This window comes from Danio rerio, chromosome 16, assembly GCF_052040795.2.
Source record: "Danio rerio strain M-AB ecotype USA chromosome 16, GRCz13ab, whole genome shotgun sequence".
Classification (NCBI taxonomy): Eukaryota; Metazoa; Chordata; class Actinopteri; order Cypriniformes; family Danionidae; genus Danio; species Danio rerio.
Window position 1 is genome coordinate 5,428,058 of NC_141036.1, and position 144,179 is coordinate 5,572,236.

At 37.2% G+C, this 144,179-nt stretch overlaps 4 protein-coding genes and 3 long non-coding RNA genes across 26 annotated transcripts in view; 6 read left to right on the forward strand and 1 right to left on the reverse strand.

Moving 5' to 3' along the window:
* Positions 1–3,221: 3,221 nt before the first annotated feature.
* LOC147840114 (uncharacterized) lies at positions 3,222–63,643 on the reverse strand. 3 transcript variants are annotated; one of them, XR_015510872.1, is made up of 6 exons: positions 63,550–63,643; positions 62,627–62,846; positions 24,535–24,627; positions 8,919–8,950; positions 5,146–5,417; positions 3,222–4,134 (listed from the first exon to the last, which is right to left on the reverse strand). It is a non-coding gene; the product is annotated as an uncharacterized LOC147840114 (long non-coding RNA). The 3 variants fall into 3 exon arrangements; XR_015510873.1 differs by lacking the exon at positions 24,535–24,627 and having other exon boundaries at positions 3,722–4,134; XR_015510874.1 differs by lacking the exons at positions 8,919–8,950; positions 24,535–24,627 and having other exon boundaries at positions 3,722–4,134.
* On the forward strand, positions 11,934–27,046 carry mtcl3 (MTCL family member 3). Of its 5 annotated transcripts, XM_087286517.1 has the most exons (9): positions 11,934–12,016; positions 13,147–13,263; positions 14,914–15,633; positions 17,655–17,879; positions 17,975–18,133; positions 20,658–20,726; positions 20,852–21,415; positions 23,733–24,356; positions 26,730–26,870. In XM_087286517.1, exons 3-9 carry the CDS (start codon positions 14,968–14,970, stop codon positions 26,838–26,840), a joined length of 2,418 nt encoding a protein of 805 aa, XP_087142643.1. In that variant the 5' UTR covers positions 11,934–12,016; positions 13,147–13,263; positions 14,914–14,967; the 3' UTR covers positions 26,841–26,870. The 5 variants fall into 5 exon arrangements, with proteins under 5 accessions (XP_087142643.1, XP_087142645.1, XP_087142642.1 ...); XM_087286519.1 differs by lacking the exons at positions 13,147–13,263; positions 26,730–26,870 and adding an exon at positions 26,945–27,046; XM_087286516.1 differs by lacking the exon at positions 13,147–13,263.
* mtcl3a (MTCL family member 3a) lies at positions 29,334–58,921 on the forward strand. 2 transcript variants are annotated; one of them, XM_087285949.1, is made up of 8 exons: positions 29,550–30,173; positions 32,543–32,710; positions 43,990–44,244; positions 49,012–49,464; positions 50,492–50,571; positions 50,662–51,949; positions 52,493–52,573; positions 57,903–58,904. In XM_087285949.1, exons 1-8 carry the CDS (start codon positions 29,862–29,864, stop codon positions 58,116–58,118), a joined length of 2,853 nt encoding a protein of 950 aa, XP_087142075.1. In that variant the 5' UTR covers positions 29,550–29,861; the 3' UTR covers positions 58,119–58,904. The 2 variants fall into 2 exon arrangements, with proteins under 2 accessions (NP_001352779.1, XP_087142075.1); NM_001365850.1 differs by lacking the exon at positions 52,493–52,573 and having other exon boundaries at positions 29,334–30,173; positions 57,903–58,921.
* Positions 63,644–66,520: 2,877 nt separating the features above from the next.
* On the forward strand, positions 66,521–78,002 carry echdc1 (enoyl CoA hydratase domain containing 1). 5 transcript variants are annotated; one of them, NM_001020563.3, is made up of 6 exons: positions 66,521–66,910; positions 68,736–68,760; positions 70,052–70,194; positions 72,185–72,237; positions 74,758–74,842; positions 77,393–78,002. In NM_001020563.3, exons 1-5 carry the CDS (start codon positions 66,713–66,715, stop codon positions 74,834–74,836), a joined length of 498 nt encoding a protein of 165 aa, NP_001018399.2. In that variant the 5' UTR covers positions 66,521–66,712; the 3' UTR covers positions 74,837–74,842; positions 77,393–78,002. The 5 variants fall into 5 exon arrangements, with proteins under 5 accessions (NP_001018399.2, NP_001315065.1, XP_087141879.1 ...); NM_001328136.1 differs by having other exon boundaries at positions 74,762–74,842; XM_087285754.1 differs by having other exon boundaries at positions 66,844–66,910; positions 68,736–68,788; positions 74,762–74,842; positions 77,393–77,861.
* A 2,257-nt stretch (positions 78,003–80,259) lies between these two features.
* plecb (plectin b) overlaps positions 80,260–144,179 on the forward strand; it is a 246,872-nt gene continuing 182,952 nt past the window's right edge. For 3 of the 8 annotated variants that reach the window (XM_087286468.1, XM_087286475.1, XM_087286476.1), the window contains exon 1: positions 104,130–104,317. In XM_087286468.1, the coding sequence (XP_087142594.1) occupies positions 104,227–104,317 (91 nt within the window). In that variant the 5' untranslated portion in view covers positions 104,130–104,226. Of the gene's footprint in view, positions 80,303–80,411; positions 80,587–87,454; positions 87,651–104,129; positions 104,318–138,949; positions 139,105–144,179 lie in introns of those variants that run through there. The other 5 variants (XM_087286464.1, XM_087286470.1, XM_087286465.1 and 2 more) reach the window with 3 other exon arrangements.
* Positions 97,748–101,679, forward strand: LOC141378151 (uncharacterized). Its single transcript, XR_015510882.1, has 4 exons — positions 97,748–99,244; positions 99,328–99,509; positions 99,762–99,960; positions 100,370–101,679. It is a non-coding gene; the product is annotated as an uncharacterized LOC141378151 (long non-coding RNA).
* On the forward strand, positions 109,551–112,686 carry LOC147833254 (uncharacterized). 2 transcript variants are annotated; one of them, XR_015945001.1, is made up of 3 exons: positions 109,551–110,072; positions 110,234–110,543; positions 110,821–112,100. It is a non-coding gene; the product is annotated as an uncharacterized LOC147833254 (long non-coding RNA). The 2 variants fall into 2 exon arrangements; XR_015510881.1 differs by having other exon boundaries at positions 109,711–110,072; positions 110,234–110,451; positions 110,637–112,686.

Consider the following 144,179-nt stretch of genomic DNA (forward strand, 5'->3'; position numbering starts at 1 on the left):
GTATAATGACAAACAACTCTGGCAAAAATTTGCATCAAACTTGTGAAATTTAGTTTAAACTAAAGATATGAGGATATGAATTCAATTGTAAATCAACAGAATCTGTAGATGACACATACATTTGCATTTACTATAGCAATAATCCTGGAGTCTTTCTTCAAGTGCCACTGGGCACCACAGAAGTCCACTATCTGGACAACAATTCTGCATGTTTTCCTCAAAACCTTCATTTATTTTCGACTGATTAAGAGACAGAAATTAACATCTTGGATGACAAGATGAGAGTAGATTATCAGGACACTTTTATTCTTTTATAGCGGAAGTAAATTAATCCTCAACTAAGCGTCATGAAAATGTTCTCTGAAAGTTTGAATTGTTCAGCTTTAAAAAAAAAATGTATTGGTTATATGCACATTAAGAGACATTTCTGTTAAACATTACGTTCTTAAATAAGTAATAACATTTTAAAAACGTTAAACAAACGTCCCAATAAAACATGTCATATTATATGGTCTTCATTGTTCATTATAGTCGAGTCTAAAAGTTCTTTATGTTTCACTCATTGTAAATACTTGCCTCAGTCTACATTTTTCTGAAACGTTAAATATGTTGCTACAGGTGTGTTTCGTTGCACGTTTCAGATTACAAATCCACTAGAGGGCGCTGTCTATATTTTTGCGAATTTGATATACGTTACTTAGGGTGTGTTTCGTTGCACGTTTCAGATGACAAATCCACTAGAGGGCGAATTTTACATTTGTGCAAAATTGAAATACATTACTTAGTGTTTATTTTGTTGCACGTTTCAGATGAATAATCCACTAGAGGGCGCAGTCTACATTTGTGCGATGTTAAATACGTTACTTAGGGTGTGTTATGTCGTACGGTTCAGATGACAAATCCACTAGAGGGCGCTGTCTACATTTGTACGAATCTGAAATGTTACTTAGGATGTGTTTCGCTGCACGTTTCAGATGACAAATCCACTAGAGGGCGCATTTTACATTTGTGCAAATCTGAAATACATTACCTAGTGTGTATTTTGTTGCACGTTTCAGATGACAAATCCACTAGTGGGCGCAGTCTACATTTGTGCGATGTTAAATACGTTACTTAGGGTGTGTTATGTCGTACGTTTCAGATGACAAAAATTCACTAGAGGGCGCTGTCTACATTTGTATGAATCTGAAATATGTTACTTATGGTGTGTTTCGCTGCACGTTTCAGATGACAAATCCAATAGAAGGTGCAGTCTACATTTGTTGAATCTGAAATACGTAACCTAGTGTGTATTTTGTTGTGCGTTTTAGATGACAAATCCACTAGAGGGCGCTGCCTACATTTGTGCAAATCTAAAACTTGTTACTTAGGGTACATTTTATTGTACGTTTCAGACAAACGTTCATCATGTACGCCTCCAGGAGAAGGCATAGCTTGTCAAATGGATCAGCTTGCGAATCATTGAGCTCAATTCTTCCCTAAACCCAACCAATAGTGTTTTCAGAAGCAGACGTAAGAGAAAAGAGCAGAGTTTTACCTTGATATTGCATTACTTTTATTTCTTTTTTGAAAGCGATCGCTCTGAAGCATAACAGCGTGCAAAGTAAGCTACGAGCAAACTGACCACGGCAGAAAAATGTCTATATAGAGATAGATAGATAGATAGATAGGTGACCCAAACGTATTTATTACAAATCATAGACGGCAATGAAATGTTTAATGTGTGGATTACAAAAAATAATCCTTTAATCATCAATAATGTCTCTGTAAATATCATTAGTGTGAAAATATACTAATGTTCTTGTCGTCATACTGCCCCCTAGTGTTCACTTTACCTAAAACTACAGTCAAACATTTGTTAAAGTACGTTTTTTGCAGTTTCACAAAAAAGTAGTCTGAGGCATGTATTGTCCATCGCACATTTTAGGTTGATTCATCACATTTTTTCTACAATACGTGAGTTATTTGATTCATATTTGTTTTATAAGATCAGTATATATGCTATATTTGTTGCATATATGACATATATGTTGTGCGTAAAATCCAAGTATGAACTTGTATGTCATATATGTCATTTGCATATATTTGCATGTATCTATGTGGGTACTTCACAAATAACATGAGGATTGGCTCAGAATTACAGATGCAGCTTCCAGAAACCGTCATACACAGTCATGTTGTTTCGTGTGTCGTCTTAAAAACAGTGTTTGCAGCCTGGTTTAGAAATAATCGACAGTGAATTATCAGCTGATATTAATAGCAGATTTTGACCGAGATCAATAAATCATGCATCCATATCCATATATTTTGATATCACATCATCACAGATGATAAGTCTGGTTGGGAAATTACAACATCACCTGAAAATAGCTTTTGGAAACATGCAAGAAGCTGCAATATTGCATCGTGCGTAAATAAAGTCCTAAGCTCCATATCATTGTTTTCCTTGTATTATTATTATCATCATCATTTTGAGTAGTTCCTAAAGTCCTGAACTATATCACGTGTTTTGTCTTGACTTTTTTATAATGTTGTATATTATGTGCAGTTTTGTACATCGTGCTTTTGAATACGCAGTTGTCATCAACGACCCATTTTCTTTTGTTTTCAAATGACAGATATGCATTGCTGTAATACAAAACAATAATAATAAAACAAAGTAAATGCCAATGAGTAGTCACTGTCATCTGACATTTCATTTCCCAGAAAGCCTCTGGCGCTTACACGTTCACTCACGAGGAGAACATGAGTTGTAAACACTGTTAAACAGTGAAGGAACGGCTAATGAGATTTGATAGCTTGATTCTATTCATTAAAACAGCTAATTATTTAAATAAGCTGACCTGTTTGCTAATTTATTCGCTGCTAATGTATACTATTTATTTTTTACCTTTTGTAATTAATAATAATAAAAAAATAATACTGACAATTTAACAGTTTTTTTTTTTTTTTTTACAATGAAACAGCTCCAAATGAGCATATTTAGTAATTTGGGGATTCTTTAAGGGGGGTCAGGACAATCCCTTATTATGGTCGGCATATCCCTTATTTTTACATCCCAATGTTAAAAGGTATGCACACTGTAAAAAAAAAAATCGCAAAAAAAGGTCAAATGACTGTCAGCTACGGCTGCCAAACAAAAACCATAAAATTACGGTAAAATTTCTTTGTTTAAATAAAGTGCAAAAAATAATAAATCTACAGATATTTTCATTAAAATATTTACAGAAAAACACAGTTATTTTACAGACTTTTCCTAGATTATTATGATCAAATCCATTTAATAAAGTAACACAATAAGAGTTTTACAGAGAAACACTGTTATTTTACAGACTTTTCCTAGATTATTACGATCAAATCCATTTAATAAAGTTACACAATAAGAGTTTTACAGAGAAACACTGTTATTTTACAGACTTTTCCTAGATTATTACGATCAAATCCATTTAATAAAGTTACACAATAAGAGTTTTACAGAGAAACACTGTTATTTTACAGACTTTTCCTAGATTATTATGATCAAATCCATTTAATAAAGTAACACAATAAGAGTTTTACAGAGAAACACTGTTATTTTACAGACTTTTCCTAGATTATTATGATCAAATCCATTTAATAAAGTAACACAATAAGAGTTTTACAGAGAAACACTGTTATTTTACAGACTTTTCCTAGGTTATTATGATCAAACACCATCAATAAAGTGACTGCACTAAAAGTTCAAGAGAAAACAATGTTATTTAATTTTTTTTTTACAATTAAACGCCTTTAATAAAATGCCAAGACATGCTCTTGGTTGTAGTTTAACAGTTGTATTTTGGATCAAAAAAGTTTGGAAAAAACATCAAACGAGATACAACTTATTAAAATTCTCACAACCATAACTTACATTTTATTGAATAGTATTACTTTAAAACATGTAGAGGTTTAAGTTGTATGAAATAATTCAGTCCCAAATCTTAAATTAAATGGAACTGTAACATGAAGGGGACCCTGACAAAGAAGTGCAGATTCAAATGCAGGTTTATTACACAGAGATGGTCAGGTAAGCAAAAGTCAACATAGGGGCGACCTGGAAACAGATGTATGCAGGGAATCCAGAGTCATGGTCAATTAACAAGCAAATGATCAGTCCTGGCAGCAAACAACGTAAACAATTAACAAACAAAGCAAGGCCAAAGAAGAGAAACACGTTATAATGTTCACAGTAGCAGTATAACAAGACTAAGCAATTGGTGCGTGCGTCTGTGCTGCTTTTAAAGTGCATGTAATCAGTTCATAACGATCCTCCGACTGTGTGTGTGCAATCAGCACAATCTGAAACAGGTGTATGTGAGCGCTCTTAGTGTGTTACTTTATTAAATGGATTTGATAGTAATAATCTAGGAAAAGTCTGTAAAATATGTGTTTTTCTGTAAATATTTTAATGAAAATATCTGTAGATTTATTATTTTTTGCACTTTATTTCAACAAAGAAATTTTACCGTAATTTTATGGTTTTTGTTTGGCAGCCGTAGCTGCCAGTCATTTGACCTTTTTTTACGATTTTTTTTTTTACAGAGCAAGTAATTATAATTTATTACTTTAATTTTACGTAATTTTAAATGTACTTAAAAAGAAAACAGGAAAAAACACTGTAAATAATACATTAATTTTATTGTATAAAACAGACAAATTGCTGTAATTTGTCATTAATTATATAGTACATAAAATAACAGTCAAGCTGTTAATTTACAGATAATGTTTGTAATTTTTACGAACTTTTGAATATAATTTAAAATAACAGAAAAAATACTGTATAAATAATATTGTAATTTCCCTGTATAAAAAACAAAATTGTCGGTAATTTGTCTTTAATAATAAAGTACCTAAAATGAAAGTCAAACGGTTAATTTAGAGAGATTGTTTGTCATTTTACTAAGTTTTGAATATAATGTGAAATGACAAAAAATTACTGTAAAAAATTTAGAGATTTTTTCTGTAAAATTAGGTTTTTTTTTACAGTGCATATTAGTAGTGATTAAAAAGTAATAATGATACATTAATAGAGTATATTTAACAATCAACATTTTAGGATTTATTTGTAACAATCTAGAAATCAGTGTGTGTGTGTGTGTGTGTGTGTGTCTTAATAATTTCTCTTACTTTCTGCTGTGTTTGTCGGTGGAGCCCTCCTGCGTTCAACAGCAGCAGTAACGGCGGCCTCTGCTTCCGCTGTGACCTCCATGCCCCGCCCCCTGTCAATCATAGAGTCTCAGAGGACCAATCAGAGGGCTGCTGCCCTCCTCCTCCTCAGCCAAGACAAAGGTTTCCACGGTTACGCTCAGCCGCACGTTTTAAATTCAGGACTGAAGTCTGACAGGATTCACCATCTGCTGCTCCTGATGAAGACGCTCCAACACACACAGGACTGCTGTCTGAAATATTAGTGCACTGATGAGACATTTTAGGAACGCTGCAGTATGATTTGAAAGAAGTATATATAATAATTATAATAATTTTAAAAAATATATATAGTAAATATTTATTAAATATAAAAATAATTGATGCAATATGACAAACCCATAAAAAACAACCCACATCAAATAAAAAAATCACTAAAAAGTAGGAAAAAATAACACAAGAAAACCGAGGATTTGGCAACCCTGATTCGGTTAATACAACTCTAGCATGGATGAGGCTAATATGTTTTGTTAGGATGTTATTACCTTATTTTTAGCATGGATTTGGCAACCCTGATTCGGTTAATACAACTCTAGCATGGATGAGGCTAATATGTTTTGTTAGGATGTTATTACCTTATTTTTAGCATGGATTTGGCAACCCTGATTCGGTTAATACAACTCTAGCATGGATGAGGCTAATATGATTTGTTAGCATGTTATTACCTTATTTTTTAGCATGGATTTGGCAACCCTGATTCGGTTAATACAACTCTAGCATGGATGAGGCTAATATGTTTTGTTAGCATGTTATTACCTTATTTTTAGCATGGATTTGGCAACCCTGATTCGGTTAATACAACTCTAGCATGGATGAGGCTAATATGTTTTGTTAGCATGTTATTACCTTATTTTTAGCACGGATTTGGCAACCCTGATTTGGTTAATACAACTCCAGCATGGATGAGGCTAATATGATTTGTTAGCATGTTATTACCTTATTTTTAGCACGGATTTGGCAACCCTGATTCGGTTAATACAACTCTAGCATGGATGAGGCTAATATGTTTTGTTAGCATGTTATTACCTTATTTTAGCATGGATTTGGCAACCCTGATTCGGTTAATACAACTCTAGCATGAATGAGGCTAATATGTTTTGTTAGCATGTTATTACCTTATTTTTTTAGCATGGATTTGGCAACCCTGATTCGGTTAATACAACTCTAGCATGGATGAGGCTAATATGTTTTGTTAGCATGTTATTACCTTATTTTTTTAGCATGGATTTGGCAACCCTGATTCGGTTAATACAACTCTAGCATGGATGAGGCTAATATGTTTTGTTAGCATGTTATTACCTTATTTTTTAGCATGGATTTGTCAACCCTAATTCGGTTAATACAACTCTAGCATGGATGAGGCTAATATGTTTTGTTAGCATGTTATTACCTTATTTTTTAGCATGGATTTGTCAACCCTAATTCGGTTAATACAACTCTAGCATAGATGAGGCTAATATGTTTTGTTAGCATGTTATTACCTTATTTTTAGCATGGATTTGGCAACCCGGATTCGGTTAACACAATTCTAGCATAAATGAGGCTAAGATATTTTGCTAGCACATTGCATATCTAATAAACATATCTAACATGTTTCTAGCATGTTTTACTTTGATAGCATGATGAATTAGCATGCTAGTAGCATTTTAATAATAGCAAACCTAAACAAAATTACTAACACATAGAAATACAGTTTGTACATCACTTTGTGAATAACACCTTTTTCATATGAGTGTAAATGTTATGCATTAAGTATCACAAAGCACATTGCTAGCAAGAATGAACATATCTGACATGTTTCTAGCATGCTTTAACTTGGCTAGTGGGATGAATTAGCATGCTGCTAGCATTTTAATAATACCAAACCTCAAAACATGTTGCCATTAATATGCAAAAATACAAATCCTTTGAATTTCTTATAAAGTGTCAATATTATAAAATATGTACTATATATGAAATATTAGGCACATTTTACTGCAAAAATATTAATTTAATTGATGCAATATGTCGTACACATAAAACAACAGCCCACATCATATGGTGAAAAAGCAGTCAAAATTACAGGGGAAAACAGAGGATTTGGCAACCCTGATTTGAGGAAACTTTCTTTATGGTTTTTAATGTTAAAGTGAACTAAATAAATGTGATATTCTGCCGTGTGTAGATCTTCTGAAGCCACTCAGTGAATTAACGACAATACATATTATATATTTTATATTATTACAGCATTATTTATAGCATTATTCAACAAATAGTGTAAACATGCAGGATTAATAAGAAGTTTATAAAATCTCTAGATTAGAGGTTTGTTTTAAGCTGCCGTTTTGTCGTATGGATACACATTTGACTATTATTCCTATAGCTGCTTGTCATTATTTCACTGAACAGGCTGATCTCTGCTGTTTTCTCCTAATGGCAGCAATTATAAACGTCCCTCACGTTCAGCAGCTGCTGCGCGGCCCGTCATTCAGACACCAGCTGGACAGAAGGAGAGACCGTCTGACCTTCCCCCAAAACCGCACACCCACAAACACACACACACTACTAAATACGTGCATGAGCCTAATGCTTTATACAAACATTAAATTAGCAAAAACAAAAACATCCATTTGTGAAAGACTTTTTGACTCCACTGTGTTCACATTCATTTTTACATTTACATTTAGTCATTTAGCAGACGCTTTTATCCAAAGCGACTTACAAATGAGGACAAGGAAGCAATTTACACAACTAAGAGCAACAATGAATAAGTGCTATAGGCAAGTTTCAGGTCTGTAAAGTCTAAGAAGGAAAGTATTAGTAGTATTAGTATTTTTATTTTTATTTTATTTTTTGTACTGTTAGTGTGATATTCAGAGGCAATTGCAGATTAGGAAGTGAAGTGGAGAGTAAATAGTTGAGTTTTTAGTCGTTTCTTGAAAATAGCGAGTGACTCTGCTGTTCTGATGCAGTTAAGGAGTTCATTCCACCAACTGGGCAGATTGAGAGTGATCGTTCGCTAAAGTGATTTCTTCCCTCTTTGGGATGGAACCACGAGGCGACGTTCATTCACAGAACGCAAGTTTCTGGAGGGCACATAGATCTGCAGAAGTGAGAGCAGATAAGAAGGAGCAAGGCCAGAAGTCACTTTGTAGGCAAACATCAGAGCTTTGAATTTGATGCGAGCAGCAACTGGCAGCCAGTGCAAACGGACTAGCAGCGGAGTGACATGTGCTCGTTTAGGTTCATTGAAGACCACTCGTGCTGCTGCATTCTGGAGCAGTTGAAGAGGCTTGATAGAGTTAGCTGGAAGCCCGGCTAGTAGAGAGTTACAGTAATCCAGTTTGGAGAGAACAAGAGCTTGAACAAGGAGTTGAGCTGCATGTTCAGATAAGAAGAGTCGGATCTTTCTGATGTTATAGAGTGCGAATCTATATAGTATAGTATCTATATAGTCAAGCTAGCGTGCTCACTATATAGTGGTTACCTGGCGTTTGGACACGCCTCCCGAGTCAAAACAAGGGCCGAAACTGCGGGCGGACGGCGCAAAACCGCCTACACAAGCTCTTATAGTAACCAAGGAAACAGTGGCTAAACACTTCTAGTATTATACACAACTGAAAGCAACTTTGAATGTCCTACAACTTCACACAAACAGCTGAAAACAAGTCCTCAAACCATACACAACAACTGAAACAAGTCTTAAATGTACTTACAGGCTGCTGGTCTCGATGGTAAAGTGCTTCTCCTGAGAAAACAGAGAAAACACTCCTAAAAATCAAGGCTCTGTCATATATGGTTCATGATTCGTGAAGAACATTTACTCACCCCTGTGGCACACTCCAAAAAAATAAACAATTTTGCAGCTTTTTCAAACTACTTATTTAAAATGAGCTGAAACGACAATTCATAAATTTGGGGGGGGGGCCTTAAATGTTTTCAGTTCATTCCACTTAAGTTTGTTAATTAATCTATTTGTTTTATTAGGAATGAATTGTGTGGAACCCTGCATTTTTTACAGTGCCCTTTAATGTCAACGTCACCATTTTCAACCCACAAAAAGTTATGTACATGTAACCCCGCCGGTCCTACACCACCCAACCTGGTCCGAGCTGGGATCAAACCGGTGACTCGTTGTATGGGAGTTGGTTGCTCTAACACAGTGGTTGACAACCTTTTTTTTGCCTTTATTATTTTTTTTATTATTATTTAAACATTACAGCATCCATACAACCATTCATTGTTTTTCCCCCTTTCAAAAAATATATGCATAAAACATTATAGATATACGTTGCACAATATAAATAAAACAGATTTTTAAACGAATCAAGTTTGCTGAAGAACGCATATTGAGAAACAACCAACACTAAAACGTTTTTAAAAATATGATACGACCCACCACAGAGCTCACTGAGGCCCACTTGTGGGCCAGGATGCCCTTGTTGGGAACCACTGCTCTAACAAGGAGGCTAATAAAGACCATGGCCTCTAGCGTCTGTCCATGGACCACCTTTTAGAGGTCAGAGGAGTAGGGATTACCTGCACAGCACTTCACTAGCTGGCCTCCATTACACTCACCCCCCTAAACCTCACTTCTATCCGAAACACGGCACCAATGTAACGGAGAGAAATTGCAGATCTCAAAAAGCATACACAGTGCCCTCTGGTGGATTTGTGAAAACAAAAACTGCAAAACAACATAGCTCCTGAGACATATTTGGCACTCTCCAGAAATGTATATAGCAGTATGTTTTCAGAATGAGACTGAGTTGGTTATAAATTTACAGTAAATGATATGATTTTTGAAGCCTATTTATATGGCATGACTGTTAAAAGCACCTTTTTGGTTCTTCCTGGTAACTTTATTATAAATCAAATATGTAATCAAATATGCAATTAAATAGTAAGAAGCCTTTGTATTGCAGTATGACTGGGCATAAAGGCAGACAGCAGACAGACGGCAGTGTGTGTGTGTGTGTGTGTGTGTGTGTGTGTGTGTGTGGAGACGCAATGGGTGGAGCCCAGCTCTATTGATCCTGTCAGTCTGACAGAGAGAGAAGCCCGCAATAATGACATTTCATTCAAACACTCAAAATGCTGACCTTACAAAAATCATTAATATTTATTAATTCTGAAAGGTTTTAAGGAAGTCACTGGATTTACAAATCAGGATTTATTCTGAGCTGAAATGTAATTATTTGCTTTATATTTTGCCATCATATTCGGTTTTTAAAAGTCAAAGATGACACGTCTGCTTTCAAGAAAATGACAAAAATGTGAATAATAACAAATTAATCCACGCAAAGTGGATTTAGTGACGATGTCTAATGTTTAAAATGTCAAAATATAGATAAAATACAACGTTACAACATCATTCAGCGAAACATAGATAGGCCTATTTATTCAATAATTTTCAACCTTTTTTCTAAGCTATATTAGTTAAACAAGAATATACTCACCGGCCACTTTATTAGGTACACCTTATTAAGTTGGACCCTCTTTTGTCTTCAGAGCTGTCTTAATCCTTCATGGCATAGATTCCACAAGGTACTGGAATTATTCCTCTGAGATTTTGCTCCATATTAACATGATAGCATCACGCAGTTGCTGCAGATTTGCCGGCTGCACATCCATGATGTGAATTTCCCGTTCCACCATATCCTAAAGGTGCTCTATTAGATTAAGCTCTGGTGAGTGTGGAGGCCATTTGAGTACAGTGAACTCATTGTCATGTTGAAGAAACCAGTCTGAGATGATTCACGCTTTATGACATGGAGCATTATCTTGCTGGAAGTAGCCATCAGAAGATGGGTACACTGTGGTCATAAAGGGATGGACATGGTCAGCAACAATACTCAGGTAGGCTGTGGCGTTGACACGATGCTTAACTGGTACTAATGAGCCCAAAGTGTGCCAAGAAAATATCCCCCACACCATTACACCACCACCACCAGCATGAACCGCTAATACAAGGCAGGATGGATCCATGCTTTCATGTTGTTGACGTCAAATTCTGACCCGACCATCTGAATTTCGCAGCAGAAATTGAGACTCATCAGACCAGGCAACGTTTTCTAATCTTCTATTGTCTAATTTTGATAAGCCTGTGCCAATTGTTGCTTCAGTTTCCTGTTTTTAGCTGACAGGAGTGGCACCTGGTGTGGTCTGCTGCTGCTGTAGCCCATCCGCCTCAAGGTTGGATGTGTTGTGCGTTTAGAGATGCTGTTCTGCATACTTTGATTGGTTACTGTTGCCTTTCAATTAGCTGAAACCCTGGTTATTCTCCTCTGACCTCTTTCTTCAAGGCATTCTGATGAGTTGCTGCCATGTGATTGGCTGAGTTGTACCTAATAAAGTGGCCGATGAGTGTAAGTGACCATATTAAATTTTATTATGCATTAAATTTATCACAACCTTTTGCTAAGGAATTAAAACAACAATTACTTTGCGTTTTATAACTGCACAATGATCCTTTTTGTCTTTTAGTCATCAAATGATGTTTGTTTTTAATATTTGAGTGTTAATATTTTGTAAATTACGGTTATAATGTAGCTGTCCTAGCCTTTTTGTTTTGCTAACGAACAAATAAACAAACATACGGACATATTTTGTTCTGTACTGAAAAATGAATGCATAAAAATTATAATTAATATCAGATTTTAGACGATATTCCATGCAGCCGCCTGAGGAGTCTCCGCCCAGATAGTGACGTCACCTTATGAATATTGATCAGTCTAATGGTGGTTTTACGACGCTCTTCACTGCCGTCATTTTCTTCACGGAGCATGGAGATGGGAAGATGAGATGTTAAAAGGTAAGAATTGTGTTTATCTGTCATTAAGAGACATATATGTGCGTTGTTATTATGTGTGTTGTTCGTCTGGGCACAAAAAAAGCTTGAACGGTTCATTCACCTTGGAGAGGTTATGAGACAATACCTCACCTCGACATTATATTCAACAAAATATGAGTAAGAATGGCAGAAATAAAGTATTGTTCGACATGGATATAACCAAGTGGAAACTAAAATGATATTTATGCTAATAACCTTAATTATTATCCTACGTGAATAGCTCATGTACCAACAACAGGGTAATAAAACAAGCTGCGCTTTAGTAACGTCTCTGAATATTGTTTATAATAATTAATGACGTCTCATCTACATTTTAATCATATCCCGGCTGCTGGATCAGAAAACACTCGGTGTTTTTGTTATTTAATATTTCTTTATTCGTCCGAAAGTGATATGGCTATGGAATTTTTCGATGCAGAGAAAGATATCTTTGTTTTGTTTTATTATTTTATAAAAGACGTTAGACAGTAGTCTACTATTTTGGCTTGATATGATCAGATTTACTGTAAAGATGTTGGTGAAATGAACAGGCCTGTGCTGAGCCACACCATCACTGATGATGACAACATCTGCTCAGCCTTCAGAGCATCCTGTGACGTCATATGGATCAATCCCACCGATCAATTTCTCTATGTCAATGAAATCTGTCCTGCTCTAAGGAAAAATAAAAACTATTAAATAAGAGCTCTGTTGCTCGACAATGCTGTCTCTAATGTCAGATTTTTCGAATATCGTGCAGCCCTATTCTGTACTTTGTTCTTTACGCATAAATACATAAATAAAATTTCCCTTTCCCAATGGAAAGACTTCTTAAAGCCTTTTTGAACAAAATAAGACATTTCTTATGTGTTAACGTGTAAAATAATTGATTTTATTCATCATGTCTGTAAAAACAGATCTATACATCCATGGACAAAAAATTTTAGCATCTCTTGAGTCGACCTGAATACATCCTTTTTAAATGGGTTAAATCAGGTTTATAATTGGTCTTTAAAGGGACATGCAGTTCACCTAAAAATAATCCTGCCATCATTTTCTCATCCTCCACTTGTTTTAAAGCCATTTGAGTCTCTTTCTTCTGTTGAACACAGAGGAAGGTGTATTGAAGAATGCAGGACGCAGGGCCGGAGTGGGACTCTTTTTCAGCCCTGGAGTTTCAAGCCTTAGACCGGCCCACCTCAGTTCACCACTGACTATATTACAATAAGGTCATTTCCAATTCAGTTTCTAATTACACTATCACGTCTTTTTTTGAGAAAACAGCTGTTTTAGAACTTCAAATGTTCAACAACCCTTACAGTATTATATGTCTTAACAATAAAAATGAAAAAAAAAAAATGTTAGTTTCAGGACAAGGATTAGATCAGATTTAACAGGTAGGATAAAACATTTCCATGCACACAAACACACGCTCTTTGTCGGCAATGCTCGTGCGATCACTTATCCAGTGATGTAAAATTATAATTTTGTCAATATAGATATGTTTATACATCTCTGGCTCTGAATGGCAGTCCTTCACTGCACCTTTCCCCCACGTTTATTTCAATGGAGTGCTACCCTGTACCAAAATGGCGGCTCTATTGACGCATTCCTTCCAACAGAAAACAGTGTAGGCGACATCTAATGTGGCTATCTATGGGTTGTGCTGTGTTTAAAATCCATTCTTTAAAGAGACAGTCATCATCTAGGCTACACATTCTATACATTTGCTGTCACAAACCGGTTTGTGTTTCTTTCTGTTGAACACAAAAGCAAAAGAGATATAGCCTGAACACTGAAAAAAGTGCTGCATACAGAACTGTTGCAAACATTTTATTTGTGTTAAATTTAAACAAACAAGTTAAATAATAATGTTCAACTTAATTTGTTGGTTTAAATTCAGCCCAAATAAATAGTTTACAACCACTTGACGTAAAAAAATTTAGTAAATCCAAGGAATCAGAGGCGGACTGGCCATCTGGCAAGTCTGGCAAATGCCAGAAGGGCCGGACAAATTTTTAAATGTGGGCCGGTCAGTTTTTTTTTTTTTTTTTTAGTATGTATTGTTTTTAAGTGCAGACAGCTTTTATCTCTTGCTAGATGTGATATTATGATGATGATGATAATAAAAATAATAAGAAGAAATGTATATCATTTGGCCCAATCGGCAACTGCCACCTGGTTTCAAGATGGGCCGACCCAATCCAAGGTTACCCGGACATAATCAAAATCTGGCAAGAATGTCATATTATTTCACCATCTTTACACCAAAATAAATAGTGAATGTGCGTGTCCGTGGGTGGGGCTGTGTCGGTGTGGTAATGTGGGCTGGTGTGGCAACAGTGCCAGGGCTGAATTCTTGTCCCAGTCCGCCCCTGCAAGGAATCATCTTTAATTATTTTTTTTTTCAGTGAAGAAAGCTGAAACCTGCAATGACTTCCACAATTGTTTTAGCGAGACGTCAATGGTTATCCCTTTTCAGCGTTCTTCAAAATATCTTCTTTTGTATTCGAAAATAATAAAGGAGTGAGTGCACGGTGAGTTCACTGAAAAAAATTATTCAAAAATGATTCCTTGCATTTACTACATTTTTTTAATTTTAGTGATGGCAAACAATTTATTTGGGCTTAATTTAAACAAGCAATAAGTTGATGCTAATTTTAACTTGTTTAAATTCAACATGCAAATTCTTTGCAACATTTTTGCAGACATCATTGTTTTCAGTGTAGTAAATGTTCATTATTGGGTGAACTATCCCTTTAAATTTGTTCTACCTGATGCTCTTTGTTACTCAATAGACACGCTGGTTTTCAAGCTAATATCATGATGTAAAGGTTCCCTTTTGCTGTTTAAAACACAGAAATCGCTTCTCTTTTTAGCTTTATAGGATACAATGGATGTGGATGCACACATGAACTCATGCAGATGACAGAATGGAGTCTGTGGAAAACATGAAGCAGCAGCAGCAGCAGCAGCGCGCGTCCTCGCCGGGGAGATTCAAAGATTCTCCGACAAAAGCCGCTTCAAAAAGCGGGTGCTCGAAAGCCTCGGCGTCGAAAACAGGCGGGAAAAGCAGCCGCAGTAACTCTCCGGTCACCGTGCACACCGGGAAAGACAGACACGCGGGCAAAGGTGCGGCTGCTGTCCACGCCAGTGGTGCTGAAAGCCCGACTCTGAGGCGCGCGGAGAAGGGCAGGAGTACCGAGCGCAGCGGCTCATCCGAGGAGCCCTACGCCGCCGCAGAGGAGCCGCTTCTGGGGGCAGATGTGGTGTCCGACCAGCCCAGCTCCAGCAAACCCTCTCCGGGGAAACGCGAGAGCTCCAAGGCAGACGGGGGAAAACAGGCGGCCAAGAGCGCGGTTGGATGCGGGCCGGGCTTCTGGAGGGAGGGATGCCTGCAGTCAGAGCTTATTCAGTTTCACATGAACAAAAGCTTGAAGAAGGACAGCGGCATGACGACGAAGACGCCGAGCTCGCCGGTGACGGAGCCGCAGCGGCCGCCAGAGGACACGCGCCGCCCCGCGGAGCCGTTACCAGAGCCCGACCAGGAGCTGGAGGAGGAGATCGAGAGATTACAAGACGAGAACGATTTCCTCAAGGTAGGGTATTATAGGTTTAATAAAAATGGATTTAATTTGTTAATTCAAATGTATAGAGTAAGGTATGAAAACAAGAGTAAGTCTGACTCATGTGTTTAGTAAAGCTCTCAGTTATACTTTAAACTCTTTTATATATTAATATTTTATTAACACACACAAACACAAATATACAAAGAGAGAGGGAGAGAGTTTGAAGTATTATTTATTTATAACTTGATATTTTTTTTATTGTAGAATATCGCTTTCTTGCAGTTTTACCATTACATGAACACTAATAATGTTTTTTAAAAAATACCAAATTATCTGATATTTTAAAAGACACATTGCTCTTGAATCACAGCCATGAGGTTATATTGATTGTTTCCTACTACGTTGATATACTTGGACTTATTTTAGGTATTTTAATTTATTGTTTATTTTATTTATATTTATTATAACAAGTATTTTGGTGGTTCATTCCGCTATGGCGGCCCCTGATAAATAAGGGACCAAGCCGAAGGAAAATTAATGAATAACAAGTATTTTTAATGTATATTAAATAATCTTTAAGGAAATTGTGTTTTATTAATATTATCTATAAATATATAATTTGTGAAAAACTAATACATTTGGTGACAAATCTAAAAATCTAAAGCCCTAGGCTTTTTAAAATGTTCCTTACCTTTGGTTTAAATGCTGCCATTTTTAACTTGTGTTTTTTTTTTACCTTTTTATCTATGCACAGTTTCAAACTTAAAGCTTTTTAAACGCCTATCACGTATTTAAAGTCTAAAAAAGTCTAATTAAACCAACATTTTGATTTAGTTCATTTACTTGTTCTGTAAAATAAAAAGCAGTAAAAAAAACAAATGGGCGAGGCAGTGGCGCAATAGATAGTGCTATCGCTTCACAGCAAGAAGGTCGCTGAGTCGCTGGTTCGAACCTCGGATCAGTTGGCGTTTCTGTGTGGAGTTTGCATGTTCTCCCTGCCTTCGCGTGGGTTTCCTTCTGGTGCTCCGGTTTCCCCCACAGTCCAAAGACATGTGGTACAGGTGAATTGGGTAGGCTAAGTTGTCCGTAGTGTGTGAATGTGTGTGTGGATGTTTCCCAAAGATGGGTTGCGGCTGGAAGGCCATCCGCTGCGTAAAAAAAAACTTGCTGGATAAGTTGGCGGTTCATTCCGCTGTGGCGACCCTGGATTAATAAAGGGACTAAGCCGACAAGAAAATGAATGAATGAATGAAAAAAACAAATGAACCCAAAATTAAATACAAAAGTCACGTTACTGACAAACAAACAAACCAAAAAAAAAAAAAAAATGCCACTCACATTTCAGCCTAAAGATTTTGCTCACTTAAAAACCCAACATTTAAAATAACTTGTTTTTTATCAAGTCAAATATATTCAGTAACATTGCTGAACCAACATACAGTTGAAGTCAGAATCATTCACCCCCCTTTGAATTTTTACTTTTTTAAATATTTCCCAAATGATGTTTAACAGAGCAAGGAAATTTTCACAGTGTGTCTGATAATATTTTTTCTTCTGGAGAAAGTCTTATTTGTTTTATTTCGGCTAAAATAAAAGCAGTTTTACTTTTTTTAAACACCATTTTAAGGTCAATATTATTAGCTCCTTTAAGCTATTTTTTTTTTCGATAGTCTACAGAACAAACCACTGTTTTACATTAACTTGCCTAATTACCCTAACCTGCCTAGTTAACCTAATTAACCTAGTTAAGCCTTTAAATGTCACTTTAAGATGTAAAGAAGTGTCTTGAAAAATATCTAGTCAAATATTATTTACTGTCATCATGACAAAGTTAAAATAAATCAGTTATTAGAGATGAGTTGAAATTTTTTTTTCTCTCTGTTAAACATAAATTGGGGAAAAAAATTAACGGGGGGCTAATTATTCTGACTTTAACTGTAGATAGATCTATTCATCAATGCATAACTTATTATTATTGTTTTACTTGTTATCACCTTTTGCATTGACCACCATAAAAATGACATTTCTGTCTGTAAATCTCTTAAACCTAGCATGAAATAGATGAAATGCGCGCCGAGATGGATGAGATGCGGGACACGTTCTACGAGGAAGACGCCTGTCAGCTGCAGGACATGCGTCGGGAGCTGGAGAGAGCACACAAGAACTGCCGGATCCTTCAGTATCGCCTGCGCAAGGCCGAGAGGAAGAGAATGAGATATGCAGAAACTGGAGAAATCGACAGTGAACTGCTGAGGAGCCTGGAGCAGGACCTGAAGGTAGACAGCACAAACACTCAGGCATAATACACAACTGATAATGCACCGGTCAAATATGATTGATCAAATCCCTAACATGATCATCGCTCCACCAGGTGGCCAAGGACGTATCAGTGCGGCTGCATAATGAACTGGAGAACGTGGAGGACAAACGAGCGAGAACAGACGATGAGAATGAAAGGCTGAGGCAGCAGCTGATTGAAGTGGAAGTGACCAAACAGGCTTTGCAAAACGAGCTGGACAAGACCAAAGACGTGAGAGCACTTACACATGAACATATAAAGGAAGTCCAATGAATTAGCTCTCCTCTGAAAGTCCTTTTAAAGATATTCTCCAAGGGGTTTATTTTTAGACATAATAGTTTTAATAACTCATTTCTTTTTGTATTTGCCATGGAGACAGTACATAATATTTTAGTATTAGTACTAATGACAGTACATAAGATACTAGTTTTCAGCTTGAAGTGCAGTTTAAAGGCTTAACTAGTGTATTATGTTAATTAGGCAGGTTAGAATAATTAGGCAAGTGGTTTGTTCCAACATAGTCTTAATATGGAAACGTACCCCCGTATACATTTCTGGAGATCGCGAATTATGTAGCCAGAACTACGTATGGCTGCATTTTGTCTTTAAAACAAACGCTATGGGGCCGTATGATGGTATTCCTTTTCACGCTAGCAGCTGAACATTTACTTCTGTATGGACGGCTTTCCTGCTGGTACTAGTTTGTCTAGTGGCTCTCTGCGAACGTCGGCGGCTTTGAGATGCAGAGAGGAGCTGACCACGACCACAGGGTTTGAGTCTGGCGAAGAATGGTTGCAGAAAGCAGGTAAAACAAAAACAAAAGCCAACAAATAGAATAAAGCAAATAACAGAGTGAGAGTGTGGTAAAAATCTGAAAACGGGGTAAAAATCAGGCCGCCGAGAAGGCTTTAATTTTTCTGGATTGCTTTTTAAAACACTATCGGTTGGGTTTAGGCAAGGGGATGGGTAGGGGGATCAATTGTTCGGTCAGTTTGTCAGTCAGTCAGCCGACAGCGGCCTTTGGTGGATTTACGTGAAAAGAATAGGTTCGAACGGCAATTGCTAGAGAAATTTGAGATCTGAAAAAGTGTACACACTATCATTTTGTGGATTCGCGGAAAAAAAAAACTGCAAAAAAAAACTTAGGTCCTGGGATGCATTTGGCGCTCTCCAGAAGTGTATACAGGGGTACATTTTTTATATGAGGCTGGGTTGGTTTGTTCTGTAGCCGATCCAAATAAAAGTTTTTTTAGGGTGCTGATAATATTGAGCTTAAAATTGTTTTAAAAATATTTAAAAGCTGTTTTGGTGCAAGCTAAACTAAAATAAATAAGAAAAAATATTATAGAAAATACTGTGAAAAAGAATAAAAATTATTTTGACGTCAACTGCACATGGTTTGTATTCCTTCTATATATTGTTGAAGACAAAATTAGGCCTCTTGGGAATTTTAAATCATTTTTCAAAGGCATAAAAAAACAATTGTCACATAATATAGCAAAAAAGTGGCAAAATGCTAATTTAAAAAACGACACCTAAAGGTGAAAAAAATTCAACAAATGAAAAAGGTTTTCTGTCTTCTGAAAAAACCTTAGTCCAACATTGAAAACAAATCATAATTTGTGAGCAAAATGTATTCGTTTTTCATAAATTATATTTATGGATAATATTAATAAAAAAAAACACTTTAAATGAGTGCTCAGCCAAACAGCAAAAAGTGCAAAATTATATAATCAAAAAGGCGGCAACACCAAACCTCTGATGAAACATCTGATGAAGAGCCGGTGTGCTCGAAACATTACACGCCTTGTATCAGCCTTTTTAAGGTAATAAATAGGCAGCTTTGGTGTTGCTGCTTTTTTGAATAAATAATATTAATAAAACAAATCTCCACATATTATTTATTTTAATATTAAGAATAAAGAGTTAAAGTCAGATTTATTAGCCTTTTTACTCCAATTTCTGTTTAATGGATAGAATTTTTTTTTCAATACATTTATAAACATAATAGTTGATTATGTAGCCAATTGAAAAAATATATATTGCTTAAGGGAGCTAATAATATTGACCGTTAAATTGTTTTTTAAAAAAAATTAAAACTGCTTTTATTCTAGCCAAAATAAAACAAATAAGATTTTCTCCAGAAGAAAAATATATTATAGGAAGTACTGAAAAATTCTTTGATCAGTTAAATATGAAATAATGGAAAAAGAATAAATATTGCACAGGAGGGCTAATTATGTTTAACAGAGCAAGGAAATTTTCACAGTATGTGTTATAATATTTTTTCTTCTGGATAAAGTCTTATTTGTTTTATTTCGGCTAGAATAAAAGCAGTTTTTAATTTTTTTAGAACCATTTTAAGGTCAAAATTTTTTCGATTGTCTACAGAACAAACCATTGTTATACAATAACTTGCCTAATTACCCTAACCTGCCTAGTTAACCTAATTACCCTAGTTAAGCCTTTAAATGTCACTTTAAGCTGTATAGAAATGTCTTGAAGAATATCTAGTCTAATATTATTTACTGTCATCATGGCAAAGATAAAATAAATCAGTTATTAGAAATGAGTTATTAAATCTATTATGTGTAAAAAAGTGTTGAAAAAATCTGCTCTCCGTTATTTAGGGGGTTTAATAATTCTGGCGTTATTAAACAAGAGACTCATTATGACTGGTATCGTACTGTAATTCTGTCATATTTATTCCCAATGCATTGCGAATTGTGAGTGTGTGTGCAAATATCTGATTTAGCTTTCCCTGAAACGAAGAGGAAAAGATGTCCAGAAATCCGAGAAGAGGACTCCACAAACCCCAACAGAGGTAAAAGTCCCGTTCTCCAGTCTAATGTGCTTTGCGTCGGGAGTTTATTTGGGTAGTTATAATTGTATTGGAAGGCTTTTGTTGCAGAAAGTCAATCTTAATTAATGCACAATTTTCTTCTATAGGAGGAAAACGAAGATCTGAAATGCCAATTGGCCTTCATCAAGGAGGAGGCTGTCTTAATGCGCAAGAAAATGGCCAAGATCGACAAAGAGAAGGACCGCTTGGAGCAGGAGCTCCAGAAGTATCGCTCGTTTTATGGAGACGTAGACAGTCCTCTCCCTAAAGGAGAAGCTGGAGGTCCTCCCACCACCCGAGAGTCCGAGCTCAAGCTCCGTCTGCGGCTGGTGGAGGAGGAAGCCAATATTTTAGGTCGCAAAATCGTTGAGCTGGAAGTGGAGAACCGTGGGCTGAAGGCGGAGCTGGATGACCTGCGCGGGGACGAGCTGACGGGGGGAGCCGCGGACTCGTCATCCAGAGAGCAGAGCGAGGCTTTGTCTGAACTCCGCCAGCAGCTGCAGTTGGTGGAGGATGAAGCTGAACTCCTGCGCCGTAATTTGGCTGATGTGGAAGAGCAGAATACAAAAATGACCAGCGAGCTGAACAAGCTCAAATACAAGGCAGGATCACACGAGGGATCCCGCTACAGCAGTAGTGCGGTGGACGGGGCGAAGCTTGAAGCTCTGCAGGTAGGATTATGATGGTATCAAATTTTCTTGTTGTGATTATTTGCTAAAGGCTTTATCACACTATAGGGCTGCACAATTGATGGGACAGTGAGCACAATGAACACTCCTATTTATTGGAAATGTCCAACAAGTCATGGAGAAAACAAAAGTCATTATTTCATTAAATAAATGGCACTGAACGAAGAAATGAAGTGTCCAACAAAGACAAGTAGGTATCGCTGCAGCCCGAAGACCTCCAGTGGGAGGACTAGCAAGTCGGCTGGGTTTAGAGTTGGTGTTGGTGTAATAGAACATTAGGTTACTGTGAGGTTGGGTTTAGAGTTGTGGTAGGTTTAGACGTTAATGAGACATCAGGGGCCTCATATACGAAGACTTGCGTTGAAATCATACTAAAACAATGCGTACGCACAAAGCTGTAAATATGCGTATCCCACGCATATTCTCTTTGTACATTCAACTGAACGTGAAACTGAGCGCAACATGCACAAGCGCAAATTCCCTCCCTGCCTCCTTCCCCATATGAATATGCTAATGACTCTACTTTGGCAAAACCCAACGAAAAAGCAATGGCAAAAGCAAGCAAGAAGAGAAACTTTGAACAGAATGTGATTTGGAGGTGCTGCTTTCGGAGGTAGACCAGAGAAAAACTGTGTTATTTGCAAGTTTGTCCTCTGGAATTAATAACAAAAGAAAAAAAATGAGTGGGAGAGTTTAGCTGATGCGGTTAACACAGTTGGGTCTGAACATCGCACTGAGTGGATTTAAAAAAGAAATAATGCGATTTATAGGTGTAAAATTTTGCAGTGTCTTTAACAGCGTGAGTGGCGTAGCTCGTAAAACGCATGGTAACATGTGTTGACACGTTCAAGCATAAACTCGGTTCGAATCCAGCGTCTGATAAACTCGTTCTTTTTTCCCCCGCTACATATTAGATTTTGCCTATACTCTTCATCATGAGGAAGACAAGTAGGAATCCTTAATAAGTCTGTGCATCATATTTTATTTGCACATTTATTGAATGGAAATGTTTCTGATTCACATATGCAAATTCATCTTCAGATGGTGCCTTTATAGCATTGTGTGTGTAGTAGATTGCTCCGATTACACTGGGAAAAACGGTGACCGTTGCAAATTGTGATTTAATGTTTGGCTGGAAACCTTATATACCTGCTAGACATGCGGATGATCCCGTCTCATACAGCTGCCATTCCACGGCTCAAAGACACTTTGTTGAGTGCAATTTAACACAACTGCCTCCAGGAGTCGGCAATAGAAAAAAACAAACACGCACAAAAAATATGCGTACGCCAGGCATGAAGTTGGTGTGAAACAATGCACATTCTCACATTCATTTCATCGTTAGTAAATCCAAACGTGAAACCTGGCGGACGCAAAGTTTTTGTGCTTACGCAGCGTTGATACATGAGGCCCCTGGTTACTGTGAGGTTGGGTTTAGGGTTGTGGTAGGTTTAGACGTTAATGAGACATCAGGTTACTTTGAGGTTGGGTTTAGGGTTGTGGTAGGTGTAGATCAGGGGTGGGCAAACTCAGTCCTGGAGGGCTGGTGTCCTGCACAGCTTAGCTCCAACACTAATCAAACACACCTGAACATGCTAAGCATTATCTTTAAGATCACTAGAAATCTGTAAGCAGGTGTGTTTGATTAGAGTTGGGGTTAAACTGTGCAGGACACCCTTCCTTCCGGACCAAGTAGGGTTGTGGGAGGTGTAGATTAGCGGTGCCCAAACTCGGTCCTGGAGGGCCAGTGTCCTGCACAGTTTAGCTCAAACTTACCTAAACACACCTGCCAGGACATTTCTAGCAAGCCTACTAAGAGCTTGACTAGCTCACCCAGATGTGTCTGATTGGCGTTGGACCCTCCAGGACTGAGTTTGGGCACCCCTGGTGTAGATGTTAATAAAACAAAACAGGTAACTCTAAGGTTGGGTTTAGGGTTGTGGTAGGTGTAGACTTTAATTAAACACAACAGGTTACTGTGAGGTTGGGTTTAGGGTTGGGGTAGGTGTTAGCTTTTATAAAACACAAAAGGCTGGACCCTGTGTCTTGTACAAGACATTAAATAAACGACAACTGTATATTATTAACAGTTGTTTTTCTTCATTTTTGCTACGTTAAACCAAAGGACATTTTTACAGTACAATTGAATACAGTAAATCAAAAAAGACTAAAAATAATTGATAAATTTAGTGATCCATTATATTTTCTCACACATCAGACTTGAAACTACATGAATATAATAATTGTTTTTTCACATTTTACCTGGTTAATTGTCAACTACCCATATGTCTACCTGCAGGAGGAGCTGAAAGCCGCTAGACTCCAAATCAACGAGCTGAGCGGGAAGGTGATGCAGCTCCAGTATGAAAACCGTGTGCTGCTGTCCAACATGCAGCGCTACGATCTGGCTTCTCATTTAGGCATCCGTGGCAGCCCCAGAGACAGCGACGCGGAAAGTGACTGTGGCCGCAGGGAAAGTGACGATGACTGCTCTCGGCTCACGCCACATCGTAAACGTGAAGGTCCTGTTGGCGGTGAAAGCGACTCAGAGGAAGTCCGCAACATCCGGTGCCTCACTCCCACCCGCTCCCTGTACACCCCAGAGGGACGTTTTTTATCCAGAAGCTTCAAGGACCGCCAGCAGATGATTGATATCCGCATGGAGGCGGAAAGATTGAGCAGGACCATCGACAGACTCATCGCCGACACCAGCACCATCATCGCTGAGGCTCGTGTCTACTTGAATAACGGTGAGCTGTTCGGGAGACTGGACGATGAGGAAGAGGGCGGTCGAATACGAGAGCATGAGCTGCTTTACCGCATTAACGCTCAGATGAAGGCTTTCAGGAAAGAGCTGCAGAATTTTATTGACCGACTGGAAGTCCCCAAACCAGAGGATCGAGAATCAGAAGAGCCTCTTTCAGTAAGTCCAGTCAATCCAACACAGGCTCATTGGAAATATGTGACTAGGCCTACATTCTTGAGAACTGAAGCGTCTGCTAAATGACTAAATGTAAACTGCGAAATATGTGCCCAGGGCTACGTCTGGCTGCATTTTCCATTTAAAAATTAATGCTACTGTGCTCCAACTGACTGATTACCTCAGTATGGACGTGATCAGTTTGCTTGGTAGCTTGCCTTGTATGGCGTCGGACATGGCACCTAGAGCATTCGAGTCTGATGAAGGACGCTTTCTAGAATCAAATAAAACAAAACCAAAATATATTGAAATTATGGTAAAAACATGTAGCAATACTGGCTTTTTTCTTCAATCTGCTTTTGAAAATCATGTTAAGTCGTTGGGTCAGTCTGTCAATAGCAAGCTAATATATTTAGAATAAGCAGACCATAATCCAAACGTAGTCCCGCGGACGTTTCTGAAGACCGCGGAATACGTCCCAGCGGATACGTACGGCTGCAGTTTTTGTTATCGCGAATCCGCGAGAGGCTGCTGTTGTGCACTTTTTTGCACCTTGGACGCCTCTCGCGAGCGTGGTTCGCGCCCGCGCTGTTCTCGCGTGAACCCACAGGAGGCCGCTGTCCGACTGACCGGATGATTGACTGCGTGACCGGCCAATCGGCCGACCCGCCCGCCTCCTTCCCTGAACCCAACCCATTTTACCGATCGACCCGTCCGCCCGCTCGCTTCCCTAAACCTGAGCGACAGTTTACAAAAGCCGTCCAAAAAAATAAAGGTGTCACACTGCCCCGCAGCGTTCGCTTGAAAAAAATAAACGCGGCCGTACGTACCCCCGGGACGTATTCTGCTGTCTCCAGAAACGTCCGCGAGACTACGTTTTCAGTATGAGCTTGGGTTGCCATAATCTCTCTCATAGATGCGACCAGGAAAGATGTTGAGATTGGAAGAAATGTACACACAAGCCTAGGCTTGGGTGGTAATACGGTAATATGGTATACAGCGGGATTTAAAAATAGCAATGGTGTCAGTTTCAATACTGTTATACCGTCATAAAAACAATGCACTTAAATAGGAGAGCACTTAAAATAAGTTTTAAATAATACATATTATTTATTTAATGCCTAAAAATGCATATGCGTGATGTCATCATGGGACAGCAGGGCCGTGCACAGGGGGCCACTGCCCCTCTGCCCTCATTGGCTGAAGTGCCCCTCTCAGCAGGCACTTGCTCAGCAGGCACTTGAGAGAGAGCGTCCCGCGCAGATCTCTAATATGAACAAGACAAACCGGTGACCGCGAACCTAAGGTCGCATACACAGTATTCAGTTTCTGAATGGTTTAGGCACAAGCCAACAGGCTGTTGACGCTGTCTGAGCCTTATATCATAATCATTTTTTTTATTATGGATAATAGTAATACAAATTGGACAATGGTAATACTGGATACCGAGGTAAAATAGGGAGGAGGTTTGACGGTATCAAAATTTGGATACTGCCCAAGCCTACACCACCCTTTGGTGGATTTACAAGAAATGCCACGCACAATAAAGCGTGCCCTATTAACGTATTTAATATTGCCAAAAATGTACACGGCACCCTCTAGTGAAAATGTATACTAAGCAGACATATCCCTGGGCACATATTTTGCGGTTCTCAAAAATGTAGCCCTGGACAGGTATCTTAAGCCAGGGTTGCAATAATCCCAAGACCTACCAAAGTCTGTTTGAAGAAATTGCTTGCATGAAATGGATATTCAGTGATTCTTTAATTATCCTCAAGGTGTTCTGAGCCTCTGTGCCATTTATTTCACCAGTCAAAACAATCTGAACAATCATAACACAAGTTTGTTGTAGTTAAATTGGACCCAATTCTGTTTTATACCCCTTTTCCTTCCCCATAGGGCGTTAAATAGAGTGTGAAGGGGTAGGGATCAAAATATTTTCACAAAGAAATGGGACATCACTATTATACATGCACACTTTGGTTTTGAATTGGATATTCCCCCTCTCCAGCTCATAATTCAAAGGCATGATGTTTGCAGATGTCAAAATAGGCATAATATGTCAAACGTGGCATTTTAATGGAATGGTTATGACTAAGAGCAAGGATTAGAGACCAATGTCTTTAATTTTGGTCTGTTTGGCTCAAGAGAATGGGATGTTCAAAGGGAAAAATTATTGTTTTAAATAAATTAAAAGTAAAAGGCATGTGGCTCGAAACAATGGTGATTAAGTAATGACAAGATTGTTATGTTGGGTTTTACATGTTTTCATATATTACATTTACATCATAAATAATGAATATTGTTCTGCCTCTGTTTAGACTCACTGTTGCTCTCTCTTTTATATTCCCTTTTTCATTTTTGATCTCAATCCAGATGTTTCAACCCATTATTTTGCTCATCCTCATTCTTGTCTTATTCTCATCTTTATCGTACGCCACCATTTTCAAATTAGTTTTTCTTTTCACTCTCTTCTTTGTTCTTTAAACGTAATTTTTATATTATTATTTCGTTTAGAGTTTGGTTATTTTCTTCATTCTCTTTGTTCTGTTCTCTTAATTTATCATATTAATTTTGGACATGTCATTAAGGTTACACACGGTACAGGACGATATCATCATTTCAGGCACAGGATACAATCACTCAACCAAACAAACGCAAGGCTGATCTTCACTGTTTGCATTCTCACTTAATTTGGTAAGTTTTTTTGTATTATTAACATGTGACCATAAAATATATTTCGCAAATGTTTGTGTGTCATGAAATTTTAACGTTTTGTAAGGTTGTTTGCAGCATGAAATCCTATATTTACATCAAGAGCTATATCATATGAAATACACTCTTTATTAGGTACACCTCTCTAACTGCTCATTAATGCAAATTTCTAATCAGCCAATTACACGGCAGCAACATAATGCATTTAGGCATGTAAACATGATTAAGATTGATCTGCTGCAGTTCAAACCGAGCATCAGCATGGGGAATAAAGGTGATTTAAGTGACTTTAAACGTGCCATGGTTGTTGGTGCCTGATGGGCTGGTCTGAGTATTTCAGAAACTGCTGATCTACTGGGATTTTCATGCACAACCATCTCTAGTGTTTACAGAGAATGGTTAGAAAAAGAGAAAATATCCAGTGAGCTGCAGTTCTGTGGGCACAAATGCCTTGTTGATGACAGAGGTCAGAGGAGAATGGCCAGACTGGCTCCAGCTGACGTCCAACCTTGAGGCTACAGCAGCAGAAGACCACACCGGGTGTTGCTCCTGTCAGTTAAGAACAGGAAACTGAGGCTACAATTCACACAGGCTCACCAAAATTGGACAATAGAAAATTGGAGAAACATTGCCTGGTCTGAGGAGTCTTGATCTCTGCTGCAACATTCGGATGGTCGGGTCAGAATTTGCCAACAACAACATGAAAGCATGAATCCATCCTGCCTTGTATCAACAGTTCAGGCTGCTGGTGGTGGTGTAATGGTGTGGGGGAAATTTTACACACTTTGGGCCCATTAATACCAATCAAGTATCGTGTCAACGCCACACCCTACCAGAGTATTGTTGCTGACCATGTTCATCCCTTTATGACCACAGTGTACTCATCTTCTGATGGCTACTTCCAGCAGGATAACGCGCCATGTCATAATGCACTAATAATTATAGACTGGTTTTTATGAACATGACAATGAGTTCACTGTACTCAAATGGCCTCCACAGTCACCAGATCTCAATACAATGGTGGAACGGGAGATTCGCATCATGGATGTTCAACAAATCTGCAGCAACTGCGTGATGCTATTATGTCAATATGGAGCAAAATCTCTAAGGAATATTTCCAGTACCTTGTTCTGGATCTATCTATCTATGCCACGAGGAATTAAGGCAAATATATATATATATATATATATATATATATATATATATATATATATATATATATATATATATATATGTGGCGTAGCGGACGGGGGGGGGCCCCGCATGATTAGGGGGCCCTGCGTCGTCGCGATTTTCAATAATTGAAAATCCAGCAACCGCAATAATCAAACTCTTGGAAACAGCTGTGGTCGGAACCAGAGTTCACAGGTCTGTGTTCTCTAAACACCTCTCAAGCAGTGGGCTACTTCATTTTGATTGCTTGCCACCGAACCGCGTCATATCATAGCTCAAAGTGGACTTGATTTGATCTCTCCTTGACGCTCACACCGAAGAAGACGCGCCGCGCTGTTTCTCGCTGCCGGTTCTCATTGAAAATGTATGACTTCTGGCTACTTTGACGCTCTCGCCGCTTTCGGTTTTGTGAAGGCTTCCCCGCGTTGTCGCTCCAGCCCGCCTCCCTTCTCCGCTCCTTAATTTGTGATCGCTTCCCCGTGTTATAACAACTATTTAATCACACACACACACACACACACACACACACACACATATATATATATATATATATATATATATATATATATATATATATATATATATATATATATATTTATATGTGTGAGATTAAATAGTTGTTCTTCAAAGTTTCACTGCTTTTTATTAAGAGGCATTAGGCTAAAAAACACATTTGGAATTAGTGCCAGACATTTAATTGACGGCAATTTTCATGCACATTTTGGGAGTAAAGCTTGTTCTAGCAAACCTCCAGCAGGAGCAGCATTTACACAGAGCCAAAGTTCACTGACAATCTAAGCAAAATTAAATTAAAAATAAAAATGTATTTAATTGTGCTTCTTTTTTGGTCTGATACACAAGTCAGATTTTTAACGCAGCAGTTTTCTATAGGATGACAATTAACCGCAAGCCCTGCGGCTGGCTGACTGAAATTAAAAGTCTGTGTGTGCATATACCCCATTTCATTTCAATTCATTAATAACCAATTGAAAACTACACTCTTTAAAGTATTGTTGCCACAGTTACTGACTGCACAAAGTTATAAATACTGACTGCAATGCTGTTTTAAATCAGTTTCAAATCAGTAAGGTGTTAAGGTGATTGGGTTTACACCATCCAAGGGTTAATACGTGTTAATGTGTAACCTGCAGCTGATGTTTGAGTGAACACAAGGACTCTGAATGATTCAACTCAATAACAGACAGACCTACTACATGGTTACAGAGGTAAAAATACATGTGAACTCTTACATCAGTTGAGCTCGGAGTATTTTAGGCTCTTGACTCCGAGTCCATCGGTGTCATTTTCAGTCTGAAGCAGACGAGCTAATGGAAAGCGTCAATCTCCATTAAGTTAAAGAAAACCAAACATCCTGCTATTTTAAAATCGAAATCATGTAGTATAAAGTATACTACACTTGTTTTTTTTTTTACTGTAAACTGACAATGTCGTCTTTTTTATTGACATGGAAAAGGGAAATACACGAGAAAGCGCGGAGGAGAGCGCAAAAATGGCTGGTTTCGGATAGTAATTCGCGTTGTTTCCATAATGTATGCGCGACCGTGACAGCAAATAGTTAAACAGAGAGGCTGATATTGTGTTTTCGTTCTGGACTGAAAGATGTGGAATGCCTTTGGGAACGGATCAAGCGGGTATGTGAGCAAGGCGCAGGGCTGGGAGTTTGTGCCGTGCTCTCGCCTGGAGAAACCGGGAAAGAAGAGTCCCGCCCGGGTGCGATCATTCCCGAGCCACCTCCTGGAGCAGCTTCCACCTGGAGCCGCGGCGGATGCACAAACCCCCAATCTGGAGCAACCGAGCCCACACTCGCGGATGAAGAAGAAGCTGGAGGAATTAAGAAAGCGCTACGATTTCGAGAAAGACGAGTGGAGAATGGAGAAGGAATCGCTTTTGAGACAAGTGGCTGAAATACAAGTACACAGCATAGGCTAAATAGGGGAGAGAGAGCGAAGACGAAAGTAAAAAAAAAAAAAAGTCGATTTTCTCGGATCTCTGTCAACATTTGCTTTCATATTACAGCATATTCTGCATGCAACTTCTGGTGCTGCTTCGATTTCATCACTGTGTTCTGCGGTCAGGTCAGGATTTTCTGCGGTTTGGTCAGGTTTTTCTTTTAATGTGTGACAGTAATGATCCATCTACAGGTTATTTAATGCTGTTGCACGTCCTTGAGTTCGTGTGAGTTTTGTTTGGGCCTACTTTAAAAGTATAATTGGCAAGGGTTGATGTCGGATTACTTTTGTCCCACACTGCTAATAGCCATACTTTATTTTGTACCTCCCACTTGTTTGCAGTATTTCCACTTTTTAAAAATGCAATGCATATCGAAAACTATAATAAATAACTCAAAATAATTAAATGCTGCATTGTTAGCTTGCTTTTGAAATATGTGATGGATCTGAAATTTAAAACGAAAATGTAATTAATAGTAAAAAAAAAAAGAGTAAAGGACAAAATATGTTTGCAGATAACATTATCAAGACTGTAAAATCGATTAGTTGACTTAACCCTTTAACTTAATAACATTTTTGGATTGCATTTAACTCCTAATGTCACTAGTTAACACACTTTTTCAACACATCCCATAATTTCTAAAATATCAACCTCTACCAAATGCTAGATATGACAGTTTATGGTAAAAGTTCAGGAATTAATACATATACTATGGAAAATCTGAAAACATGAAGACAAATTTATTTAAAAACAATCAAAATAAAATATTTTTGAATGCCAAATCATCTTTATTTATATAAGTATGCCATAAAATATTTCAGAATCTCATTTAACATGTTTTTGTTGTTGTTTTTTTTTTCAATTAAACCTATATCAAGTGTAGTAGTGCAACAGGATTAAGTTTGTTTGATTTTCTTGTGTATCAACAATGCTGTGCGTGTAAACCATTATTTTAAACAGTAATTGGCTATATAAGTTATGAGTTAAAGGGTTAAAAAGAGATTAAACTCGTTACCTTATAAGTATCAAGTAAACAAACTCTGTTTATAATTATGAAGGTTAAGTGAATAGGTTTACTGACTTGTTCAAGTAAAACCAAGTTGTTGCATTTAAGTCAACGGGTTTACTGACTACAAAGCAAACACTTTTGTGTTTAATAGACATCTATTAGACATCTAAACATAGCCAGCTTGGCTAAAACAAGGCTAACCTGGGCTTTCAATGGAAATCTAATAGACATCTAAGAATAGCCCTAGTCGTCAAATAGACAGATTAGACAGACTTTATATGTGTTGTAATCCATTTCTGTTTATTTGACTAATAGTTTTAGCCTATTCTATTAGATTTTTACTGACAGCCCAAATTTAGCCCTGTTTTAGCCAAGATGACCTTGTTTAGATGTCTATTAGACATCTTTTAAAAAACAAAAAATGCTTGATGGGTTATTTAAAGTAACTAATCACCTTTACAGTGAAGGTCCAAGTCAATAGCTATATTTAATATAAACGAGTAAGTCAGTAAATGTTATTGTTTTGTCCCTACTTACGGGATCAAAAGTACCAATGTGCAATTTAAGTTTGAAGTGAAAAATATAAAGTTGTTCTACATAAAATCAGCTTATTTTGATAGACCACACTTGTGATTTAGTAATCATTTGCCCCCCCCCCAATACACCCCCCCACTCTCCTCTAACTTAAACTCCTCGCAATAACTGCACTGTTTAACATTTGCACATTTAAAAATTTGCACATTCACTGCACCACATTGAACTGTTTACTTATTGAACTGTACATACCAACTGCATATGGACATTTGTAATTATGTAGACACCCACTATAAATATACACTTGTAATCATGCTTATTTATCTGCATACTACTGATTATTAATAGCAACCTGTACATATATTCATATATTGTAACAAATACACTTGTAATCATGTTCATCTATCCCTGTACATATATTCATATATTGTTACATATACACTTGTGTTGATGTTTATTTATCTGCACACTACTGATTATTAATAGCAACCTGCACATATATTCATATGTTGTAAATCTGCTCATAGCTTATCCAACCTGTATATAATGTTCATAGTACATCCATCTGTAAATATCACCATAGTTTTTCTATAACAGCACTTTATAACTTAACAAAACATATATTTCTGTCCAAAACATTTTCTTTTTAAAATCAGGTTTTTATGAATAATCTATCCTATTTTCGTCTCCGCTCTCTTTACATGCGACACATGCGTATATTTGTTAGTTTTTTTGGTGTGCGTGAAAATGCCGACATGTTTTGTGTTGTTGTGCGCTGTGTTTGCAGGGTGGAGAGAACAGAAGGATGTTGTTGGAGCTGAAGTGTGTTTTAGAGGAGGTGCAGTCGGGGGTGAAGCGGGAGGAGAGTAAACGCGGGGAGCTGGAGCTGCAGTACACGCAGGATCGCTGCGCCTGGGAACTGGAGAGATCTGAGCTTAAAAGTCGCATTACTCAGGTATGAAGCAGATGTTTGTTATCCAATAATATGTCTGTGATAAAATGTTGCTACATTTTTATTATAGAGATGTTTAAAATGTTTTTAGTAATACAAATGTCTTTGTTTAATGTAGGTTAATGTATTTTGATAAATGATGAATTTATGAATGTAATGAACATTACATTTACTACAGTAATTTTTGTTCACGTTAGATAATGGAAATAAAGTTGTTCATTGCTAGTGTAACTCAGTACATTAACCAACATTAACAAGCATGATAAATTTGAATGAATTAATAATGCATTAGTAAATGTTGACCTATGATTAATAAATAAATGCAACAAGTATTCTTTCTTAGGTTATGTTAGCAAAACAATCCATAATGTAAGGTGTATCTGGTCCTCAAGGTCTCATGTCTAATTTGTGACCCAGACCACAATACCAAGCAGTCATATGTGTCCTTTTTATATTGAAGGTAATAAAAAGCTTTTATTAAATTTGGTTTGTTAGGACATTACTTGGCTGAGAACTATTTGAAAACCATGAATCGATGGGTTAAAAACTCCAAATATTGAGAAAATCAGCTTCAAAGTTATTTAAATCAAGTGATTAGTAATGCATATTACTATTAAAAAACTAAGTTGTGATATATATACAGTTGGAAATGTACAAAATGTCTTCAATGAACATGATCTTAATATTTAAATATTTTTTGCATAAAAGAAAAAATCTATAATTTTGCCAATATATACCCAGACAACTTAAACCTGGATTTGTGGTCCAGGGCCACATTTTTCATGTTGCCTTAAAGCCATTTGCACTATAATTTCCTAGTGTAAAAGATACAGGTAGTCATCATTGTCATAATGTGGTCTTGCTATTTATTATTCTATAAAAAAATCACATTTTTTGCCTATATTTTCTGGGTAAACTAAATGCTACAGGGCCGTATGACACCGGCAAGTTTTGCTAACATTTACAGGGATACATCATTGACAGATAGAGGATTCCTTTCATGCAGTTGTTCACGCAGAACAGAAAAAATACCACAAAAACAACTTGCATCTGTGACCCGTAATCGAACACATTCACCTGGCCTGCATATGGATGGCTTTTCCAGAGTGGTCAGTTTGCTCAGTAGCTTACCCTCTACAGTGTTGTATTTGGGAGGTTGAGCGGTCATGGTTCGAGTGCATTGAAGGATTGTTACAAAAACCAGTAAAAAAGCAAAACAGCAATGTATAATCATAGTACGTATGAGGCAGTGATGCAATTTTTATCTTCTTATTTGCTTTTGAAAACACTATCGGTTGGGTTTATGGAAGGTCGATTGCAAGGTGATATACATACAACCAACAGGCCAGTTTCTCACAGACACACATGAGAAAGAAGAGTAAATGGCATGTACTGTATGAGAAAACAGCTCGGTAACTTATTTAGGGATGGCAGAAATGTACATAACACTCTCTGGTGGATTTGCTGCAGGGAATTGTCACTCGAGCCACCTATTTGGTGGTTTGCACAAATGTAGTCCTGGGAATGTATTCCCAAATGAGCCCGGGTTTTTGCCACTGATTTGGCACCTAGAGTTATTAGACATATAAAGTAGAACAAAACTAAACCTACTCGTTCGTATTTTAAACACATTCTACAATACTTAAAGTATTTTCTGCAAATGTAAATATTAAGAATGATCAATTTGAAGCACAAAGCTAATTTCAAAAATGCTGGAATATTAAATAATTGATCTTATGACTGCTATATCATAAATACAGTGATGCTAAATCAAAACAGCAGCTAAACACGTGGCACTGGCTTTCATGAAAGGTTTTGCCATTTGAAAAAAAAATACATGGTTTTGGTTGAAAATAAATTGTTAAAATATAATTTGTTTCAATATTTAACATTGTACTGGCACATAGACAACACACACAGATAATGCTGAGGTTTTTGAATGTTTGTTGGTTTTCTAATGGCTGTCATTGGGCATAGCTCAGAGATTGCATAGGCTTAATGTAACACAAACACTATCAAGTGCAGATATATCCTGTCAGCAGAGGCTTTGCGAGGAAGCAGCCACAGACGTCCAGCTTTTGTGCAGTACTAGAACTGTCACAACTGAAAAAAAATTCAAATATAATGTACTTAACATATACATTTGAAGGCGAAATGAATGCCATTCTGTGAATGTTCTATTCTTTTTCAATTATTACTCAAGTGATGGCTAACAGAGCAAGGTAATTATATTATTTCTTTCAGTTTGGCTGGAATAAAAGTAGTTTTTAAATATTTTTAAACAATTTTTAAGGTCAATATTATTAGCCTAGTTAAGAAATTATTGTTTTTTTTTTGATTGGCTACAGAACCAACAACTGATGGTTTGAACCAATGATTTAATTAACCTAATAAACTTGTTTAGTTAATCAAGTTAAGCCTTTAAATTGCACATTAAGCTGAATACTAGTAAAATATTATGTACTGTCATTATGGCAAAGACTATAGTCATTTTCAGCTTCGTCCCTTTATTAATCGGGGTTCGGCACAGTGGAATGAACAACTTACTTATCCAGTGTATGTTTTAAGCAGCGGATGCCTTTCCAGCCGCAATCCAACACTGTAAGACATAATTTTTCATAAACTGTAAACTACCTGACAGAAGTCATGTTGATTCCAGTTGTAAGGGCAACAAATAATAACTTGACTTTTAGTTAAAGGTAGATTTTTCAGATTAATAATCTATTGAATTGCATGCCAATCATCACAAGTACTGCAGAAGACCTACTGGAACCCGCATGGACCCAAGATTCTCACAGAAATCTGTCAAGTTTGGTGAAGGAAAAGTCATGGTTTGGGGTTACATTCAGTATGGGGGTGTGTGAGAGATCTGCAGAGTGGATGGCAACATCAACAGCCTGAGGTATCAAGACATTTGTGCTGCCCATTACATTACAAACCACAGGAGAGGGCGAATTCTCCAGCAGGATAGCGCTCCTTCTCATACTTCAGCCTCCACATCAAAGCTCCTGAAAGCAAAGAAGGTCAAGGTGCTCCAGGATTGGCCAGCCCAGTCACCAGACATGAACATTATTGAGCATGTCTGAAGTAAGATGGAGGAGGCATTGAAGATAAATCTAAAGAATCTTGATGAAGTCTGGGAGTCCTGCAAGAACGCTTTCTTTGCCATTCCAGATGACTTTATTAAGTGATTTGAGTCATTGCAGAGATGTATGGATGCAGACCTTCAAGCTCATGATGGAGTCAGACACAATATTCATTCTGTCTCCACTGCAGAATGATTTTATATTCTATACTGGACATCATTTCTGTTAAGTGACAAGACTTTTGTCTGAGCAAAGTCAGAGCTTACTGTCCTAATTAAATAATTAAAGATCAAAGCATGATCATATTTTATTTAGCTAAAATAAGTGTAATCTAGAGGCTTTTGCCTTTCATGTAAGCCACTTCTGACAACAAATGATTTCTAAACTTGGATAGGCGACAAGACTTTTGTCAGGTAGTGTATGTGCAAAGAATGTAAAACGCTAACTTTAAAAATGCCTTTCAAATTTTTCCTCTTTGCATTATTATTGCATTCTTGCAGCTTTCATTTCTGTTCATAAAGTCCTTATAAAGACACAGTCCAGACCGCCCTGTGTTTTCTATTCATGAAAGCAGATTTCAATTATCTTAGGGGATTTTTACATTATTGTGCATGTGACTAAGAGACACTCCTAATACAGTCGCACAGACGGTATATTGTACGGGAGATCAAGAGGAGAGGAGCTTTAGATGGTTGAATGATAGCATATCTTGTGACAGACTTCACCTCAGGGCATACAGTCGTTGGAAAAGAAAATATTCCTCCTGAGTGAATTTCTCAAATATATTCCAAATGCACTCTTCAAAGAAATGGTTCCATCCAAAAATTGTTCTATCACATCCTTCATATATGGAACTCATATTTTTCCGTATTTTGGGATTCACAAGTGTTTTCTGTTTATTTCTGGTTGTGAATTGCATTATGGGATGTTGATCTCTGATCTGTCGACTTTTGATGCTGACTCAACTCTACACTTTAACAAAGTGACTTTTATTGACATTTTAGTAGTCTGAGATAATATAATGGATAATAAATAATAGAGAAATAGAGAGAAATAAGTCCGTAAAAAATCCTAATTCTGGATGCGATTAATCACGATTAATCTTTGCCCAGCACTTGAATATTTATATTAGTACTTTATTTATACATTCTTTAAGTATCTTTTAACTGTCTTTTCTATGTATTTTTTAAATACTTTTAAATATTTATTTAATAATTTCACCCAAACCAAAATAAGTAACAGGGTTCAACACTAAGCATTTTTTCTACTAGGCCGATCGGGCCAGTGGTTCAGATTTTTACTTGCCCTGCCAAAATTTTCACTAGCCCCACCCACAAAAAAAAAAAAAAAAAAAAGGAAGTTAATAGCTATTTTATCTGCATATTTTAAATAATGTGTCAAAAATAAAATCTGTGATTCTACAATTTCAATTCTTTAAAATTGTTATAAAATGCAAACAAAAAGAGCAGAGGAAAATGTGGAGGTATTTTATTGCGATTCGAAATTATTTAACAATTGGTGGCTGACTTGTCAAACTGACGGCAAACTGTGCAAAACATGACTTCATTTTTTTTTATCGTGTTGTTCACACATAAATGTCTGCTTGCAAGACATTAGAAACAGACATTTTCTTTTAGCCTTATAATTTGATGTTGCAGTTTCTTCGCTGTATTGGTTGTTACCAAGTTACGGAAAAAAATGCATGCTCAAAACATTAAATCTGAGAAGAGGAACTGGAAAGCAATATGGTGTTTACGACATAACAAAGAAGGTAGTGTTTAAAGACTTAAAAGAACAAACTTAAAATGCATGCAATTGACTAATAGTCACAGACTAATTAAATGTTAGAGACAAGGCAGCACAGTCCCAATCGGGCCAGTAATGATCCTGTCTACTGTCCCAAGCGTCTATCACGCTGGCCCTGGGCCACCGGGCAGTCCTTATTAGCCCCTTTCACACAGTGATACCGGTAAATATCCTGAAAATTTCCGGAACGACTTTACCGGTATATTGAAAAAAGCGCTGTTCACACAGGCGAGGACGTTACGGAAATTTTCCAGAAAAGAGCATTCACACATCCATTCCAAAATACCGGTAAATTCTGACATCATTAACCAGAAATGAGCTTTAAACGGCTGCGCTTGTATTTGTAAACATTTGACTAAATTACAAACTCTGTTGATGATCAATATTGTGAACAACTTTCGCAGGATCACTTTCTCATGTCGAGATGTTCATAATATGTGCGTGTGCAGGCGCTCACAGGCTGTTTCACAGGCACACGCAAAGCTTGAAGGTAAACAAACAACGGCTCATCATAAGCATCTCATCGATGATTATTTATACAGTTGGCATAAAGAAGAACATATAAACGTGATCTGACTAACTTCTAGCAGCTAAATGTGTCTGGAAAAATATTCAAAGGCTTTTATTCTCATAAACCGCGCGGACGTAAATGCGTCTGACTGTTGTGATTGGCTAAAGCAGACGTCTTACGTCAGCACGTTCTAGACGTGCACGCGCTTATTACGGTAATCTTCCTTCTGCATTCACACAGCGCAGCATTCCGGCAAATTGCCGCTAATGTTACAACTTCTCTTTCCGGAAAATAGCCAGAACGAATTTACCGGTATTTTCAAAAAGGACCTGTTCACACATACAACCTTTCCGGAAAACTGCCGGTAATTTTCCGGAAAGGTCTGTATGTGTGAAAGGGGCTATTGTTGAGCCCTGAGTAAGACTTTCTCCAGAAGAAAAAATATTTTAGAAAACACTGTAAAAATCTCCTTGCTCTGTTAAACAGCACTTGGGAAAAATCTCACAGGAGGGCTAACAATTTAGTCTTCAGCTGTATGTTAAACATGAGGCTTCATACACTGCTGTGCTTCTCCGTTTTAAACATACAGCAAACACACAGAAACTAATTAGTGAGCTTGTCTTGAAGATTGATGGTTGGACATTGTGGAAACAAGTGTCGCTTCTCTCCACATGCACTTGTTTGCATTCACAAAATAATGTGGGTTTTTCCACACCAATCCACCTCCAAAGTATTAGTGAGTTTAGCTATCAGGGAGGTGGTCGAACCAACTGAAAAAAAGTCATTTTCTCTGCCGTCCACATCCTACCGCAGCGCATACTTCTGTCCCAGTGGATTTCGAAGACATTCACAGCAGGGCATTTGCCAGCATATTTCCGAGCGCATTTTTTGATCTTTAAAACAGGGATGAGCCGCTGTGCCGCCCCACCCTCAGGAATGCGAGATGCTAAAGGATTGGTCTTGCTGTCTATTAATAGAGAGCGGTTTTTGTGACATTGTTAGCCAGACACAGAGCGCGCAGCAACCGCAGCGATTATATTTTAGTCTTTAAAGTCTGGCTACAGAACACATCAGTGTTTCACATGTCCTCGGCTTGTAAACACACGCTTCTAGTGCACTCTGGAGAAAGCATATAGGTTTAATGACTGTGTATTTCAGTGCTAGACGTGGACTGTTTACACAAACACTGCTTCACTCAGCATCGTTGCTATGAGAAGCATAAATAAGATTCATCTATTTCTGTCTTTGCAGTTGCACAGTTAGCGTGTCATGCAGGATTAGTTCGAGCAAGACGTAGTAACATCAGAGTTTTCAGCTATTTCAAGATTGAAAAGGGAGAGTTCACTCAGAAATGTAGTTCAAAACTCTGTCATTATTTACTTGCTGTTTCAGACCTGTTTGAGTTAGGGTGCTTTCACACCTGTAGATGTTCTGTTTTGTTTTCAAACAGGGATTAAAATTGTTTTAATGACTATGTTTACATTTCCCAGAGATGGGTTGCGGCTGGAAGGGCATCCGCTGCGTAAAAATGTGCTGGATAAGTTGGCGGTTCAGTCCGCTGTGGCAACCCCGGATTAATAAAGGGACTAAGCCGACAAGAAAATGAACGAATGATTGACTATGTTTACATGGACTTCAGTAATCAAATTATTTGCCTTAGGCCCTGTTTACACTGCTACTTTTACCACTGAAAACGCACATCATGTGACCACACATACACTCTTGCATGCACTGGAGCAATGAAAGCTGTGCATGTCGGATTGTTCATCAAGGATCTCCCACTGGATAATTAATTCATCTTGTTTTCTATCTAACAACATATTCCATGACTTTGGTTTTCGGAATCTAATACTTGTTCTCATGTAACATGTTTTGGCTGAGCGCAGAGATACGTTAATATATTAATTATTGTGAGTATGTACACTGATTCTCGAAAACTCCGGCGTAGTGCGGATGGATGGCGTAACCGTAGCAAAACTCATTCATTTCATGCATGCCCCCTGTGATAAACTCTATCTTGAATGTGACTATGAACTGCTGGATAGCGTAGTTTTAATGGAATTTGATACTGCACGCCGTATGGGAAAAAACTCAGCATTTCGTGATGCAGGTGTCTGTTGTCCTTCACTGACTTGATAGGTTCAGAGAATAGTGTCAAACAGCCTTGTGTGTATAGACTAACCGTTCGCAAAAAGTGGCGCAAATCCTTCACGACGGTAATAATGTGATTGCGGTGTTCGCTGTACTGTACTTCAATAAAGTGCCTAAAATCAGAATACTCCCCATGTCTTAATCCGATTTCTATTTAGTTTGATTATGACCTTAATCTCCCTGTTTACATAATAGACTCTTAATCAGATTGTTTTCTTAATCGTATTAAGATCAGTTTATTGGTGTCTATGTAAACGTATTCACTGTAGCTTTTTGCTGTTGGTGCGGTTCGTTTTCATACGGCAAAGTCTTTAAACGGACCAAAATTATTAAAACAAGCCACGTGTGAGTAAACTCTCCTCACATTGGTTTGGTTGATTTTTCGGGATTCCGCTCAGCTATCATAGTTGTTATTTTATTTTATGACGATGAGAAATTAGACATTATAAGCACTTTAATTTTAAATAGTGACACCGACAGACATAGTCATCACCAAATATAAATCAGAGATTGAAATTTCAATTGTCAAAGGTTGTAAAATATATATAAATTATATATCAAAGTAAATAAGTAAAGTAAATATTCTATATATATTCTAAACAGTAAATATAAAATAGGGTCTGAAAATGTGGTAAAAATCAGGTGGCCACGAGGGCTTTTTTTTCTGGATTGTTATTGTATTTTTTTTATTAGAAAATGCAAAGATGATACAAATACAAGAAAACATCAACAAATAACAAATACAAAGCAACAAAACAATAACAAAACAAAAACAACAACAATATAGTCAGGTACTGGTATGTGCGTGAGTGTGCGTGTGTATGCATGTAAAGGTAACTTGGTGGACAGGTCAGAGTACATACATAAGGAACAATAACAGTCAACAAATGAAGCAAGTGTCAAAGATATAAATAAAACATATAGAAAGAAACCAGTCAGAGGTAGGGAGTAACAACAATGCTTATTAATGTATGATAGTAAAAATGAAAGTAAAAAGAAAGAAAGGACAACAGTAATAACAATAATAATGAATCACAAGTGCTACACCAACTACTACTACAGAAAGTTACTTATATTACAACTACTACTGCTTCTACTACATCCACAACCACGACTACTACTACTACAATGTCTACTAATAATGATACAACTACAACAATGACTACCACTACTGATACTACTATAGCGTTTGCTACAACTAATACAACGTCTACTGCTACTACTACTACTACCACAATCACTTCTACTACATCTACATCAACAACATCTACTACTTATATTACTACTCCAACAACGACTTCTACTACTACTACTACTGTAACAACCACACCTTTACTACCACTGCTACTACTATACCAATGACATCTACTACTACTTGAACTACTACTACTTTAATAATCTCCATAACAATTACTCAATAACAATAATCCAATATGGATTGTTATTGTATAATTAAAAAATTATAAATAGATAAATAATTGAATAAGTAATAAATGAGTAAATATTAATATTGTATGTTATTAAAAATATTTTAAGTTCCTCTGGGTTTCCCCCACAGTCCAAAGTCATGAAGTATAGGTGAATTGGATGAACTTAATTGGCCGTAGTGTGTGTGTGTGTTTGCGTGTTACAGTACTGGGTTGCGGCTAGAAGGGCAACCACTGCGTAAAACATATACCGGAATTAGGGGTTCATTCCGCTGTGGCGACCCCTGATAAATAAGGGACTAAGCTAAAGGAAAATGAACGAATGAAAGATCTACTTCACATGTTGACTACTATATTTTAAAGTGTATTTATTCTGAAGATGGCAGTAACATTTTTAGGATCACTGCAGTCTTCAGTTTTCTTTCAGAACTCATAATATGTTGATTTGTGGTCAAAAATGTTTTCTTTTTCAGTTTTTAAACAGTTATGCTACGTAATACAACCATGATGTATTGTTTTCTGAATAAAAAGTTCAAAGAGCAGCATTTATCTGAAATAAAAATAGTTTGCCCCATTATAAATGCTTTAGTGTCACTTATAATAAAAATATTGATTGTTAAAAAATACAACCTTTTGAACAAAATGACATAGCACAAAGAAAACCTGCATAATAAAGTAATAATAATAACTTATAGACTATATGCCTCAGAGATGTCTGTCAGCTGCAGAGTTCAATCAAGCTCAGTGATAAATATGGTTTTAGTGTCTGCTGTCTCGTGAGCTTAGGATCATCGAGAGGTCAGCATACCAGTGTGCCGTCTCCGTTACATACAAAACCAGTCCGAATTTTTTGTGTCAGTAGGCTTGAGGCCCCGTTCACACCAAGCATGATAAATACAAATTTGGGTAGTTCTGACACTGATAGTAGTATCGGAAATACTCGCCGATGCCAATATTTTAAAATCATAAACCAGTCCGATACCTTCTTTTTACATACAACAACCCACTGTTAGAGCAGCGAAGAAGAAGAGGGTAACACTATTTTATATGTAAAATGTTTTTGAATTTTAAGTTTCAATGAGGTTATTTTTATATATTTATATTATTATAATTTTTTTAAATATGTATTTATATTTTTTGCACCGATTTTAATACAGTAATACTGCACAACAAATAGAGTTTTTACTAGAGGACGCTGTCTACATTTTTGTTAATCTGACATTAGTGTATGTTTTGCTTTACATTTTAGAAAAATCTACTGGAGCGTGCTGTCTATATTTTAGCGAATCTGAAATACGTTACTTAGTGTATGATTTGTGGTACGTTATAGATGACAAATCCACTAGAGGGTGCTGTCTACATTTTAGCTAATCTAAAATACGTTACTTAGTGGACATTTTGTTGAACATTTTAGGTAACAAATCCACTAGAGGTTGCTGTCTACATTTTAGCGAATCTAAAATACGTTCCTTAGTGGACATTTTGTTGAACGTTTTAGGTAACAAATTCACTTGAGGGCGCTGTCTACATTTTAGCGAATCTGAAATACGCTACATAGTGTATGACTTGTTATACGTTATAGATGACAAATCCACTAGAGGTTGCTGTCTACATTTTAGCTAATCTAAAATACGTTACTTAGTGGACATTTTGTTGAACGTTTTAGGAAACAAACCCACTAGAGGGCTCTGTCTACATTTTAGCGAATCTGAAATACGTTACTTAGTGTACGTTTTGTTGAACGTTTTAGGTAACAAATCCACTAGAGGGCGCTGTCTAAATTTTAGAGAATATGAAATACGCCACATAGTGTATGTTTTGTTGTATGTTTTAGATTAAAAATCCACAAGAGGGCACTGTCTACATTTTGGCGAATCTGAAATACATTACTTAGTGTACGTTTTAGATGACATATCCCCTAGAGGGCGCTGTCTACATTTTAGTGAATTTGAAATATATTACTTAATGTACATTATGTTGAACGTTTTAGGTAACGAATCCACTAGAGGGTGCCGTCTACATTTTGTTGTGAATTTGAAAAATATGTTACTTAGTGTATATTTTACATGTACATTTCAGATGAGAAATCAACTAGAGGGTGTTGTCTACATCTTTGAGAATCTGAAATAGGGTGCGTTTTGTCTGATGAGGACACTAGGTTCATTTCATCCTGTTGCCAACTGGATTCCCAAAACTCCTCATGCTTTTTCCTGTTCAGATGTTTACTCTGTACATCTGTCCAATACACCCACTTCCCCTTTAGTGGTCAGCAAATCCCTGAAAGTCTGTTTCTATCCGCAGCTAGAAGCTCGGGGATGTAGTGTGGTGGTGGAGAGCGTGAGGAGTCCAGAACTGGGGGACACGCTGAAGCGAGAGCGAGCGGAACAGAAGAAGCTGCTGGCAGACACACACAGCGCGGCCATGGACCTCCGCTGCAGGCTGGAGAACAGCGAGCGAGGCTGGATGAAGGAGAAATCTGAGCTGCTGGAACGCTTCGAGAGCGAGAGGAAGGAGTGGGAGAACCAGCTCATGGACATGCAGAGGAAGATTGAGGAGGTGAGTCTCGCTTCCAGCCCAGGCTCACAGTGGTGTAAAGAAACAAATTACAAATACTCAAATTACTGTAATTGAGCCATTTTTCTCAAGAATTGTAATTTACAACCCCAAATCAGAAATAGTTGGGACAGTATGGAAAACGCAAATAAAAAGAGTAGTGATTTCTAAATTTACTTTGACTAGTATTTCATTGCTGACAATACAACAAACATTATTTAATGAGTTTTTTATTATTTTTATTGTTTCCGAGTGTCCGTTTCTCACCTAAAAAATACCTGAAGTACTGATTCATCCAACCCGGGCTCATTGTGGAAATGTAGCCCCGCGGACGTTTCTGCGGACCACGATTTACGTCCCGGGAGGTACGTATTCGAGCGTTTTTTGTTTTCGTGGATCCGCGAGAGGCCGTTGTGCGCGCTTTTTCGCGTCTCGGGCGCCTCTCGGGAGCGCGCGGCGTTCGCGTCCGCGCCGTTCTCGTGCGAAAAGCCGCCGGATCGGAAAAAAAAAAGCAAAAGCCCTCGTCTTCGATTTCGACCGCGTTTTCGGATCCCGCCGCGTTCTCGCCCTCATTTTTCGGATTCCGTTTTTCGTCTTAACTGATTTCCGGAACCTGCTGTTCCCCGGACTCGATCTCCGGCTCCTCCTCCTTCTCCAGGGCCTCCGCAACGCTGTGAGCTAAGCGGACAAACTGATTGCATCAGGAAAGCCCTCCACTCGGAGGCGAGCTGTCGGCCGGCGAGCGCGAAGAGGAGGGGCGGAGCGGCGCCACACCGCCCCGCAGCGTTCGCTCGAAAAAAAAACAAACGCGGCCTTTACGTAACTCCGGCCACGTAAATCGTGGTCTCCAGAAACGTCCGCGGGGCTACGTTTCCAGAATAAGCTTGGGTTGGATTCATCTGACCACAATAAACATTTCCACTGTGTGATAATCATAGTCTGTAAAAGATATGGATGTAGTATCCGTGACGTCACCCATAGGTTTCTGAACACTGCAAAAGAAGCTACAAGTAGGCGCGGCCAACCGTCTGCATTTTGTTCGCACGTCATCGCAACCACGGCGGGATACCAAACAAGGGCAAAGAGGCGGAGAGTGAGCGGAGCTACAGAGACCTGCTGGCATTTTGCTTAGACCTGTCTTAGACAGACTTTACTTTGGGAGAAACGCTTAATACTTCATTACCTGCGACTCGTTTGTGTTCTAACAACATGTGCTTGGCTCTACACTATATCAATAAAGTGTTTAGACCAGGGGTGCTCAATCCTGTTCCTGGAGATCTACCTTCCTGCAGATTTCAGTTGCTACCCATATACAATACATACAACACACCTGAACCAATTAATTAGGACCTGAACAGCACTTGATAATTACAGGCAGGTGTGGTTGATTTGGGTAGCAACTGAAATCTGCTGGAAGGTAGATCTCCTGGAACAGGATTGAGCAGCCCTGGTTTAGACTTTTAAAAACAGAGTTGTAACACATTGAGTCACTAAACATTGTAATTATGACGTTTTTCAACAGGAGGAAAATGCTAATTACTTCCAAACACTTCAGATACAGTCTGTGTTAGTAAATGCAAGGCTATTGATGAAATTCATCATAACACTGCATGACTACACTTCAGATGACTGTTCTAGAGCCCACAGCTAAACAATCTGTCAGCATCTGGAGTGCATCACAACCCTAAAGGCAATTATAATTGATATATAAACTTAAATAAAACAAATACATTTATAGAAATGGCATATAAGTTCACTCACCTGGGAAATAGAGGCAACTTGAACAGTTTGTGAGTATAATTAAGCACACACAGCATGCCATATCATCTGATAATTGTAGGAAATAATCCCAAAAGGCAATTGACTGTGTTAAGAAACATTAACCTAAACAAAAATAAGATGAATATGCCAAGCTTAGCATATAGTTAGCCGGAATCAGCTGAGGTGACGAAACAGCGAGCAGCGAGACCTAGCTGTCACTCAAGTGGCCACGCCCTTAATTATGCAGACCTAAAATAACTTCATAAAATCGAAGCAAAAGAGTTAAAAAAAATTCACCCCCTCACAGTTGTCATGAAGGGTAATCATAGCTATATGCACCAAAGCCATCTTTTGTACCAGACTGTAAACATGTTTTTGTCAGCTGTAAAATTGGCCAATTTCCTATTGCAGTCAGAAATCACCTGGACTTCTTGGAGCCAGCCCGCCAAGGCGAGTCGATGAATTGCCGTTTTAGTTACTTTTGTATTGGCTTCCCGAGGGAGAGCAGTAGGTTGCCGCTTGGTGATAATCCATCTTAAATGCCTCAGAGCCCAAAGAAACTGTTAACACTTCTGGACACTGTTAACATAGGGCTTCATTTTGGGCACAGTACAGTTTTAACTGGCATTTGTGTTTGTAACTACGTATTGTGGTACGTATAGGCTTGCACCCTTGTCCTTTACGCAGTGAAATTCCTCAAGATTCCTTGAATCTTTTTAATTGTCATGTACTGTTGAAGGTGAATTATCCAAATGTTTTATTATCTTTCTTTGAGGAACATTGTACAAACTGCAGTCAAACGCATGATGAAGCATGTTGTTGCAGTTGAAAAAACTATAAGCTGAAGCACATATTTCCAATGAGTCTGTGTTGGCTGCTCCCCAATGCACAGCCGAAAGAGGAGTGTCTTGTTTCAAATGAACTGATTCCCTAAGTGCTCCTGTTTACTTCCGTGCTCTGCCAGTAGGGCCGGACGTATAATGATAACACCTATAATTGGAAGCGATGAAGTCACATTATATAAACCTTGGAATTTCAAGTGATTGCCAAAGGACGGTAAGCTCAGCAGTCGTACATCAGATATATGTTTAGAGCCAGTGCTGGTTAAGCTACTGCAAAACATTTAATAAATTGACTTAAAGCTATAATTAAATTACTTTTTTAATTATAGCTGAGAGTAACATTATTAGCCCTCATGTGAAATGTAATTCTTTTTTCATTCGTTTTTAAATATTTCCCAATTAATGTTTAATAGAGCAAGGAAAAATGGTTTATGACACTTTGTTCTTACAAATGACACTTCTTTTTGGCAAACACTTACTTCTGATTGCCTTAAAAACTGAAATATCAAATACACCAAGACATTCCTTTAAAGGTTTATATTTCCTTATTGCATGCACACCAAAAACTGTAAACGTTGTAACACTTATGGTATAACATCATTGGAGAAAATGTACTCTAATTAATAAATGACCACATTTTACATTGGCATATTTACTACAGTAAATTTACCCTAAAACAGCATTTTTTGCTTATGTGTATACTGGATTTTCATATGCTGCGACCAATTTAGTTAATTCAATGCATCAATACCGCATGTCTTTTTTGGACTGTGGGGGAAACTGGAGCACCCGGAGGAAACTCACGCCATCACAGGGAGAACATCTCCACATAGAAATGCCAACTGAGCCAGCCGGGACTTGAACCAGCAACCTTCTTGCCTTGAGGCAATTGGCTAACCACTGAGCCACGGTGTCATCAGATTCAAATTACCAAATAGCAAATGTTTGGATTTTGAAAAACTGCACTGCAATGTATCTTTCAAAATAAGTGTTATCGGTATTATAGTATATACAATATACATGTACAGAGGGGAAAATCGTCACCGATTTTCTCAGAATACGTATATCTAAAGGTGCCATTGACAATAACAACCGAATAAATCCATATATGCAAAGAAAACAAATCAAATTAAGTTATGTGTAATAAAATTAAACAACGCAGTGAAAAAGTATTGAACACATGAAGAAAGGGAGGTGTAGAAAGGCAGTGAAAGCACAGACAGCAGCTGAAATCTCTCAGTAGTTCTTCAGCAATCCTCTGCTCTTCCTCATTGTTAATGATAATATTAGCTGCTTCAGTCCAACATCTACATTAGCAGGATGATGAAGATGAAACCAGAGCGGACATTTCAGCAAGACAATGAAGTAAAACACAGCCAAGGGAACTCTCAAATGCTTTCAGAGAAGGAAAATCAACCTCTAGAATGGCCCAGCCAATCACCTGACCTGAATCCAATAGAAAATACAAAATAAAGCTCAGATTTGATAGAAGAGACCCATTGAACTTCAAGATTTGTACTTTCTCCTTTTGTCATTTCATTGTTATTACACATTACTCGTTTGTCAGATTATTTTTGTTTTATTTTTATGTTTGTTTTGTTTGGGTTTTACCAAAATCTGGTTTAATTCCATGCCAACAGCTCCTTTAGAAATATTATTCCCAGGAAAAAACATGACGTGTTCAATACATATTTTCCCCACTTTCTATAACAGATATGTCTGATCAATTACATTTATTTGATGCATTGGTTGTTTATCTATAGTTTGACCAATCAGATGGGGCCTTGCTATCTTTATCCCCACCTTCCCAGTAGTTGCTATACTGCTATTGGTTGGAGTGAACCCAGAGCTGAAAATAAAGCCTTATAAAGACAACAGCCAATCAGAGTCAGAATACCTGCTGAGGTTTTCGCTCATTCATTAAAGACTAAATGTCTGCATCTTGACAAAGTGTTTAGTCTGTAATTAGATCGGAAAAATATCTTTTACCTGTTAATTTCCATATCATAAAATAAATGATTTAAAAAGCATAGCTAATAATAACACCATTTTCCTAGAGAAATGCTTTATCATATTGCATTTCATTATCGCAATACTTAATAGCATCGCATATTTTTCGAGTATGGTGCAGCCCTGCTACAATCAATATTTGTTTTGTGTTTCCCAGTTGTACAGTGAAGTGAAGGCCCACCGTACTGGAATCTCTCTCAGACCAATTACTGATGGACAAATTGCACTAAGGCTCAGCTCATGTTCTGCCAGCACGTTATCGAGTGCTGTAACCTATCCCTCAGACGGACAGAGCTTTGAATACTCCGAGCCTCTTACCCAGCAAAGCAATGACAGCATCGACTCGCAACAAAGTCAACTCAGCCGAAACGCCAGTGAATCCAGCGAATTGTGCAACAACGATCAAATCGAAGAGCAAAGTGTGGCTGAACAACAGGCTATAGACACTGCAGACCTGGAGGAAATCCTGGAAAGCTGTTTGAAAGAGAAAGTGGGGAAAAAGTCTTGGCTCACTGGACAAGATGTCCTCCTTAACCCTTTTAGACGATTTCAGAGCATGGAAATATCCTGTGGAAGTGATAAAAAGAAGAACAATACTTCCCTTAATGCGGTGAGACTTTTGTTCAAGGTTTCCTTCTATTTTATAATGTTCCAATGTCAGATTTGCTAAAATGTAGACAGCGCCCTCTAGTGGATTTGTCATTAAAACTTATGACAAAACATACTCTAAGTAACGTATATCAGATTTGCTAAAATGTAGACAGTGCCCGCTAGTGGGTTTGTCATCTAAAACGCACAAATTAACATACTATAAGTAACTTATTTCAGATTCGCTAAAATGTAGACATCGCCCTCTAGTGGCTTTGTCATCTAAAACGCACAAATTAACATACTATAAGCAGGGCCAGACGGAAACTGCGGACGTTTTTTGCTATTTCTGCGGAATTATTTTGGGAGTATCCAGCGGAGTATCATAACTAAAACCTTAATATATTAAATAAAAAGTAATACATTTCTGAATAAAAACTGAATAAATTCAGATTTCCACATTAACTCAAGTAAATAAACAGAATTAATAATGGGCTAAAAATCAGCAGAAATCTGCGGAATTCTGCGCGCGCAGATTCCGTGTGGGCCTAACTATAAGTAACGTATTTCAGATTCGCTAAAATGTAGACATCGTCCACTTGTGGATTTGTCATCTAAAATGTACAACAAAATGTACTCTAAGCAACATATTTCAGATTCGCTAAAATGTAGACATTGCCTTCTATTGGATGTCGTCTAAATCTAAGACAAAACGTACTCTAAGTTACGATTTCAAATTTGCTAAAATGTAGACAGCGCTCTCTAGTGGATGTCATCTAAAACGTGCAACAAAACATACACTAAGTAACGTATTTCAGTTCTGGACTCTACGCAATGAACTTACCTGTTTCGTTTTCTGACAAGTGGCCATGTAATAAGCAGGATAATGTACATCCCGACGGTTGTTATCACAGAATAAAGCACTTCTGTATTATACAACAGCTGCAGATCAACCTGGCAGGTCAATAACCGGCATGATGTACATTATTCCTTACATGTGGTCAAAAATGGTTTCCTTCTAAATCCTCCTATTTAACGCTGTCTTGTAGGCTCTTAATGAAATCGCCCGTGCCAGTGAAGAACTCTGCAGCTATCAGGATGAAAAGAGGAAGTTGGCTGATATCAAGAGGTAAACCTACTTGCACACAGATATCTCACACATCCTGAATTCCCATCAGTGCTTCATAATGATCTCAACTTGTTTGCTTTGCAATTTTAGAAGCAGAAGTGAGTCAGCGTTTTTTCAGAGAGAGACAGAGCTGGTGGAGAGGGTAAAGGACCATTTGGAAATGGAAGACACGGTTTTGTACCTGAAAAACATGAGTGAAGATCTGAAATCCATCGATGAGCAATATTGGATGAACTGGGAATGTTGTAACATGCATATAAGCGATGATAAGCCAAAACAAGAGGACATAAGGCAAGCCCCACCCATTCCAATCCGTAGTACATCTTGGTATATAAGCAGCCCTTCTGCTTCCGAATTAGAGTCGAGTGTAACAGAGCAAAGGTCAGGAACGCATCCGGACAGAAAGTACACCAGTCCTGCGATTGTACGAAAATTTGAAGCAATGCTTCAAGAAAATGAGGGAAAAATTTTAACCGATTCTGGAAACACAGCATGCATTGTGCCTACTGATATCAACTGCTGCCAGAGCCGCTGGTCCTGTGACGCAAGTCGATTTGGCAGCAATAAATCATCCAGGGATATACCTGTGAAGAGATGTCTCTCCAATGCTGACATCGCAGATGCAGATCACAGTGTAAACCAAAGCGATGCAGAAAACCTAAATGATCTCAAGAGCGCTTCTCATCTCACAAACATCTCATCACTAGACTCTCCAAAAAACGAAAGACTTGAGCAAAAAACTGCAGAGTTCAACCGGACGCTCTTCCAAGCAGGAATGGGTCTTCGCTGCGATGAGGACATTGGTATGAACGCACGCACAGATTGTTCTCCAAGTCTCATTTCAGAGGACACTTTTACAGACAGTCCATTGAGCTATGTTGAAGACAATCTGGAGCTTTCAGATCTTGTTCAACCGTGTCCAGAAGACAAGGGACGAAAGACAGAAACAAAGGACCGGTTCTCCATGCCTTTATCTCTGCAGCAGGAATGCGGTGAAATTAAACCTCTGCAGACTGAACGCACTACGCCGATTTTATCTGACAAACAATGCAAGAGTGCAAGTTCACCACAAATCCAAACGGAAAGAGTTCAAGAAGATAAAAAGTCCACGTGCAGCACCAGGTCTCGGATTCTAGATGAAAATCCATGGAAGCCTTCGACACTAGCAGCCTATCCTCGTCCAGTGGAGTCCAGGTCCAACTACGGAGCTGTTGAGAGGATTTTAAAAAGTTACGAGGAGAGATCCCAGCAGCCCAGTCCGGGAAAGAAGGAAGACCTGATGGACCTCTTGGAAATGTTGGATAAGCGACGGGAGCCCGAATCCACTCAGAGACTAACACACACACCGCACCACAAAGAGACACATGTAAAAGTGCAGGTCAGTACTGCACACACTCCCACACATAGACCCACAGCGTTCAAGCCACTGAAACACACACTTTCGCCAGAACTGCACACGTTCAAATACATGCTCAATAACTCTGGAGAAGTGTATGAGGTGCAGGTGTAGATGAATGCAGCGTGTTGGCAAACTGTTTTTTCCAACTCAGGCTCATTATTGACACGTACCCCTATACACATTTCTGGAGATCACGAAATACGTCCCAGGAGCTGCAGTTTTTGCAGTTTCTGTTTTCACAAATCCATCAGAGACCGATTTGTACGCTTTTTGAGATCTCAAATTTGCCATTCGCACCTGCTGTTCTCACGTAAATCCACCATAGGCCACTGTCGACTGACTGACCGACTGAACGATGCCCCCACCAACCCCCTTGTCTACACCCAACCGACAGTGTTTTCAAAAGCAATCCAGTAAAAGAAAAGCCCTCACGACTGGCTGATTTTTACCACATTTTCAGATGTTACCACATTCTCACTCTGTTATTTACTTGTTTATTTTATTTTTTGGCTTTTGTTTTAGCTGCTTTCCGCATTCTTCGCCAGTCTCGAACCCCGTCATCGCGTTCAACATCTCTGCGGCTCAAGTCCGCCAATGTACAGGGTAAGCTACTGGGCAAGCTGGTAATAGTGGAAAAGCTGTCCACACAGAAGTAAGTGGTCAGCTGGTAGCGTGAAAATCAGCGTCATACCGCCCGATAGCGTTCCTTTTAAAGATGAAATGCAGCCATACGTAGCTCTGGCTTATACTTGTCAATCCTCCCGTTTTTCCCAGGATTCTCCCGTATTTTACATTTCTATCCCGCTTTCATCCTATAAAGGTATTTTCCCGTATTTCGTTTTTATTTTTTATATTTCTATGAAGGATGGCAATAAACATCAAAGAGCTGATCCTCCCCATACCCAACCCATACCCATACACCCCCCCCCAATCCACTCATCAAAACAATTAGTTTATGACTGTCAGACCCGCTCCATATTGATATATAGATGCTTTTTGCCAAATGGATTCTGTACACACGATGTGAAGAGGAGCAAAAGTGGACACTAGATTTTGGGTGTGTGTTTGAACAGACATATACACATAATAATATTAACATAATGATAACATAATAATATAATGTGAACAGGTTGCGGGTGGTGGGGAATGGGGGCAATGCCTTAATTTTCTATTCCAATGTTGACAGATATGCTCTGGCTACATAATTCGCGCTCTCCAGAAATGTATACGGGGGTACGTTTTCACAATGAGCCTGTGCTGGTTTTTCATTTTTCATTTGATGAAACATTGTTCATATGGTTTAAAGGTTTTGGAGCACATGCTGTATGACATATTTAGTCATGACGTAAATAAAACCATAACAGTATGATCAAAACATAAATATGCAGTTGAAAACAAAACTATTATTAGCCCTCCTGTGAAATAGTTATTATTTTTCCCAAGTGATGTTTAACAGAGCAAAACTATTAATCTAGTTAAAGCCTTTAACTTTAGGCAGAATACTAGTAAAATAACTAGAAAAATAAGATGTACTGTCATCATGGCAAAGACAATGGAAATTATAAATCAGTTATTTAAAACGCTCCCACGTTATACTAGGTCGCCTTACCTACTATGTACTTGCATCATAAAAAATACAATGTACTTACTTCTGTCACTTCTGGTTCCCTTGAGATGTAATACGGCTAGGGTTAGGGACATGTTTGGTGGTATGGGTAGGTTTATTTGTGGTTTAAGGCGTAAGGGATGGTAAACAGTGTAATCACAGATGTACTTAAAGAAATTATTTACAAATGTATTTAAATGCAGGTATTTAAACAATCATAAATACAACGTATACACATTTACACAATACGTACTTTGTAATAAATGATTAATTTCTGTGTAAGTACATGTTAGTATAATCTAATCTAATATAAAGTGGACCTTAAAAACTTCTGTATTGAACAGCACTTGGAATTTATTTGATAAATAAAATCACAGGAAGGCTAATAATTTTGTCTTCATCTGTATATATTAAGAATTTATTTCTGAAATAAGGTGGTCTGTCGATGTGTGTGATCAGTAAATGCTTCAATACACTGCTTAGAAAGATTATACAGATTCCTGTAAATCTGAAAGTCTTGTCTTGTGTCTGGAAATATTTAGTATTTATTGTTGAAATGCCTCCTTTCCAGAAAACTATATAAGTTAGCAGCACAATTAAAATTCCTCTCGCTGAATTTCTGTCAGAAGATACTGGCAGAACGCTCTACGCGAAGAGCCCAGAAGCTGAGGCATTTCCTACTAGGCTGGAAATGAAAAGAATTAGTGGCGCAGAGTTTCATTTACATCTTTCATTTTTAGAAAAACCTCAATTAACTGTTTTTATTGGAGGCCAAGGTATGTGGGGTAATTACAGAAACATGTAGAGTAGCCAGGAGTCCTTGTGAAACTAGTCCTCTGCACGAACTGCTTTTGTAAATTACACAAGCGAATGACTGGAAATGGCTGTCAGATGAGTCAGAAAGCATCAGAGAGATTTAATCAATTCTCTGACTTTAGGTTGGCTTTAAAATGGAGAACACGTGCAGGACAAAAGCTTCATCTATTTCCTTTAAATGCAATGATGGTGAAAGCAAACACAAGACATCATATTTTGCAGTTTTTTTTTTATTGTTATGATATTTTAATGAGAATTTAGCATTTATTATTAGTACTGCAATGCCATAATGAAAATCAAACCATTTTAAAAAACTAAAATCATTATTACTTTATAAGTATCCCTACTGAAAAAAACTGCTTAAACAAGCCTAGGCTGATTGAATGGTTTTAGCTGTTTGACCAGCCTGGTTTTAGAGGGGTTTTGGTAATTTCCAGGCTGATTTCCAGCCATTTCCAGCCTGCTCTTAGCTGTCAGGCTGGGTGATGACAAGCTAAAACCAGCTTGACCAGCTAAATCCATCTATGTCCAGCTTAAACCAGGCTGGTCAAGCTGTTTTTTGCTGTTTATAGCTGGTCATTTTCCAGCCTGACCAGCTAAGACCAGACTGGAAACGGCTGTAAACAGGCCAAAACCTCTCAAAAACCAGGCTGGTCAACCAGCAAAAACCAGCCTAGGGTGATTTTTTCAGCAGGGATATTTCACAATTGAACTAATATGTAATTTCTTTGCATTACACATTTTAGATTCTTGCTCCAAAATACACTAACCTTTCAACTTCCACTTTAAGAAATAAAAAAGACCAGTTTCATTAGTTAAATAGGGTTTCTCACAATGCTCTTAGCAAATTTAAAGGGTTTTTTTTTATGATAACCTGTAGACAAAGGTCATTAAGGCAGTTAAGATGCTAGTTAAAACATTAATAGGAATAATTAACAGTAAAGTCTATTTTATGTACATAAAGCATCATTTATAGTTTGCTTCATGATTTTGGAGTGAAACTTTCTTACTAGCTGGGTTTCCATCCACAAAACGTGAAGCCAATCTTTTCAAAGTTTCCAAAAAAAGACAAAAATGTGTGTCAATTTGTTAAAAGCAGCTCCCTCTTGTATTGGTAACCTAGCAACCAACAGTATACAAAGCAAGCATAATGGAGACACCTTATTTGTCGCTTGGGTGTAATGTTTTTAGCCAATTTACATTAAAGTCCATAAATATTTGTATGACACAATTCTAACATTTTTGGCTCTATACACCAACACAATGAATTCTTAAGATCTACCTGAGCTCAAACTCCCCTTTCGCCCTGCAAACAGGAGGGAGCCCCGGGCTCGAGGATCTTATGAGCTCAGGGCTCCCTCCCAGGACAGCATGCCAAACTAGCCTTATAACCAATTATCAGCTAAGTGTCCTCAGCTAACTCTAAACTCTCAGGCTAAACTCTTGAAATGACAGCAACCTTTGTTTACAAGTTAAAGTGGTTTCCGTCAAGTGATTTGCACTTAAATGGTGGAGACAGGAATTCATTTAAAATAATAAGATCAGCTAGAAAAGACTGTACCTCGCATTCATTTCATATAGATGACAAAAACAAAACTTCTGTTTTCAAGTGTAGTTGGTTAATTTAAAAGTAGAGAATTTAAACGTTATGTTGGTATATTTTTCATGTTTGTGAGACAAGTATTCCTCAGGTAAACCCCTGTGGTTTCAAAAAACGAAGCTGCAGAAACTGCCGTAAGAACACACATCTGTACCGAGCCCCTCCCCCGGAGTATCATGAGTATATAACAATCGATGATTGGCTACTCTATTACAAGGTGGGGCGTTCCTGACTAGAGCATGCATTTTTCCCCATTGCAAACTATAAGAGTGTCATATCTTGTTTATTCTATGTGTTAGTGTGATGCCTGGTTCACACCAATAGTGAAATGAAGTCAAAGCAAATGCACAAAAAGAGCCAAATTTCCGCTTTGTGGTGCAATTGACGTGGAATACACTGGAATCGTCCGAAATTTATCTCAATTACATCTACTGTGCAAACTGAAATCATTCAACTCAAGCTGAAATTTAGCATGAGGTCAAAAACACTCTGCGAAAGCAAGTGATCTGGTGCTGAGCAATTCCGTGCAAATGTCAACCTTGCCTTGAAAAAGATTTTCGTTTTTACCAAAATATGGAAACCATTTCTGGGTTTTTTGTGTAACCAAGTATTTTACAGTACTTTAAAAATACTCAAAAATGCATCTGTCAATGTTTTCAAACTATTCTATTTGATTTACCAAAGTCACACAAATGGTAATTTCACATGCGTCACATCCATAACAGAGAGATGTCACATCCATAACGACACTTTTTCCTCAGAAATGTGAAAATATTAAATAAAATAAAACCAAGCAATTTTGTTTTATAGAGAGCCGACTCTAATCCTTTTGATTAGCATTATTTCTTTTGGGTTGTGCAGTTTAATTCACATAATTTGTACAAAGTATGTTGTATACTGTAAACTCGCAGACTTTATTTGTCACATCCATAACGCATGCTTATTTTCCTCATTTAAAGTACAAAACACGTTTACAGATTGATATTTTTCTGCTCCCATAACTCTGTGGCTAGTTGCTCTTGAAAATATAATTACATTTTTCAATATAATGTTAACATATACTTTCTCTGTCAATTTATGTGTTGAGTTTTTACTGCAAATGTCACATCCATAACGCTGGAATTGCTCTGCTCCATGTTTGGTGTGAACAAGGGTTGTGCGATTAATCAAAATTGAATCGATATCGCAATTTGAAACGTTGTGATTAGCTAATTGCAAGAGGCTATGATACGAAATATATATATGTATCATTTAATTTCCCCCGCCAAGAGCAAATGCGTGACTACCGTTTGTGTGTGATTACTAGCCAATTGAGTGAGCACACTTTCATTCTGCCCAATCAGAATTGCACAACCGAACTATGCAGAATGCCCACAATAAAAAAAAGAAAGGAAAACAAACAGGAAGCGCAGACAAGTGAGGTAATGGTGTCTGCTACTTCAGAAGCATTAATAGACGAATTTATATCGAAGAAAAACAGCATTGGTAATATGGGAACATTTTTTGTTTTTAAAGTCACAGACCCTAAACAAAAAATTTGAAAATTAAATTGCAAATCAAATCGCAATATCTGTAAAAAAAAATTGCAATTAGATATTTTTCCCAAATTTCACAGCCCTAGTGTGAACGTAGCGTAATTTTAGCTAAATCAGTTTTTTAATTGGTAAATACGTTTGCATCTCTCATTAAAAATCCAAAACCACGTAAAATGTTTTGGTGAATTAAGGGATTTTTATTGTAATTTTTCCATTTTAATCACTTGTTTCTCATGCGAAACTTCAAAATATGGCGATGGAAATCCAGCTACTGCTCTTATTTATTTTCATTTATTGATTTAGTGGGTTATTGTGCTGTTGACAGGAACATTTTAAAAGCGGTGAAGTTTCATTTAAAAATATTTGTCTCAACAGCAGTGCAAAGAGTCCTCAGTAACTAACAAGAAGAGCTTTTCTCGACCTGCGTGTCCTGCAAAGAGACGTTTGCCCTCTCGCTGGGCAAGCCGCTCATCCATCTCCTCCGCATCATCTCCGTCACCTCCACCAACACCAACACCACCTCCACCCACAGTCTTCACCCAGAGACAAACACTCGCCTACTCCACCTTTCACACCGAGACCGTCATCTGAGCGGCGGATACACACGCGCTACACTGCAAAAACCTTTAAAGCCTGATGATTACCTGTGTAAATACCAACAGTGACTGTCCTATTGATGCTTTATTAGTTGTTTTATATTTCTATAACCATGAAGTCAATCTGCCTTGTCATTGTTTTTACTGGTGTGTACATGTACATTTAATTTCTGCCAATGTGATTTACAAATTCACAATGTTTTGTGGTTTATAGCTGCCAGTGTCTCTGTCTGTGCTTCACATGTTGCCTGTGCTGTGTGTATGTACTAGTTTTGGTGGTTTATGAGGACATAAATTTGTATAATGTCATGGATATGACCTGCTGTAGGCATTACAATGTTGAGGGGGTTTATGAGAACATGTCTTGTGTCCTCTTAATTCATTCATCATAATTAAAAACCCTTTTCACATTAATGATTTTGCCACCGGTTTCCTGTGAGGGTTGGGTTTAGGGATAGGGGTTGGCTTAGGCCATATAATAAGTGTTTTTTTTTTTACTGTATAAAATACATTATGCCTATGGAGAGTCCTCATAAACCACCAAAACCAACATATGTGTGTGGACTGATGTCTGACTGAGAATATTCACATCATTCACCTTTGTTACCAAAATGACTGACCCGAGTTATGATAGAAACAAATGGATTCTGCACTCAATTTACATGCTTATCTGATGTAAAACATATCATTTAGACAATGCCTTTGCAGTCCTTTTTCTTGTTAAATATTATCACAAATGAAAATGTATTCAGCATTTATAAAAATAAAATATGGACACTCATTTCTAGAGGTCTTTGATTTCTGGTGTTGGTGTGTGTAATATCAATACTTTTTAGAGACAAATGTGTGTGTGTGTGTGTGTGTGTGTGTGTACATATATATATATATATATATATATATATATATATATATATATATATATATATATATATATATATATATATATACAGTTGAAGTCATAATTATTTGGCCATCTGAATTATTAGACCCCCTGCTTATTTTTTCCCCAATTTCTGTTTAGGAGAGAAGATTTTTTCAGCACATTTCTAAACATCAGTTTTAATAACTCATTTCTAACAACTAATTTCTTTTATCTTTGTCATGATGACAGTAAATAATATTTGACTAGATATTTTTCAGGACACTTCTATACAGCTTAAAGTGTTATTTAACTAGGTTAATGAGGTTAACTAGGCAGGTTAGGGTAATTAGGCAAATCATTGTATAACGATGGATTGTTCTGTAGACTATTTGAAAAAAATATAGCTTAAAGGGGCTAATAATTTTGTCCTTAAAATGGCTTTTAAATTAATTTTCTTAAATTAAAAAATGCTTTTATTATAGGCGAAATAAAACAAATAAGACTTTCTCCAGAAGAAATATATTATCTAAAATACTGTATAAAATTTTCATTGCTCTGTTAAACTTCGTTTTGGAAAAAAGGGGGCTAATAATTCCGACTTCAACTGTATAAAAAGAATAAAATAAATAAATAATAGAAAGTAGTGATTTCTAAATTTACCTTGACTTGTATTTCATTACAGACAATTATTATTACGACAAACATTATTTATTGTTTTTTTTATGTTTTTTTTTTTTGCTTTAGAATAAACACATTCCATTTTTGGTTCCAAACATTTTTAAGTTGGCACAGGAAAGCATTTACCACTTTTTAATGTTTCCATTCCTTTTCACAACACCTTAAAATATGACATTTCAGGACTGAAGACACCAAGTGATGGTGTGTTTCAGGTGTAATTTTGTCCAATTCTTCCTGCAAACAAGTCTTAGCGTGGGCAACAGCTTGGGGTCTTTGTTGTTGCTTTTGTGCTTAAAAATGCACCACACATACTTTATTTTAGACAGGTCAGGACTGCGGACATGCCAGTATCCTCCTCCTTCGCAGCCCGGACTTTGTAATGTGAGCAGAATGTGGTTTTGCGTTGTCTTGTTGAAATATGCCAGGGTGTCCCTGGAGAAGATGGCAGCATATTGTGCTCCAAAATCTCTATGTACATTTCTGCATTAATTGTGCCATCACAGAAGTGCAAGTTACCTTTGCCAAGGGCACTTGACCGTGATGACAGACCCTAGTTATTGGACATACTGCTGGTAACAGTCTGGATGATGCTTTTCCTCTTTGGTCTAGAGCACACAGCGTCCATTTCTCCCAAAAAAATACATGAATTACTGATTCATCTGACCACAGAACATTTTTCCACTGAGTGATGATCCATCCCAGATGCCTCTGAGCCCAGAGAAGTCGATGTCTCTTTTGGACACTGTTAACATAGGGCTTACTTTTGGGACAGTACAGTTTTTACTGGCATTTTTTGATGTATCTACGTATTGTGATACTTGACAAAGGTTTGCCAAAGTAGTCCTGAGCCCATGTGGTGATATCGGTAATAGATGAATGACGATTCTTGAAGCAGTGCTGCCTGAGGGATCGAAGATCAAGCTTGTTCAGCTTAGGCTTGCGTCCTTGTCCTTTACACACTGAAATTCCTTCAGATTCGTTGAATCATTTAATTATGTTATGCACTGTTGAAGGGGAAATATCTAAAAGTCTTCCTCACTTTCTTCGAGAAACATTGTGTTTGAATATTTCGATAATTTTAAAAAGAACCGGAAAACAGAATTGGGAAAACGTTTTTTTTTTTTAGAAAAAAAATAAATAAAAAATCATGAGGAACACATTAAATAATGTTCGTTGTAATAACAATTGTCTGCAATGAAATACAAGTCAAGGTAAATTTAGAAATCCAACCCAAGCTCATCCTGGAAACGTAGCCCCGCAGACGTTTCTGGAGACCGTGATTTACGTGGCTGGAGGTATGTATGGCCGTATTTTTTTTTTTTAATTGAGCGAACGCTGTGGGGCGGTGTGGCGCCGCTCCGCTCCTCCTCTTCGCGCTTGCCGGTTGACGGCTCGCCTCCGTGTGGAGGGCTTTCCCACCTCAACCAGTTTGTCCGCTTAGCTCGCAGTGTTACGTTGGCGGAGCGGAGGCCCGGAGGGAGGAGGAGCCGGCCATGGCGACGACCGGGATCGAGTTCGGGGAAGAGCGGTTCCAGAAATCAGGTAAGATGAAAAACAGAATCCAAAAAAATAAAAGCGAACGAGTTCGCGACAGGGCGAGATCCGAAAACGCAGTCAAAATCGGACGAGGGCTTTTGCTATTTTTTCTAGATGGCTTTTGCAAATCGTCGCTTGGGTTTAGGGAAGGAAGAGGAGGAGGAGGGCGGCTGGGTCGGCCAATTGGCCACCCAGTCGATCGTTCAGCCAGTCAGTCGGACGAAAGGCCGCTCTACAGCAGCCTCCGTCGGCTTTTCACGCAAGAACAGAGAGGCAAGAGGTGTCCGAGACAGAAAAAGCGCGCGGATTCGCGAAAACAAAAACTGCTCAAATACATACCTCCCGGGACGTATTTCGCGGTCTCCAGAAACATCCGTGGGGCTACGTTTCCATGTAGAAATCACTTCTTTCTTTTTTTATTTGCATTTTCCATTATTCTAGAGTGTGTGTGTGTGTGTGTCTTTATTTAGTCACTATAAGTTAATAAGGCAAATCATTGGACAACAGTGTTTTTTATTCTTTAGAAAATCTGAAAATAATAGTCTTAAGGGGCATGAAAAAAATATTGATTATCAGTTATTACATTTTTCATAGTTTTGTTTTCCAGTCAAACTAAAAAAGATATTCTCTAGATAACATAAAATATAATTTCCTAGTCCTGTTAAAATGTCACAAAAGAATTAAAGCCACAGTAGGGCTAATCATTTAATGTGAATCAAAACCTTTCATCAAAGTTGTAATAAAAATATTAAACAAGACACATTCCTGTCTTACTATAATTATTGAAAAAAAAATGTTTGGTCCCACTTTATATTAAGTGTCCTTAACTACTATGTACTTACATCAAAAAAATAAATTCAATGTACTTACTGTGTTTATAATGTATTTGAGAGCACTTGTGGTGCTTTTGAATAGGGATAGAGGTTGGGTTATGGACAGGTTTGGTGGCATGGGTAGGTTTAAGGGTGGGTTAAGGTGTAAGGGATGGTCAACAGTGTTTTTGCAAATGTAATTACAAAAGTTAATTACAGATGTAGTTACATATATGTATTTAATCAAGCTTAAGTACATAGTAAATACATGTATTTACACAATAAGTACATTGTATCAAACTATTAGTTCCATTGTAAGTACATATTAGTTAAGGCCACTTAATATAAAGTGGGACCAAATGTTTTAATTAACTTCAAATTTTAACTGGTGTATTCTTAAATACACAAACCTATTAGTATACTAAATGCCTAGTTTACTTGAACCAGTCATCTTTTCCGGAAGTATTTTGATCCTGAATAATGTATAAAGTATTGCAGTAAATCTGTCAGATGTATCCAATGAGGCCTTGAACCTAAATCTTTTCTCATGTGCGTCCCTAAAATATCACTTTGCATTTGAGTACAGTTCATTTTACACACTGAATTTGCTTGTACCTCATTCATGGATCCAACACCTCTATTTTAGTCAACTCCTGCAGACATGGAGACACCGGCCTTGCGTGTTTTAGGCACGTTGAGAATTATGTGAGGAAGAAATGTTTTTGCAGCTGCAGTATCCTGTCAGAAAGTCCTATAGCCGACAGGACAACGTTCCCCTGACACCGATCACCTCATCCTAGTCCACATTTATTGCACTTCACTCAAACATCTTTCCCTACAGGATGCCAGAAGACAGAAAGATGAAGCACGTCAACCTGTCGCTGAACTATCTGACACTTGACACACTTTACTGTTGTCTAAAGGCCCAGTGTGTTTGTTAATGCACTCTCTTGGATTCAGAACTATTGCTTCTATGTTTACGGCTATTTCTTATCAAGGTTTGTTTTTGGGTTACATTTTCAACCTTATTGAGCAACTGTGAGGTGTTTTATTTAACATTCATTCATTTTTTTTCTTCAGCTTAGTCCCTGATTTACCTCCGTGGAATGAACCGCCATTTTATATGGCATTTGTATTCAATAATATGGCTATTTTTCTACATTCACATTTAAAAAACCCACTAATTTATAGTAAATAGTTAGCAAAATAACAGCCTACACGGTTTTGGTAAATAAACAGACAATGACTGAGTGAGAAAGTCAAGCACTTAATTAAAAATGGCCGCGTCTGCACTTAAATCAAAAATAGAAATCTGTGCCCTGTTAGACATGGTTTCTAACAAGTTTTTTTAAAAACACACTCATATTAGATCGATTATGTAGATTGGGAACAATTTATAGAGATGCTAACTAATTTACCCTACCCATGACATCTTATAAGATGTAGATGTTTATAAATAAACGTTGATACTTTTTAAAACTGCTATTTTTGTCTGTTTTTGTAATGAATATGCGACGAACAACAGCATGTTAGCCTACCTATGTGTTCATCGCTCGATCAGTCTACTGTTGCTGTGGTCTCGCTTCTTCCTCAGAATGAACAACTTATATTTGCGCGCGTCTGTTTGGCGCCAGATAAAAATACGCGCGCAGACGGCTGAAGTCTGTCCCGCTGTGCCGATGGAACCTTACACCTTAAATATATCCTAGAAATATTAGCTAAGAAATTATTAAAACTGCATCGAAGTCTTCTCCTTAAAGTGATGTTTCACAACAAAACTGAGCATTCCCTCATCATTCATTCAAGTAAATGTTGATTTCTTTCTGAGGAATACTGGATAAATGCAGCCATTGACATAGTAGAACAAAATAGAAGTCAAAAGCTGATGCCTGTTAATATTCTTCAAAAGTTTTGATCAAATTGGAAGATGCTGTAAATTATGACAGAATATTTTTTTTTGGGGGGGGTGACCTGGAACTGTGGAGAAATTGCCATTACCCTGCTGTAAATTTCAGCTTAAACCAGCCTAAGCTGTTAGTCTGGTTTTAGCTGGTTGACCAGCTTGGTTTTAGAGGGGTTTTGGCCATTTCCAGGCTGGTCAGGCTGGAAAATGACCAGCTAAAACCAACTAAAACTAGATTGACCAGCCTGGTTTCAGATGGACACAGCTGGTTTTAGCTGCGCTCCCAGCCTGGTTAGGCTGGTCAAGCAGGTTTTAGCTGGTCATCTCCCAGCCTGACCAACTAAGACCAGGCTGGAAATAGCCAAAACCCCACTAAAACCAGGCTCGTCAACCAGCTAAAACTAGCCAACAGCCCTATGCTGGTTTAAGGTGTTTTTTTTTTTTTGGTTTAAGGATTTTTTTCAGCAGGGACACTATCATATTAATTAAAAAAGAGTGCAAATATATATATATATATATATATATATATATATATATATATATATATATATATATATATATATATATATATATATATATATATATATATAATTATTATTATTATTATTATTATTAATTATGCCACTTATAATGGATTTAGGATAAACTTAAAGGGATAGAGTCATCACAAAAAAGAAATTGAGTAGTAATTACTCACCCTTAACTTGTTCCAAACCTATGAGTTTGTTGAGTTTCTTTCTGTTGAGTTTCTTTCTGGAGCACACACACACACACACACACACACACACACACACACACACACACACACACACAAACACACATGGGAACCAGTAACCATTGACTTTCATAATACTTGTTTTTCCTACTATGGAAATCAATATTTTTGGTCCACTGTATAAAATGAGAAATAGCCATTATTCATTCATTTTCTTCTTGGTTTAGTCTGTTTATTAATCTAGGGTCACCACAGCAGAATGAACCACCAACTAATCCAGCATATGTTTTATGCAGCGGATGCCCTTCCAGCTGCAACCCATCTCTGGGAAACCTTAATACACACACACACCTTCACACTCATACACTACGGACAATTTACCCTACCCAATTCACCTGTACTGCATGTCTTTGGACTGTGGGGGAAACCGGAGTAGCCGGAGGAATCCCACGGGAACGCAGGGAGAACATGCAAACTCCACACAGAAACGCCAACTGAGCCAAGGCTCTAACCAGCGACCTTGCTGTGAGGCGACAGCACTACCTACTGCGCCACTGCTTCGCCCCATATTAATTATTAAAGAAATATATTTATAATATAAAATAATTATATTATACTATCTTAAGTTGATGTTTTTAAGTTATATATATATACCATGATTTTTCCAGTCCGGCCAACTTGGGATCAGATTTTTCTCCATGATTTTTCTCCCATTTTCTTTAAAATGAGTTTGACATCCCTGCAGTAAAGAAAATAAATTTGAATGTTGAAGACACAGTGGCTCAGTGCAAGGAAAATGAATGAATCAATGTCCTTAGTATGGCTAAAATAATTATCTGTGAACACTGACAGGATGTCTCTACCCCAGTCCTGTTTGTGTATGTCACTTCTGTGAAGTATGTATAGCTAAAATGCATAGTGCCACTGAAAGGACATGTTTTGTTCAGACTTCACAGAGACTTCATCATATCTAATGAGATCTCGATCTGTACTTTATATCTTTATGTTTTTTGTTTTACTCAGTTTTATTTGCTTATTGGTATTACTACTTTCTTTTATGTGATTTGTCGGGTTATCTGGCGTTATAGTAAATAGTTAATAATTAATAGGTAATTAATCGAATCTGAATATTTACTATAATCTAGTTAGTTTGTCTTTATTTCTTTTGTTATAGTAATTATTTTTTAATCATTGTTTATTGTTGTAAGATTATTTTATGTAATGCATACTGAAGCTTTTATTTTCTTTTATCTTTTTATCTGAAGTATGACATTTATTTATTTGCTTTTGGGGGGGGGGGGTAAATATCAGAAATTATGTTTTTAAATTAAGTATTGGAAACGTACAGCAAAAATTGTAAAACTTAAATTAAGAAAATTCTAAAAACGTTTGTTTTATGTCCTTGCAAATGATTTTATTTGATCTATTTATTTAATTTAGGTCTACGCTTTTTCTCCAAACATTTCCATGGACCCCCCTGAAAACTCCTAAATTAATTCACACAACATGACGTGTTTAGGTTTATCAAATATGATCACGTTAAGCATGTAATATACACCAAAGTACCACAATACTCGCATATTCTCCCCTTTTGAACGAATATTCTGTAAATATACTGTACATGAGTTCAGCTAGGTTGGAGCAAACATGCATTAGTGAACACCTTCCCCTAGTGGACATTTAATGGCATCGCTATGAAATTGAATCCAACTATTTAACATTTACACGCTTTTTGTAGGTAGCTTGTCTGCTTTTATATCTTTGTGATGTTCTTTACAACACTTTAACCTTCATGTGTATATAACAGTAGCTTTAATCAGTGGTGTGAGTTTACTATTAGACAAAAGTAAAGCGGGATCTATATGTTAATAGCGTGTTTCTGTCAGGAAGGTTTTTAAAGTTACTCCTAGACCTCGAAACAGGTCATGTACTTTTAAAACATGAACATACAAACATTTAAATAGATTAATATTACAGATCAAGTACGATACATTTAGTGTAATGTCAATTATTATTACAGTTATCTAACGTTATAGTGATTATAGTAGAGGTCGATGTGTTTTTAGCAGAACAATAAAGCGTAATGATGAGTATGTGGGGAGCTGTTCGCTGTCGGCTGATTCAGACCCGCAGTGCTGTGAGGAAAATCCTCCAGCAGAACCGAGCCTTCTGCAGTGGATCTTCTGTCGGAATCAGGGAAAAACTGCTGGCTTTTCCAGGAGGATCCGTTGAGCTCCAGAAGCTGCAGGAGTCCGGCATCGCGGTGCTGACAGTCAGCAACCCGGTGTTACGGTTTAACTGGTGACCGTGTTAACTGGTGTCCCTTTCCAGATGTAAGCTATTCACGTTTGCAGATTGGCAGATTCGTCACTTTTTCACAGCAACAAAACATGTCCATACCAAATAAAGATTCTTATTACTCGGTGTCAGTGTCATTGTGTGCATTATTGATTTTAATAGCTGTGTAGCAGAACAGTATATAACCAAAGTAAATAAAAAAAATAATTAGAATTTACATGTCTTTAACAGGATTCGAACCCGTGTAGTGAAAAGGTTTAGCACACGTATCAGTCAACTTATCTAACTGTGCTACTCAGAACTTCAAACGAAGCGGTCTGTTTTAATATATTTGTCAATTAAAACATGCCTTGCTGTGGTTGTGGACCCGTGTTAACATGTTTCCATCGATGTTAACATGTTTACATGCTGTTTAGTTACATGTACTCGCGTTAACGTGTTTCTACAAACTCTCCCGCTGATAGAATAGCTCTCTGTGACTAAACGATGCTTCATCAGTTGCTCAAACCATGTTTTTTCTTAGTTCTAGACTCATGTCTACCTGTGCCTTTGGAGTCGTGTTAACTCGTGACCCATGCTCATACATGTAACGTAAATAAAGATTTTATCCAAAAAATGAATACAATGACGATATTATTATGCAACATATTATGTCTAATATATGTAATATATATTTCATATATAATATTATGCAACAGAATGTTAATTGAAAATCGCAACATTTCAATGTATGATCTTGGTCACATCTGTATCAAGGTATATGAACATGATTTGGCTACATACGATAAAATTACTAAAAGCTGCTAAGCCTACGTCAGTGCTTGATAGCTCAATTAGTTAGAACGTATGTTCCTTTCATGAGTCTCCTTTGTTAGTAGGTTCGAATCCACATACGAGTTTTGTTTATGTAGCCTGATTTTTTTTTAATTCTCTTTAAAATAAAATGGGGGGACTGCGATTTATAACGTATGCTTATTTAGCCGAACAACGTCATTTAGAGCTATTCTGAGAAAATATCAGCTCGTGTAACTTTGTAGACACAGACTAACACGAGTCAATGGGACTATTATATTCTGATTGCATAATATTCTAATATTCTGTTGCATAATATTATATATGAAATATATATTACATATATTAGACATAATATGTTGCATAATAATATCGTCATTGTATTCATTTTTTGGATAAAATCTTTATTTACGTTACATGTATGAGCATGGGTCACGAGTTAACACGACTCCAAAGGCACAGGTAGACATGAGTCTAGAACTAAGAAAAAACATGGTTTGAGCAACTGATGAAGCATCGTTTAGTCACAGAGAGCTATTCTATCAGCGGGAGAGTTTGTAGAAACACGTTAACGCGAGTACATGTAACTAAACAGCATGTAAACATGTTAACATCGATGGAAACATGTTAACACGGGTCCACAACCACAGCAAGGCATGTTTTAATTGACAAATATATTAAAACAGACCGCTTCGTTTGAAGTTCTGAGTAGCTCAGTTAGATAAGTTGACTGATACGTGTGCTAAACCTTTTCACTACACGGGTTCGAATCCTGTTAAAGACATGTAAATTCTAATTATTTTTTTTATTTACTTTGGTTATATACTGTTCTGCTACACAGCTATTAAAATCAATAATGCACACAATGACACTGACACCGAGTAATAAGAATCTTTATTTGGTATGGACATGTTTTGTTGCTGTGAAAAAGTGACGAATCTGCCAATCTGCAAACGTGAATGGCTTACATCTGGAAAGGGACACCAGTTAACACGGTCACCAGTTAAACCGTAACACCGGCGCGCATGAACGCCTTCTCGGGTGAACGCTTCACTTCTGCACCTCAACTGTATGGATATATATATATTCAAATATTAGTATTTACTATATAAATACAAAAAAAATACAAATTTTCCCCCAACATTTCAATATGGGTAAACTAAATACTATTTAGGTCACCCATATTAAAAAAGTTTGGGGAAAAATCTTAAATAAAATTTCAATAAACAGGACAAATCTAGCGAAGCATAACAATATAAATATATAGTTTCTTTGAATTTTTGTAGTTTGTGACTTTTATTTCAAATCGTTTATGTTAGGTGACCAAACTCTTATTTTAATGGATATTACTGTTTAATAAAAAACAGATTGATTATATTTACTGATAAAAGGATTTAACTTTTTTAAGGTTTATAATGCAAATCCAATTACAGTTGAAGTTAGAATTATTATTAGCCCCTAAAAATATTAAATATATTAATATTTAATTAATAAAGAGACTAAGCCGAAAAGAAAATGAATGTTTAACAGAGCAAGGAAATGTTTACAGTATGTCTGATAATATTTTTTCTTCTGGAGAAAGTCTTAATTGTTTTATTTCGGCTAGAATAAAAGCAGCTTTAAATTTTTTACGAACCATTTTAAGGTAAAAATTATTAACCCCTTTAAGCTATATATTTTTTCATTAGTCTACAGAACAAACCATCATTGTACAATAACTTGCCTAATTACCCTAACCTGCCTAGTTAACCTAATTACCCTAGTTAAGCCTTTAAATGTCAATTTTAGCTGTGTCGAAGTGTCTTAAAATTTAGTCAAATATTATTTACTGTCATGGCAAAGATAAAATAAATCAGTTATTAGAGATGAGTTATTTAAACTATTATATTTAGAAATGTGTTGAAGAAATCTCTCAGTTAAACAGTGATTGGGTAAAAAATAAACAGGGGTGCAAATAATTCAGGGGGGCTAATAATTCTTACTTCAACTGTAGATCCACTTGTTTGATAAACAAAGCAACTCTCTCCTACAATATATGTACTAATAGACAGAGTATATTACTTTACAAACTGTATTGTAAATACATCATATAAGCATTAGCATCTTAATCAATAACGTTACTGAATTTAATATACCGTAATGTGTATCTGCACACATTAGTAAATAAATAAATAAACTCAATGGTGGGCTTTAAAAAAAACAGCAGATTTCTGGACACGGAGGTTTGAAATGAGCCTAATTATTAGTCAAAATATATCTTATTTTATGCATTGGATGTGATGTGGTGTGTGACAGCCCTGTGTGTGTGTGTGTGATTCTACTCTCCCCACAGGCTGTATGATGCTTGAACTGGAGCAGCGGGTGAATGAACTGGAGATCTGGACAGAAGGAAAGGCTGTCATTGTACAGGGAGCTGCTGGAAACTTCTGCTCCGGATCGGATCTCAATGCAGTCCGAGCGATTGCAAACCCACATGTGTGTATAGATCTGTTATTACTTACTCTTGCTCCCATTTATATCGAAGTTAATTTTTGGCCACACCATGTGTCATGACATCTAGTTTTTGTATGAGGAGAGTTGTTGTTAGCCCAATTCTGAACCCCCAGTCTGGAGGACCAGGACATACACACATACACTATGGACAATTTCATTCATTCATTCATTTTCTTGTCGGCTTAGTCCAGGGGTCACCAATCTTGGTCCTGAAGGGCCGGTGTCCCTGCTGGGTTTAGCTCCAACTTGCCTCAACACACCTGCCTAGATGTTTTAAGTATACCTAGTAAGACCTTGATTAGCTTGTTCAGGTCTGTTTGATTAGAGTTGGAGCTAAAATCTGTACGGCACCGGCCCTCCAGGAACAAGTTTGGTGACCACTGGCTTAGTCCCTTTATTAATCCGGGGTCCCCACAGCGCCACAACTTATCCAGCAAGTTTTTACGCAGCGGATGCCCTTCCAGTCGCAACCCATCTCTGGGAATCATCCACACACACATTCACACACTACGGACAATTTAGCCTACACAATTCACCTGTACTGCATGTCTTTGGACTGTGGGGGAAACCGGAGCACCCGGAGGAAACCCACACCAACATGGGGAGAACATGCAAACTCCAAAAAGAAATGCAAACTTACCCAGCCAGGACTTGAAACAGTGACCTTCTTTCTGTGAGGTGACAGCGCTACCCGCTACACCACCGTGTCACCCATATATCTATTATCATTATCCATAATGTCTTCATTTATTTATCTTTTTTATTTATGAGGTTCTCAAGGTGAATGAGTACCTTGGCACTAAGGGTCAAACGACAAAAAACAAGGTCAAGAATCTTGGTGTGACTCTGGAGTCTGATCTGAGTTTCAGTAGTCATGTCAAAGCAGTCAGTAAATCAGCATACTATCATCTCAAAAACATCGCAAGAATCAGATGCTTTGTTTCCAGTCAAGACTTAGAGCAGGGGTCACCAACCCTGTTCCTGGAGAGCTACCTCCCTGCAGATTTTAGTTGCAACCCTGACCAAACACACCTGTTTGCAATTATCAAGTGCTGCTTTAGGTACTATTAATTGGCTCAGGTGTGTTTGATCAGGGTTGGGACTGAATTCTGCAGGAAGGTAGCTCTCCAGGGACAGGGTTGGTGACCCCTGACTTAGAGAAACTTGTTCATGCTTTTATCAGCAGCAGGTTGGATTACTGTAACGGTCTTCTCACTGGCCTTCCCAAAAAGACAGTCAGACAGTTGCAGCTCATCCAGAACGCTGCCGCCAGGATTCTGACTAGAAGCAGAAAATCAGAGCACATCCCACCTGTCCTCAGGTCTTTACACTGGCTCCCAGTCACATTCAGAATATATTTTAAAGTATTATTACTGGTCTATAAATCACTAAATGGCCTAGGACCTCAATACATTACAGATTTGCTCACTGAATACAAACCCAACAGATCCCTCAGATCTTTAGGATCATGTAAACTAAAAGTTCCAAGAGTTCAGTCAAAGCAGGGTGAATCAGCTTTCAGCCACTATGCTCCTCGCTGCTGGAATCAGCTTCCAGAAAATGATCAGATGTGCTCCAACATTAGGCACATTCAAATCAAGACTGAAAACACATCTGTTTAGCTGTGCCTTTACTGAATGAGCACTGTGCTGCGTCCGACAGATCGCACTATTATGTTTTTCTTTTCTTTTTCATTACCTTATAACCTATTTTAACATATTTTTATCTGTTTTATCTATTTTTATTCTTATTTTTACAATTCTTATTATTTGTTTTTATTTTCTTACACTTGTCTCTTTTATTCCGGTTTTTGTAAAGCACTTTGAATTGCCACTGTGTATGAAATGTGCTATATAAATAAACTTGCCTATCTTATTCATCACTCTGTCTGCATGTTCATCAGTTTATAACTTTCTTTTTGTAAAAGAAAAAAAACGTGTATAACATTTGTAGCATACATTGTGTTTTTCAGGATGGCATGAAGATGTGTGAGTTCATGCAGAACACTCTCGCAAGACTCCTCAGGTTGGTCTGCTTGAAGATCAGAGCCACAGCATGAAAATTAGCTTCTTTTCTTATGCAGTGGTACTTAAAAGGACAGTTCACCCAAAAATGTCAATTCTGTTATTTCCCCATCCTCTACTCGCTTCAATCCTGCTTGAGTTTTTTTTTTCTTCCGTTAGACCAGGGGTGGTCAACCCTGTCCCTGGAGAGCCACCTTCCTGCAGATTTCAGCTGCTACCCATATCAAACACACCTGAACCAATTAATTAGGACCTGAACACCATGTGATAATTACAGGCAGGTGTGTTTGATATGGGTTGCAACTGAAATCTGCAGGAAGGTGGCTCTCCAGGAACAGGGTTTGCCACCCCTGCGTTATACACATAGGAAGACATGAGCTGCGTCCCAAATGGCACACTATACACTATGCACTCTTGCATTATGTACTTATGCACTTACACACTCAACAGGATAGTATATGTATGTAGTGGCGTCTCAAATGGCACACTAATGTTTTTGCGGAAATTCAAACCGTTTCCCTGATGACGTTTGACGGTTGCCAAATCAATGAAATAAACGACCGAATTATCAAATAATACCTACAGTGAGTATTTCCGCATTCACCATCGGGAGGCGCTATAATCACTCTGGTAGGAGAATTTTGCTTTTACCATCCAAAATAAACAAAGTTATCCAACATGTGCGCCCGATAGCTCCGTCCCTTTCACTACGTAAGCAAACCTGTGGTCGTTGAGTGCGTGAAGTGTCCATCGTTACACACTTCATTTTAGCGGCTGAATGAGTGCATCATCCGGGTAATTAAAGTGCACTTTTTATATGAGTTTTCAGTGTGAACACACTACTTACACTATTCATACTACAAAATGGTGTAGAATAGTGGATAAGTATGCGAGTTGGGACGCAGCTCTACTGATGAATCCTGTAAAAACGCAGCGATTGACTTCCATTTTTAGTTCTTACTATTGAGGTCAATCAGTTCTTTTATCCAACATTCTTCAGAATATCTTGTTTTGTGTTCAGCCGCAGAAAGAAAGCTGAGTGAGTAAATAGCGGGGACATTTTTTTAATTTAAATTCAGCCTTGTTTAAAAATGGCATAACTGACAGCAGTGGTGGAAATAGTACTGAAAAAGCATACTTAAGTAAAAGTACCATTACTTGCCTAAAAATGTAGTGTGAGTAGAGTAAAAGTACCTGTTGTAAATAATACTCAAAGTATGAGTAAAAAGTAGCCCTTTTAAAAGTACTCATGAGTAGCGAGTATTATGCTGTTAAAAGTTGATGCATTTACATCTAATTTGTGGATGTGTGTGTGTGTGTAAACGTAACATTCTGTAGTGCTTATAGTTATTGCCCAGCAGACACACAACGTCATTAGACGTTAATATTAGGTTAGATTTAGGTTGTGATGTCAGGTGACCAAAATTCAATGTCTAGCCAGCGTCTAAGGACAATTCTATTTTTAACTCCAATAATGACATCAAATGACGTTGATTTTTGGTGGATTTTAGGTTGTTAGAAAGTGACCAAAATCCAATGTTGAGCCAACATCTTAAACCAACATCATATTGATGTCAAATACTGACATTTATTCATCAGTGATCGTAACCAAAATTCGATGTCTGATAGAGGTCATGGTGGTAACGTCCACACAATGTCAAGCTGAAACATCGTTAGACGTTGATATTTGGTTGGTTTTAGGTTGGACGTTCTACATTGACGTTGAGTTCTGATGTAAACACGATTTTCATTTCCAAACAAAATGCAGCGTCTCCACGATGTTAGGGTACAATTTCAACCTGGCGGCATGTTGACATCTTGTGCCTGCTGGGTGTTTAAGGCCATTTCGGTCATCATACAGTAAATATCCATTATCTTCTCATCAGTGACATGCAACTAAACTAGGCGTGGGCAAACTGGGGGGGCGGTGTCCTGCAAAGTTTAGTTCCAATCCAAAATAGATGCATCTGGGCTAGCTAATCAATATTATACTAGGCTTTCTAGAAACATGCAGGTGTGTTGAGGCAAGTTGGAGCTAAAATCTGCAGGACATCAGCCCTCCAGGACTGTGTTTGGGCATCCCTGATCTAAACAGTCTCTGAGTCAACGCGTGTAAAGATTTTGAACATCTTCTTTCTACACTTTTAATGCTTCCAAACAGTTTGCTGCAATGTAAAGTGCACATGTCTTGAAGTAGTTCATTATGATGCGATTTACCTTCTATGTGCGATTTGATTGGACAGGAATTACAGGACTGATTTTTCTAATCTCCATAAACAAGAAAAAATAAATTAGTAACTGCAGGTAGAAGGAAAGTAGTGAGAGAAAAAGTACCAACACTGCACTAAAAATAAACTTAAGGAAAAGTAAAAGTGCACATTTTTAAAACTACAATTTCTGAGAAAAACTACTCAATTACAGTCATTTAAGTATTTGTAATTAGTTACTTTACACCACTGACTGACAGTGGGATCAGTTTTGAGAAGTGAAGCGTGTTTGTGCTGAAGGTGTGTTGTTTCAGGCAGGCTGCCGCTCATCTCTGTGGCTCTGGTGGAAGGAAGAGCTCTGGGTGGAGGAGCAGAACTCACCACCGCCTGTGACTTCAGGTACACGCACACACAACCACACACACATACATATACAGTAGTTAACATTTGAAATGGATCAAAAAAGCTTTTCAAAATTGTCCTAAGACAAGAATGGGTGTTGTTGAGTAGTTTAGGAATGACTTTGATAGGTTTTTGTCCACTTTAAGTGTTAACTACAGTGTATACACTCACCGGCCTGTAGACATGGTCAAGACGATCTGCTGCAGTTCAAACTGAGTATCAGAATGGAGAGAAAAGGTGATTTAAGTGACTTTGAATGTGGCATGGTTGTTGGTGCCAAACCGGCTGGTTTGAATGAATACAAAAGGACTAAATCAAGACTAATAGACCAATTACCAACCTACGTCACACGGGTCCCCGGTTGCAAAAAACAGACAGGCTGCAATGGGAAAGATGTCGTGTTGTGCGGTAGGATGCCGAATTCGAGTCCAAAAATAGAAAACTTTACTGTTACCATACACCACACACTGCTTCAATACCGACTGCAGACGACTTTGGCTAAATGGGTGCTGAATGAAGTGAGGAGCTAATTAGAAATGCTGGACAGTTCTCATGTCATATCAGGTCAGTTCACGCTTTCCTGAATCAGACACATCACTCGTTTTTGATTGCTGAAATGATTTCAGCAAAAACAGTTACATATGGTGAATTAAACTGCGGACACTGAATGCTAAGAATTAAAAGTGAAAGTTACGTTTATTAAGGTAATCTTAGTTTTATTTTCACACATTCATTCAGTGACAACTTGTGACACACTCCCTATATTGTTTACCACGGCACTTTGAATATTCGGTCTGAAATAACCTGTGAGTGTGACTTGAAAACAACATTAACTGTTTATTTGACTGTGAACAATGCTGTACTTTGATTGTCATTGGCTGCTGCTAATATGATTTCGCTATTTAGAGTTTGCAAATAATATTTTTATGAAATTATATTATTAAGGAAAAAGTCTGAATGTGCGAATATAAAACCAACTTTACTTTTATGTGTAGGTTCACATACCCTGCCGTACAGGTGAAGTTCACTGTCAGAATGCAGTCGTTTTGCGTGTTGGTGATTAATTACCCAGGTCTTGTATAACGTTAGCTCTGTCTTGTTTCCTTGTCTTTGGCTAGGCGGAATCTCAGTGTTTAGCTCTTGAATCTGGTCATCATGGAGTATTATTTATTGCACATGACCTCAAAAAACAACATTGTTGGCATCCAAAGACTTGTAGACCTTTAACTTCTCTCTTGTACAATCACTCGGAGCTTCATTGAGATTGTATATTTCGGGCTGAATGCTTGGTCACTTCGTCTTATCCAATATCCATTGGGTGGGTGCTATCGCAAATGGAGCTGTCAGATGAACGCCGCTCACTTTAACGTTAATTTTGCTGAATCACTGTGCTTGTCACTGGGTGACGAGCTGTTATAATATGCTGTAAGCATTATGTAAATAATATATATAATGTGTAAGTAATATATCTTATTTCTAAGACAACAACAAACTCTGCACCGCATCTGATGTCATTCCCTCGCTGTAAATGCTAGCGCTCCCGGTTGCTTTCTGCCACCTCCCTGCGCGCGCATCCTGAATGTTTACAAACATGCATAGATATATACACTAGATATCGCATAGGGACCCTGAGCATGCGTCAATAGCGCCGCCACATTGGTACAGTGCTCCCAGGACAAATGTCATTCAAACGCTCTAGTCAAGACAGTGTTATTACGTGAAGATCCGGGACTTTAGCGCTGTCTACGGGTGTAAAAACGAGCAAACAAAGAAAACAAAGCACAAAGGCAGAACATTTCATAGGTAATAATACGTTTTTTTCTGTTTTTGTATGTTCTGAACTTTTGTGCTAATCAGATAACGTTATTGATGATAACAGTCACTTACTGCTTTCACCATTCGGCAAAGCAGCTCCAACTCGCACTAAACACTCGGCTTGTGCTAGTTTTGTTGAATAACATCAGCAAACAATGCAAAAGAAATATGACAACGAGATGCTGCGCTGCCAGAAACTTGTGTTATCGTCGGCTAACGTTAGTAAAAGAGTCGTTCAGGGGATTCATTCACTAACAAATCGCTCCCTCCGTCAGTATGAGAAGTGAAAGCAGGAGAGGAGCTGTGTTTCAGGACATGATTAGATCAAATTAAACAGGCAGGGTGGATAATACATTTCTGTACACACAAACACAAGCTTTTTGTCAGGAATGCCTGTGTGGTCACTGATCCATCAATGTAGAAAAGTGATGTAAAATTTTAATTTTCGTAATTAGAAAAAAAAATTACATACTAACATCCAGGAAAACTCCCGATCATAGATATATGTGTATATGTGTATATCTCTGGCTCTGGATGGCCACAGTCCTCCACTGTACCCTGGTCCCGCATTCATTTCAAAGGAGCGCTACCCTGTAGCAAGATGGCGGCGCTATTGATGCATTCCGTCCAATAGACAACAATAGGCCAGGCGACATCTAGTGTATATATCTATGACAAACATGGTAATTGGTCTATAACTTTGACTTCAACTGTATATATTGCCATTTGCAGGTTGATGACGTCTGATGCAGTGATCCAGTTCGTCCATAAGCACATGGGTTTGGTTCCGGGATGGGGAGGAGCTGCGAGACTGGTGGGCATTATCGGCAGCAGGAACGCCCTGAAACTGCTGAGCGGAGCCAGAAAGGTGGATCCGGACTATGGGAAGCAGATGGGCCTGGTGGACGAGGTGCTCCAGTGTAGCTCTGGTGAAGGGAAGGCTCTGGCCCATGCGGAACATTGGATCGCTCCTTTTATTAAAGGCCCTGCTCCGGTCATACAGGCCATCAAGAAGGTCGTAGTTTCGGGACGAGAACTCTCCCTCGACGAAGCACTTAAATGCGAGAGATCTGTGTTCGGGACAGTATGGGGTGGTCCGGCCAATCTGGAGGCTCTGGCTTCAAAACCCAAACACAAGTGATTGAAATCATCATCACCGTCTGACATTAAAGATCTTTATGGTTTCAGATTTCAGATTTTACACATGCATCCTTAAGTATATTAATATCATGTTGTTTTTGTTGTGCATTTTTGCAATTGCAAGAATGTATATACGTTCAAAGCAGTTCTTTATTGTGTGATATTGATAACACCAGTTAGAGATTGAACAATGCCAAATTTACTGACGCATCCAGTTATTTTTCAAGATACTAGTATTCAAATTAAAGTGCAATTAATCAGGCAATTGAGAGTAATTAGGCAAGTCATTGTATACCAATGTTTTTTTTTCTGTAGCCAGTTGAAAATATATATACTCACCGGCCACTTTATTAGGTATACCGCTCCACCTCCTCGTTAGCGAAAATTTCTAATCAGCCTATCACAGGGCAGCAACTCAATGCATTTAGGCATGTAGACATGGTCAAGATGATCTGCTGCAGCTCAAACTGAGCATCAGAATGAGGAAGAAAGGTGATTTAGGTGACTGAACATAGCATGGCCAGATGTGCTGGTCTGAGCATTTCAGAAACTGCTGATCTACTGGGATTTTCACACACAACCATCTCTAGGGTTTACAGAGAATGGTCTGAAAAAGAGCAAATCCATCCTTCCTTGTATCAATGGTTCACGCTGGTGTTGGTGGTGTAATGGTGTGGAGGATATTTTCTTTAAGGCAAGTCATTTCACTCGGCAGACATCTTTGAAACACTTCTCGGCAATATGCCCGGGCATTCTGATTGAATAGCATCAAATTCTCCAAAACCGATTGCCAAGCTTATTAGTTTAATTAGTTTATTTTGTTGGGAACCAAATAATAACATTGTGGGAACGTTTTCTGTAGGTTATTTTTTGGTAACCAAAATATAACCTTCCTAGAACATTCCCTGCAGGCTATTTTTGATGGGTATTTTATTACCTACAGAGAACCTTCCCAGAACGTTCCCTGTAGGTTAATTTTGGGATTTATTTTATAACTAAAAGAGAACTTTCTCAGCACTTTCCTTGTAGGGTATTTGTTGGTTTTATTTTCGTAACATAGAGAGAGCCGCCTCGGAACGTTCCGTGTAGGTTATATTTATGTTTTATTTTATAACCAAAAGAGAACCCTGCCAGAAAGTTTCATGTAGGTTATTTGTATGTTTTATTTTCATGAAAACCTTCCCAGATTGTTTTCTGTTTTATTTTATTTTTTATTTTTTATTTTTTTGTTATAGTAATACACACACAAACAAACATGTGTTTTTAAATAATTATTTATTTATTTTTCTGGACTTTGGACCTGTATTACAATTTGATGATTTATTATTTTGTTTACAAATGTTAAGTAATGTAATTTAGATATAATAATTTATATGAGTCTTCGACGTCGACTGTATCACGTGATTAATTCAAACCAATGACGGGCGGCTGGAACTCTGCACGAAAGACCTGTCACTCACACGCCAACTCCAGCTTCATGACCTCGTCGGCCAGCTGCGCTAACCGGGTAACGTTAAGTTTATCAATTGTCTTTTGATTTCGGTATTTTTTTAGGAGTTTGTCAAAAGTCCTTGTGAATTTGTTCATTAAACCTAAATTAGTATACCAATGTAAGGGTTAAGGAAACCTTAATGACGTTATACGTTACTTGCTATTTAAAAGCAAACGGTTAAGGGTAACGTATATGCTTTGCCTCGGTGAACCAGTTACATACTTGATTTAATTAACGTTACATCTAATTTATTAATTAAACTTATCATTATGTTTTCAGTGTTTTGGCTGATGTTGAGTGCTTCTCAATGACATTTGTGATGTTAAATAAACTATTAATTGATGACCATATTTTTTACTGTTTAACTTCCATGTGCGAGAAAGTGTACAATAAAATACAAACTATGCATGTAGTTTTATTTACACCTGCAGTACCGATGCCTATTTTACAAGAAACATGTTTGGTGAACACTTATGCTGTGTGTTGGTGCTCATTATTTACCGCGCTGAATATGATTTGGTGCAAACAGGCGTTCACAATGGTATGGACCATTATAGGGGTGGTCTAGTGTATATTTAAGTTATTTATTATTTTAATTATCAATATTATTTAAAATACAGATCAAAGCGAACTATTTCTTAACTATTACAGGGCAGACCTCTCCCCATACGTCTTGTTTTGATGTCCTTAAGGGGAGATCAAGCATTAATTAGGGGGGCCTGACTCCCCAACCCCCCTTGTTATTCGCACCCTGGTTGTAGGCTGGTTAATGTGAGTTATTAATTAGCATATGCCTTAACTAATTAATTCATAATAAAGTAATGTTTAGTTTTCACATTAGTACATCATTATTTGTGTACTGCTGTTACCGGGTATAATTCACAAGCACACCTGCCTGTCTCTTTAATTTAACCGTTTGTCGTGTTAAAGCTCGGTCAGATACCGGACAGCACCCGGTCCTCTATCCAGATCATCACCGGGGACTTCATCACTGCAGCTGCAACCAGCCGGTGTGCTTTAATCATCTTTATGGCAGCACTTTTGGCGCAATGGCTTTGTTTTCCTCGGGTTAATCATTGATCGCTGACGTGTGTGTGTGTGTGTGTGGACGTCTCTCAGCATTGCAGATCCAGCATTTCCAGCCCTGGTGCTGCGCCAGTCTGACCGCACCGCGAGCCTGATCCTGCCGCGCGTGGATTCGGTGGATCCCGGTGAAGAGGAGCGCGTGTCCCGCTGCGCATGCGCGTCAATGCCGCTCTGACTGAACTGAGAGGAGAGAGAAAAAGCTGAGACGGTAAATTACCACACATTTCTGCATTACAGTTTCTTTATGTGACATCTGGGGTTTATTTAACGGCAAATTGTAAGGAAGGAGAACAGAGAGGTGCATGGATGTTTTAAAGAGACGGACGGGTCTGCAGTGGTGTATAAATATGAGTGCTTCCACTGCACGTCCTATATGAATAGTTATTATGCGACTTTAATTGTAAGTCATCGAGTAAATGTAATGATTTGAGGGTGTTTATGGTTTCAGGAATGTCTGTGTAGCACAATGCGGATGATTATTCTTCACTTGTCATCAGTCATGATTGTTATTCTCATTGTTTTATTGTAATGTTATATCGTGTTACACCCATGTTGTCCTCATACTCCAGCATAACTGCGTTATAAATGGGTGTTTCTTCAGTTTTTACCGTGTGGACCTTATACACTGTTAAAAACAAATGTTTTAAAAATATCTTCATGTTGTCCCAACACAAATCGATTAAGTTAACGTAATTCTTCTTTACATATTTAAGCGGATTGAACAAAATGCAACTAAGTTGTCCCAAAACAAAGCTTAATGATCATGCTGATTCTGCTCATTTTAAATAAGTGGATTGAACAAGCAGTAAAAATCATTGTTTGAGTAATAATATTTTCTGGAACTGGCATATATGTAACCCTCTAGCGCACACATTATGATAAATCTATAAAAATAATATTTGACTGTTTTTCTTTTCTTAAAATGGCTTATTTATTTATTTATTTATTTATTTATTTATGCAATGAACTTGCCATATGGCAACAATGTCCAACAGTGAATCAAACTTAGATATTTGAAATGTAAAACTTTGCTTATAATTAATAATTATGTTGTTTGTAATGATTTAATTGGTGTTGCTGTATCATAAGCTTTAACACAGAACTTATAAATGACACCTTATACCTACTTTCCAACAACTCATATTCCAACAGCTTTCATTCATTCCATTCTTTAGTTAAATATTATTGACACAAACCTAATATTGTATTATCATGTATACAACATACAGTAAATATAAATATTTTCTACAGTAAATATTATAACAAATAAATCACACGTCTAGTTTATCCAGATGCATCAGAGTAATGTAGCTAATAGCCAACAATATTTATATATTATACTATATACTATGCTACACCTGTCTTATCTGCCTCAGAGCTAACTTACCTGAACTGTCACTATCAAATGTCCAGTCTGCATCATTCTCATGGTCACTAAAACCCATCTCACCCTCACTTTAATCTGCAGGAAGAGCCAGTTCTGTCCTTTTCTTCTTTCACTTACCATAGAACATGGTGATGCTCGCTAATACACTGTTCCCTGTATTCATATCTATTCAAAAGTACTAGATTCACAAAACTAGACTTTATCCATAATGCAAATGCTATTAACACATGACTAATCAACATTATATTACTAACAGTCATGTTGTTATTGTTACAACTTAAAAGTTCACAGCTGACCTTGATAGCTTGCTAACCCATTGCAATATTGCATGCTGCTTTAGTCTTTTAGATATACTTAAGACTACCGATATTGACATCTAAAAAAATATTTAAATTTCGTGGGGACTTTAAGACTAACATTGTGCACTAGCAACCAAAACACTGTACATTTTGATTTGATGTAGAGTTTAAAGTGTGTGTCAGAGTTGAGTTCAGTCCTCTGTCACTCTCCATCATGCGTCAGTGTGTGTTTATTTGCTGAGTTCAGATGATGGATCTGTCATAACAGAGCTTATAGGACACCCCATGACTCAGTGAGCATCCATCCGATGGCTAACCAGTAAAAGATCTTGTCTGTATATCAGATATACATCAGGACTCACCCTGGACTCTGTATCTGAACTATAATTAGTAAGAAGTATCCTTACACCACAGCTATCTTTTTCATGTTGACTGTGGCCCTGTAAATCCATTCTTAAAGTGTTTACTGGAGGAAAGAGGTGTGCAAAAAAAATCCTTAGTACTTTTTTTGTGAGTATAAATATGTTGAAATGTACACTACCTGACATATGTCTTGTCTCCTATCCAAGTTTTAGGAACAATAAAATAAAAACTTGACTTCTAGTTGATCATTTGGTATCAGAAGTGGCTTATATGAAAGGCAAAGGCCTCTAGATTACGCTTATTTTACCAAAATTAAAATATGATCATGACTTGATCTTTAATTATTTAATTAGGAAAATAAGGTCTGACTTTGCTTAGACAAAAGTGTTGTCACTTAACAGAAATAATGTACAATATAGAATATAAAGTCATGCTGCAGTGGAAACAGAATTAATATCTTATATGACTCCCATGAGCTTGGAGGACTGCATCCATACATCTCTGCAACTCCCAGAGCTCATCAAGATTCTTTGTATTCATCTTCAATGCCTCCTCCTTCATCTTACCCCAGACATGCTCAATAATGTTCATGTCTGGTGACTGGGCTGGCCAATCCTATAGCACCTTGACCTTCTTTCCTTTCAGGAGCTTTGATGTGGAGGCTGAAGTATGAGAAGGAGCGCTATCCTGCTGGAGAATTTGTCCTCTCTTGTGGTTTGTAATGTAATGGGCAGCAGAAATGTCTTGATACCTCAGGCTGTTGATGTTGCCGTCCACTCTGCAGATCTCTCGCACACCCCCATACTAAATGTAACCCCAAACCATGATTTTTCCTTCACCAAACTTGACTGATTCTGTGAGAATCTTGGGTCCATGCGGGTTCCAGTAGGTCTCCTGCAGTGTTTGATGCAGTTCAACAAATGATTAATGGGAAAAGTCCGCCTTCTGCCACGTTTCTAAATGATCAACTAGAAGTCAAGTTATTATTTGTTGCTCTTACAACTGGGATCAACCACAAGAGTTGTCAGGTAGTGTATATAAAATTACATAAATCAGTATTTTTAATGCTTTCCCTGTGAGAGGCTGCTTCTGGAAGTGCATCCGCTCTGGAAGTGCATCCGCTCTGTAAAACATTTGCTGGATAAGTTAGCAGTTCATTCCGCTGTGGCAACCCCAGATTAATATAGAGTCTAAGCTGAACAGAAAATTAATGAATGTGTATTTTTAATGCACCGCGAGTTAACGAGAACGAACAATGAATGACTTTTTTTTCATTAACTAACATTAAGTGAGACGAATAAAAACTGTAATGAATCTATGTTCATAGTTTATTTGTGTTAGTAAATACATCTAACAATTACTAATGGATTGTAAAGCATTTTCAATAAATCAAATCTAAACTGAATCCACTTTCTGCAACTCCTGCAGTTGTTTGTTGTTGAGGCAGCAGGATTCATTCACGTTAAAAATACCGGTAACTTATTATGAGTTCACTTAACGTTTATTGCAGGAGTTTTGCTGTGCGTTTTGGTTTAATAGTTAACTAGAGTAGCTCATTTTCATCTTATTTACATATCTCAGCTTTTTCAGTCATTACACAACTTCATCTCTATGTACACTGCTCAAAAAAACACAAGCTCATTAAATTAAAAAAAATAAAGGAAACACTAAAATAACACATCCTAGATCTGAATGAATTAAATATTTAAAAAAACTTTGTTCTTTACATAGTTGAATGTGCTGTCACACAAAAATGATCAATGGAAATCAAATGTATTAACCCATGGAGGTCTGGATTTGGACTCACACTCAAAATTGAAGTGGGAAAACACACAACAGGTGGATTCAACTTAGATGTAATGTCCTTAAAACAAGTCCAAATTGAGGCTCAGTAGTGTGTGTGGCCTTCACGTGCATGTGTGACCTCCCTACAATGCCTGGGCATTCTCCTGATGAGGTGGCGGATGGTCTCCTGAGAGATCTCCTCCCAGACCTGGACTAAAGCATCTGCCAACTCCTGCACAGTCTGTGGTGCAATGTGACGTTGGTGGATGTAATAAGCCATGATGTCCCAGATGTGCTCAATTGGATTCAGATCTGGGGAATGGGTGGGCCAGTCCATAGCATCCAACCCAAGCTCATTCTGAAAACATACCGCTATATACATTTCTGGAGAGCGCCAAATACATTCCAGGAGGTATGTTTTTTTGCCTTTTTTGTTTTCGTAAATCCACCTGTGTATGCTTTTCGGATCTCAAATTTCTCTCGCGAGTGCCCCTGCGCCTGTTGTTCTCACGTAAATCCACCAGAGCCCGCTGTCGACTGACTGAATGACTGACTTACTAACTGATTGACAACATTATTGACTATCTCCAGAAGTGTATATAGGGCTACGCTTTCAGAATGATCCTGTATTGGATGTCCCAAATGTGCTCAATTGGGAAACAGGCGGGCCAGTCAATAGCATCAGTCTATAGCATTGACTTGTTACATTGTGTTGTTTAAGTGTTCTCTTTATTTTTTGATCTGTGTATAACACTTAAACAGCTGAAGAAAAAAAAAGTATTTCAATTCTAATGAAAATTTCAAACAATATTTTTAATGACTCATTTCTAATAACTGCCATGATGACAGTACATAATATTTGACTATAAACTTTTCAAGATACTAGTATTCAACTTAAAGTGCATTTTAATGGCTTAACTCAATTAGGTTAAGTTAATTAGGCAAGTCATTGTCCAACAGTGGTGTGTTCTGTAGCCAATCGAAATAAATAATTTCTCAAAAGGGCTAATGATTTCGATCTTAGCGTTTTTTAAATACCAAATTGGCATGAACAAATAACAAGTTAGTGTTAGTCAATAGTTGCGTGTGTCTTTCTAAACTAGTGCATCTCAGTCTGTACATAACAGGGATAAAGTTCAATGTATCGCACTCGTTTTACATAGTTCTACATTATAGCACAGGTGATATGAAAATATTTTAGATACTGCTGGCAGCGCTGAGGTTAATCATTTACTGTTAGTCAGCCTAACTTTAACACAAGGGTCAGTTACACAGAAAGCGAAGAGGTCATTTACTTGAAAACGTCATAGACAATGTGATGTAGTATTGTGCGTCAGTCTGTCATCAAACAGGTGGATTTTATACTGGTGTAGATAAGTATATTTTTACTGTATTTCCGGTATGCACTGTAAAACATATCCATAAATTAAATTATTTTCCCTCATTTATTTTTGCTTTTGATCTGCGTTATAGGAGCTTGATCTTTCTTCCAACAACTTTTAACAGTGAAAAGTTGAAAAAGAAACTTTTATGAACATTTTTATTAGTGTAAAGTGATATATTGTTTGGGTTGGTGTTGTGAATTACACTACTAAAACCATGTAGCAAACTGCCAGCACATTTCCTGTTATTTTACAGGCTTATCTTTCCATCTATTATTTCTTATACATTATATTATCTCTTCCTATTCTAAAATGTCAATAAAAGTCACTTTGTTAAACTGTAGAGTTGAATTTTTAACATTAAAAGTCGACAGAGCAGAGATCAACATCCCATAATGCAATTCACAACCAGAAATAAACAAAAAACACTTGTGAATTACAAAATTGTTATTAAACCAATATTTTTTTTTACAGTGTGTGCCTTGTAATCTGTGACTTTTAATAGTTATTAATGCATTTTAAAGGGGTAGTTCACGGAAAAAACTGACATTTGATCTCCATGTACTCACTTAATTTGTTCTACAATTTTTTGAATGAGTAAAAAAGAAATTGGCCTTTAATATTAAAATGTTTTAATTTCTGGTACACATACAGTACCCCCGGTTTCACAAACAAGGTTTAAGGCTAGTCAAGATTAAATTGCATGTTTGAGCTGTATGAACTTGCGGTGAGATGTCTTAAAATATGTCAGTGTCATATTTTATCACCAGGTGCACACCAGTAGTATATTTTTCTGAGGTCATTTTTATAAATGTGGCTAAAATAGCCTAATTTAACTAAGACCTAGTCCTGGCTTAATCTAAGCCCTGTTTGTGAAACTGGGCCATAGTTAAAATAAACGCAACCCACTTCTCTGTTACATATTCACACAATGTGTATCAAATATAGAGTTTAAAGACTTTAGAAGATAAATATCCTAAAGAAATAGGCTTATTTTACAAGTCAGTTGAGTTTTAGCATGTTTGAACCCTTTTAGCCAATCTCTGGGTCTGGTATTAGCACTTTTAGCTTAGCTTAGCATAGATCATTGAATCACATTAGACCATTCGCATCTGTGACCAAAGAATTTCAATAGTTTTCATATTTAAAGCTTGACTCTTCTGTAGTTACATCGTGTAGGCCAACTGAGACCAACAGAAAATGAAAAGTTGCTAGTTTCTAGGCTAATATGGCTTTAACTATACTCTCAGTCTGGCATATTAATCAAGGAACTTTACTGCCGTACCATGGCTGCAGCAGCACAATGATATTACACAGTGCCTAAAAATAGTCCCCAGTTGGGTAGTTTGGTTATATTAAAGGAAGTTAGATCATTTTCAGGCGCTGCGTAATATAATTGCACTTGCTACAGATAAATGAAAATATATAAACACATCTATATTTACGCCCAGTCTTCATAAACATGTTCTTATTGACAGTGTTAAACGTTTTGCCACCCACTATTTTACTATTTTATACAATTCTTGAGTGGAAAGCATTAATTTTCAATATTTATTAGCAACATATACAACCTTATACTTAATGTTTATGCTAATGCTTACTATGTAATGCATCCTTTCCAAAAATTAGTAAGAATATTTCACTTCTTTAACTTTATTTTGGCATTTTTAACACTTTTTACTATACTTGTTATCAAATAATTGGAGGGCATGACAGTCTTTTTTTAGATACAACAGGAAATATACTTATTTAACTAAAGGCCATTTGTAGACATGCATTTAAGCTGTGTTTTCTGTTTATAATCAGTGTGTTCTTGAATCATGAACTCATGTGTATTAATTCTGTGTATGTAATGTACAGACGATGGCTGCCGGCCAAAGGGACCGACTGCGAGATCTTCCTCCAGCGGATCAGAGCTCCAGCGAGCGCAGCGCCTCCCCCAGTCCTGGAGACACACTGCCCTGGAACCTGCCTAAACACCAGCGTGTCAAACGCTCCAAATCAGCCTCTGGAGACGTGCTGGACCCAGCTGAAAGAGCCATCCTCCGCATTGCAGGTCGGTCTGTCTTCAGTTTAAGCTAATCCAGACTCCAGCATCAAGGCAGGGATTCAGTGGCGGTTCACAGAAATCACACTTTGAAGCATTAGTTCACCCAAAAATAAAAATTCTTTCATCATTTACATACTGTTTATTTGTTTCAAAGCTTTATGAGTTTCTTCTTTTGAACATAAAAGAAGTTATTTTGAAGAATGCTGAAAACCTGTAGCCACTGACTTTCATAGTATGTGTTTTTCCTACTATAGAGATCAATGGCTACAAGTTTTCAGCTTTCTGAAATCTTCTCTGAAATCTGAATCTTCTTTAGTGTTCAACAAAATAAAGAAACCTATGAAGGTTTACAACCATTTAAAGGTAAATAAATATTGAGTAAATTTACATTTTTGGGTGAACTAGTTTACATTAAATTCTATGTAAGCGAGACATTTATTTTAAAAATAGGAGAGGCAGGGAGACTTGTTAATACATTTTTTAAAATATATAAGCAACGAGGACAAACACCAAATGCATTTAGCCTACTTCTGATTGGCCACAATGTTCCCTAGTAAGATTACAACAATGATTACACTTATTTTTTAAGTATATCTAAGCTTATATTCAACACACTATGCAGGACTTTTACCTTAGAAACTGGAGAGGCAGGCTTGTTTACAGATTTTGTTTATATATAAGCAATGACAACAGATGCCAAATGCATTTATCCAGCCATCTCAGAAGATCACAGCATGTCTGAAAGCAAAATAAAGCATAAAGAACAAATGTAATATTAGTAAATGTTGCACTTCTCCAGGATCCCCCTGCTCCTTTTAGGAATGAAATGTGAGATATTAGCTGTAACACATGGCAAAGCAAACGCAGTATTGATTTTGCAGGAAGGAAGATATATTTACAGTTATATTTATATATATAAGCAATGAGCACAGACGCCAAATGCATTTAGCCAGCCATCTCAGAAGATCACAGCATGTCCGAAAGCAAAATGCAGGATATACGGATTAAAAATGTATTTAGCACCACCTTGAAAAGGAATAAGGCCTGTTTAACTGTATCGTTTGTTAGTTTAATGTTTATATTGTGCAATTTGTAGAGCATGTTTGTAACGAGGCAACAAACACATGAATAAGTGTAAGCATTTAATACACATTTATGCATTGTGTCATATTACTTAGCTCTTACTCTGATTTGTCTGGAGTTAAAGGACAGCAATACCCATAAAAAAACTCCTCTGCTTTTATCTAAGATGGTTTGAACGATGGATCTGCTACAGAGCAACTACAATTTATAGTTTATTTTCCAATCATGCATTGTATACTATTGTGTTTTTGCTAATGTCGTTGTTTGGGAAATGCAGATCGGCTGCATATAAAATTTATATAATATTATTAAATGTTGCCTTTCGTCAGGATCCCCCTGCCTCTCTTAGGAGTGAAATGTTAGTTGTAACATGTGGCAGAGTGAATGCAATATTGGTTTTGCAGGCAGGGAGACATGTTTACACATTTATTTTTATATATAAACAATGAGGACAGGGCGAGCCAGTGTCGAAGTAGGTAGTGCTGTCGCCTCACAGCAAGAAAGGTCGCTGGGTCGGTGGTTCGAACCTCGGCTCGGTTGGCGTTTCTGTGTGGAGTTTGCATGTTCTCCCTGCCTTCGCGTGGGTTTCCTCTGGTTTCCCCCACAGTCCAAAGACATGTGGTACAGGTGAATTGGGTAGGCTAAATTGTCCGTAGTGTATGAGTGTGTGTGTGTGAATGTGTGTGTGGATGTTTCCCAGAGATGGGTTGCGGCTGGAAGGGCATCCGCTGCGTAAAAACTTGCTGGATAAGTTGGCGGTTCATTCCGCTGTGGTGACCCCAGATTAATAAAGGCGCTAAGCCGACAAGAAAATGAATGAATGAATGAACAATGAGGACAGATGCAAAATGCCATCCCATCCCATAAAATCACATCATGTCAGAAAGCAAAATGCAGGATATACAGATTAAAAATATATTCAGCACCACCTCAAAGAGGCATAAGGTCTGTTTAACTGTATCTTTTGTCAGTTTAATGTTTATATTATGCAATATTATGTAATGAGGCAATAAACATATGCATAAATGTATGCGTTTAATACACATTTATGCATTGTGTCATATCCCTTAGCTCATACTGTGTTTTTTGAAAGATGAAAGGAAAGCAATATCCATTAAACACTTATTGGCTTTAAACTAAGATGGTTTGACTAATGATGGAGCTGCTACAGAGCAACTACATTTTACAGTTTTTTTTCCAAACCATGCATGCTACCATTGTATTTTAGCTAATGTCGTTGTTTGGGAAATTTGCCGCATATAGAATTTATATGATATTAGTAAATAATGCAATTTCTCCAGGATCCCCCTGGCCACCTCCTAGGAGTGAAATGTGAAATATTAGCTGGAACACGTGGCAGAGCGAACGCAATATTGATTTTGCTGAAGAGCAAATGTGCACAGGCGGATGATGATGGTTTCAGTGTGTGCTTCTGATGGAGGATCACAGCACTCAAGCATGAATCATGCAGGCAAATTTCAGCCGCAGTCCTGTGAGACGCCTTTATATTGTTAAAGGAATGTTAACCAGAATAGATTTACTGCATTAGATAGTGGTAAAGCCATAGATAGGAGTAATTATAGCCTCTGAGTGAGATATTAATGGGAAGAATTAGCCATATGTGAATTAAAATGATTAGATTTGGGGTTAATGTTGTTTTTAGATTTTGGGGTTTTACTATACTATATGTTGTTGAAAGTGAAGCTTTGGGTGCTTCCCTTCTGCACCACCAGAGGGAGCCATCACCTGAATTCTAATCGACAATTTATGAACTCGATTTCCCATAAGCCTTCCTGCCCGGGACTGATTGTGGTAGCAGGTGTTTTCCATCAGCACTCCCGCATATAAGCCTCACTCATTCAATGGCTCAATGCGAAGTCTTGATTTGCACAACAGTCATTACCAAGCCGTCTTTCATTGGGGATATTGCCTCACCTGTGTCTTGATGACTTAGCCTGTAACATTGTCTGTGATTGTCTCTCTTCTGGCTCCCATTATAATTTTCACACATTTTTTTTTCTTTTTTGAAATTCGCAAAAAAATAATCATGGAGTTTTTCTTTTTTATTGGAGCAAATAGGAGTACAAAATATGCATTTGTGATACTCTCTCATTTAATTTGCTCTAAGTTTACCAACTATGACGACTTGCGCTGAAAAGAAATCCAAAAATATATAAAAAAGGATCCATTAATGGTGTGGCACAGTTACAGAACTTGTAATATTTTCATCAGGAAATAGCGTAATTGTGTACACTAAATTGACTGGTGTTCTGCATCCAGACTCTGCTGAGCATCTGCAGTCAGACCTGAACACTAGCAAAAGAGCTCAGGGCAGAGAAACACTTCTTTAATGAGGATGGACAGAATGAGACCTGAGTGTCCTCAGAAAACTACTGTCAAGACCCGGATCTGTGGCACATGAAGAGACAATTCAGCATCCAGCAGATCTGACTTTCTAGTCTCTGTCTGGCCTGAGTCAGCAAAAATACACAGTCACACACATACACATATACACAAGCGTTAGTGTTGGGGGTTTACGAGGACTCTTAATAGGCATATTGCATTTTAAACTGTAAACAATGCTTATAATATGGCCTTATTCCACCCCTAGCCCTAAACCCAACCCTCACTGAAAACCAGTGGCAAAAATTTGAATGTCAAAAAACCTAGTTAAATATGATTTTTAAGCGTTTTAAATTATGAGGATACAAGTTATGTCCTCATAAACCACCTAAATTGAGTACAAATAGGTCAAGCCAGTATCAACAAATTTCTGTCCTTGTAAACCACCGAACCCAGTACACACACTGTGGTTTGCTAGCTGATCTGTACGACAAGCGCCAGCTTCTCCTGGACGTGTACAAGAAGGAAGTGTGTCAAAAACGTACGAGAAAACACTCCTTGAGCAACATATTTCAAATTTCCGAAAATGTAGACAGCGCCCTCTAGTGGATTTCTCATCTGAAAAGTACAACCAAATGTACCCAGGGCAACATATTTTGTGTTGTGTTGTGTTGAGATACTAGTGCCCTCAGAAAACTACTGTCGAGACCTGGATCTGTGGCACATGAAGAGACAATTCACCATCCAGCAGATCTGACTCTCTAGTCTCTGTCTGGCCTCAGTCAGCAGAAATACTCAGTCACACACATACACATATACATACACAAGCGTTAGTATTGGGGGTTTACGAGGACTCTTCATAGGCATAATGCATTTTGTACTGTAAAAAACGCTTATAAAAAAGCTTACAGAAAAAGTTATGGATGCACGTTACACATCCGACTGTACGTTGCGTTTTCTTTTTCTTATAATGCACTGAGTTTTGAGGTAAGGGATGTTTTCATTCGCCATTCACTGACAGTCGGACAGGCTCATGCAGTTCATTAAACTCCCTCTTTTAAAATAATCGAAAGCGAAATAAACCAGTCTCCACATATAAGCTTTTGTATCAGCGCGCTGTTACATTGAAAACATTTCATTCTATTCGCGCCTTCTAATTGGTTTTCGGGATATAGCGGCTTTTGCCAACAAACTGTTATTTCTGAAGGCGCTGACGCTGCGATTTAAAACATTTGAAATAAATCTATTTCTTGAACGTGCCTAAAGCATTCATTCAATGTCATTGTCTCAATTTTTGGCAGAAGTGGCATTTAGCGGCGTTTGCATCTGAACTCTTCATATAAATATTCACCCCAAAATGAAAATCTTTTTACTCTCTTTAAAGTGGTTTCAAGCTATCATGAGACACAAAAGAAGATATTTTGAAGAAAGCTGAAAACCTGCAACCATTGACTTCCATAGTAGGAAAAATAAATACTAAGGAAGTTAATGGTTACAGTATTCAACTTTCTTCAAATATTCAATTGTGTTCAACTTAAGAAAGAAACTCATAAAAGTGTGAAACCAGTATAAATGACAAGATTAAATAGAGTATATGCCGAAGCATGGTTATGGGACTTTTAATTTGGCAGTAACCTGGGTTTCCGGCGAACGGTATGCCGATGCAAAAACCGGCGGGTTTAAGGTCTGTTTTCTTTAAAAATCAGCGATCTTCACTAGCTGAGTGATACCCGATATAAAGAGGGTCTCAGATTGTACTAGAAGCACTGCATTAAATTAAAATTTTCTCCGCCATTTCTTTGTAATATGAGCATTTATTTTACCCCAGTATATTCAATGGAGCTTCTGCCCTAGCCTCCCAATTCTGACTGGCGCATGTGAGTAAACGGCTTTTTGTCTCGTTTTACCCTTGAGCAAGTAAATGAATGCCTAAGCCTATTTAATTGAATTTATTTTAATGACATTACAATATACGTAGATGCTGTAAAAGAACCCTTATAAAATGGAAAAAAGTTCACAATAACAGGTCACCGGAAGTTTATCAGTATGGGAAAACACTAGCTCGGCATATACCCTATTTTTTTTAGGTGAACTATCCCTTTAATCTGTACCATACATATATATTAGCCTAAACTAAACCATTTTATTTTGTATATATATCTGTGGCATGTTTCTAATTTTTACCCTTTGTTTTAATATCTTCATTTTTTGTTGATGATTTTTTTTCTGCTATGTATGCACATTGTGGACTGCAGTTCATATGAATGGGCAGTGCTTGTTACGGAGCATAGGTGCTGTATCTTGATCCGTCATACACTTCTCTTCCGCCTTGATGAGTGTGACTTAATGTGTGTGGTGTAGTATTTAGTGTACACAGTCTTAAATGTGCACGTTTAAACTGCAGCGTCGTGCTGAGACATGATGGATTACACATGGACAAACGCTGAGTCGCAGCTTGTGTGTTTTGTTGACGTCCACAGAGTTGCACGAGTCCTGCGTAAAAGGTTGACCTAAACACAGTTTTACACCTGCGGGTCTGTAACCTCCGAAAAACACAGCCCAGAGTATTGTTATCTATATATGAGTGATTGTTATTTTCACTTTTATAGTAATATTTGAGGGAATGGTATCCTTATGTCTCTTTATGCTGTTTTTATGCTTTTATTTTGTATATGGCCAGATAGTCTTGTGATTCAACATTGAATTGTGTAGAAATACTGCATGTATCCCATGTGATGTCTTTAAGTGGTAATAATAATGTAACAAGAGTTAGAAAAACCGTTTAGTGTGAAAGTGCATTAGCATTTAGATCCACCAGATGTCAGTATGTACTTACAGTCGCTTTTTTATTATTGCACAAAGCATCAGGAACATGCATATAACAGCACAATACAAAAGGTGAACATAAAACAAACAAACAAACAAAAAGACTAATATAATGATAGAAAAAAAAAAAACAAAGCATATTGTACAGCATTTCTACATCCAATTATTTTAAGAATTGACAGGGGAATAAAAACAATATTATAGTTGATGCATATCTCAGATTTTTTGCTTTTCAACAAATTCACAGTTGAAATAAATAAAAATAAAAATCAATAAATAACTGATGGATAGATACCTGTGAAAATTCCTGTTTGTGTATGTGAATGTTTGCCAATAAAATAAAGAGATTAACAATATATTCAAGACTTTTGTTGGATGTTCTTGCATAATTAAAAAATAATATATTTTAAAGTAAAATAATAACTAAGTTTTGACTTTGGAGGCCATTTGAGTACAGTGAACTCATTGTCATGTTCAAGAAGCCAGTCTGAGATGATTTGCGCTTTATGACATGACGCATTATCATGCTGGAAGTAGCCATCATAAAATGGAGACACTGTGCTCATAAAGGGATGGACATTGTCAGCAACAATACTAAGGTTGGCTGTGGAGTTGACACGATGCTCAATTGGTACTAATAGACCCAAAGTGTGCTAAGAATATATCCCCCACACCATTACACCACCACCACCAGCCTGACCATTGAGACAAGACCTGAAGGATTCATGCTTTCATGTTGTTGACACCAAATTCTTAGCCTACCATCTAAATTTCGCTGCAGAAATCGAGACTCATCAGAGCAGGCTACATTTTCCAATCTTCTGTTGCCCAGTTTTAGTGAGCCTGTGCAATTTGTAGCCTCAGTTTCCTGTTCTTAGCTGACAGGAGTGGCACCCGGTATGGTCTTCTGCTGCTGTAGCTCATCCGCCTCAAGGTTGGACGTGTTGTGTTTTCAGAGATGCTCTTCTGCAGACCTCGGTTGTATCGAGTGGTTTTTTGAGTTACTGTTGCCTTTCTATCAGCTGAAACCAGTCTGGCCATTCTCCTCTAACCTCTGGCATCAACAAGACATTTGCACCCACAGAACTGCTGCTCACTGGATATTTTCTCTTTTTCAGACCATTCTCTGTAAACCCTAGAGATGGTTGTGCGTAAAAACCCCAGTAGATCAGCAGCTTATGAAATACTTAGACCAGCCCATCTGGCAACAACAGCCATGCCATGTTTAAAGTCACTTATATCACCTTTCTTTCCCATTCTAATGTTTAGTTTAGACAGGCGTACCTAATAAAGTGGCCTGTGAGCGTGTGCACACACACACACACACACATATATATATATATATATATATATATATATATATATATATATATATATATATATATATATATATATATATATATATATATATATTTATATATATATATATATATGTATATTTGATGTTTTATTACTTTCATTTCCATAAATATGATTATATAATTTTGATTAAAATGAAAAAAATATATTGATGGACTCGCTGTAAACCAATAATATTCTGTCATTTTGATATATACTGTAAAAATGCTGGGTTCCACACAATCAATTTGTGTTGAAGCAACATGAAGAAATTACGTTAACCTATTAGTCAGGGGCCAGATGGAATCTGTGGACTTTTTGGCTATTTCTGCTGAGAATTTTGGTAAAAATCTGTTTTTTTTCTGCGGAATAATTTTGGAAGTATCATAACTAAAACCCTAATTAGTGAAATAAAAAGTAATACCTTTTTAACTTTTATTTAATGTTTAAATTGCAAATCTAATTAGAATCACTTAATTTGGTAAACAAAGCAAGTCTCTCATATAATATATATATATATATATATATATATATATATATATATATATATATATATATATATATATACTAAAAAACTAAAATATTACTGTAAATATTATATTAATATTATATATATTAATATTATAAATAGTACTGTACAAACTGTTAGTACTGTACAAATTGTATATAAATCAGATTAACATTTTTATATTAGTCAATAATATTACTGTAATTAATTAAAAAACTAAATAAATTTGGATTTACACACATTTACTCAAGTAAATAAACAGAATTAATGATGGGCTAAAAAATCTGCGGAGTTCTGGGGAAAATGTGCGGAATTCTGCGCGCGCAGATTCCGTTTGGGCCTACCTATTAGTTTAAGAATGTAAGTGGATTGAACATAAAGTAATTAAGTCATTGCAAAATAACCCAAGAATTGTGTTGATTCAGCTCAATTCAAATACCTCATTTAAACAAACAGTACATGTCATTTTCTGAGTGTAACACACGACGTGTTGAACTGACTGTACGTGTGTGACTGAGTTCAGGAGTCAGTTTTAGATCGTGTGTGTTTGTCCTCGTGCTGCAGAACATGTGTAGGGTTGGCTTCTACCTGAGGTCATGAGTGAGGGGTCAGAGGTCACGGCAGCTGTGTGCTATTATCAGTAGGTGTGAACGCTGCTAACGTGCTCATATGAGGGCAGTCGGACATATTTCATTACACACTCAACGCTGTTCACTTTATGAGTGCATGTGGGTGTTAAATGCTGTCACAGACCACACACAGGCGCACACACACACCCACACACGCTCGCTCTTTCTCACAAACACACATATGCATTTAACGCACACACACACACACACACACACACACACACGTGCATGCAGGCAAACATACACACTCTCTCTCCCTCTCACACATAGACACATACACACACTCTCTCTCACATACAATATTGCATACACAAAACAAACACGCGCATACACACACACACAATATTGTAAAGACCAAACACATAAACACACCCTCTCACTTACATACATATACACACAGACGTTCACACATACACACACACATACAAGTACACCCTCTCACCCTCGCACACACACATATACAAACACACACTCTCTCACGCACAATATCCCACACACATACTCTGTCGCTCACACTTTTTGTCCTTCTCTCTCTCTCACACACTCATAAGCAAACACACTCTCTCACACACAATATCACACACACACTCACACAATATCGCATACACAGACACACACACACACACACACACACACACACACACACACACACACACACACACACACAAACACACACACACACATTCATTTTCACAAACACAGACTGTTTCTCTCTCTCTCTCTCTCTCTCTCAATCAAACACACAAGCACACACACACACACACACGGCTGTGCAGTGACACTCAAGACCAGAGTAACTTCTCACACCTGCTTCAGGCTTCAGGATCAAAGAGCTAATGTAAACATGTAAATGCCCATATAGAAATCTGATACATGGCAAAATATGCAAAAGACATTAATGACATACAAGTCCATGTTTGAAGTTTAACCTCATGTTCACATATATAAAACACACACCTTATATACAACATATGGTTAAAAAGAGAGCAAAAATGGCCATTTACATACAGATTTTTCATACATACATTGGAACTGCAAATATATACACTCACCGGCCACTTTATTAGGTACACCTGTCCAACTGCTCGTTAATGAGTCTCGTTTTCTGCTGCGACATTCGGAGGGTAGGGTCAGGAGTTGGTCTCAACAGCATTGAAAGCATGGATCTATCATGCCTTGTATCAACGGTTCAGGCTGGTGGTGGGGATAATTTTTTTGGCACACTTTGGAATCATTAGTACCAATTGAGCATCATGTCAACACCACATCCTACCTGAGTATTGTTGCTGACCATGTCCATCCCTTTATGACTACGGTGTACCCAAATTCTGATGGCTACTTCCAGCAAGATAACGCACCATGTCATAAAGCCCCAATCATCTCAGACTGGTTTCTTGAACATGACAATGAGTTCACTGAACTCAAATGGCCTCCACAGTCACCAGATCTCAATCTAATAGAGCACCTTTGGGATGTGGTGGAATGGGAGATTAGCATCATGGATTTGCAGCCGACAAATGTGCAGCAACTACGTAATGCTATCATGTCAATATGGAGCAAAATCTCTGAGGAATATTTCCAGTATCTTGTTGAATCTATGCCACAATGGATTAAGGCAGTTCTGAAGGCAAAAGTGGGCCCGACCCGGTATTAGTAAGGTGTACCTAATAAAGTGGCCGGTGATTGTATATATATCAGATATTTCCATATGTGACCCTGGACCCCCAAAAATGACAAATTGCCCAACAGAGAAAACCAATAACAATCAAGAATGATTATATGAGGGCATGGCTTTGCAATCAAAAATTATGGTTATAATATAGAGCATTAGTAAATATCAATTTGTGAGTATTGTTGAGCTTTTGAACATTTTTAAAGCATTTTCCCTAAATATGTCTCAAAGTAAGATTTGTCAGCAAAAATCATTCCATTTGCTAAAACACAGAGACAGTCATGGCCAAATTAAACCTCAAAATCACCCCAGAGTGGATGGAAACATCCCCAACAGCGCACAAGGGTTAACCCAGGCTGTATCAGCATGGACACTGATGTTGGTGTTTTCATCCCACTCATATCTGCTCTCTCCCGCTGGCATGCTTTATCTGAAAGACTCTTCAGTAGTGAATAAGAGTCTGGTGATCATTGGCTCCTCAACACATGTGGCAATGGGGTAAGCAAAATAAGCAATCTTATGTCTAAAGGGAAAACACAATTATTTTGCTTACTGCAGATTATTTATCCTGTTTTACTGAAAAACTCTCTTAAATTTGATCCATTATTTCTAAGAACAAGACCAAAGTTTTTACAAATGCAGGAAAAGGCTTCTTGGGTTAAGAATTTTTAGATATTTGGGCTAGAAATAAGACGAAAAATCAAGTAAGAAAAGCATGTTATTAGCTTGTGTTGATGAATGGAGTGGTTTTATCACCAGTCTGACAGGAAACACTCACACATGTTCACAGAGCATGACGGCACACACACCTGTTTAACAAAACACCTATCTGTAGGCACTTCTGAAAGTTTCAGCCAGGCTAGTGAAAGAGTCGTTGAGCAGGACTTGTTTGAATAAAACTTGTTTAAAGTGAACTCTAGCACACTGAACACTGCCTACTACTGCTTAAAAGAAGCATCTACATTCACATAGACTTCACTATGTGTATTAAATTTAGCCCTAGCTGTTTTGGAATACGTGCTTCAGTCTACATTTTTGTGAAACATAAACAATGTAAGTTTCAATGCATGTTTCAGATGACAAATCCACTAGAGGGCGCTGTCTACATTTGAAATATGTTACTTAGGGTGTGTTTTGTTGCACGTTTCAGGTGACAAATCCACTAGAGGGCGCTGTCTACATTTGAAATACATTACATAGGGTGTGTTTTGTTGTACATTTCAGATGACAAATCCACTAGAGGGCGCTGTCTACGTTTGTGTGAATCTGAAACACGTTACTTAGGGTGTGTTTCGTTGCACGTTTCAGGTGACAAATCCACTAGAGGGCGCTGTCTACATTTGAAATACATTACATAGGGTGTGTTTTGTTGTACATTTCAGATGACAAATCCACTAGAGGGCGCTGTCTACGTTTGTGCGAATCTGAAACACGTTACTTAGGGTGTGTTTCGTTGCACGTTTCAGGTGACAAATCCACTAGAGGGCGCTGCATACATTTGTGTGAATCTGAAATACGTTACTTAGGGTGTGTTTCCTTGCACGTTTCAAATAACAAATCCACTAGAGGGCGCTGTCTACATTTGTGCGAATCTGAAACACATTACTTAGGGCGTGTTTTGTTGCACGTTTCAGGTGACAAATCCACTAGAGGGCGCTGTCTACGTTTGTGCGAATCTGAAACACGTTACTTAGGGTGTGTTTCGTTGCCCGTTTCAGGTGACAAATCCACTAGAGGACACTGTCTACATTTGAAATACATTACATAGGGTGTGTTTTGTTGTACATTTCAGATGACAAATCCACTAGAGGACACTGTCTACATTTGAAATACATTACATAGGGTGTGTTTTGTTGTACATTTCAGATGACAAATCCACTAGAGGACACTGTCTACATTTGAAATACATTACATAGGGTGTGTTTTGTTGTACATTTCAGATGACAAATCCACTAGAGGGTGCTTTCTACGTTTGTGCGAATCTGAAACACGTTACTTAGGGTGTGTTTCGTTGCACGTTTCAGGTGACAAATCCACTAGAGGGCGCATTTTACATTTGTGTGAATCTGAAATACGTTACTCAGGGTGTGTTTCCTTGCACGTTTCAAATAACAAATCCACTAGAGGGCGCTGTCTACATTTGTGCGAATCTGAAACACATTACTTAGGGTGTGTTTTGTTGCACGTTTCAGGTGACAAATCCACTAGAGGGCGCTGCATACATTTGTGTGAATCTGGAACACGTTACTTAGGGTGTGTTTCGTTGCACGTTTCAGGTGACAAATCCACTAGAGGACACTGTCTACATTTGAAATACGTTACATAGGGTGTGTTTTGTTGTACATTTCAGATGACAAATCCACTAGAGGGCGCTGTCTACATTTGTGCGAATCTGAAACACATTACTTAGGGTGTGTTTTGTTGCACGTTTCAGGTGACAAATCCACTAGAGGGCGCTGCATACATTTGTGTGAATCTGAAATACGTTACTCAGGGTGTGTTTCCTTGCACGTTTCAAATAACAAATCCACTAGAGGGCACTGTCTACATTTGTGCGAATCTGAAATACGTTGCTTAGGTTGTGCTTTGTTGTGTTTTAGATAGACGTCCTTCTTGTACATGTCCAGGAGAAGGCGGGGCTTGTCATACAGGTCAGCTAATGAACCACTGAGCTAAATCCTTCCCTTAACCCAACCAATAGTGTTTTCAAAAGCAGGCGTAAGAGAAAAATGCACTGCCACTTTTGTAGAAGGGTGCTTCACTGGACTCGAACACGAGCTTTCTGAAGCACAAAAACCGTACAAAGTGAACTACAGGCAAACTGAGCATGCCAGAGAAGTACATATATGGAGCTAGATAAATATTATTACATATCATAGACAGCCTTAAATTGTTTAATGGTGTTTATTTGGTGTCGTGCAAAGAACCGCACAAAAATAATCCTATATGTTCCTGTAAATATCATTCGTGTGTAAAGAAACAAAAGTTGTTGTCATTATACTGCCCCCTAGTGTTCATTTTATCTACAAATTCTAATGTTTAACTTATGTTGAAGTACTGTTTCCAATTATAGTTGTTGATGCGATTTTTGTGTATAAAGATATCAGTCTAATTCAAAGAAATGTTAACATCATAGAGTGCATTTTTTTTGTTTTTGTGAGACCTGAAATAGAAGTCAGACACACTGAGTAGTTGTGCTCCAGTATTTCATGCAGTGCATTCTGAGAATCCTGCCTACTCAGTGTACGCTGTATGCTTCCTGCTATTGTTTAATTATAGTATCTGACAGTATATCCTGTATGTGATAAGCAATTTAAACAGTGCTATGATACACTGTTATCACAGCGGGACATTCAATTATCTCATTTTTTATTTTGGGGGAAAACCGTCTAAACTTTTGATAGCTTGAGAGAGAAAGTAAAACAGGAACATGGGAAAATGTGTCAGTGGTAATGAACCGGCGCAACTAGAGGTGCTTCATTGGCACTTACACATTTTACCATGTTCCAGTATTACTTTCTCTGTCAAACTTTTAAAGGTTTTTATGTTTATATTGTTTATTGTGAAAAAAACAAACATTACATCAGTACAGAAAGTTACATATCATTCTTTTTCTTTTTCTTTTTTAAAAGAGACAAAAAAATAATAATAACAAAAATATATATATAATAAAAAAGAGAAATATTAATAATAATAATAATAATGATAATAATAAGAGGAAAAGAAAAATAGAAACATGAGTATTAAGTGTACTGAAAATTACAACCAAAAATCACAATCAAATGTTCAGATACATTGTCAATGTTGAAATTAATATTTACAATTAAACGGTATAAAATAGTATTAGATAAAACAAAAAAGTTTAATTAATACGAAATAAATTAAAAAGGGAGGGAACTCAGGGGAGTGCATCTATTAAATGGAAGGCAATACCTTAAGAGAGTTAAAGTAAGTAATAAAACATTGCCACTTTTTAAAGAAAATAGTTTTCCCAGAGCATTTAACCTTTTCCAACTTAAGAAAATGCATGGTATCCACAAGCCATTGGGATGTAGTTGGAGGCTTATTTGATTTCCAGTGAAGTAGTATACGACGCCTGGCTATTAGTGAGGTAAAGGCCAAAACATTAAGTTGTTTATAATTGAATTGGGACCAAATCTTTGGAACCCCCAAAATGGCAACATCAGGGGATGGGTTTATATTTACCTGCAACACCTTGGACATAATTGTAAAATAATTAACCCAATAATTCTGTAATAGAGGGCACATAAAGAACATATGACTCAAATTACAACTTGGTGCATGACATCTGTCACATCTGAAACTTTTAAAGGTTTTTGACCCATATTTGTTTTTTTAGTAGAAAACTGTAATAAATACTGTTGCATGGTTTAGTTTTTACTACAGTAAACCGTGGTGTATTATAGTATAATATACTACAATATTTTTGGAAACTACAGTATTGGGTCATTACTATAGTTGTTGTGTTACCACAGAACCTGTAGTATTAACACAACAGATTACTTCAAGCCATGGTAACACAACAGCTATAGTATTTGTTTCATACTTTACGCTCAGTGAATATGCGATTTCAGATTATTTTTCAGACATTTACTTCCAAATGTACCCAGCAGAGACGCACACTGTCATAAAACGTTAATATTGGGTTAGATTTAGGTCACCAGTGTCAAAGGACAGCGCTATTTTGGTGTCCAATAATGACGTCAAATGACGTTGATATTTGGTTGATTTTAGGTTGTGTTTAAAAGTGACCAAAATCCAACGTTGAGTCAAAATCTTAAACCAACATTATATTGACGTTAGAGCTGCACGATTCTGGCTAAAATGAGAATCGCGATTTTTTTTGCTTAAAATAAAGGTCACGATTTTCTCACAAGTCTGTAGATGAAAAATAAAGGTATGGTAAAAACAAATGGCACAACATAGACAATAATATGATGTGTAGATCTACTGGTTTCTATAAATAATTCTATTCTACTTATAATAATTCTGATGTTGAATTATTATGTTTGAGATATATGCTTGCAATCTGTCATATTAGACAAATTTATTCACTGGTAAAATCAGACATTTGCCATGATCCGATTATATTCAACAATATATAGGCTAGAGTAGTTATACTGACATTGTAAACATTTATTTTCATGCACAACTCTGTGTTCGCTATGAAAGAAAAACATATCAAATGCTTGTCCTAATCATAACTTTTAAATGCGATTTGATCATTTAAATTAAGTGCACACTTTTGGTTTCATTTTGACAGCTAATTACTTGTTCATACTTTGCGCGCGGCTCCCAAACGATCACTCTGTGCCACAAACTAAATATTGTTTACAACTGTATTACCTGTTACTCGCAACAAATGCAGGTTCTGTTCACTAAGTAGACACGCGTGCATCTATCATTACGTAGAGCGCGTGCGTGCCCTCTCTGTGAATACAGCTCACGGTCAGCAGCTCACGTCACGTAATTGACGTCAAATACTGACATTTATTCGTCAGGTATGGCAACTAAAATCTAACGTCTGATAGACGTCACAGTGGTAGCGATCACATAGCGTTAAGAACTTTAGTTAAGAATGGTTAAGAACTTAATTTGGACAACTTTAATTAAGATTTTCTCAAAATTTAGATTTTTTTTTGAACCCTCAGATTTCATGTGTTTCAAATAGTTTTATCTCAGCCAAATATTACCCTCCTATACAATCCATTAAATAATGGAAATCTTATTAATTCATCTTTCATATGATATATACATCTCAATTTAAAAAATGACACTTATGACCTAATAATAAAATGATAGCTTTGAACATATACATGTAAATCTTTAATGAAATACTCAGCAAGTGTATTTCTTTTCGAACATAGCTGAATACAAAGTACATTAGCAACTTTCTAAACTTGTGTGCCAGACTGACTAAGAGGTGTGTCTGACTCATTCTATTTATATATTGATGTGCTGTGCCTTTAAGAGGCGGGGCTTCACAGGCTCTGCTGCTATTTCCCAGTCAGGAAAGAGGGGGCGTGGCCTTGGTGGCTGCAGGAATGAAGTTTAGAGCGAGAGATAGAAATCACTGCGCTGCCACACACACACACACAAACGCACACTCTCTCTCATACAGTGGTGCTCATCCTTTACCGGCTCACACACACACACAGACTGATGGCCATGTACGAGCCCTTCTGCCTGCCACCCAACGCAGACGAGCAGGACTTCATTCAAGCCTACGAGAACGTCAGAGAGAAATATAAAGGTACCACATGTGCATGTGTGTGTGTGTGTGTGTGTGTGTGTGTGTGTGTGTGTGTGTGTGTGTGTGTGTGTGTGTGTGTGTGTTTGTGTTGAAGTCAAAATAATTAGCTCTCCTGGGAAATTGTAGTTCGTTTTCTAAAAAAGTCATTAGTATTTTGTTCATAAATATACATGTTGTACACTATTAAGTGTTATTCAAAATGTTCTATAAATAAAGTTAAAAAAAGACCTAGGAAATGTTCACAGTAATTTCCTTTAATATTTTTTCGTCTAGAGAAAGGCTTATTTCTTTTGGTTTGGCTGTAATTATAGCAGTTTTAATAAATAAAAACAATTTTAAAGTTAATATTATTAGCCCCCCTTTTTTATCCCCCCCCTCCTATTTCTGTAATCTAGTTTAGTCTTTAAAGTGCACTTTAAACTAAAAGAAATGAGTTATTAGAAATTATTTATTCAATAATTTTCAGCTTAGTCAGCTTAATTCTTCAGCTTAGTCACTTATTTTTCAGGGGTCACCACAGTGGAATGAACCGCCAACTTATTCAGCATATGTCTTACACAGTGGATGCCCTTCCAGCCACAGCCCAGTACTGGGAAACACTCTGACAATCTCATATACATAATCGTATACTATGGCCAATTTAGTTTATCCAATTGACCTATCGCGCACTGTGGGGGAAACCAGAACACCCGAAAGGAAACCCATGCAAACACAAGGAGACCATGCAAACTCCACACAGGAACTCCAACTGTCCCAGCCGGGACGCGATGCTAAGCACTGAGCCATTGTGCCATCCTATTTATAATAGGAAATGTGCTAAATATCTACTCGGAGCATGATCTTTAAGTAATCTAATGCAGATATCTAATATTGTAAGAGAAAAACAAATAAAACTGTATTGTTGGCTATTGTCAAAAAATATATTAGAGGTTAGGTTTTGTAGAAGGGCCCTATATTATAAAGTATAAGCTAAATATACAGTTTGGTAGAAAAAAGCTTGTCAAATTGATCGGTTATGAGGTAATGTGTTTAGCATATACAGTAACCCAGCACTGGGAAACATCCATACACACTCATTCACTTATATACACTACGGCCAATTTAATTCATCCAGCTCCCCTATAGCCCATGTCTATGGACTGTGGGAGAAACCAGAGCACCCAGAGGACACCCACACCAACACAGGGAGAACATGCAAACTCCATACAGAAATACCAACTGACCCAGTGACCTTTTTGCTGTGAGGCGAATATTGCTAACCACTGAGCCACCGTGTCTTATTAGAAATGAGTTAAAATATTAATTCATATAGATACAGTAATACATTTGATATAATGCAATCAAATATGTTTTAAAATGTGTTGAATTGTTTTTTTTATATATTTTAAAATCATTTTAAAAGCACATTTCCTAGTACAAAATAATTACTAATACATTTTTTGTACATTTCCTATTATAATTATATCAAAACATTTTTGAAGTTGAAAACAAAAAACCAAATTGGATCAGTAATATGTATTGCTGGAGCTTAATTTGGACGATTTTTAAGGAGATTTTCTCTTCTCCTCAGTTTGCTTATTTTTAACTAAACAAAATGTGAACTAATAATATTGATCTTAAAACTGGGCTAATAATATTGACCTTAAAATGAAAACAATAAATAAGTAAAACTGCTATAATTACAACCAAACTAAAATAAATAAGTGTTTCTTTATTACTATATAAAAATATTTTTAAAAGAATAAAAACTTTACTGGAGCGCTAATCATTTTGACTTTAACTGTATGTATGTGTGTGTATATATACAGTTAAAGTCAAAATTATTCACCCTCCTGCTAATTTTATACATTATTTTTTAAATATTTCCCAAACGATGTTTAATAGAGCAAGGAATTTTTCACAGTATGTTTGATAATATTTTTTCTTCTGGAAAAAGTCTGATTTGTTTTATTTCGGCTAGAATAAAAGCAGTATTTAATTTATTAAAAAACATTTTAAGCTCAATATTATTAGCCCCTTTAAGCTTTATTTATTGCAGATTGTCGACAGAACAAATCCACTGTTATACAACGACTTGCCCGATTAACCTAGATAAGCCTTTAAATGTCTCTTTAAGCTGAATACTAGTGTCTTGAGGAATATCTAGTCAAATATTATGTGCTGTCATCATAACTATGTCATCATAACTATAACGTTTAGAAATGTGCTACAAAAATATTTCCATTAAACAGAAATTGGCGGAAAAATATACTGAAGGGGCTAATAGTTCTGACTTCAACTGTATATGTGTGTGTGTGTGTGTGTGTGTGTGTGTGTGCCGGAGCCACGTGCAGTCAGGTTTTGCTGGTTATTGATTTGCGCACATGCTGTCTGTCAGTCAGTCCGTCAGTGTGTGGAGTTTGCCAGAGTTCAGAGAGGGTTTGCTGGAAAGACTGAGCTGATCCGAGTACAGTGAGACTCGCACGGTTTTCTGATGATGCGTCTCATTGAAATGCTGATGTTTAATGCATGAGGGTCTGGGCTGCAGAAACGGCCCACGCGCGTATGCCCTGAACATCATGCTGTCGAGATGTTTGTCTGCCAGTTCGGGTCATTTGAGTTCGTCTTTGAGTTCTACTCCTGCAGTTTATGTTCTGATGGTGGGTAGAGTGATGATTTGATGACACCGTCTTACTCTCATTATATGTGTGTGCTTCTAATAATGGCATTTTAAATATGCTTTTAACACTGCAACGGCACGGTGGCTCAGTGGTTAGCACAGCAAGAAGGTCGCAGGTTCGAGTCCCGGCTGGGTCAGCTGGCATTTCTGTGTGGAGTTTGCATGTTCGCCCGTGTTGGCGAGGGTTTCCTCCGGGTGCTCCGGTTTCCCCCACAGTCCAAAGACATGCGCTATTGGTGAATTGAATAAGCCAAATTGGCCTTAGTGTATGTGTGTGAATGAGTGTGTATGGATGTTTCCCAGTGCTGGGTTGCAGCTGGAAGGGCAAATAGTATAAGAATGAGCAAAACTGAAGAAAGTGCTGTCGAACGATGGACAAATCAGAAATTGTTGTTGTTTTTATGCCTTTAAGCCCAGTTTCTTTATCCTGTGTGTGTGTGTGTGTGTGTGTGTTTCTTCTCTCACCTGAATGTGGGGAAGACACGGTGTTGATGCTTCCTCTATAAATATCGGCCCACTTTTGTTGCTGTGTTGAGAAAGAGACAGAGGTCTGTGCTGAATCACTGTCTGCACGCACGCGTTTGTGTGTGCACATATTTATGTGTATCTTTGTGTGTGTGTGTGTGTGTGTGTGTGTTTGTGGTTGTAAATTGTGAGTTGTGAGGATCTGCCTTCTCTTCTTTCTCTTTTCTTCTGCCAGAGACTCTGTCGGATCTCCTTATTAAGGCAAGGTCAACCAGACTCTCCTCTGCTCTAATACTTCTGCACATATTTTGTTTTTAATGCTGCAAACAATTTTTTATTTACAAGAAAATATTGATTTGCTCTGGATTATTTCAGACAGCACACTATAACGATGTTTAAACTTCAGAAGAAAAGTTAAATAATCAATTTTTGGTGGAAAAACCAGACATCTAACTTTTTTTTCCTTTTGAACATGTATATATAAATATAATTTGTTTTCAACTATATATATATATATATATATATATATATATATATATATATATATATATATATATATATATATATATATATATATTTATACACTCACCGGCCACTTTATTAGGTACACCTTGCTAGTACCATGTTGGAACTCATTTTGTCCTCAGAACTGCCTTAATCCTTTGTGGCATAGATTCAACAGGCTACTGGAAATATTCCTCAGAGATTTTGCTCCATATTGACATGATAGCATCACACAGTTGCTGCAGATTTGTCAGCTGCACATCCATGATGCCAATCTCCTGCTCCACCACATCCCAAAGGTGCTCTATTGAATTGAGTTCTGGTGACTGTGGAGGCCATTTGAGTACAGTGAACTCATTGTCATGTTCAAGAAACCAGTCTGAGATGATTCACGCTTTTTGACATGGAGCATTATCCTGCTGGAAGTAGCCATCAGAAGATGGATTCATGCTTTCATGTTGTTGATGCCAAATTCTTTTTTTTGCTGCCATGTGATTGGCTGATTAGAAATTTGTGCTAACGAGCAGTTTAATAGGTGTACCTAATAAAGTGGCCGGTTAGTGTATATTTGTATTCATGAGTTCAAAAGTCACCAAAACTGGAAGAACACGTTATTTTAAAAAAAATAAAATACACTCAATATGCATATCAGTTTGACACGTATATTTCACTCCTATATTCCTAGTCAGTTTTTACAATTAAATTACGAACATATGACAAATATTGAATGAAATGTGAACTTGTGAGTTATAATTCCATTTAAATGCTATTTTGAACAATTACTATAACATTTCTACTTTACTGCTTGCTTTAACCAACCAGAATGCAGTCAATTTTGTTTTTCAAATATTTACTTTTCAAACCCAATTTTCATATGTGACTTAAAAAGTGTGACTTTAAAAAAATGGCTTTCCATAAATCTAGAAATAACTATCTAAACCAACGTCTCTAGTCTAAAGCTGAATGTGTGTTATTTATAGACAGCTGTTGCTTTAAGATGCTGAGTGATTGTGGCCTTGCTGCTCACAGTTGTTTTCTGTTTTGTTCTCCTCTGATTGGTCTTCAGATTCTCTGTCAGACTATTGTATTAAAAGAATGAGCTAATTACATTGTGCAAACTCTCAAACAGAGACACGGCTCTTCATTTTTTTTACAACTACCTCTCTATATAGGCAGTTAAAAAATATCTGTGTCTGCCTTATCATTTTTGTCTCTTTAAATTGACCAAAATTGTTACCATGCTGGATAAGATGATCAGATTATGTAGTTTAACAATGCTTAGTATAAACATTCTCTGTTAACTCATGTTTGAATCTAGAGTTTGTGACTCTCTGGACTACATACATCTGAAAGTGTGACATGTACAGCAATCAGCCAATCACATGACACACGAGTGCAGCAAACAGCCAATCACATGACATGAGTGCAGCAAACAGCCAATCACACGTGCAGCAAACAGCCAGTCATACCCCGTGAGTGCACCAAATAACTAATCATGACACAAGAGTGCAGCAAACAGCCAATCATGACACAAGAGTGCAGCAAACAGCCAATCACACGACACATGACTGCAGCAAACAGCCAATCACACGTGCAGCAAACAGCCAGTCATACCCAGTAAGTGCACCAAATAACTAATCATGACACAAGAGTGCAGCAAACAGCCAATCATGACACAAGAGTGCAGCAAACAGCCAATCACACGACACATGACTGCAGCAAACAGCCAATCACATGACACATAAGTGCACCAAACAACCACTTACGACAGATGAGTGAACCAAACAGCCAATCACATGATTGCAGCGAACAGCCAATCACGACACGAGTGCACCAAACAACCAATCACATGACATGAGTGCACCAAACAACCAATCACATGACACATGAGTGCACCAAACAACCAATCACGACACAAGAGTGCACCAAACACCCAATCACATGACACATGAGTGCACCAAACAACCACTTACGACAGATGAGTGCACCAAACAGCCAATCACATAAGTGCAGCGAACAGCCAATCATGACACGAGTGCACCAAACAACCAATCACATGACATGAGTGCACCAAACAACCAATCACATGACACATGAGTGCACCAAACAGCCAATCACGACACAAGAGTGCAGCAAACAGACAATCACATAACACATAAGTGCAGCAAACAGCCAATCACATGACACATAAGTGCAGCAAACAGCCAATCACATGACACATAAGTGCAGCAAACAGCCAATCACATGACACATAAGTGCAGCAAACAGCCAATCACATGACACATAAGTGCAGCAAACAGCCAATCACATGACACATAAGTGCAGCAAACAGCCAATCACATGACACATAAGTGCAGCAAACAGCCAATCACATGACACATAAGTGCAGCAAACAGCCAATCACACCACGTGAGTGCACCAAGCAACCAATCACATGATACACGAGTGCACCATACAACCAATCACATGACGTGAGTGCACCAAAAACTAATCACATGACACATGAGTGCACCAAACAACCAATCATGACACATGAGTGCACCAAACAATCAATCACAACACAAGAGTGCAGCAAACAGCCAATCACGCGACACATGAGTGCACCAAACAACCAATCATGACACATGAGTGCACCAAACAACCAATCACGACACAAGAGTGCAGCAAACAGCCAATCACGCGACACATGAGTGCACCAAACAACCAATCATGACACATGAGTGCACCAAACAACCAATCACGACACAAGAGTGCAGCAAACAGCCAATCACGCGACACATGAGTGCACCAAACAGCCAATCACATGACACATGAGTGCACCAAACAACCAATCACGACACATGAGTGCACCAAACAACCAATCACATGACACAAGAGTGCAACAAACAGCCAGTCCCACACCATTAGTCAGTTACGCTAGTGGGGTGATGTAGTGAATAGTGAATGAGGGCATAGGGGCTGATTTCAGACTGACATATACTTGATCTTATCTGCTTAAAACTCAAACTGGCTTTGTGCAGCAGGCCTCAGGTTTCCCACAGCGCGTGTTTCGTCCTCAGTTTAGTGTTTTTCAGTGTGCTTCTGTTAACGTGGCCAGAATAAATATGACCCACTGGGGTTTGGGTCTGGTTAGTGTGGGTCAGTGTGCTTCTGTTCCGACAGTGGAAAGTATTTAGTGCAGTGTAAAGCGTCTGTAGCTCATCTGTGTCCTTGTGGAAACTCGCTCTGGTCTGACGTTCACGCGCAACTGAACTGCATGAACACCTCCCGCGGTTGCCATGGAAACATACCATAACAGCAAAGTTCCTAGTGAAAGATAGTTGAGATGGACAGATTCAGCGCTGTCTGTCATCAGGAGAGAAATGTAAACCATGTTTGCCTTCTGGACCGACTGAAACTGATTGTGACGCTCTCTTGTTTATCAAGCCATGACCATTGACAGTGAAATTTGCTGTTTGAAGTACACATGAAATCAAAACTAATCCTTTTGATTCTGTCAGCTCACGTCGCTAGTTTTGTGGTGCATAATTCATCTGTGCATGTCATTAAGAACAAATAATTGTTTGCCTTTGTAATCAGGGTGCGAGTTAAACATTGGCGATCAGGGGGGTCAAGTTTTTATGTTCGGTAATATGCCTCAGTGAACCAAAGTTATATATCTAATTAATTTATTTACATCTACTTTATTAATTGAGGCGACGCAGTGGCGCAGTAGGTAGTGCTATTTCCTCACAGCAAGAAGGTGGCTGGTTCGAGCCTTGGCTGGGTCAGAGTTTGCATGTTCTCCCTACGTTCGCGTGGGTTTCCTCCGGGTGCTCCCGTTTCCCCCACAGTCCAAAGACATGCGGTACAGGTGAATTGGGTAGGCTAAATTGTCCCTAGTGTGTGTGTGTGTGTGAATGAGTGTGTGTGGATGTTTCCCAGAGATGGGTTGTGGTTGGTAGGGCATCTGCTGCGTAAAAACGTGCTTGATAAGTTGGTGGTTCATTCCGCTGTGGCGACCTCGGATTAATAACGGGACTAGAGCCAACAAGAAAATGAATGAATGAATAAATTATTAATCGAACTTTTTTAAGGTATTGCTTTTTCTACTCTTTTAGCTAGACGAGCCATTCTTATCAAATGGAAACAGGTGATTCCTCCATCAGACACTGTAAAAAAAAACAAAAACAAAAAAAAAATGCAGCTGTGGTTGCCAGTATTTCACCATTAAAAATACGGTACAAACCGTAAAAAAAAAAATCTAATTTTTACAGTAAACTACCAAATTTCATTAATGTATAGATGTAATATGTCTGTATTTTGAACTGCCAACATCTTCACATCTTTTGTTACAGAGAAAGACACTTTAACAAAGTCATGTGCAGGTGGTGATATTGAGAAAGTTACATAATGAACCAAAGCTCATCACAAACTAGATTTCCCGCAAGCAGGAAAGTGTATCAGTAGAAGGAGCTCAGTGTCATTCACACAGCTAATAAACACCAGTATGAAAGTCATGAAATAAACATTGTTTATCAACATTAGATGTAACATAAACCTCTAGCGTACATCACTGATGGGGAAACTACGGTGGCCTGGACGTGCAAAAACACAATTTTGTAAAAAATTACAAAAAGTGTAAAACATTTTTACAAAGCTCGAGGGAAATGTACATTTTGCTAAACATTTTTACCTATCATCAGACACAATTAAATAGGAAAAACTATTTTACCAAGGACGAAACAAATTTACATTTTAGAAAAAAAATTAACAAGACGCAAAACACTTTTACAAGTCCCGAAACAAATTTACAATTACAGATTCCTTACGGAAAGGCAATGTACCACACACCGGAAGTGTGCTGATCAGTATGTAGATTTTTGCTTATTACTCAAATTTCACTGGCAGTGGCGCAGTAGGTAGTGCTGTCGCCTCACAGCAAGAAGGTCGCTGGTTCGAACCTCGGCTCAGTTGGCATTTCTGTGTGGAGTTTGCATGTTCTCCCTGCCTTTGCGTGGGTTTCCTCCGGGTGCTCCGGTTTCCCCCACAGTCCAGAGATATGCGGTACAGGTAAATTGGGTAGGCTAAATTGTCCGTAGTGTATGAGTGTGTGTGTGGACTAAGCCGACAAGAAAATGAATGAATGAATAAATGTGGAGACAAATCTTGCTTTACTTAACATGATCTGAATATAAATGCACTCATTGCTTACTGAATGTTAGCTTCCCGATCAGGTTTCACTTAAATCCTGACCTTTCCCGCTTATTAAGTATAACACTGCAAGAATGTGCATTTAAACGCATCATATATGTGAACATATGGCATTCTGAGCAGGGTCTGGGATTGTCTTGTTCAGTGTGTGTGTGTTTGAACGAGTGTGTATGCTGTGGTGTGTGGTTTGCAGCAGCAGCAGGTGTCGGGGCGTCAGTGAGCCGCTGTAGACGGAGATCATTAACACCGGCCTGTATATACAAACTCTCCTCATGTAAACCCCCAAAGCGCTTAAAATAACTGCATTTTGCCCCCCCCTGCTCACATGGCCTCCAATTAAACAACTATTTTTGGCCTTTGGCAGTCTTGATTGTTTAGCAAGGAGCAATTTAAATACCACTGTATTTTTGGCACTAAAGAAACAAACTAACACACAGCACAAAATGATTTTTGTCTTGTTTCTATAGTCTAAATATCGAAAAGTTCTTAAACCAAGAAGCATTTTACAGTAATGAAAATGTATAGCACTATATTCATAATAATTCTTGTTCCAAAGCAGCTTTACAAAAGGTGCACATTATTGCATTACAATCAAAATCATAAAATGTAAGGTTATTATCATAATTTTATTAGTTGCTAATAACTTTAACTAATTAACTAGTAGCGAATAGCTTCTAACAGTTAATGCTATTTTATATAAACATAGTTAACCTGCAGTTATATAGTATATACTGTTGGTGATGTCTGTATGACATTATGATGAAGGCTATTCCAGAGTATAGGAGCCATATATGCGAAGGCGCGACCTCCTTTAGTGGACTTTGCTATTTTGGGTAATACCAGAAGCCCTGAGTTTTGAGATTGATCTTTTTTTTAAAAGATTTACTTTTGGTCTTTTTTTTAAGTAGATAGCACAGTATTATAAACAGGAAGTGAAGTGGGAGAGAGACAGGGGGTAGGGGCGGGATATGTCCTCGAGCTGGGATTCAAACTCGGGAGGCCCTGAAGTGCAACTGCAACACATTTCAGCGCGCTAACCACTAGGCTAGAGCTTAACTGGCAGCCAGTGTAAGGAAGATAAAACTGGGGTTATATATTCTAGACCTGGTAAGAACTCTGGCAGCTGCATTTTGCACTGAAGTTCATTAATAGAAAATGATGGGCAATTAGCTAACAGAGCATCACAGTAATCCAGTCTAGAGGTCATAAAAGCATGAACTAGCTTTTCTGCATTTATGGAGTGGTACCTCTGTCCACTTACCTCCGTATGTATTGATTTTCCGGTGTCACTGGTTTGCTTGGAAGCTCACCTTGAATGATGCTGTACTTGGGACATGGAGTCGATGGGTTAGACTCTAGCGAAGGACCAGGTAAAACGAAACCCAAGTAAAGTGACTGAAATGGCACATCTCTTCTAGTTTGCTTTTGAGAACACATATTGGTTGGGTTTGAGGAAGTAGTTTGGGTCAGTTGAAATCAAGCTAATATATTATGCATGGCAACAAGCTGACCGACTTCTCTCACAGACATGCAGGAGAAATACATAAACATATGCAGAAATGTACACGCCCTCTGGTGGATTTACAAGAAATGACAGATTATGAGAAAATGTACCCCAGTTACGTATTTGAAATGTGGACTTGGACCTCTCTTGGACTTGGGAAAACCAAAACTACAAGACAACATAGTCATATTTGTCGGTTCTCAAAAATGTAGTCCTGGGAGCATATTTCCAATGTTCAAATATTTTAAGGCAAACTGTGTGAATTGCAAGATGATTTTTTTCAGTGCATTCACTAAATATTTCTTATTGAAACTTTGTAGCATTCACAATACTTTTGTTCAAATGCCTAGTGCTCAAACTAAATCCTGTAAATCAGTCATGGGATAATGCTAGATGCATTTTAGGATTGTATGTGCATTTCCAATAAATTTAATTCACAAAACCACATGTGCACATGCAGTTAAGGTCAGAATTATTAGCACCCCTGTATATTTTTTCCCCCAATATCTGTTTAACAGAAAGACATTTTTTCAGCACATTTCTAAACATAATGATTTTAATAACTCATTTCTAATAACTGATTTATTTTATCTTTGCCATGATGACAGTAAATAATATTTGACCAGATATTTTTAAGCATACTAGGATTCAGCTTAAAGTGACGTTAGGCAAGTCATTGTATAATGATGGTTTGTTCTGTAGACCAGGGGTTCCAAAACTTGGCATTGTCACAATGCCAGTGACTCACGACCCCCAATATCCTCTGAGGTGGTTATAAATACAGAAACCTTGCATGCAATGGCACACACACCAACAGACCCAAGTCTTTCTTCATTTAATTTTTTATCTATGTCAGTGCTGTAAATGTGCCAGAAAGTTTAACCTGGTGTTATAAAATCAATCTGCTGCATCTGATGCTATTGCTGTGCCTACAATATAATGTAATTACCCCAGGAGTCGCAATCCAATAGAACTAGTAACTATAAGCTACTATAGTAGCTATATAGTGTATAGTAACTATAAACGACTATTTTTTGTCTTCAGTAGGTATGGATAAAATATGGTAATTCTTATGATTTAATAAAAATAAATAGATTTTTGGAAATCACCAGGCGACCCCCCCCCCCTCCTTCATTGCCCTGCGACCCTTCGGGTTGCCCCAGCTCCCACTTTGAGAACCACTGCTGTAGACAATTAAAATAAATATAGCTAAAGGGGGTTAATAAGTTTGACCTTAAAATTGTTTTAAAAATTAAAAACTCTAGCCGAAACAAAACAAATAAGACTTTCTCCAGAAGAAAAAAAACAATATAGGAAATACCTAAACAATTCCTTGCTCTGTTAAACATCATTTGTGAAAATATCTGTAAAATAAAATCCACAGGAGGGCTAATAATTTTTGACTTATGTGTGTGTGTTTGCTCATAACAGAGATCGGTCTCTCTGCTGTAGATTGTAATAGTGATGTTCATATCATTGTTTTACACTTCCAGAACAGTCTCTGCTGTACAGGTTTATATTTTCACAGATCAGTGAACCGCTTCAGCTTCTGCTCGTCCCCTTATATGGCTGCTTCATTTCAAAGGCTTTTCCTACCCACAGAGTCATACAGTTCAAAATTATTCGCCCTCCTGTGATTTTTTTTCTTTTTCAACTATTTCCCAAATGATGTTTAACAGTTCAAGGACATTTTCACAGTATTTCCTGTAATGTTTTTTATTCTGGAGAAAGTCTTATTTGTTTTTTTTCTAAAATAAAAGCAGTTTTTAGTTTTTAAAAACCATTTTAAGGTCAACATTATTAGCCCCTTAAGCAATATGTTTTTTTTTTATTTACTACTGAACAAATATATACAATAACTAGACCCACACGGAATCTGCACGCACTGAATTTAGCAGATTTTCCACAGATTTTCAGCAGATTTCCACAGATTTTTAGCCCCTCATTGATTCTGTTTATTTACTTGAGTAAATGTGTGTAAATCTATATGTATTTAGTTTTTAATAATTACAGTATTATTATTGACTAATATGAAAATGCTCATCTGATTTATGTACAATGCGGTTTGTACAGTACTATTTTCTGTCTTTTAGTAGGTATATTGTATGACAAACTTGCTTTGTTTACCAGATAAAGTGGATCTAATTGGATTTGCCTTTTACACATTAAATAAAAGTTAAAAAATATATTATTTTTTATTTCATATATTAAGGTTTTATTTATGATACTTCCAAGATAATTTTGCAGAAATCTGCAGATTTTTACCAAAATTCTCCACAGAAATAGCAAAAAATGTCTGCAGATTCCGTCTGGCCCTAACAATAACTTATCCTAACTTGCCTAGTTAACCTAATATTACTACAGTTGAAGACAAAATTGTTGGAAATTTGTATTGTTTTTTAACTATTTCAACACACTTTCAAACATAATAGTTTTAATAACTAATTGTTTAATCTGATGACGGTATATAATATTTTACTAGCTAATATTTAATGACTTAACTAGATTAATTATGCAAGTCATTGAATACAAGTGGTTCATAATGTAACCAATCAAAACATAATATATTCTTAAGGTAGGCTGATAATATTGATCTTAGTAAAGGATGAGCCGGTATGAGATTCTGATGGTATGAGAACCTGGATAAAAATATCATGGTTTTACAGTATTGTGATCGCTGCTCTAAAATATAGTCTTTGGTAAAAAAAAACAACTTTTTTCCCTCTTGAACACAAAATATTTTATTTTGAGAAACATTTTAAATATTTTGGAACAGTAAACATGTCCTGCTAAATAATTTAAATAAATCATTGACCTCTGCTGTCTTCATTTGTTTCTAAAACACAGATTACTTTACAATTTAAAACTGCAATCAAGGGATATTTTTAGCTGGAGATACTGTTGTCCTAAAAAATAAAACAAAATAACCATAAACATAAAGTCTTGCATATACTGTAAGAACGGTATAGCAGAAAATGTTGGCGGTTATAAAACCTTAACGTTTCCATACCGCGGTATACATTGAAAAAGGTTATCGTCCCATGCGTAGACCTTAGACATTTTCACTCTATCATTCTTATTTTTTTTTACTTCAGCCAGACTAAAATAAATCTGTCCAGAAGAGAAATAGAATTGAAATATGGTGACAAACATCCATAAAAATTCACAGGATCTTATAATTTTGTCTTCAAATGTACATTACATTTCCCCTGTTTTTTCACACAATATTTACATAGTAACAGAACCTGCTTGGGCCAGAAAAAACTAATGTTTCTTAGAATCTCTGACTGTACGTTTGGCCAGTATCATGCTGTGTCATTTGCTTATGCAGAGTTTCATTGTTGTCATATGACTTGGTAAAGATGCTCAATGGTATGAACATAACAATACAGTTTCACTGATTATACATTAGCGTCACGGTGGCGCAGTGGGTGGCACAATCAGCTCACAGCAAGAAGGTTGCTGGTTTGAGCCTCGGCTGGGTCAGTTGGCATTTCTGTGTGGAGTTTGCATGTTCCCTCCGTGTTTGAGGGGGTTTCCTCTGGGTGCTCCGGTTTCCCCTACAGTCCAAACACATGTGCTATTGTGTTTTGGTGAATAGGTAAATTAGGTATGCTAAATTGTCCGTAGTGTATGTGTGTGAATGAGTGTGTGTGGATGTTTCCCAGTGATGAGTTGAATTTGGAAGGGCACCCGCTACGTAATACATGTGCTGGATAAGTTGGTGGTTCATTCCACTGTGGTGACCCCAGATTATTAAAGGGACTAGGACGAAAATAAAATGAATGAATGAATGAAGAGCAGTTGTGTAAAATTCCTGTAAAATTACACAGCGCATGGAAAATACTGTTATTGTCAATATAACACATGAGCATGTTCAGGAAAGGGAGTGGAGCAGTAAAAAACATATCAGCTTTTGTCTCTTTAAATGTGAAGAGTTTCAGCGTGTATCCGTTTGACCTTTGTTTCCTGTTTGTTTTTAATCTATTCATGTGTTCAGTGTGTTATTAAAATATCAGTCCTTTTTGAAAGCTGACACAAAAGATGAGAAATGTGTGTGTGTGTGTGTGTGTGTGTGTGTGTGTGTGTTTTATTCCTGGTGTTTCAGTGTTATGAAGCAGCTCAGTCCCGCAGAAACTGACACACACTGCAGCTTCCTTATTAGGAGTTTCTGCTGAAAGACTTCACATAGTTGTGAATTGCATTGATCTGATCTAAAGAATGCATTCATTGTGAACAGACAACGCTGCTTCTGTTAAGTGTGTGTTTGTTTTGATGGAAGTCACTTTATCTGTGTCATTGTGTGTTTGTTTAATCATTTAACTAAACTAAACATGTTGAGTTGAACATGGGCTCAAAACGCACTTTACAGACACACACACAGACAAACACACACACATGTAACTTGATAAATATGGACAGGTGTCTTCACATCGATAAAATATATGAACTTGAACCTAAAAAATAAGGTTTTGCAATCTTATTTTGCTAATTTTTTAAATCTTAGTTCTTAAATAATCATTAAAAGCCATTTAAACAATAGTTTTAATTTCCAATAACCAATTTCCTAATTTTATTTTAGATGTATTTTTTTATCTTTCATATTTATTCATTTATATAGTTTTTTACTTTCATGAATACTAGTGTTCAGCTTAAAGTGCAATTTAAAGTCTTAATTAGGTTAATTAGGAAAGTCATTGGACGAAAGTCTTTATTTCAATCTTCATTTCTTAAGAAAGCTAATAATATTGACATTAAATACTTAGAAAAACTGCTTTTATTTTAAACAAACTAGTAGAAATAAGACTTTCTCCATAGAAAAAAAAATATTATAGTAAATACTGTAAACAATTTCTTTTCTCTGTTTAACGTCACTTGGGAAATACTTGAAATAGAATTAAACTTTCACAGGAGGGCTCCTAATTTAGCCTTCAGCTGTATCTCTATATCTGTCATCGTCACACTCCATTTAATCTCATCTACAGGTAAAGCCTCTTTGTTACAGGGAAATCAGCAAATCAGCCACTTTTACTGATATACATCGACCAACAAACAGATGTAATTGCATTTCTCTTTAAATGCTGATTGCCATGTCACAAGGTCATCAACATCTGCTAGTTTTCATTGGTTAGGGAGTTGAACTTGTAATTCAACGGTTGTAGGTTTGATTCCCTGAACTAAAGGTGTGTGTGTGTGTGTTTGTGCGCTCACTTTTCACTTATGTCAGAAATCAGATCAAAAGCTATTTTCGAGTATGGGTAACTTAACTTTTTTGTGTGTGTTTAGACTGTTTAGACTAAAGCAGGGGTGGGCAATCTCGGTCCTGGAGGGCCGGTGTCCTGCACAGTTTAGCTCCAACCCTATTCAAACAGACCTCCCTATAGAGTTCAAGTGATCTTGAAGACACTGATTAGTTTGTTCAGGTGTGTTTGACTAGTGTTGGAACAAAACTCTGCAGTGACACCGGCCCTCGAGGATCAAGTTTGCCCATCCCTGGACTAAAGGCTGGCATAAAATGCTATTTTTTTTATAATCCTGAACGACTGCATGAACATGGCTCCCATGTCACCCTGTAAGATCTCAGTTGTCATAAAGTCAGACTGAACGACAATGAAGACGCGCCAAGCACGAAAGAAAACACCCCTGGAGTTTGACGTCACCCACCAGTGACACTTTCACTATCCCGCGTTCTGAAATGATTCCTCCCAGCAAACAATCTGCAGAAACAATTTTGCATACGGCGTGTCTCAATAATAAAGCCAGGAAGAAAAAAACAGTTTTAACATTTCCTGCGGTCGTTTGAATTGTCGCATGGATTGCATCATTAAATTCAGATCTCCTATTGGTTCTTGGATTGACGCTCAGCTGTTGTCACACTGCAGCAAAGTGTCTGAAATCTGCTGACACTGCCAGAACCTCATCGGAGGACAAATCTGATCGCAACGAGCACTAAGCATCTGTCTGTAATCATGTCAAACCAACAATCAAAGATCATCGATTTTAGCCTAGGACTTCAGGATTCTTTCAGGATTTCCCGAATTTATCTAAACAAAATCGTAGTGTTTGGACTCTCAGTAGTGATTATTACATCACACTGAACTGAGCTACACTGAGTTTAAACACTGAAAACTGGACTGACACGGTTTCAACTTACTAGGGCTGTTTCTCAATATGCGTTCTTCAGCGGTCTTGCGTCCTTGTGTTTTCATGTAACGTCAAAGTTCAGTTCCAATACTCAAGATCACAAAAACGGAGGACGCGTGAAACTTCTCGGATGTGTTCTTGATATCGAGGACGCACCGATGCAGACTTGAGCACTGATCTCACTCTAGAAGTCCCAGAAGTCATCGCGACTAGAGCATTTTATTTAGATTTATTATTAAAGTTCAGAGATATCACATTTATTTCAGGAGTTTCCCTAAATGACACGGTGAATATAAATATTACCATGGACATCTTAATAAAGGAATAAACACATTAAGGGTGTTTATTTGCTGAAATTCGCATTAAAATCTATTAGATTTTTATTGTGCAATGTATATTTATAATGTTTTTATGCAGAGTATACATTTTGAATAGGGGAAAAATAAATTGTTGTATGAAGGCTGTAATGTTTCAATAATTTTCCATTTAAAACCCGTGAAGGTCACGTGACCATCAGGAAGAACGCAGCATCTCATTCCTCAGAGGACGCGTTTTCTGTTCTCGTGGTCTTCAGAGTTCGTTCTTCCGAGGACACCTGGCAAGACCGGTCTACAGAAGAACGCAAGTCCGTTCTCTGTGTTCTTGGAATTGAGAAACAGCCTATGATCTTCTTTGTGAAGCTGCTTTGACACAATCTACATTGTGAAAGCGCTATACAAAAAAGGTGAATTGAATTGAATTTAATATTAATTGAATTAGAAAACTACTCAGCAGTTGGCGAGTAAAACGTTTTTTTTTTAGAGTATAGTGTCTTGAAAGATAGCTGTCGTCATGACTGTTACATACTGTCGTCATGGCAAACACAAAAGATTTTTTCCAAATAAGCTATTAAAAATCTGTTAAACACCACTTGGGAAATATTGAAAAAGTGATTCAAATTTATTTATGTAGACTAGCAAGTTAGTAACTTTGTAAACAGATTTGAACAAGACACAGCATATACAGCTGAATTCTGAATTATTAGCCCCCCTGAATTATTACTCCCCCTGTAAATTTTTTCCCCAATTTCTGTTTAACGGAGAGAAGATTTCTTCAACACATTTCTAAACATAATAGTTTTAATAACTGATTTATTTTATCTTTGCCATGATGACAGTAAATAATATTTTACTAGATATTTTTCAAGACACTTCTATACAGCTTAAAGTGATATTTAAAGGCTTAACTAGGTTAATTAAGTTATCTAGGCAGGTTAGGGTAATTAGGCAAGCTATTGTATAGCGAGGGTTTGTTCTGTTGACTATCAAGAAAAAAAAATAGCTTAAAGAGGCTAATAATATTGACCTTAAAACTGTGTTAAAAAATTAAAAACTGCTTTTATTCTAGCCAAAAAAAAAAAAGACTTTCTCCTGAAGAAAAAATATTATTAGACATACTGTGAAAATTTCCTTGCTCTGTTAATCACCATTTGGGAAAAATGTAAATAAGAAAAATCAAAGGGGGGCGAATAATTCTGACTCCAACTGTATGTGTCTGAAAGTGTTTCTCAGCATGACATGATTTTTCCGCTGTGATATTAGCACTTAAGCTCGATGTTATGTAAGTCAGATCTGTGGGATTTCCCTTGTTCCTTGGCTTTCAGTCACACTGCTGTCTTTGTGGTGGATGGAAATCACGGATCCGTCTATTAATGTCTGAACGTGAGCGTCTGTGGCTCTCGTAGGTAAAATCTGGCCGCACAAAGAGCTTCTGTGTTCTGAGGCAGCCCTGACCTCCAGCTCTGCTCTCTGACAGACACGTACAGTAGTGAAACTGTAATTATTCATTCAGCAGCTGCCTTCATTCAAGGCTACGTCCAGCACTTCATCATTAGAGCTCATGAAACTTCATTGTGAAGATATTATTGATCTGAAAGGCCAGTGGTTATAATAAGGCTCAGGTAGCAGAAGAAGACAAGTACAAAACTGCCGTCTGCACACCGTTTGGCCTGTTTGAGTTTAACAGGATGCCGTTTGGATTATGTTATGCACTTTTCAGCTATTAATGGAAAGGATTTTTGGTGACTAAAGTTTTTAATTTCTGCTGTTATAGAGTAGGGATGTCGCGATCAGTTTTTTTTGCCCTCGAGTCCGACTTATTTGATTTGGAATATCTATATCTAACTTATAACTTAAGTATAGTTGCATATAAACTGTAGTATGCATGCACACAAATGTATTACTCACACATACTCGCACACACTTGCTATCTTCATGGAGACTACCTATATACTGTACAGACTGTATATTCTTTCCCTCTTCCCCAACTGTACCCCTAAAGCCAACTTCACATTTTTATAAATTCAAAACACGCCATTATTGGTGATTTATAAGCTGTTTTCCTAATGGGACAAATAAATATTGTCCCCACAAGGTCAAAAATGACTGGCATTGCTGTACTTATGGGGACATTATACATTAGGTATATATTAGGAATATAAGGAACACTCACGCACACACACACACACACACACACGCACACACACACACACACACTCTCTCTCTCTCTCTCTCTCTCTCTCTCTCTCTTTCACACACACTCGAACACACACACCCACATACACGGACAGCATGGACTGTTCTAGATTTAATGGAATCACCCCTGTAACTTTGAGAACATTCTCTCCCCCTCATTTCCCAGCACCCTCTCTCTCTCTCTCTCTCTCTCTCTCTGTGTGTGTGTGTGTGTGTGCATGTGTGTGTGCGTGTGCGTGTGTGTGTGTGTGTGTGTGCTTGAGTGGTCATTCATAAAGTGTGATTCATGTCGTGTATATGGAAGATATTTAAAATGAATCTGAAGATCTGAGTCATATTAATTTATTATTTTAAGTTTTATGTCTCATTCATTCATTCATTTATTCACGATAACTGAATGAAAAAAAATTTATGTTGTTATGATCTTGGTCATTTTTAGTAGACCACCCTATTTAAAGTTGAAACATTAAATACAATATTTAATGATTTATTCATGGTCATTCATTCATTCATTCATTCATATTTTTATTTATTTATTCATTCATATATATTTATTTATTTACTTATTTATTTTTTCATTCATTCATTGATTAATTCATTCATTATTTTATTTATTCATTCATTCATTCATTCATTCATTATTTTATTTATGTATTTACTTATTTATTCATTCATTCATTATTTTATTTATTTATTCATGTATTTATTTATTAATTCAATTATTCATTAATTCATTTATTTGTTTGATTAATTGATTTATGTATTCATTTATGGCAGCTAATTTATTTAATTAATTTATTTAGGAAAGTTAGAACAATAACTTCAGTTTATTCATTCATTTAAATGATATATTTTATATATCTTTTTATATAGCTGTTATATATATATATATATATATATATATATATATATATATATATATATATATATATATATATATACATATATACATATATATACAAATTTCTTATATTAATTAATAATTACTTAATTGTTTTTAATTTACATTCAAAATGCCTCTTTCTTTCTTTCTTTCTTTCTTTCTTTCTTTCTTTCTGTCTTTCTTTCTTATTTCATTGATATGAACTCCCAGTAATATCAATGAAATGATACGTGTGATCTTAGACTTTCAGCTGTGTTGTCTTACTCATGTCAGGAGTGTTTCATGGCGTGTCATCAGGGCCTGTCACAGATTCAGCTGTCCAAGGACATGTCTGACAGAGCGTTTGTGTCCTTTCATACTTCATACATCCACACTCACGCACTTTATTTGGAATGGAGTCATCAGGCGACTGATTCAGGGTCAGCTCACACACTACATCATCATCTCCAGCTCCGCCAAAATCCTCTCTATACAGTTAAGAGCTTGTGTGTTTGTGCGTGTGTGTTGTGTTTTTGAGGCTGTTTGATTGAGGTTGATGACTTTCAGTTTCTCATTCTGCCGGTTTTCTGCTGCTGTCATTGAATATCAGTGATTTTATCAGCTGTTATCAGATGACACACATGAGGAGCATTCACTAAGAGCCAGAAATCAGCAGCTTACAGCAGGGCAGAGGCATCTGAACAACTCAAACCTGCACGACTGGGTCACAGTGAGGAGCAGCAATGTCGAGCAGGTCACAGCTGCTCACACACACACACACACACATACTCGCACATGCACGCACTCAGTTGCACACACACACACACACACACACACACACACACACACACACACACACATGAGTGCACTCACTTACTCACAACATACACATGGAACACACATATATACTCACACACAATTAGTTAATTTTAGTAGGTCATACTATAAAAAAAAAATGAGTATTATATAAAAAAAGTATTTCCCGGGTCAGTTGGCATGTCTGTGTGGAGTTTGCAAGTTCTCCCCATGTTGGCGTGGGTTTCCTCCGGATGCTTCGGTTTCAGTCCAAACACATGCGCTAAAGGTGAATTGAATAAACGAAATTGGCTGTAGTTTATGGGTGTGTGTATTTGAATGTGAGATTGTATGGGTGTTTCCCAGTACTGGGTTACAGCTGGAAGAGCATTCGCTGTGTAAAACATTAACTAGAATAGTTGGCGGTTCATTCCGCAGTGGCGAACCCTGATAAATAATGGCCTGTTTCCGCTGAGCGATACGGTACGGGTCATGTTGGTACAGGTTACTTTTAACAGGCTTGCGTTTCCACTGCTAAAAGGGGACCAATGGTGGGCATGGTGTACGAAATTTCAGTGGGCGCCATTCTCGTATGAGGACATACCAAAGCTGTACAGGTCGTTCTCATATCATATGAGAAGCAGTTCTTACAAAACAAATGCTTTATATACATAAATGTGTATAAATGTTCATTACTAACCTTTCAATGATTATAACTGCAGTTCAATGACGAAATAGCCTCCTGTAAAGTCTGCAATCATATAAAATAAATAAATAAATGTAACATAATGAACACATACAGACTCTTACAGTCTCCGATATGATACCAATTACAGAAACACTACACACAGCAGACATTTAGTCCTTATTTGGCTTGAAAAACAGCTCACAGTCAGTGCAAACCTCTCATCAGTATCTTTAATCTTCACCAGCACATGTAAACTCTGTTAGAATGTAATTCCGTCATTCTAAGTTCATAATAGTCTAAAAAGTGATGATAATAGTTCAACATGGCAGTTTGTTCATAGTTTAGGTTGCTGAAACAATCATCTGGTTCTTTGTTTGTTCCGGCTTTTCCTTCTGTTTTTTTCACACTCCACTATCGCTTTTGTCTGTTTCTGAAAGGATCGGATGTCAGAAGCTCTTCAATGATCACGCACATGTTATTATCATAAGCTCAAAATATAGACGCACACAAGTGATAGCAAACTCGTTGGAGAAAGTGAAACCGCTCGCGCTTTAGATGACCATGTAAAACATCAACAAGTCAACAGGTGTATCGTCTTTGCTTTGTGGCTGTTCAAGATGATGACAAGGTTTGTTTCAGTTCGGCTCGACCATGGTTCGTTATTATATGTATATATTATTAAGTTTTAATGTCTCAGCTGTGTATTTAAAAATGGAGCTTCCTTTGTTTTCATTACCCTAGCTTGTGCACAAGCTAGTAAGGTTTGTCTGTAAACCAATAGCGTTCAGCTGCACGTCCAGCTCCACCTTTTGGTGCACTTTTGTTGTGCTAGGTACCCCAAAATCAGTACAGTACGGTACGGTTCGCTTTCAGGTACAGTTGAAACAGCAATAAAAGCGTATTGAACCGTACCGTACCACTCAGTGGAAATGAGCCATAAGGGACTTAATTTATATTCCTGCATCAAGCACATGTGTATGGTCGGGCGCAGCCTTCACACGGTCACATAGCCCTACCGATGATGCACACCTTTCAAAATATTTAACTACACGTCCCGACGACACATAGCTCAAGCTTTGTGATTGATCGGCTTGGAAGCCGGACGAGTGTAGGCGTTGCTGAGAGCCGTGAGCCTGATGGAGCGAGTGTTTACAAGTGTGGAGTCCTTGGAAGGAGCTCCAGATAGAAACTCTTGTTTTGTGTTTACTTTATGTTAAATGTTATTGCAAGTCCGCTGGCTCCCTCCTCTAAATGAGCGAGTTTTAGCTACTTGTATTTTAAGGTAGCGTTCAGAAATAACAAAACACCCGCAAAGAAAGAGGAACATAAAATCTACTGCCTGATAGCTTTTGGGCAGTTTTTATGAAGAGCAACACAAACAGCACGCAGAAGAATAAATGAAAGACTATGTGTGAGGCAGGCGCCGTGGGTCACGCTAATCACTCGATGCAGAAGTATAAACCAACCTTAAGCTAAAGAAAAATTTATTCAATTCAATTCATGTTTATTTATAAAGTGCTTTTACAATGTAGATTGTGTCAAGCTTAACAAAAACTAAATGAATGAATATTTCCTTGGCAGCTACTGTGGCCTAAACAATAATAATGTACATTATTTCAGCCAATGTTCTTTTCATTTCAGGAAACAGAATTGCAGAGTAAAAAAATGCTGGGACAACATGAAGAAATTAGGTGAACTTATTAGTGTGTACAAATATAAGTAGGTTTTGCATAATACAATTCATTTGTCCCCCAAAAAACTCAAGAATTGTGTTGATTCAGCTCATTTTAATGAAGTAGTTTAAACAAACTGCAAAATTCTCTTCTTGAGTGTGGGTTAAGCAAATGGAAAAGCGAGTTTTTACTTATGAACTTCTTTAAAAGAGCACAGAAATCGTTATGATTTATGATGTTTGCTAAAAATAGCCGTAATTATATGTGACGATCAGAGTTGTGGATTCTCCGTCATGAGTTTTAAATAACCCCTAAATGGGTTTCCCCCATCTCAGTGACTCTGTGCTTTCAGTTTAAGAAGTTGAACGTTTCTCTCAGTTTTGTGCTTCCTGTAGTACTTTATTTGGCAGAGCTTCAGAGGCTGAGCATTATGGGTGAGGTCAGCGGGAAAGCAGCGCCAGCTCGCTACTGAACTCTGTAATTATTGTGTGTAACTCTGATTACAGTGATTATTATTATTACTTCCAGAAGCAGATCTCCACATATGCGTCAGCAGGCGTTCAGTGTCGTAACAGGAGCTGGAAAATCAAATCGCTGCTCCGCTCTCTTGTTTCATGCAGTCCATTAGAGCCGCGACATGTTTCCATCCACATACTTTTATGCACATTTTGAAGTATTGCATTAAATAATGCTCAATGGAGAGTTGAAGATGTGCATAAATGCACACCACTGATTTTGGGACAGCATGAAGGAATGAAGTTACCATTAATTCATTCATTTTTCTTCAGCTAAGTCCCTTTATTCATCACGGTCACCTCAGCGGAATGAACCGCCAACTTATCCAGAACCGAAATGCCACTTATCTACACAGAAATGTCAACTGATCAAGCTGGAACTCGAATCAGCCACCTTTTTGCTTTGAGGCGGCAAGTGCTAACCACTGAGCCACCATGTTGCTAGTTTTTTCAAATTACTTTTTTGCTTTATCCGGTTCATTGTAGGTCAGAAAGAAAATAATATTGTAAACACAATCTACATAATATTGATACATAAAGATATATAAAACCTGCCATAAAAATCACGCACTGATACAAATCACCATACAAGAAATGATCAGCAAAACATAATTATACTCTAAATAATTGTATAAATAATATGGTAACATATCTCATATATGCACACAAAAACATTCATAAGATAACATGATAATAATAATAATAATAATAATAATAATAATCAATCAATCAGAAAACAATTAGATAAATTATGTTTAAAAAACAAATAAAAATAATGCATAGGAAAAGAAAATGAAGAGAAGCGCTCTCGCTCGGCACAGTGGAGATTTCTTTATATCGTTTTAGTCGTTTGATATGCAGTGACACAAAGTCAAATATTTCACTAAACAGGTCTGAAACTGCTGACGCTCATAAACAATCATAAAGTCCTCGTGCTGCAGGAATTATGAGGTTTACTGAAGGTGTATCTGTCGTGCAGTGAGGGGTTTGCGACTTTAATAAACTATGACAGTTTGTGTTCACTAAACAGTAAGAATGATTACTAAATCCATATCAAACAGTTCCTTAAAAATCACATTTCAGTTTTAGTTTTGGGCAAGTTTTACACTCACACTATAGGCGTACTGCACCAAGGCCTAAGTGGACCACGCTCAGGCACACTTCTTCCAACCAGGCCAGGGCCGGCCAAGTGAACTGTGCCAGAGCCCGATTCAAAGCACTCACTTCTCAAACGATCCGGGAAATGGGCCTGGGCACTGTTCGGATAGCATAGTGCGAGTACGCCCTAAGGCTCAAATGGACCATCAAAATAAAGTGTTAGCCAAATAAATTACTAAAATGGTTTAATACAGTATAGCAAGGATAAAAGTGAATGATAGTTTTCTAGTTAGAGTCTAACAGTATGCATAGTCTATATTGTGAATAATGTGAACTGTCATTTCATACAAACATTATCATTTCTTATTTACGGATGTTTTAAACTCTGAAAAATTGTCCCGTCACAGGCCTTAAATGGGATAGTTCATCCAAAAATGGTGAAGTACTCACTATTTAGTCACCCTTCACATGTTTCAGACGTTTATGAGTTATTAAAATATCTCCTTTTTGTCTTCAACATAAAAAACAAACTCATAAATGTTTAAAACAAGTGAAGGGTGAAATGAAAATAGTAAAATAAAATTTTGTATACATGCAGATGATAAACGTTTACTCCACTATGATTAAACTCTGTATTGATTATAGTCAACTGTATAATCAACTATAATCCCTACTCTGCAATGTGACTACTGCGGGTATATTGCCAAGGGCGTAGATTCGCTCTGGACATTGGTGGGGGCATACATTCGGCGCATGCATTAAACAGCACAAATTTAGTCTTGTGCTTTAAAAACATGTTTAAAGTACTTAATAATATAAAACAGGGGATTTCAAAGTGTGAGGCGCACCTCCCCTGGGGGGCGCCAGAGCATGTCAGGGGAGGCGCGGGAAAAATATTATATAATAAAAATATAATTATTAAGTTTAATTATTATATGTATTTTTTATTATTTTTAAACGTTTTAATTAAACAAAGCTAAAAAAAAAAATATGTCAAAAATAAGAAAACCTTTTTTACCCAGAAGGCCATAGCTGTGAATTCGCTTCTGTTTGGCAAGCCCACCAATATAGGTATATGCCTGCTAATACAATGGATCGGTTTCTGAGACCCCCCGATTCAAAGCCTTCAAGTTCAGGGCTTAAACCCAAAAGACGACGATATGATGATCAGTATTTGAGTTTAGGATTTAGGTGGACAGAACCAGCTAATGAACCACGACCTTTATGTGTGGTTTGTCCAGATATTTTGGCTAATGACAGCATGAGACCCGCTAAACTTCGGCAACACCTTGAAACCAAGCATGATGAGGTAGCAGGAAAACCTCCAGAATTTTTTGTGTGTGTGTGCGTGTGCCATGTGTGTGCGTGCGTGTTTGGGACGAGGGGGGCGCCAATGGATAAGTTGTGTCAAAAGGGAGGCCCGCTGTCTTACGCCCTATTCACACGGGGCTTCAGCGTCAACGCTTCCCATTCACTTTGAATGGGTGACGTCAGGCGTTGCCGAACTGCATTGTGGATCCGTCGGCGCCGCTTCAGAAGCGTTCCTCGCTGCAGAAGTTGGGACTAGCTCAACTTTTCAAGCGCCGACGGAAGCGTCAGCCAATCAGATCGCTGTATGCAAATACACCAGCTCAGACAGTGGCCTATTGCTGACTGAATTTCATTGGCTGACGCTTCTATGACGATCGTTTCAGCTCCAACTTCAGACACGCCCTCTGTCAAGCGTTGACGCTGAAGCCCCGTGTGAATAGGGCGTTAGGGTGCTTTCACACCTACACTTTTGTTTCGTTTGCCCAGTTAGCTCGGTTCGTTTGGCATATGTGAACAGGGCTCTGTTCCGCGCCAAAGTAATCGCTCCGAGATCGCTTGAATGAGGTGGTCTCGGCTCGATTGAATCAAACCCTGGAGCGGATCGATTGCAGTGAGAAAGCGATCCGATCCGAGCGCGGTTATATCACAGTGTTTTATGGATATGTAATAGGCTTACGGCTATATGAATAGAGAATTATGAGTAGGGCGGGAAGTTTCGCGAGTCTCCGGATGCCCGCAAACGAATGATGATCTCCAGGTAATCTTTCGTCTCCCTCCCGGTCCTCAAATTGGCATCGTCGCGCACCCTTCTCACCCCTCCCCACCGCATCTCTCCTCAGACACGTCACGTGCGCGCACCCTGTCAATCACCACCAAACCACCACCTCTCCTGACAGCTTAGCGGGACGCTGCAAAATAAAGCCTGACACTCTGACCAATGTGAGGAGAGTTTACTCGCACGTGACTTGTTTTAGCTCTTTTGGTCCGTTTAGAAACTTTGCAATGTGAAAGCGAACCGCTCCAAGAGCAAAGAGCAACAATGTAACAATTGTAATCCCTGTTTCGGAACAACTGAATCGATTCACAGGTGTGAAAGCACCCTAAAGCAGGTCGCACACCAGAAGCGCCGCTCGGCGGCGCGCCGCGCAGCGCCACGCAGCGCCATGTATTTTAGAATTCTAAACATAGGTTTCTGGCGACGGCTCAGGACGCAGTTCATTTTTCAGCCGCGCCACAGAGCGCCATCTGATTAGTTTCATGTTAAATATCATTCGAATGTGCGCGTCTGGTGTGTGATACTTTAAACTGTCATGTACGCGCCGTGTCGCGGCGCCGAGCGGCGCTTCTGGTGTGCGACCTGCTTAAGACTTTGAAAAACCCTGATATAAAATAAACACTTAATAATACAAATAACAATCACATTCCATGTGGCTCAAGTCAATTTACATGATTTTACTGCATTATCATGGAGGCCAAAATTGAAAACTAAATTCGATTAATAGCACAGTCTTGGTTAATAGTATTTTGTTGGACTCGTAGTGAACTTGTCTTTGTGCATGTGTAGGGTACTAAGGATTGACAGAGCATTATTTCATTTTGGAGTCAATTCAATTACTGATATGGACATTTGGTAATTGGTGAATATTGGTAGGGACACGTCCTCTCCGTCCATGCCATTTCTACACCATTTTACATATAGCAGTGTCGATAGCAAATGATTTATTGTGCAGCCTTGTGCAGATTGATGTAAGTAGATCATCAAAAAATCTGAAACTATCTGAATTACCCATCAAGATCTTCAGTGTGAATGCAGCCTACAACAGTGTGTTTATGAGCATTTTGACAGCCTCTAGTGGTCTGAATCCTCTATAACATCAGTGGAGCACGAGGAGAGTGTTTATCTCCACATTCTTGCAAACAGTAGTAAAACGCACAGATGTCAGTGTGAACTAATGAAGCTCTGTGTGTGCGTCACGTGCCCTTGACCTTTCCTCTGACTCTGTCTTTGTGTTTTCGAGGCGTTGACGTGAGTTACGAAACAAAGGAAACCTGTGAGCGTCTCACACCTTCCTTTTTCCTTCATTCCCAGCATTTCTAGACGGGAAGTGCATATGCTCTGCCAGGGCTTGGGTTTCCCTAAAATGCCTAAGGTTATTAACATGCATGTGGAAATGTTGTATTATTTTCATTGGGTTAAGTGGTTTGAAGACACAGACACCTACGTATAGGATATCATAAGTTGAAGAATGTAGAGAATGCAACATTTTTTATAGTTTTTAACAGCTTTATTGTTTTTGTAGATTGTATAGTGCATTGAATCTAGTTTTAAAATCACAATAAAGCTAATTAATTGTGATCTAGATCTGAGTTTGACATATTATTAAATGTATTTTTTTAAATTACCCTGCAGAATTACCAATATAGGTGAGGCAGTGGCGCAGTAGGTAGTGCTGTCGCCTCACAGCAGGAAGGTCGCTTGGTCGCTGGTTGCACTCAGTTGGGGTTTCTGTGTGGAGTTTGCATGTTCTCCCTGCCTTCGCGTGGGTTTCCTCCGGGTGCTCCGGTTTCCCCCACAGTCCAAAGACATGCTGTACAGGTGAGTTGGGTAGGCTAAATTGTCCGTAGTGTATAAGTGTGTGTGAATGTGTGTGTGTGGATGTTTCCCAGGGATGGGTTGCGGCTGGAAGGGCATCCGCTGCGTAAAAACTTGCTGGATAAGTTGGCGGTTCGTTCCGCTGTGGCGACCCCAGATTAATAAAGGGACTAAGCCGACAAGAAAATGAATGAATGAATGAATTACCAATATTTCTGTCTGTTCAGATTGACTTTGGCAATTTCTTCTCCTCAGAATTAACAAATTGTGTCGTGGAGCTTTAAGATAAAAGTTATGTGTTATATATCACTCAGATTTGACGTTAGAATTCCAAGAAAGCTGCCAAACTCACAAATGCATAAAATACTGTCATAATTTTGAGGATTTATATATATTCATTCATTCATTTTCTTGTCGGCTTTGTCCCTTTATTAATCCGGGGTTTATTAATCAGTGGTGTAGTCCTTGCTTTACGCACGTATACTCAGTATGCCTACTTTTTTCGACGAGCTGTTTGGGTATTACCACTTCTGGGGATCAATAATTTAATTAGACTTCCTTAATTTATGTGTATTCGCGTCTCCTTTAATTGTCTGCCAAATGTTTGTGTTTAACTAGCATCTTGCACTATTCCCCGCCCCCTGACGACCGCAGCAGCTGTGAGAACATTTCGTGAGAGTTTTTCGAAGATCACAACAAATCAGCTAAATGATGTCTCGCTGAAACTTTCAATTAAAAGTAAAAACAGCATGGGTGTCCCTTTAGCACTCCTATATTTTCATTCGGCCCCACTAAAACATTTTTTGCGATTACCTTATGAACTGTACATCACTAAGTGACCGCCTCAGTCTTCTTTACATTTTTTATTTTTTATTTGATTTACGCTCCTCTGTTTTCAACTCGTTTTTCATTTAGTCAACAAACCACAGCTGTGGTTATATATATATAGCTAATGAATCAAAGAAACATTGTCTTTTGTCTATTCTTTGCCTATTTTAGGTAATAGTACACCACCTTTTTGTTTAGGACTACACCGCTGATATATATATATCAGCCACGAGCTCAGATTTGGTTGACCAATCAAAGGAAAATGGGTGTTTCAGCGCCACCTACATGTTTATAATGAATTTTGAAGTCTTTATCTATTTTCCTACATTAATTTTAAAAAACTAAAATCGAGCCAAAATGTAGTTTTTTTTGTTTTTTGTGAGCAAACGAAAAACGGAAAAACAGCTTTTTTTTTTAAAAAAACGGATATGGATTGGACGGAAGATACCCTGATTCTAAACAGAGAAATTAAGCCATTTCTATTCAGTAAAAAGTGTCATATTTGTGAGACCTAAACTCAGAAAGATGCAGACGCAAATACAAGACATAAAGGCAGATTACGCATTAAATGAGAAAACACAAGGATGTCCTGTCAGCTGTTTGAGTTTGGAGCTGAAACAATGGGCTCAAACAAAGACAAATAATTAGAAGAGATCTTGAGCCCAAAAATCCCAGTGCTTAAACACACACATGCATACATGCGAGTTGGTTTTCATGTTGACTTATCATAGACATTCGTTCATTCAGTCATTTTCTTTCTTCGGCTTAGTCCCTTTATTAATCAGGGGTCGTCACGGAAGAATGAACTGCCGAATTATCCAGCACATGTTTTACGCAGCGAATGCCCTTCCAGCTGCAACCCAACACTGGGAAACACCCACACACTCTTGCACATACACTACAGACAATTTAGCTTATTTATTTTACCTATACTGCATGTCTTTGGACTCTGGGAGAAACAGGAGCACTCGGAGGAAACCCATGCCAACACGGGGAGAATATGCAAACTCTACATAGAAATACCAACTGACCCAGCCGGGGCTCAAACCAGCGACCTTCTTGCTGTGAGGCGATCGTGCCACCCACTGTGCTACCGCACTGCTCCCATAGACATAAATAAAATATTTTGACTGTATGTTTATATTGTGTCCTCTTTCCCCAACCCTACTCCTAAACCAAACCCTCACAGGAAAAAATCTACATTTTTATATTTTCAAAATACATTCTGTGTGGTTTATAAGCCGGTTTCCTCATGGGGACTTAAAAAATGTCCCCACAAGGTCAAAAAATGACTGGTATTGCTATAGTTGTGGAGAACTTTACTCCTAAAACACGACGAATACCAGGGACGCACACATAAACAGAGAGAGGGAGAGAGTGAGAATGTATCATGTACGATTTTTTTTCTCTCTTTGTGTGTGTGTGTGTGTGTGTGTGTGTCTGCGTGTGTGTCTGCTTAGCATTACATCTGTCCAGTCACAGGCCGTAGATAGACATACAGTAGTCCAGGTCACAAACAACCACATCAGCAGTGTGTGTGTGTGTGTGTGTGTGTGTGTGTGTGTGTGTGTGTGTGTGTGTGTGTGTGTGTGTGTGTGTGTGTGGATGAGCTCATTGATATGGAATGCTGTCAGGACATCCGTAGTGATGAGATTTTAGGTGTCACTGACCCTAGAGAGACTATTGTGACCAAACACTTTCAGAAATAAATGTGCATACCTGCCACAGGGGCATACCTTTTTAAAAATGTAAACTTTTGTACCTAAAAGGAGCACTTTTGTACCTTTAAGGTATATGAAGTACACATTTGTACTTTTTAAGTATCAATATGCACCTTAAGGTAAGGTATAAATAGCCTTGTTTATATCTAAGATTTTTTATAGCAATTAAACAACAAGAGTGAAAGAGAAAATAATAGTACAATTATAATATAATATTACATAAATTGATTAAAATATACATGTACACTGTAAAAACATCCGGAAATTACCAGTGTTTTGTGATTCATGTTTTTATTTTTACCCATCAACTAAAAACCAGCCAACCCAACAAGCAACAACCAACCAACCCAACTAACCACCCAACCCAAACCAAACCCACCAACCAACCCAATCCACCGACCAACCCAAACCACTAACTGACCCCACCAACCCTGCCAACCCAACCAATCTTACCCAATCCAAACAACCACCCCAACCATAATAAACTCAAATAACTTAACAACCAACCAACTAACCCAACCCAATTCAGCCCAACCAAACCAACCAACCCAATCTAAAACACGAACCAATCTACCAACCAACAAACTAACCAACCAACCACCCCAACCCATCCAACCCAACCCACCAACGAACCAACACCCCAATCCAACTAAACCTAATCAACCCACCCACCCACCCACCCACCAACCAACCAACCAACCAACAAACCAACTCAACCCACTAACCACCCCAACCCAATCCAGCCAAACTAACCTACCAACCATCCCAACCCACCAACCCAAACCACCAACCAACCACCCAATCCAACCCATCCTACCCGACCCACCAACCAACCAACCAACCAACCAACCAACCAACCAACCAACCAACCAACCAACACTGTTAAAAAAATTCTGTAAAAATAAAAATAACCGTAAAAAACTGAAAAAAAAACTGTCAGAATAAAAAATGTAGATAATCTGTAAGAAAACAGTAATTTCTTGTTAATAGAGATTTGATGTTTAGAATTGGATTTGAGTGAACAGATTTACATAATTCAAAGATGATTGAAGCAGATGTTTGACTGACACTTTATAATGACAGTGTTGGGGTTTCAACATTTATTCTGATTTATGAGTTGTGGAAATGAAACTTGAAATGAAAGTGGCATGCTTTGTGTCCACATTTCGATATGCATTAAATACTTTTGTTATTGGCCAACAACTGAGCTTTATTGATTTGGAAGTGGGGTATGCTGAGAATGTGTTTGTGTCTGTGGCCTGTTTATTTCTGTAATGTCCAAGGGAGCAATCTTCAGAGATGAGCTCTGTGCTCTCCAGGAGCTGAAAAATGTGCTCTTTTGTTCTCTGGTCAGCTGGAAAGAAAAGGCTTTGAGAAATAGGTACAAGTTATGATGACAAGTTATTAATGGGACTTAATTTAGACAAGTATTTTAAATATTACTTGTATTATTGAGGGACTGGAGGGAGTACTGCTTAACTGAATGCCAGGAATACTTTTTTTTTGTATTTTTAAATACATTTATTTAATTTTTGTAATGCTGGGCTGCAAGCGGAGGGAATATATTGTTTATTACACTAATAAACATAGTATTTAAGTATTTAAAATGAATTGTGAATATAAACACACATTTTATATTGTATTTTTGATGCACTTAAATACATTTTTCAAAAATTAAGTGACAAGTTATTTTTTTTATTTGATACATTATTTATTTTAGTACATTTATTTGATGCACTAAATACTTTTTTCCCCCAAAACTAAGTAACTTATAGTAGTTATTTTATTTTATATATTTTTATGCATTTTAGTGCATTTATTTAATGTACTTAATCCATTTTTTAAACAAGTCAATTATTTTATTTATTTATTTACATTTTATACATTCGTTATACATCTTTTAGTGCATTTATTTGATGCACTAAAATCCATTTTTTTTCCAAAAAATGGTAACATAAATTTTATTTATTTATTTAAATTTTATACATTATTTATGCATCCTTAAGCATATTTATTTAATGCACTAAAATAATTTTTTAAAAATAGGTAACTAAATTATTTTATTTATTGATTTATTTTTATATTTATGTATATATTTATACATATTTTATACATTATTTATACATCTTTTAGTGCATTTATTTTAAGCTGTAAAAGACTTAAAAAAATAAGTAACTAAATAATTTTATTTATATATTTGTTTGTTTTTTAATTTATTTTAATTTTAATTTATGTATATATTTATACATATTTTATACATTAGTTATACATCCTTTAGTGCATTTATTTGATGTTAAAAACACATTTTAAAAAATAAGTAACTAAATAATTGTATGTATTTATATATTTGTTTGTTTATTTATTTTTTATTTTAATTTATGTATTAATTTTTACATCTTTATACATTATTTATACATGTTTTGGTGCATTCATTTCATGCACTAAAATCTATTTTTTAAATTAAATAACTATATTTATTTTTTTTATTCATTTAATATGTTATAAATACATCTTTTAGTGCATTTATTTGATGCACAAAATTTTTTTATTCCAAAAACAAGTAACACTAAAATCCATTTTTATAAGTAACTCAGTTTATTTATTTATTTATTTACTTATTTATATTTTAAACATTATTTATACATTCTTTAAAGCATTTATTTCATGACATGACAAGACATTTTTCAAAAAATAAGTAACTAATCTTATTTATTTACTTGTTCATGTTGTTCATGTATTTGTATTTCTATTAATTTAAATATTTGTACATCTTTTAAACATTATCTATTCATCTTTGAATGCATTTATTTGATGCTATAAAAGACATTTTAAAATAAGTAACTAAATTATTTATTTATTTATTTATTTATTTATTTATATTTTATGAAATTTGTTATAAATCTTTTATTGCACTTATTTGATGCACTAAAATGCATTTTTCCAAAAATAAGTACCTTAAATTTTTATTTATTTATTTATTTATTTTATACATTTTTATACATCTTTTAGGGCATTTAAAATCAGATTTTTAAAAAATAAGTAACTCTGTTATTTATTTATTTATATAAATATTTATACATCTTTTATATATAAGTAACTGATTATTTTATTTATTTATTTATTTTATTTATTTTTCAATAATACTTAAATATACTTATTTTAAAACATAATTTATTCATGTACATCAGTCCTTATCTTTTATCATCCTGAAAAGTGATCATTTAATCAGTCAATCAATTAATTAATCAACCAGCCAATCTTAATGAGCGCTAATCTGCAAACAGTAATCCATGTAAAATAATCAAAACACATTAAAAACAGGAGTCAATGTTTGTTTTGAGGACTTTTAAGAAATTAGTTACATGCATGTAATCCTCCGATACATTGTCTATTGGTGTATTGTGCTATTGTATGCGTAATGATTATGCTGTAGCTTTGATCAGTAATGTATGCGAGCAGCAGAGCCAGGGATTGGCTGGGCCATCGTGAATATGAACACAGGGATTGGCTCAGGCAGGATGCTCTCAGTTCAGCGTGATTTTGGGATGAACGACACATGCACACACAAACACACAGCACAGCACAGGGCCAGAGAGAGAGGAAGAGGAGGAATAAGACTGAAGAAAACAGACAGAAACACACACGAATACAGAAGTGTGTGTCTGACAGCAGGTGATCATGACCTGCAGATCCATCCAGCAGGAGATCAACAATCTGAAAGGTACAATGAGGCTTTGGTTCTGACTTTCAAGAGTGTTTTGGAGATCACAGATTATTATTATTTTGTTGTTGTTGTTGATTTGTTTTTTGGTGATGTTAAAATATTGATATATTTTAAATAAATCTAAAACAGATTGTTTTGTAAGTACTGGGTTGCGGCTGCAAGAGCATCCGCTGTGTAAAAAAGAAACATATGCCAGAATAGTTGGTGGTTAATTTCTCTTTGGTATAAATCAGAGACTAAGCCGAAAGAAAAATAAAGACTAAATGACTTAAAATATTACATTTAGAATAAATATACTGAAGGAAAGTACTGCTTTTAACTTACTTTTCATTCAATTCAGTGCTGGATAAGTATTAATCGAAATATTAATCGAAATATTTAAAATAAAAGTTTGTTTTCACATACAGTTGAAGTCAGAAATATTAGCCCCTCTGAATTATTAGACCGCTTGTTTATTTTTCCCCCAATGTCTGTTTAATGGAGAGAAGATTTTTTCAACACATTTCTAAACATGATAGTTTTAATAACTCATCTCTAATAACTAATAACGAATAACTGATTCATTTTATCTTTGCCATGATGACAGTAAATAATTATTTACTAGATTTTCTTCAATACACTTCTATACAGCTTAAAGGGAAATTTAAAGGCTTAACTGGGTTAATTAGGTTAACTAGGCAGGTTAGAGTAATTAGGCAAGATATTGTATAACAGTGATTTGTTCTGTTGATTATCGAGAAAAAAATTTGCTTAAAGAGGCTAATAATATTGACCCTAAAATGGTGTTCAAAAAATTAAAAACTGGTTTTATTCTAGCTGAAATAAAAAATAAGACTTTCTCCAGAAGTAAAAAATATTATCAGACACACTGTGAAAATTTCCATGCTCTGTTAAACATCATTTGGGAAATATTTAAAAAAGAAAAATCGAAGGGCGGAGAAAGTTTATTTATACTATATTTATTAATTAATATTATTTATTTATGCTATTATTTATTTATACTATTACTGATTTATTTATGCTATTATTTATTTATACTATTACTGATTTATTTATGCTATTATTTATTTATACTATAATTTATTTATTTATACTATAATTTATTTATTTATACTATTATTTATTTATGCTATTATTTATTTGTACAATTATTTATTTAGTTATAACATTATTTATTTATTTATACTATTATTGATTTATAATTATTTACGTTGTCATGTAAAAATATATATTTTTTAAATAATAACGTAAATAATATATATATATATATATATAAACACAAGAATTGTGTTGTTTCAGCTCATTTTAAAGAAGTAGTTTGAACAAAGAGCTAATGTCATTTTTTTGAGTGTATGTCAAATCAAACTTTTATTTTTGATGCTGTTAATCAAAGTCCAGCACTACTTAAGTTGTATTTTAAATGTTACATTTATTTACGTTTTTATTAATGCCACACTGCAAAAGGGAGAGAATTTATTGCACTAAAGAACAACAACAACAACAGCAACAAAAATAATGTAGGAACTTTCACAATTAATTACAAAGACAAATGCACATTTTATAATGTCTATTTGATGAGCTAAAAACATCTGAAAGGTTCAATCAGGTTTCAGATCTTATGTTCAAGAGTTGGAGATTGTATGATTTTTGGAAGTTGTGGTTTTGAAGATGACATTTTATTACTGTGATTTATTCAGAAAATGTAGGTTCAGCTGATGTAGTGTCAGTGTTTATCTGTGTTGAAGCTGCAGTAGATCCGCAGCAGAAAGCGCTGTGGTTGTTTTGGCTGGGTTGGGAGGAGCGTCCGGCTCTGCCATTGTTTTTTGAGCCACCGGAAGTTCATTCAGACCGTCCCGCTCTGTGTGTGTGTGTGTATGTATTTGTATGTGTGTGTGTGTGTTTGTGTCAGGAGGTTTGGGCTGAAAGCTGTCCTCAGAGACTTAAGAATTTGAGATCTGAAAAGTTCTTATATAAGAGAAGAACGCCTTAAACTCATGTATAATAGCATTATATTTTGAATGAATTTTGACATTTAGAAATCATCATACATTTACTTGAGATGCACAGTTAAGTTAGCTTAATAACGTATTATGTTTATGTTTAATTATTTATTTACTTTGTTACTTTGGAGTTATTTTACAGTAAGTATTAAGTGTCATTGTGGTGAAAAAATTGTTTTCGCTTTGAATGATGATGATGTGGCGTCACAATGGCTCAGTGGTTAGCATTGTCGCCTCACAGCAAGAAGGTCGCTGGTTCGAGTCCCACCTGGGCCAGTTGGCTTTTCTGTGTTAAGTTTGCATGTTCTCCCCGTGTTGGCGCGGGTTTTCTCAGGGTGCTCCTGTTTCCCCAACAGTACAAAGACATGCGTTATACAGTGAGTCAATTGGATTAATTAAATTGGCCATTGTGCACGAGTGTGTGTGTCAAGTGTGTATGGGTATTTTCCAGTATTGGGTTACGGCTAGAAGGGCATCCGCTGTGTAAAACATGTGCTGGAATAGTTGCCGGTTCATTCCGCTGTGGCGACCTCTGATAATCAGAGACTAAGCCGAAGGAAAATAAATGAATGAATGAATGAACGATTTTTTCGAAAACAATGTGTTTGTCGTAATCAAAAAACTAGCTTTATTAAGACAAAATATTACGTGATGTAATTAAGTAAAAAAAAATAAATAAAAAAAAAAATAAATAAACAAATAAAATTTGAGATACCAGAGATGGCTTGCGGCTGGAAGGGGATCCGCTGCGTAAAAATGTGCTGGATAAGTTCCGCTGTGGACCCCGGATTAATTAAGGGACTAGGCCTAAAAGAAGAAAAAAAAAAAAAAAAAATATATATATATATATATATATATATATATATTATAAAAAAGTAATAAATAAAAAATAAATAATAAAAAAATAAAACATAATAAATTAAAAAGAAATAAATAAGCAAGGTAACTAAATAAGTAAATAAATAAAATATAGAAAATTAATAAAAAAGTAAAAAAAATAAACGATAAAAAGTATTAAGTAAATAGGTAAATAAATAAATAAAAAATTAACAATAAAAAGCATTAAATAAATAGGCAAATAATTAAATAAATAAATAAATAACTGAATTAAATAAAAATACAAAATAAATAATAAAAAGTTATAAATAAAAAAATAAATAAATAAATAAATAAATAAAACTAAGATTTAAATAATTTTTAAAGATAGTCTTCATCATCTGATTTTTAATAACTAATTTATTTTGTCTACTTATTTTGCATGATATTGAGCTTAAAGTGCATTTAAAGACTTAAAAAACTCTTAATGTGGCTAATAATTTTAACCTTTAAAATATATATATATATATATATATATATATATATATATATATATATATATATATATATATATATATATATATATATATAGTTGCATTTATTCCAGAGAAAATAAAAAATAAGAGGAGAAAAAAATATAGGAAATACTGTGAAACTGTAACTTATACTAAACTATACTTTATACTATATCCTATACCTATGTACTATGTACTCACAAGAAAGAAAATAACAGATTCACGTATTGTCATGCTAAAAACTGTATGAATGAGATCATGTTAATTAACACAAATCAGCCCCTAAATCCAAAAGTCACTCATTAGATGTTGTGAGATTGTGTTTATTTAGGCTCTTATGCTGCTCTGTGTCCTGTTGTAAATGTGAGTCTGAACACACACATTCCCAAGTTCGCTGTTTGACGGATAACGTCACCAATGCTGGAATTCAGGAGTCTGTTTGGATTTTTACATTGCTTTCCTCATCCCACAGGCTTGTGTGAAATAGATTGATCATCCGTTTGGTTTGTTCTCATCATCTCTCAGCTCAGAAAAGTGTCGTTTTTTGGGTCTGAGCAGGCCTTCGTTCATTATAGAGCCTGTGTGAAATCTGGAGGGTCACTGTTAATGTGATTCTGCACAGTAACTCACAGCACAGTGTTGAGTTTAACTCTGAACTCAGCTATGTGCCTTTTAACACTGACCACAGAGTATTTGGACCATCAGGATGACCGAAGTGTCACAAAATGCAGACAGATACAATATTTACACTAGAAGTTGCTATTAAAAACTTGTGATCGCACATACTAAAATCTAGAACAGTTTTCCGCTTTATTTTAGATTATTCCCCTCTATTTCTGTCCTTTTTTTTAGATACACTGTACAAAATGTGGGGCTGCATGGTGGCTCAGTGATCCAAAGACATATAGGTGCTCTATAGGTGAATTGGGTAAACTAAATTGGCCTAATGTGTGAGTATGTATGAATGTGAGAGTGTATGGGAGTTTTCTGGTAATACGTTGCATCTGGAAGGGCATCCGCTGCGTAAAACATATGCCGGAATTGTTGCCGGTTCATTCCGCTGATGGTGACCCCTGATAAATATTGACTAAGCTGAAGGAAATTGAATGAATGTATGTACAAAATGCAGGTTACTTTAACAAGGAGGCTAAAGACCATGGCCTCTAACGTCTGTCGCTAGAGCAGCTTTCGAGGTCAGAGGAGTGAGGTTTACCTGCATAGCACTTTGCTAGCTGGCCTCCGTTACACTCACCCCTCTAAACATCACTCCCATCCCGGGCGAGCCCCCATGTGTAACCCACCGATCCTACTGCACCCAACCCAGTCCAAACTGAGATCGAACCGGCGATTCTGTGCATGGGAGTCGGTTGCTCTATTAAGGAGGCTAAAGACCATGGCCTCTAACGTCTGTCACTAGAGCACATTTCAAGGTCAGAGGAGTAAGGTTTAACTGCATAGCACTTTGCTAGCTGGCCTCTGTTAAACTCACCCCCTTAAACCTCACTCCTATCCCGGACGAGCCCCCATGTGTAATCCTCTGGTCTTACCGCAACCAACCTGGTCTGAGCTGAGAACGAACCGGTGATTCTGTGCATGGGAGTGTGTTGCTCTAACAAGGAGGCTAAAGACCATGGCCTCTAACGTCTGTCACTAGAGCACATTTCAAGGTCAGAGGAGTGAGGTTTACCTGCATAGCACTTTGCTAGCTGGCCTCCGTTAAACTCACCCCCTTAAACCTCAC

Bases quoted from the DNA above. Each gene is read 5' to 3' on its own strand.
- mtcl3 (XM_087286517.1), top strand. From the start codon at position 14,968: ATGGAGTCTGTGGAAAACATGAAGCAGCAGCAGCAGCAGCAGCGCGCG. The intron at 15,634-17,654 runs GTAGGGTATTAT...TCTTAAACCTAG, and splicing joins ACGAGAACGATTTCCTCAAG to CATGAAATAGATGAAATGCG. The intron at 18,134-20,657 runs GTGAGAGCACTT...TATCTGATTTAG, and splicing joins AGCTGGACAAGACCAAAGAC to CTTTCCCTGAAACGAAGAGG.
- mtcl3a (XM_087285949.1), top strand. From the start codon at position 29,862: ATGTGGAATGCCTTTGGGAACGGATCAAGCGGGTATGTGAGCAAGGCG. The intron at 30,174-32,542 runs GTACACAGCATA...CTGTGTTTGCAG, and splicing joins GACAAGTGGCTGAAATACAA to GGTGGAGAGAACAGAAGGAT. The intron at 32,711-43,989 runs GTATGAAGCAGA...TTCTATCCGCAG, and splicing joins TTAAAAGTCGCATTACTCAG to CTAGAAGCTCGGGGATGTAG.
- echdc1 (NM_001328136.1), top strand. From the start codon at position 66,713: ATGATGAGTATGTGGGGAGCTGTTCGCTGTCGGCTGATTCAGACCCGC. The intron at 66,911-68,735 runs CCGGTGTTACGG...TAAACCGTAACA, and splicing joins CGGTGCTGACAGTCAGCAAC to CCGGCGCGCATGAACGCCTT. The intron at 68,761-70,051 runs GTGAACGCTTCA...CTCTCCCCACAG, and splicing joins GCGCATGAACGCCTTCTCGG to GCTGTATGATGCTTGAACTG.